Source organism: Ostrinia furnacalis, unplaced genomic scaffold, assembly GCF_004193835.3.
Source record: "Ostrinia furnacalis isolate ACB-3 unplaced genomic scaffold, ASM419383v2 OfSCF0682, whole genome shotgun sequence".
Lineage (NCBI taxonomy): Eukaryota > Metazoa > Arthropoda > Insecta > Lepidoptera > Crambidae > Ostrinia > Ostrinia furnacalis.
The window spans coordinates 15,939-160,117 of record NW_021130921.1 but is presented as its reverse complement, the minus strand read 5'-3'; the positions used below and the strand labels follow the sequence as shown (position 1 = coordinate 160,117).

General features: G+C 36.0%; 2 protein-coding genes across 3 annotated transcripts; both read right to left on the bottom strand.

Annotated features, from left to right (window-relative positions):
• Positions 1-16,430: 16,430 nt before the first annotated feature.
• LOC114366773 (trypsin, alkaline C-like) lies at positions 16,431-19,821 on the bottom strand. Its single transcript, XM_028323751.1, has 4 exons — positions 19,714-19,821; positions 18,806-18,983; positions 18,234-18,489; positions 16,431-16,779 (listed from the first exon to the last, which is right to left on the bottom strand). Exons 1-4 carry the CDS (start codon positions 19,754-19,756, stop codon positions 16,468-16,470), a joined length of 789 nt encoding a protein of 262 aa, XP_028179552.1. The 5' UTR covers positions 19,757-19,821; the 3' UTR covers positions 16,431-16,467.
• Positions 19,822-65,380: 45,559 nt separating this feature from the next.
• LOC114366782 (synaptotagmin-15) lies at positions 65,381-138,987 on the bottom strand. Of its 2 annotated transcripts, none has more exons than XM_028323759.1 (12): positions 138,827-138,987; positions 114,061-114,225; positions 112,494-112,691; positions 110,141-110,303; positions 104,275-104,414; positions 85,164-85,252; positions 82,625-82,749; positions 81,214-81,307; positions 73,327-73,494; positions 72,569-72,676; positions 68,901-69,117; positions 65,381-65,915 (listed from the first exon to the last, which is right to left on the bottom strand). In XM_028323759.1, the coding sequence occupies exons 2-12, from the start codon at positions 114,203-114,205 to the stop codon at positions 65,788-65,790; spliced, it is 1,575 nt and encodes a 524-aa protein (XP_028179560.1). In that variant the 5' UTR covers positions 114,206-114,225; positions 138,827-138,987; the 3' UTR covers positions 65,381-65,787. The 2 variants fall into 2 exon arrangements, with proteins under 2 accessions (XP_028179560.1, XP_028179562.1); XM_028323761.1 differs by having other exon boundaries at positions 110,141-110,300.
• Positions 138,988-144,179: the final 5,192 nt, after the last annotated feature.

The window sequence follows — 144,179 nt, the reverse complement described above, 5'->3', positions numbered from 1 at the left end:
CAAATTCGTGTATTTTCCTAACGAAAAAAAAAAAACAAAAAAGCGCTCTACACCGCGAAAGCACACGTTCTATTTGATGAAGCCTTTAAACTAGTTCACATAATAAAATTACTACCAAGAAATGTAACATTCATCGGCGATATCTTCAGCCAAAGATCATCGACATTATTTCCCAACTTGCAAGTTATCTCCTATCGGTCGTGAGAGAAATAAAAACGTTTCTTAACCACACTCTATCCGAGGGAAATATCACAAGTGGGAAAGGAAGGGTGTTTTATTAGATTTGAAACGGTTAACGTGCCCTTGTATTTATGTTGTAATATAATTTTGATAGCGAACGGCGCTGCGTTTTAGTAACGAAAGAAAAGTAGCTCGAGGGTACAAGCTAGTTGACACAACAAACATAAATATAAGTAAGAGTGGTTAAATTGATTTCTTATTTATTTATTTACATACAGTATGATTCAGAATTAAGCTCACTAAGCTTTTGATATTTCAGAAAAAAAATCATTCAAAATTCAGTTACATAAGTATTAACAAAACGACAGCCATTTTTCTTTCTCTCCTCTTGAGTGTATTAGATAAAATATATTATAATGAAATCTATTACAAAAATTAAATGATTAAAATTTCAGGAAATAAGAAACACCCTAAAGCTTCAGACGCTATTTTGGTTAAGAAAATACCTCTTGAAAAATACACTTTGTATTAATTTGGTGTAGTCGTTAACAAAATTAAAAACAAAATACGTCGCAAAAAATTACCTCATTAATTTTTAAATCATGAAGAAACGTCCAGTAATGTAAGATTATACATCAAATTGACAAGGCATAAATAAATTAGTTATTAGATATAAAATAAGTGACCATCTTGTTTTAACGTCCAAACAAAAATTTCGTGCTAATTTATTTACTTCGTCAATATCATTTTAAAGCCAACACAAAAATCTACATTAGAGACTACTTTATATTAGCATAAATCTAAACACATCACTTATCATCTGAATAAAATAAGGCTATTAAAATACCTATTGGGCATTTAAATCATTTTAACTTGCGAATAATTTTGCGTAAACATTTACGTACGTTTATTTTTTTGTTTAGTAGGTAATCGTGTTAGCGGTAAACCATTATTTTGATATAATTATATCAACGGAAATGCTGCATAATAAATGCTTTTGTGCTCTTATAGTGCCAGTACATACTCGTAGCATTATTTTATGTATTTTTCCTTGACTGGTTAAAATACTATTTATTTGAACTAATAATGGTCCAAAAACGACTATACTTAAGTAATTATTGGGGAACGTATGCGACAAAGTGGCTCTTAATGTTTGACCATAGGGTTCATCAGGGTATGATTTCAGGTCAAAAGTTTAATCCATGCGATAGAAGAATTTTTTTTAGAAATATTACTACCAAATATAGAATTGACTTTCAGCTAAGCACCCAAATTTCATATCGAACGCAGCTGGTAGTCCTTCGTCATTGATGTGAATGTGACCAAGTTCCTGAAAAAGAGATTTTGGCACACTACAAACCCTACATCAAGATTAATCTTTGTTTTTAAATGTAGCTACATCTCTGTCTTAAGTATAGTTTGAACATTAAAAATACACCAATTGACTGATAGTATCATAAGGCTGGGTTGCACCATCTTACTTTAACTTTTAAAAACATCAAAAATCTGTCAAATTTAGTACAAAAAACACCGGTTATCTTTACAGTTACAGTTAAAGTTAGATGGTGCAACTCAGCCTAAGAATACCAAATCAAAAATCACTTCCAATATAGTAGAATCCTCCAGCTTGCCTGATTGGGTCCTCAAAATGCTATCCGAAACGTATTGACCCGTAGGATTTATTATTCAAGCGTTATTCGGCAATAACTAAGACCCTGCAAATGTACAGTCAGCTTAGATAATATCATGAAGAAAGTTGTTTCCTTTAATTCATCACCATCCACCATCATCATCATCAGGTCATCTAATCTCCACTACAGGAGCAAGACCATTTTCTAAGTTATTAGAGGCAAATGGAGTGTCAGTACTCCTCGTTTCAAATAAATTCAAAGTAATCTCGAACAAGATTGAAATTATGTGACTGCACCAGACTGTCTGCCAACAGAGAGAGATGGCGGGAGATCGTGCGGAGAGTTGTATTCACCTCTACAACCGATGTGAACAACGCCTCAACGTGACCACGACCGCTCTACCAAGAGCGTAACGAATAAGAAGAATCTCCTGCCTACATCAGATGATGTAGCTCTATTAGAGCTACACGCAAAACATAGGTATTCAACGGAGTAAGTACCCTTTATCCTCATTTTGGATCTTAAATCATATCACATCAACCCAAAAGTCGAAGTAGTTTAAAATCCGCTATTATACACCACAAAAAGCCAAAAGTTACAAACTAAAAAGGCTCCAAAGTGCAGATTATCTGAGGTCAGAGGGATCTAAACCTCCTACCTAAGATCGTCCCTATTTCAAAGGGTCAGATATTCCCCGACCCGACTGTACTTTGCAAGGCTGAGATACACTTAATCCCGCCCATCTTCGCCGGGACACGAGACAAATTGCTTCATTAATGTTTCCTTTTTCTTGCAGAATGTTGATTTCAGTGCTCGCTAGTGTAGCCACAGTCGCGTGAAAATGTATTATTAATATGGAAGATAAAATAGTTAAAAATTTATCTCACGGCAAAAGAAACAATAATTTAAAGACACAAATAGTTAATTTTATTGATTTCCTAAAACTAATTAAAAAGACTCAATTACAGGGCGGATAATGTACCATCCTAGACTGCATCCCACCAGGCCTGGCTCACTCCGCGCGGTACATCCGATAATTACCTACAGCGAAGCGCCCCGCCGGCGGGTATTATATCAGTCGAGTGTCACGCGCGCGCCCGTCAGGACGGTGGCGTGCGTTGTAGTATGATTATAATTCTATGATCGAAGTATTATTTAAAAATGGACATAAAGAGAATGAAATATTGTGCGGCGTTCGGGTGTTTAAATTCGAAAAGAAATCTACCGGATTTATCTTTTTTTTTTCGCTTCCCAAAGATGCTGAAAGGTATGTTGGCCATGTAGGTAATCAATAATTCTTAGGATAGTATAGGAACCTAACCTACTATGACTACTGCTCAGAATGCGTTCGTTCGTTTCAGCCAAATGACGTCCACTGCTGGACAAAGGCCTCTCCCAAGGTTTTCCATAATGAATGCATACTTACCTACATACGTACCTCATTACAAATAAGTAGATTAATTATTTTTCACTAGACAGCAACCCTAACAGCGTAAGAAGAGTTCAGAGACACGCGATAGAAAGAGACAAAACTTGTAGGTGAATAAAATTGTAGGTACATAGTGCTGTGCGAGCTGAATTCCACTGTATCGCGTCGTAGCAAGACTCGCATTTATTTAAATCGTCTTGCGGAGTAATCCTTCTGTACCTGTACTATTACTTATTCTGTGATCCCACAGTCCCACTTAACATCAGGTGCGATTGTGGCCAAATAACTGCCTTGTTATGCATAAAAAAAAAATTGTATTTATTACACAGAATTGTTTCTAAAACAACCAAATATTAATAAAGAATCAACTGAGTAATTTATGATGGCTTATTACAAAAACTTCTCTTTTTATTTACTTCTAACTGTACCCAATAGATTAATCTTTCTTAGAAACTGTAATGAGAACAATTACAGCAATAAAAGCGAAATTATCTTGATGAAAAAGTTCAAAAAAACCTTCCCAAGTTCAAGTTATTGCCTACAATTATTCTTGCAAAAGATTCGTTTATTTAATTGCAGAATTACTCGATATAAAACTAATGAAAGTAATACAACAATAAACGACCGAAACACGTTTAATGATACAAAAACTCGTGGCATTAGCGATAAAATATTGTCTACTATAATAAAATGGAATAAACCTTTTCAATCATATATTTTATGAGCTTTTAGTTACTTTAAGATCTGTTCCTAACACAGTAATATATGGAACTTTTGCTCGTAGTTGTATGTGATCACCACCACCAGGTCATAAAAAATTAGGTAATCAGGGCATTTAGTACAGGCTCTGAATATCAACCTGCCACAAAATAACAGTAGATTTTTTCTTCTTGTCGATTTAAAACTTTATGACTTTTGACTTTCAAAATTAAAAAGGGGAAAAACAATTCATTGAGCGTGATTTGCGTCGACTTTATATTGTAATAAGGATCCCTTTTTGTGTTGCCCAACAAAAACGTTCAGCCCAATTTAAATAAACGCTTATTCTAGCAATCGTCCGCGCGATACACCAGCAATTTGCAGGTGGATTTTCTGCTGACGAAAAAAATTCAAATGAAATCTCGCAAGATTTCCAATTACGAAACGGCTGACTCATCCCAAATGAGACAAAACACAAGTAACAGTTAGTGAATTGGACGAAATTCCAGCTTAGAGGCAGCGCAAACGTAAACACTTTGTGGCCGAAAAGGCACATCATTTCAGGAAACCAAGTCGAGTCCGGTAGCGGCGACCGAACACTTTGTTGCCGATTCATCACGCCGTGTTGCTGTGTCCGGGATATCAGCTATGAGCAGTGCAGTACAATGAGGGGTATCATTGCTCTCACCAGATGGTGCCGCTGTATATTAAGGTATTGTCATTCGCTATTAGCTAGGACAGTGAGCGTTGAATCGGTAGGAGCATTATTATTGCATTTAGCGGTGGGCGGGGCACATAGCTCATAGAGCTGACGGCCGCTGGATCAGGAAAGTTCTTGAGTGGCGACCACGAGCCGGAAGACGTAGCGTGGGCAGGCCTCCCACTAGGTGGACTGACGATCTGGTGAAGGTCACGGGAGGTTCCTGGATGCGAGCGGCGCAGGACCGGTTTTTGTGGAAATCCTTGGGGGAGGCCTTTGTCCAGCAGTGGACGTCTTTAGACTGAAACAAACGAACGATTATTGCATTTGCACTCACCAGGATGGACGTCACCATGTAGTCAGGTACTGACATTCGTCAGTGGTGCCAACTGTTACTATAATAGTTTTGTTTTATCCACAACGAGGAAGCTCTTGGCCTGTATCTCACCTGACGCTGTAATAAAAGGATTAACGTTGTTTGTGCCGTCCACCGAAGCCTTAAGTTTCCGGTTGCCTACACCGAACACTAATCGAAGACGAGTCAAATGGAACTGCCAACTGGATGCAAAAAGTGTCTACATCTATGCAGGTCAGCACTGAAGGCTTGTCTGCGACATAAGACACAAAAGTGTCTTCGTTTGCGTAGACTCTACATTTGTGACCTTCGGGTAAATTTCGCCGAAAACCTCGGGGACGGTTTGCAAAAACATATTATCTGAATGAATATGTCGCACAATGAAGCTTAGGACATTCGTTCTTGGGAACAATAATTTTATAAAACAAATGTTTGCTTTGTTATATGTACCAGACCTAAACATTTGTTCCGAGGGAGCTATTTGAATAGCGTTTCGAATAAAATATTATATACACTTACATAAGGGTTACATGGACATATGGGTACTACGATTGTAGTTAGAAAGAATAGGTATAACAGCATATGCAATGACAGCTGTATGCAAGGAAACAGTGCGCGTGAACGCACAAGGTGACACACGAACCAATCACAGAGCTCTATTCAACGCTGTGCGTTCGATTTGCTGTGTCACTTAAGCAAGCATCGTTTGTGAATACGGGCGTTAATGAAGATACACAGATGTATTAGAATAATACTACCTAAGTCACTTACTGTAAAAGCCGGTATTCCGTCCGTCTTGAAAATGTTGGCTGATTGACCAGTATTTTTCTTTTGAAGGAACTGCGTAGAGGGTTGACGACACGTTTTGAAATATTCGGATATTACAAAATGCCGTGTTGTGTACAATTAAAAGGAAAGAAAAAAGCAGTGTTGCCAGACAACTAAAATAAAAAGGTACATTTAATGTTTAATATTTGTTCGCAACGCTTACCTTCGTCTTCGTCCCTCTACAAGGGGTAACGTGACTATTTGTAATTTGTGCAATACAAAATAATCTTTTTAAAAAATCCACAAGACCTGAATGAGTCCCTGTCTGGCTTAAGACACAGACTTCCAGCATTGCTCTACACCTGTTTTTTGCGTTTCTTTTACAGAATTTATGTGTTTGCCCGACTTCGGGTCTTAAACTTAATGTTTTTGTAGTTGTAGAATTTCCCAGTGGATAGCGTTCTTTAGTGCGAATACTTGTCTTGTTCAAGGTGCAAGTTTTACTCGAGTTCGTTTGGAAGATAAATTTTAGCTTGAAAAACAGAAGTGTCTTAGTTTAAGTGGATACGGTTAGTGCTAATTTATTTATTTATTTATTTATTTGTTTATTTATTTATTTATTTATTTATTTATTTATTTATTTATTTAATTATTTATTTATTTATTTATTTATTTATTTATTTACTTATTTATTTATTTATTTACTTATTTACTTATTTATTTATTTATTTATTTATTTATTTATTTATTTATTTATTTATTTATTTATTAAAGACGCAAAACAGATTACAATTACGGTTTCACAAACTTACTAAAGACTTGGTACAATTAAGTTAATAAATTAGTAGTTTTATGTAATGTTTTAAAGATGTTAAGTTTTGAAGTAATTTATTTAAAAAATAAAAAATCTGAGCACGACTGTACTATTAACAAGCATTGGTTGTTTGTTGATCCAATTGAAATCATAATCTTTATAAGCTTATTGTATCTGACGGATTATGGCTAAGGATCAAGATCATTGAAGGCGGGATTACAACTAGGCGGGAATTATAATTTATTTTAATCTTCTTTCCGCGAAACACATAAGAGTCATTTTATTGCGAACACTTAGAAATTAATTACATAATTACAGCGTGTAATATCAGCATAACGGGCATGATGTATCATAGTAATCCCCCAACAAACTTTAATACGAACAAGCTTAGCGCAACTATACGGCCGAAGTGTGACCAGGGACGTAGAGCCCTGCCATCCGGGTGTTTGCTTGAAAGCTGGTTGGATTTCTAAGTGAAAAGGGTTCTTGGTAAATTGGTTCACCCGACCGAGTTGGCCATACTTCTCGCCGTCGCGAAACCCTCAACGAAGTCCTTAATTAGGTAAAGAAATTCAAAGGTCCGTCCACATTGGAAACTAGCGAAGAATGCGGTGTAAAGTTGCTACGAAATGGTGAAACTGTTGCTCTATTTAAGTTTATATTCGCTTGTACCATTAAAATAGCTCGCAATTTCATTTGAACCTTAGTTTAGGGGTTCAAAGTTCAAAACCCATTGGCGATTTTTGTGGTAGTGACCTGGTAACTATATTGACACTGTAGATGCGGGTTCCACATCCACTGGGGTCAAATATTACTGTTAATAAATGAGCACGAGTTTATTAAATTGAAGTTTTGAGCATTTGGCAAGACCTTGTAATTTTATATCCAACGCAGTTGTCATTCAATTTTCCTTGTGCAGACGACTAAGGGACATTTTGAAGCGATGCAGTCGCGCTGCTGTAGCGTGTTAGTAGCGCGTTGGTATCACTTCTGTAGTGCATTGCAAATGCGACTAACGCGCGTTAGTAGCGGCGCGAAAAAATTCGCCGTAGGTGAGGGCCCTAACAGGCTTAAAACGTCTTATTTAAAAGAGCCCTTACTCTCCAGCATAGAGACACTAAAGAGTCTGTCACCACGATATTTGCAGACAAGTTTCCCCCGTTTTATTACTGGAACGAATCAACTCGAACTGCAGTAAAGGGTCGAATTTATTGTTGTTCGGAGCCTATAGGATCAGAGGGAATTACGTTGTTTTACATGGAAGCCGGATTGAAATTCAAACAATGTTATGCGCTGATGATGGTATAACAATGTACTGAATCCGCTCTATTAATGCCTTCAGTTCGTGATTTGTGTTGATCGACATTGGCTTTATTGTGGTTCTATTTCGTAAACTAGACGTTAGGTATTACTGTGAAAATCGTAATGGTTGGACTAAAAGGGGTAATTGTGTGGAAACTTAACCTTTAACCGACGACGTGATTTTTTTGTCACGCCGTCTGCGACGTGCGGTCTGTGGGACCGCTATACTGTTTACTCAAAAAGTAATACTTTTTTGTATAAAAGTATATTGGTTTTATATTTTTTGAGAACATTATTATTAAGTTGGTGAAAATAAATAAATAAATAAATAAATAAATAAATTATAGTATTACAAATAAACATACGTATAATTTGCGAGGAATCAATGTATATTTTTTATTTAAATATGGCTAAAACTTTTTTGACCCTTAATTTCATTGAAATTACACTAGAGCTCAATAATACCTATATAACTTGTAAATTTTAATCAAAGCAAGAAAAACTATACTCCTTCCTAAATATAGTGAACATAATGAATAAAATAAAAATAAATGACACGTAAATTACATGCACAAAAAAAATTGACGTAGGGTAAACATCAGGCAAAATCAGGACATTTTTTTTACCGCATGCCAAACATTTTCGGAATGCATAGGTAACACCTGTAAGATAATTTCGTTTTCAATTTAGGTGGACTAAAATGTACGTCTTTTTTGCAGCTGGTGCAATGACATCAGGCTGATTTGGCATGTCAGAGCCTAGAATACATGTCACTGTTTGCTTTACCACCCGTTCCGCGGTATTTTTTTACAGACTACCATCTATTACATAATATTATGTTCAAATATCAATATATCATAAGGAAATGTCTTTTCCTAGGTTGTGGTGGCCCAGGATCCATCATTTTTACGAAAAATTAGTCGTCTAAAACAAAAACGCCAGTTTCAGTATGGTACAAAAATGTCACGTAGTCTGCGACGTGCGGTCCCACAGACCGCTGTTGAACTTTAAATCGAATTATCTTATTAAAACTGCCCTCGGCAATGTAACCACTACCTGTAATGGCGTTTGGGCAACTAAACTCGAAGGTACTGAGACGCTCGGGACACGGGAGTAAGTAGAACATTGCAATCCAGAAATTTCAAAAACCGGAGCGGTCTGTGAGACCGCACCTCGTCGGTTAAAGGTTAATGTAAAAAGTTCACAATGAAATAGCTGTAAAAAAGTAGACTTCTTTTCGAAAAACATAATAGAGATTGAGTAAAATTGTAGGATCATAGAGCCAAGATGCGGTATTCCATAATAGTAGCGTGAATGTTTTTTTTTTTTGGCTTTCAACAATTATAATCGATGATAATCGGAGAGATGATGGCGATAATTATTTATTTTGCATAATAACCATTGAAGGTTCATGAAATTAAGCTTTTTTATTTTTCGTTTTCTCTATTTCTAAAGGCCTTCAAATACTTTCTTATTCCTATCATTGTTGCATTGCAATTGAACTCTTTGAGAGCCAATCCATGCAAACTGAAATAAAAACATCCACTTTTATTTCAAGTTTCTTAGATAAATTACGTCTAGGTACATACTGAAATTATTGTACGGCATTCTAAGGTCACACGAGTTCTAGAGAAACGCTTTAACAGATTGTATAGAAAGTTAGTAACGACGTCGTTTTACAACTCTAGATTCCTAGAAGTTGAACTTTGATTCTCCTCCGTGTCTTTGTTAAGCTTTAACCACACCAACGCGTGAACGTCGCCATCGCCGGCGCGATCACGGCGCGTTCATAGGGCAATGAAAGGTCGCACGAAATATTATGGGGAGTTATTCGTCAACTCGCACCTCTAAAGGCGCGAGTTGGCACCTTCTGTTTTTTATGTCATCAACTCGCACCTTTTTGAAATCTGACGTGTTTATGTATAGTCATCTACAAAAATGTTTTAATAAATTACTCATATTGAATTGTGTAAGACTCTTGCAACGACTCGAGTTTAATAATAAAACAATAATGTACTTTTCAGATTAATTACTAGTGATGTTGATAGATGGCGTTTCACGGCTTCCCCCGCATGAATAATTTACAAACGTCAAAATTTTTGTCCAGCGCTGTAGATTTTAACCAATGACGATAGATGGCGCTTTTTACCCACGTCTTATTTATTCATTGAAATTTAGTTGGTCACATATCGTCATAAATTATAGCCTATATGTTTATCTGGGTTATAAACAATAATACTGTAAAGTTTCAACAAAATCCGTTCAGTAGTTTTTGGATGAAAGAGTAATAAAAATCCAGACATCCAAACTTTCGCATTTATAATATTAGTAGGATATCACAATGTCTTGAGGATACTTAATGCCTAGTAGGTATGTAAACTGTCTACTAATATTTAAGTAGGTATATTTAAAAACAAAGCTAGATTTCATGTCTGTCATGGGTCTCGCGACCTGTCTGCACGCGTTGGTGTGGTTGAAGCTACCTACTCAGTCAAGATGATACTGAGTGGGTGATCTTTTATGGCAACTTAGGCCCAGTTTTTTGATTCGTAGTTAAGAGCCATTTCACAAAAATATTCCGCGCGAATTTAGGTAAAAGCTGTCAACGCAACGTCAAAAGAGTAAAAAGAACGCTGAAATGGACAAAAAAATCTTGAGCCGTGACCGTATTAAGACTTGATTTAAGTTATTAATTTTAAGGTAGAATGAGGTATTCAAACTTGATTAATTAATTTAAAATTTTAATAGAGTTTATTAAGTCTTTTATATTTCGATTCATAATGAAACACGAATAGGTATAATATGTGAAATATACAGGGTGTTTAAATGGGTATATGAGCCGACACTAGCCCATGTCAACGTGGGCATATAAATGGTATGGTGAAGTCAGAAAATTGATATCTTCATTTTAATTATTTAAATTTTCATACAAATCGGATTTTATAAAATTTATTTTGTATGACAATTAAAAAAAAATTAATGATGATATCAAATTTCTGACTTCACCATACCATTTATATGCCCATGTTAACATGGGCTAGTGTCGGCTCATATACCCATTTACCTAACACCCTGTATATTAAGTACAAAATAAAGACAGTCACATAGTGAAAAATAAATCTGCCCCCTTACAGCTCCATCATCGGACCCTGGATACAAAACCAAGGCAATGGGTGGGAATCAAAACGCCAAGCACTCCGTCTAGCGTCGTCTTGGGCCTGCTTTACTTTATTGTTCTCTGGCTTGACCTTTGTAGTGTGTGGCTATAAATCACTTTCTTCACTCAAAATCAGGAATCATAATGGTGAAATCCAACTCCAAAGCCAAAGATGAGATCACGTTTTTATTGCGTGGCAGCACGCGGTCTTCAATGCATGCATGACGTGGCCTTCATTCACAGATAACTTTAAATTAATCGGAGACTTCATTCTTCATTCAATGTCAATTGTGATGTCAATCGTCAACTATTTTCTTTTGTTCTTTTTTTTTAATTGCTTAATGTCACAGATATTGATAGATGCAGCATGTGGAAAGAAAAAGTGAAGGAAAGGAAAATTTGTATAATTTTTCTATGGGGACGAGCGTGCCGCTTTTTAAACGTCATTAGTGTCATTTTAGCGAATTTTAGTGATTGCCGCAACGTAAAAATAATCGTATCATCGTACTGCAATGTACTGCAATCGCAAAGCAATCGAGCGATGTCGTGTGACTCGATTTGATAATTAATTAATTCCGATAAAACTGATAATTTGGTAAATTTATAGCTAGTCTGAATGTGGATCAAAATAATTTTGTAGCGGTAAACGTCATTCTATATTATTAATTTTCTTATTAATGTTGTGCGGTGAGTTAGTGGCGCCCTCTTTGTCAATGTTGTCAATGTTTGTCAATGTTTTGTTTTGTTTTGTATAATGTTATTTTTTTTTAAATTTATAATGTTGGTTGGAGAGGCACCCGCTGAAAACCAGCGTCGGGGCACGCGTGCATGCACGCGTGGCTCGATTAATGCTGAGCGGGCGCCTTTTTGGCACAAAATATGCGTGTATAGTTTTAAGTCCCTTTGTTCTGTTTTTTTATTTTTCCCTTTTTGTGTCAAATAAAGTTTTTCTTATTCTTATTCTTATTCTTATTCTTATTCCACTTTGTTACTGAGAGAGTGACGTTTTATTTTATTTAGATGTAAATTGAGTCGATAAGGATTTGCAGAAAGCACTTTGGCGGAAAATAGAAAGTACGAAAAAGGTGTGTTAAAGAAATAGATTTAGCTTTTGATGTCCTCTGTGAGATGCCAACAAAGCTCTTTGCCGTAGTTAGGCGGAGAGCTTTATGAGCATTTGGAAGTATGTGCAGGTAGTTAGCGAATCTATTAGTGTACTTATTTTGAAGGCAGGTAATCCCAGTGAAGTCCCAAAGCCGGATGTAGAGATTATCGGTAGGGTAGATGTCAGCCCAAGTCAAAATAAAAACGTTTAAAAATAGACTTAAGTCGTTTTTCGTCTTAGGGTTTGTTAGACACCTAATGTAGCTATAAAATAGCGTTTTAAAGAAAGACAAGACTGTTCTTCTAAACAGTCCCAGGTAAGAAGTACCTACCTACCTAAATTTTTTTGTATGCATAGCAAGGCAGGTATTTGACCAGAATCGCACCTGATGTTAAGTGGGATGCAGTCTAGGATGGTACATATCTGCCCAGTAAGTGCCTAATATATTCACTCTCGACTTGTTATAGAAAAAAAAACAATAATTTTATATCCGATTGGAAAAAAATGTCGATCGATTTTTTTTCCTAAAAAAATATTAGGGAAATACTAGCCTATCGTTTGTTCGTTTCAGCCAAATTACGTCCACTGCTAGACAAAGGCCTCCCCAAGGATTTCCACAAGGACCGGTCCTGCGCCACCCGTATCCAGGCACCTTCCGCGACCTTTACTAGATCGTCGGTCCACCTAGTGGCCTGCTCACACTACGTCTTCAGGCCCGCGGTCGCCACTCGAGAACTTTTCTACCCCTTCGGCCATCAGCTCTGCGTATTTCAATAACTCGATGGCTCTTACGTATACTGGCGTAAGTGAAAAAAATTGATTTTACAGGAGAGCCATTTAAGTAGCCAGAACCATACGTAGGAGCCATCGAACTGTCGGACTGATAGAGAAAGAACGGTATTTAAAGTGACTTTACTGTAATCTTCTGTATTGTGGTCTGTGGCACGGAATTGGCAATTAAACTGAATCTGGAGTTCAAACAACATTTTACTCAAGGGAACCCTTTTAAATAAATAAATGACATTACGACGATTTCATCATTGCATGGGGTTTTATTGAGTTGACCAGAAACCGGGTAATTTCGAGTTGTGCCCCGCTCTGAGGGTTCCGTACATAATAATTTACAAGAGAAATGAAAATTAAATTTATCGTTAGTTTATTACTTATTTTAGTGTAAGATTTATTTTGTGGTAGCAATACGAGCTTATTCCTATTTATCATGGGTTTGTCGTTTTCGAAACAATTCGCGAAATCTCACCAACCTTGGTAAGATTTTTGTTTACCTACAGTTTACTAATGTTAACATGGCCGTCTTTATAAAAAGCCTAAAAAAAACTCTTCTATGGATCGTCTGACTACAATTTTGTACTAAATTCCATATAGTTTCAAATACCTATACAAAATCCTTTTCTCGTCTTAATATGTATAGCTGTAACGAGTTTTTAACCCTTAAACAATTTTTCGACAAGATTTTATTACACGGCCAACAGACCAAAGCTTTGTGAATTAACATTTGGGATTTGATAAAATGAAAGGTTTCATAAAATTTTCATTTTTTTTTTACTCTGTAATTCAGTTTACAAAGCCCACATTCTTAATTAACATCGTTTAGATAATACCACAGAATTAATACTAAGTAGTAGGTACTATTTTACAGGTCTAGATCTTAAATCAGTCAGTGCCTGAGGTATGGGAGTGGCACGGGAGGGGCGACATTAACACCCATATTCACAAACGATGCTTGCTTAAGTGAAGCAGCAAATCGAACGCACAGCGTTGAATAGAGTTCTGTGATTGGTTCATGTGTCACCCTGTGCGTCCACGCGCACTGTGAGACCTCATAGTAATGTTTGTGAATACGGGCGTGACATACGTTATGGAGCGTCAGAACATCGATTTTTCGTCGGTCGATAGTTTAGTCGGGCAGTTGATCAGTATGGTCATGTATGGAAGCGCGCACATTACACCGATTTGATTTGGCCGATTCTTCATACAGGGTGGCCCAGAAGAAAGTTCACTTTTGAAAATTCAAGATAACGAAAACTGTACATTTTTATAAAACTTTAACTATTGCAATTTAAAGGAAATTTAATGCAATTTATTTTTAAATTTACCTTTATTTACATCGCCCGAGAGATTTCCTTGACGCTTAGGTACAATATTCGATCAACACACATCAAAATTTTGAAATGCGTTCTGTAGAATTACCTCGAAACCTATTTTCAATTTTTTGCAGAATGCTCAGCTTTAGTTGCTGCATGGTTGTTGGATTATTAAAGTATACTCTATTTTTAAGGTAACACCATAAAAAAGAATTTTTCGGAGTGACATCAGGGCTTCCTGGTGGCCAGGAGATATCACCCCTGCCTGAAAAAATATTTTTGTGGGAACATGTCTCTTACCATGTAAATGCTCTCTTTTTAAGTGTTACACATAGCCCCATCTTGATAAAACCAAGTGCTCCTGTCATAGCCTTGCGAATCTTGCAGCTTTGAAATCAAAAAGCTTTTCAGCCTACCAGTATAGCGCTCTTAAAAATTAATCATTCTTTCAATGCAACAAACCAATTAAGCAGGGGTGAAATCATTCTGCCTCTAAGAAGTTCTAATCTCATTCCAGCAGACTTCTTTTTGTGGAGTTCCCTTATGAGCAGTGTATACTCTAATAATCCAAAAACTCTGCAGCATTTGTCCATACTGAATCCATTTCGAGGTAACTCTAACGAAAGTTTTCCAAAATTTTGATGTATGTTGACCGAATGTTGTAAACATCAAGAGAATCACATGTACGATAAAATTTATAAAAGAAAGTAAATTTAAAAATAAATTGCACTAAATTTCCTTTAAATTGCAAAAGTTAAAGTTCTACAAAAATGTACAGTTTTCGTTTCCTTGAATTTTCAAAAGTGAATTTTCTTCTGGGCCACCCTGTACAATTTAAAATCGGGCACAACTATCGGCCAACGATAAATCGGTGGTCTGCGTTTATTCTAAATCAGAAGGAGATCTGAAGTCTCACTGACGTTTGACGTTACAAAAACGCTTTCCCGTGCCTCTCCCAAAACTCAGAAACTGACTGAGCTAAGCGAGATATTTTTCTAGATAATTACAGGTTTAATTATCCACAAAGAGATCGTCTTTAATTATGGCACATAGACATACGAATAATTGATTCAATTTAGGTAATTACTTAGATACGCTGTATTAATTAAGTTCTGCCTTACCAATTCGTCGCTTGCCTCTCTAACTGACGTATCGGACATTTTTTTCGAAACTGAGTTATCTACACCATCTTAATCAATTTCGCAAGACGAATCGATCTGTCTAATCGCCTGAAAATTTTGCAAAATGCCAGTTACGTCAGTTAGAGAGGTAAGCGATGATATGGCAGTTTGTATCGAGCCTCTTAAGTATTAAGTAATAGAGACGAATTTGCAACAATAATGTATGATCTGATGTGCTGTCATTTGTACATAAAATAGCGAGCTAGGCAATATCATTTGCATATTGTGGACTATTAATATTCTACTAATACCTTGTAAAAGTTCAGTTTCCAAAATCCCATTTAAATGGAGCCCTTATGTTATAGATTAAATTTTGAAATTATTGGAATGTGTTACTTTCTTTATATTATACAGGGAGTTGATTTCAATTCTCGCCATATTTAGGGAGGGGAGTTGTTTAAGTAGCTTATTTTGATCACGAATCAGTAAAAAAACCGGCCAAGTGCGAGTCGGAACTTTTATTTTGTTTTGTTTGGCTGTGACATATCGACTGACGGACAGACAGACATGAAGAATCTATGAGGGTTCCGTTTTTTGCCATTTGGCCACGGAACCCTAACTAGACCGCTCATGTTTCATAATATCTAAATCCGATATTCGATCCGTATCTATTGTTCAGTAACACCTACTTAAAAGTCAATATTGATAAATATTACATCGTAAACATAATTATTATTATTTCATTTTGACATGAATCAGATAAAATTTGAGGAAACTTCGTGATAAGTAGTAATCGTTATGACTTTGGACATATTTTATTTGTAAAACCAAACCTGTATAATAACACAGTTTAGATGTCGCCGTGCTCATAACTGCAGGAGTCTGGATTTAAATTTTCATAGAAAAAAATAGCTAGGTACCTATTACTTCGTTCGTTTTAGCCAATTGACACGAAACAAGTTGACTGTACGAAGCGCATAGAAATGTTAAGACAGACGCACAATACTTACAGTGATTCTGGGATAATTATGAAGAATTAAAGAACTTTATTATACATACACAAAAAATCGGAATCATATTACTTTATTCACCAAAGAAATCAGTTTACAAAACTGCAGTTTCTACGATCCAGTTTGTGTATGACGCTACAGCAACGCTGACTCCAGGGAAGGTCTCGTTAGCGCAGAGATGTCCCCAGGATACCACTCCGATGAGAATATTCTGGAAGTAGAGAGGGCCACCGGAGTCTCCCTGGCAGGCGTCGCGGCCTCCCACGTCGAGGATTCCAGCGCAAATCATGTTTTCGGTCACGACGTACCAAGGCTCGTCTAGCGTTTCGTAACGTTCACGGCAAAGGTCATTGTTGATTGTGTAGACTTGAACGTCCAAGAGCACTTCAGATTCCGGCTGATAATACTGTTAATGAACAAAGATTTTATTATTTTTCTTCATCCTTAACTAGTTTTCCGCCCGCGGCTTCGCCCGCGCGGTTTTTTATATAACCTATGACACTCGGCAATTGTGTGGCTTTCTATTGGTGAAATTTTTTTAAAATCGATTCTGTAGATCCCGAGATTACCCCTTACAATAGGGATGATGACTGGGTAATGAAGTCCAAATTCTATTTAGTCTAGTATTACACAGATAATTCTGGACACATATTTTTTATTTTTTTCATGATCGAATAATTACAGTATTATATTGAGTTGAAATGTCGCGTGACGTCACTTTTGAGTAAAAAATCTACTCAAGCGTTACGTAACGCACCATTTCAACTCGATGTAACACATTTAATTATGAGAGAAAATAAAAAATATGAGTAATATTTTCTAATTATCTGTCTGACGGACAAACCATCATCATCATCTCACAGGCCAAGAGCTTCCTCGTTGTGGATAAAAAAAAATAGTTGAAATTTTGTCATCTAGCCTATTAATTTAACCAATATACAAACACACAAACTTTACCTCTTTATAATATTAGTATAGACTAGCGGCCGCCCGCGACTTCGTACGCGTGGATCCCGTTTTACCCCCTTCATCTATCTTACGCGGTTTAGATTTTTTCATACAAATGTTTTTTCCCGCTAACTCCCGTTCCCGTGAGAATTTTGCAATATCCTGTTGTAACTAAGCTTCAAATTTATTAAGGTACCTGCATGCCAAATTTCAAGCGTCTATCTTAATTGGCTTAGATTTTTTCAAACAAATGTTTTTTCTCGCTAATTCCCGTTCCCTTAGGAATTTTGCAATATCCTATTATAACTAAGCTTTAAGTTTACTAAGGTACCTGCTTGCCAAATTTCAAGCGTCTAACTTAAGCGGTTTAGATTTTTCATACAAAAGGATTTTCCCGCTAATGCCCGTTCCCGTGGGAATTCCTAAGTATCCTATAACCTGCCCAGGAGTATGAAGAATAATTGTACCAAGTTTCGTTAAAATCCGTCGAGTAGTTTTTGTTTCTATAAGGAACATACAGACAGACAGACAGACAGACAGACAGACAAAAATTTTACTGATTGCATTTTTGGCATCAGTATCGATCACTAATCACCCCCTGATAGTTATTTTGAAAATATATTTCATGTACAGAATTGACCTCTCTACAGATTTATTATAAGTAAAGATAAGCAATCGATTTTCTAAGTAAATAGGACAGTCGAACGGAAAACGTTATGTTCCTTTAAAAAAAGATGTTAATGAAATAGTATGGGCTTGCTCTTAATAAAAATCTCACCCGAAGTGTAATGGAATCTATGGTGGAACAAAATTACCCAGATTATGCCTGTTCACTGTACCTTGGAGAATTTTTTTTATCCACAAAGAGGAATTTAGTTTCCCAAATTAAAAATTACAAAATTCTATGCTTACTCCAATCGCTCCCCATCCTGCGTGATAAACTGGAACATTGTCGGGGATGACAGCTCCTTGGTAGATGAGGGTGGTTTGCTGGATGGATGGCGTCAGAGAGAGGAAATTCTTCAGCCTGACGACAGTGATGTCACCGTCGTAAGCATTCAAGCCGTAGCTTGGGTGGTTGAATTCTTTATCCACGTAGGCAATAACTCCACCAGTTTCTATATAGGTAGAGCCAGCTCTCATACGACGCCATTCCGGTGCGTAGAACCTGGAGTAGAAACAAAAAAAAAATACATTAGTCTCCAGATTTTCAGCTATACAGGGTAGAAACGAAAAGTGATCTCACTCGATTATTTCTAAACTATACAAGATATCGGAAAACTGGTTACTGATCCTGAAAGTGCTTCACGAGCTCTTTCAAACGGTAACAGTAATATGTTACAGAATTAACTGGATATATCCGAAAATTCAATGTTTTAATTGCACTCATTTAATATTTAATACTGATTTATTGTAAATCCAAACAATCTTTTAGTTAGACACCTACTCGTAAATAAACCGATAGTGGTAAACCCAAGACTTACGATCCATCAAAACAATGAGCTGCAGACAATATAAATGCTTGATTTAAGATGTTGCCGCCGCACATAAAGACCCAAGCTCCGTTATAGAGCGACTGGCCTTCCACCTGCAGCATCCACGGGTACTGCTCGATGGTAGTCGGAGATCCTCCAACAATTCTATCGGATGCATAGCAAGCTCCTGCAAAAAATGTAGGTGTAGGTACATCAGTAATGTTGACTGAACTGATATTAAGCAGTGCCTTAATAATATTACTAAACTGACTGTCTTTAACCGGCAGACAGTGGTGGTGACTAACTATATTGTGGTCCTTCCTATCCCAAATACTTGTCTCGAAGCGCTGGTAGAGTAAAAAATATTATTTAGTCCATAATGTTTAGAAGTTGGTAAAAAGGATATTTTCATTTCAGCCAAATGGCGTGCACTGCTGGACAAAGGTACGCTGCTACCCGCAATCTTCACTAGATCGTCAGTCCACCTAGTGGGTGGCCTGACCTAGTCCATATCTTCCGGTCCATGGTCGCGAGAACTTTTCTGCCCCAACGGCTATCAGTTATATGCGCTCTGTGCCTCGCCCACTGCCACTTAAGTTTGGTATGTGCAATTAATGGGACTATTCCCACCTCTTATTCCCACCGCTGTAACTCCTGTGTAGCCAGGATCTACAGCCTTACCGCCAATAAAAATCCAGCCAGTGAATGTCAAGTTTGTTCCGAAGGAAATTAATCAGAACAACGTAGGAGGAGTTCGAAGTTAAGATTCGATTTCCTACCATTGCAAAACAGATGACAGGGACAAAAGAAAGAGAAAACATCAACATCAAACATCTCGCTTATAAATTCGGATGCCGTTTCCAAAATATCTTAAAATAAGGTAAGTAGAATTAAACAAACATAATTTAGTTACCTACCTGCTAAGAGCAGTAAAGAACAGACAGCTGTTAGAAGTGTCATTGTAGCCGTTGCCAGTCGCGATTGTAGAATACGCCTAACCAAATCCCTTATTTATATCTTTGGTGATCTATGTTTTAAATAGACACTCAACTGGTGGGATTAAAATAAACAGGTAATCCTCGTTAATTCATAATTTCAAGAAACGATTAATGGAAACGTGAACTGCGAATTTTATTTTCCGATGCAAGTTCCGTACAAAAATATTGATGTTAACTTACTTATTCAACATATTAAGTAATATGACTGACTGGATTCTGTAGCCTAATTCACGTCACAAAACTTCAACAACATGCAAGCGATTTGATCGCTGGAGTCACTTTTCGTATTCACCATGTTAATCGCCCGATTTGGTTTGCATTTCGTTTTTATGCGTATTCAATCGTTGCCTTTCACCTATTACATTGTTTCATCTTCTGAAGTTGTTTAATGTTTAATAGACTTCTTCTTCTTTGCCTGGCCCATTCCCATTTTATTTGGGGTCGGCCCTCCGCGTCATGCGTCTCCAGGCGGCTCGGTCCTGGGTTGTCTTACTGTTAACTTGGGCTTCTTAATAATTATGTTTAATGTTTAATAGACTATAGACCGTTATTTAAAAAAATATGCATTATTTATAGAAATGAAGGAACTCCAAATTATTTTTTAAATTTAATCTAAATATTCTTGAAACAGTATCTATTGACCAATAAAACCTGATTACAATACTGATAATAATTATTATATCATAAATCTATCTATCATACGATAATCTCAGTGTTGACATTATTGTTTCAAAATAACACCTATTACAATATCCATAAGATGCCATAGAGCAGCTTAGTTTGATGTGTCATTATTATTAGTACACCAAAAATAATTATGTCAAAAACATTGATAGCAGGTAATTTCCGCTTGATCATGAATGTAATCGTTGAAAATATTTTCTAAATCCGACTACCAATACATATGTATGTATATCCGGTCGAGTAAAAAAATCTCATTGATAAAAATAACTAAATCGGCCATGTGTCCCCGGGATAAAAACAGACAGACAGACATGACGAAGTTATAAGGGTTCCGTTTTTTGCCATTTGACTTCGAAAAAACCCTAAAAATTGACTTCGAAAAAATTTAAAACGAACTTTAACATAGTCAAAGAAAAATACCTATTTACACTACCTACTTTACGTGGCTTACTTCAATAGGCTAACCGACATAATAAGCAAGCGATCCGCGTAGCTCTATGGTGCCGCAGTGTAAACGTAATGCAGTATTGCGAGTATTTGCGAGCCACAGTACAGTTGATGTCGCACGAAAAATATTCACTAAAAATTCCACATTCGTTTGTAATTTTTTTTTTGGTGGATAAATGACTTACTTGACTTATGGTCCTATGTCCCCTAGATGGGGCAGAGGGCGTCCACAACAGTCCTCCATCGCGTTCGGTCTTGAGCTATGTGTTTGATCTCGCTCCAAGTCTTGCCGATCTTCTTCGCCTCGTCTGCCACAGTGCGCCGCCAAGTTTGCTTGGGGCGACCACGTTTGCGTTTTCCTTGGGGGTTCCAATCCAGAGCCTGCTTGGGGATGTGATCGGGATCCCTTCGGAGAGTGTGGCCAATCCAGTTCCACTTGCGGCGCTTGATCTGCTGGTCGATCGGAATTTCGTGGCAGCGTTCCAATAGCTCGACGTTGGAGATTTTCTCAGGCCAGTATATGCCGAGAATTCGGCGAAGGCAGCGGTTGACGAAGACCTGCAGCAGATGACCTTGGTAACCTTCCACGTTTCACACCCATAGAGCAGCACGGATTTAACGTTGGACCCGAAAATTTTGATCTTGACCCTTCTGGTCAGTTTCCGTGACTGCCATACGGGGCGAAGTTGTGCAAAGGTGGCTCTAGCCTTGGCAATGGCCTTGGTGGATAAATGCGTTTATAATATAAGTCTTATTAGATCACCTAAATAAATATGGCGAGGATTGAAATCAACACCCTGTATATTATTTGTGATTGTTACTTGTTGTGTATCATCATCATCATCATCATTTCAGCCATAGGACGTCCATTGCTGAACATAGGCCTCCCCCAATGACTTCAACATAGCACGGTTGGTAGCGGCCTGCATCCAGCGCCTCCTTGCTACCTTTTGTGTATGCCTAATCTACTATAGGTACTTATAATAAATCTGTAGAGAGGTCAATTCTGTACATGAAATATATTTTCAAAATAACTATCAGGGGGTGATTAGTGATCGATACTGATGCCAAAAATGCAATCAGTAAAATTTTTGTCTGTCTGTCTGTCTGTCTGTCTGTCTGTATGTTCCTTATAGAAATAAAAACTACTCGACGGATTTTAACGAAACTTGGTACAATTATTCTTCATACTCCTGGGCAGGTTATAGTATACTTAGGAATTCCCACGGGAACGGGAATTAGCGGGAAAATCCTTTTGTATGTAAAATCTAAACCGCTTAAGTTAGACGCTTGAAAGGACAATGCCCATTACCTGTACCAAATTGCATCACAGGCTAATTATCATCAAAAATAATATTTTAATTATATGTGTACTTCATTAATTTTTAACCGTTTTTCTTATCCGGATTTAGAAAATTAGAATTAATTATACGAAACATGATTAACAATTACTTCCGTACAAAAAATCATTTCCGAAAACTTTTTTGTTCCGATTTCAGCTGTCACCTATTTTCGTGAGTAAGCAATAAGAATAAAAATCTTGTTTGGATATAGGTCGAAAACGGCACGTGCGGGGGAGCAGACGAAGGAGGACGGATCTCATCTTATTGCGCAAGTGTACTAAGTATATCTATAACATGCAAAGCATTTTACTTACAGCAATGCGACCCAAAACGCATAAATATCTGTAATAAATAGATTAATAGCAATGACACGACGATTAAACATTGCTAAAAAAAAATATTCAGGCGTTTTTTAACTTTTTCAAATATTTTGAAAATCCGGCTAAACATTGAAAAAAACATGTTGGTAGCGAAAAGGTAAATAAAAACTAGACTTTTGAGAGTAAATTCAGGTTGATGCAACATGGTACAGACTCCCATAGTAAAATGGGCATTGTCCTTTGGCATGCAGGTACCTTAGTAAACTTAAAGCTTAGTTACAATAGGATATTGCAAAATTCCCACGGGAACGGGAGTTAGCGGAAAAAAACATTTGTATGAAAAATCTAAACCGCGTAAGATAGATGAAGGGGCTAAAACGGGATCCACGCGTACGAAGTTGCGGGCGGCCGCTAGTAGGCTATAATAATATTATATGATGATCTGTGACAACCTAAATTTCACGCGGGTGAAACCGCGGGCAAAAGCTAGTATTAAATAAATAAATAAATCTCCCCCACTCCATCAGGTCATTTAGTCTCCACTGCAGGACGACGATCGAGGACGAACATTACATTTAATTCACCAGAGGCAAATGGAGGATTTGGCCTACACCCACGCCGGCCAGACGGGTTGGAGGAGAGCGGAATATACAGTGTGTCCGGGCATGTAGTGATCAAACTTTATGGGCGTAATCTATGGACAATTTTATCGGTGAATACAATACTTTAAATTTGGGGCTTGACCCATTTCTCGCATATTTACAAGGATTTAAGTTTTTAATTTTAAGTTTTCACCTCTTCCTTCAAAAACAAGTGATAGCGTGGGTAGCTTAACAATTTATATTAAGCTACCCACGCTATCCATAGTAATCGGAATAGGTTGTGTGATTCTTTCAGGCAGTGCATTTTCGCATGTCGCGTGCGCTATGGAAACCGCTGGGAAGGGGTATCTTTGTTCAACAATTACGTCGAAACTAATAGACGTAGACTAATAAATTTACATTCGTTTTGTAGAATGGCTCAAATACTAATAATGCAAATAAAATATACCTTAACGACCTGGTTTTTCTTGTGTTGGAAAATAACTGAAAATAAAGTGAAAAAAGTCATGTTTTTTTCTAATTAAATCCATTCTTACTCCATTAAAATGTATAAAACTTGTGTCTGTTTTCTACTTCTACTAGTAGACAATTTTATTGGCTATCGCATGATATAAAATATTTGCTTATTAATGTTAAGTTACCCACGTTTTCACTTGTTTTTGAAGGAAGAGGTGAAAACTAAAAATTAAAAACTTAAATCCTTGTAATTTTGCGAGAAATGGGTCAAGTCCCAAATTTGAAGTATTTTCATCGACAAAATTGTCCATAAATTACGACCTTAAAGTTTGATCACTACATGCCCGGACACATTGTATTTCCCACTAAATGTTTAATTAAGGGTTAAGAAAGAAATTTGAATTAATCTGATTACCAAAATCATTTAAATGCTTACGAAAAAAATAGTCAACTTTTTTCATGACATGTATTCTTTCAACTTGAACATTATCATTACTTTTGCAGCAACTTGTCGGCTGGGTAACTCTAGAGGGAATATGAACACTAGGCTAAATCTTTATAACTCTGAGCCTCATAATATATTACGTGGGTGATATGTGTATGCCTGTTTTCCCAGAGAACTTGTTACTTTCTTTGGATTTATTACCGTAGCGACTTACTGTTGGGAAATATAACGATGAGCTTTAGAAATACAAATCCTTACAAGTAGCTTTATTCATACTAAAAGGAGGTACTTCGTATGATTGAAATTTCCAAAAAGTTCAATGTTCAGCAGTTACTTAGAACTTGTGTTTTGTTGAATATTTTATAAATTTCCACTTAATATATTAATATTTAAAATGAATGACGGCTTGCCATAAGAAATACAAGTAATAATATTGACGCAACTTAGCTGTAAGTAAGTAATGTTTGAAAGTTAGCGATATTCTAGCAAAACGATTTCAAATTTCCTAGCTGTAGTAGCTTAGTGCTTTGAAGTTACGTATACCTTAGCAAAAAGTTAAAAAAATTATTAAGAGCTTTTCTGTATCGAGCAGATGAAGACTGATTTTAAAAGTAGACGCAAAAATTGCTGGAATAGATAAGACCAAATAAATTACTTTTTAAAATCGTAATTTCCAAAATACATGTAAAAGATTACGAGTGCTTTACTGTAGGTATGTATGATTATTGATTATGTAAAATTGAGAGCTTTTCTCCTTCGAGCAGATGAAGACTGATTTTAAAAGTAGACGCAAAAATTGTTAGAATAGATAAGACCAAATAAATTACTTTTTAAAATCGTAATTTAGAAAATACGTGTAAATCATTACGAGTGCGTTACTGTAGGTATGTATGATTATTGATTATGTAAAATTGAGAGCTTTTCTCCTTCGAGCAGATGAAGACTGATTTTATACGTAACTATAGCGACCCGCCCTGGCTTCGCATGGGTCACTCTATCTATTAAAAAAACTGCATCAAAATCCGTTTCGTAGATTTAAAGATTTAAACATAGGTACATAGGGACTGTTTTATTAGGTATACTATGTAGTCTATAAGAAAGGAGATAGAACCAAATAAATTACCTTTTATAACCGTAAAATTCCAAAATACGTGTAAAAGATTACGATTACGTGTAATACGGCACGTAGCGGCAAATTGCGTAGGAACGATCGAGTTTTAATGGCGGTATAAAAGCTCTGGAACAATAACCATGAATACACATAATGAGCATCGACAATAAACTCCAAATACTGAGCATTTTTGGGAAATACTTTTCCATAATGGGAGGCAGATGAAAGAAATGTACAGACGACAGCACGTCATACTTAGATACTTGTATTAAGTGCTATTTTGCGATAAAAAATTATTAAGTAACGGGCTGATGACTGTACCTACCAAGTGCAGGGCTTGTTCCCATGGCAATCCAGTTTTTATTTGCGGGATCCAGTAATGCAGGTTCTGGACTGTCTTGTAAACACTTAGGCTGGGTTGCATCATCTTACTTTAACTTTGACAAACGTCAAAAATCTGTCAAAGTCCATACAAAAAGCATCGGTTATCGTCATAGTTACCGTTAAAGTTAAGTGGTGCAACTCAGCCTTATAGCACAGAATAATAATAAGTACTACGTACAGAAGTTTTACTTCGCGAAGGTATTTAAAAAAATGTATGCTGAATGTCATTAACAATTATGGTGTAATTTAGCTTGTCTCAAGAGTCAAGCAAGTTTGTCAGAAGTTTTGTTGACAAACGTCAGTGATCGGTACTGCGCCGAAGCTATAGGGCTGACTTCGGTAAAATGATGTGACGTGAGGTGCCAATCTGCAGAAAATGGCGGAGGAAATACATTATTTAGCATGAATTATCATGAATAATATTAACTACTTATTTACCTCTCAGTGTCTTCAGGCAACTTAAAAAAGTACATTCTGTGTTTTTATTATTATTTAGGCAGTTAAATACTGCACAGTATTTAGTACACCATTTTCTTTATTTTTTTCAAGAATACGCGTGCGTGAGTCAATGTTCGCTCGTATGTGAGGCCTTGTCGAATAGTACTCTTGTAGGGGGCAATCGTGCGTGTTTTGTTTTCGATGTAAACTCGCGGAGATGAACAGGCCTGCTTATAGTGTGTTTGAAATTCGAATTATAAATTCGAACGGATCGGTTTTTTGCGGGGCACTGCAAAAGGGATGCTTATGTGAACAAGACCTTACAATGACGCTATTTACGCCCGTATTCACAAACGATGCTTGCTTAAGTGAAGCAGCAAATTGAAAGCACAGCGTTGAATAGAGAGCTCTGTGATTGGTTCGTGTGTCACCCTGTGCGTCCACGAGCACTGTGAGACCTCATAGTAATGTTGGTGAATACGGACGTCAACCGAAACCCTAATAAAGTGAGGTGCCTCCGATAAAAAAGCTGTTAACACCAGCTCTTCTTTATAATCACACTCAACCTTTTTTAAGGAAAATATACGCTTCCCCTGTCTTATTACAAAGGCTTACCCTTGTTACAGAAAAACGAACTGCCTTTCAAATTGTGGACCAGATGACGGCGTATCGAGCTAAACGATGTACCTTATGTAGTTTCAATAGGGTTTAATTTGCAACAGAAATATACGAAATCATTTTCCAATAGGAAATAAACAGTTTTTTCTCCATAAACCTTCAAATATGAAACATTATGCAAATCGTAACAGAATTCAGTAATTATTTGTGAAAAAATATTTCTTCATGTAGGTAACACGCAAAATAATTAAGAAGCTAAGGCTTTCAGGAACTTTATTAGTGAAAATAGAAAAGTTGTATATTTATTAGTGAAATTTCATGATAAGTCCTATAGTTTCAGAATTCATAGATTGCTGACCTAAAAAGATTTAAATATTTTTTTTTCATAATAATTTATGAATTTATTTTCTCTATGCTTCAATTATTAGAAGCTTATTCTTCGAGCTTCAGTGTTTACATAAATATTTCAGCATTTCAGTTGCAAATACTCTACTCTCAAGTTTCAGTAGGTATTTTCATATACAATTTGACCTTTTCCAAGTAAAAAGCATTGTAGTTCCAAATAGGTATACACACCCAAAGGTCACACAACACACAACTCTCAATTCAAATTGAGCCGTTCCAATTTTGGAACGCAACTCGATTGAGTATTTGAGTCAAGAGCCCATTTCACGCATTGTCACCGATATTCAGACTTGAATATGTAATACTAGCATTTACCATTTACATACTAAGTCACTCCAAGGAGAATACCATACTAGTAAGCTAGACATTATTTTGTAATTAATTGTAATATAATTCACATATTAGTTATTTAATTTTTAGCGTTAAGAGTCGCATCTCAAACTAATTTGAAAATTATAAATAACTTGAAAAAATCGAACTGTAAAGAGAAAAGAAGCAGTCGCCCGGCAAGCGGAAGGTCGTGGGTTCAATTCCCGCCTTAGGCAGTTCGATTTTTTCAAGTTATTTATAATTTTCAAATACACATATTATTTTGATCTTAGGCAGAAGTTGGCAATAGCGTATTAATATTTCAGACAAGTGAGTATGTAATACTAGCATTTAATTATTTACATAGTCACTTCAATGAGAATATATCTAAGCAAGTCAATCATTTTGCAGTTAATTGTAATTTAATTCGCTATTACTTAGTTTGATCACTTTTTTATGCTAGACAAGGCAGGTAGGTATTTAACCGCCACCTGGTGTTAAGTGAGATGCAGTCTAGGATGGTACATATCTGCCCTCGTAGGCATTGTGTAATTAGGTATTATTCTCAGATCATACTATGATCTGAGGTATTATTATAGTGAGTGCATCTGTTACTGCGATGACTTTTTGATCGAACATTTTTCTCTTAGCCTAGGCGCAGACCGTCGATTTTTCGTCGGCCGATAGTTTAGTCGGGCAGTTGATCAGTATGGTCATGTATGAAAGTGCGCACATTACACCGATTTGATTTGGCCGATTGTTCATACAATTTAAAATCGGGCACAACTATCGGCCAACTAAAAATCGGTGGACTGCGCCAATAAAGATTGGAAGATATTTCAAATAAACCACTCACTGAACCAAAGGACAATGTCGTAGGAAAATCGTCCCAACATATTTCACCCGCCAATCCATCTGGGATTCCATATTTCTAGTCTGTAGACACGTCACGATGTGTTATACATAAAAGTTTTATGTAACCTGAGTGCTGGTCACGTGATAGCAAACTAAGTATGCTATGTATGCAGTACCTAAACGCTTTCCTGGTCCAGTGGTTGGAGTTGGACTCTTTCGAACGAGGGGTTCGGGGTTCGTTTCTTTCGTGAATGTTAGTTTGGTGATAAAAGCGGGAAAAACAAAAAGATCAATAATTATGAACTTGTTTCATTTGCACAGGCAAGCAAAAGTAAAAATTAAGGCCTGTTTAAAACCATGTATAATTTTATGCATAAAGTTGATGCATAAAATGCATCCTTTCGTTAATCATACATACTATGCGAATATAATATGTAACAAAAAATTTATCAATAATAATATGCTCTTCAAACTTCAACACAGTGTTTTCGTCCTAAGAGTTTATTAGTATCTTTTAAACACTGTTGCATCGAGACAATTGACCCAATGGAAAAACTGTGCCATTTCCCGAGGCGGTTACCGAGTTACAGTTATCTACAATCCGATTGTTTGGAGCACAGACTTCTTAGTAAACTACTAGATATGCTGTTCAGAATAAAACTGTACCTACAATCAACAAAATACCCAACAATTAATAATGGGTTATTCCCAAAGGTCCACGACTCTATTGTTGTTATTTCCCACCGGTTCCGTGAAATTTTAAAATTTTTATAAAAATATGCTTTTTTATTTCACTCTTCACGTCATAAATAGTGATAAAGAAAAGACAAATATGCGACTATTGCCGGCGTAGGCCAAATCCTACATTTGACTCTGGTTTTGCGAGGGTCGTACTGATATAATGGAGGCTATATTACCTAAAAAACCTGGCTTCTTTTATTTAGATTTTTGCTTAACACTCATTTTTTCGACTACAAGTAACTACAAACCTTCGAGGGCTTCGCAGCACTTCTCCGCTCGCTCGCATTCGACTGAATACATTTCTCAAACTGAACAATAATTTTATTTAGGTACCACAATTTAAACCAGTCTAGTAGAATACAAATCTTTGTCTTGAACTGTTATGCGGGATTAAACTGACTGGAGTTCTTACTAAGTTAAGACACTTTGTTATTCTTGAGATGAAAAGCGGTTTGGATGGACTTATTGTTTTCTTTTACAGTCAGCGACATATATTTCGTGACACCCAAAGTAGCCAAAAAGTTCGCAACACGTCATTGTTGAAATTGGAATAGGGTTGTGTTGTCAACTTTTTGGCCACTTTGGGTGTTATGAACTATTTTACGCTGACTGTACTGAAAACAAAGCTGCCGAAATAGAAAACACTTTTCTTATAACAATAAAAAAAGGACGGATTTATTAGACTGAAAAATGAGACGTCTTTTAAGAGTGCCGAGGTAGACGAGTATTTGATAGATTCAATTGCCTGTAATAGAAACAATTTGGTAGGTAAACTAAGTGTGTTTCGTCTTTGATCAGCGATCACAAACATTACTTTATCTAGTTACTTATGAAGATAGTTTTCATTGAACATAGAGGTATTACCACAATTACTTACACATAATATTTTGGTGTGAGAGATGTGTATTTAAAATGCCTTTTTATATGCATAACAAGGCAGGTATTTGACCACAATCGCACCTGATGTTAAGTGAGATGCAGTCTAGGATGGTACATATCTGCTGTAAGTGCCTATTCACTCTCGCCTTGAAGAGGCCCGGATTATAGTTTTCGGGAAAGACAGCAGCAGGCAACGAATTCCAGTCCCTAGCAGTTCGCATTATAAAAGAGTCATCGAAACGCTTAGTGCGAGCTGGTGGAATGTCTCATTTTTTATTTATTGCAGCCTCTCAAAAAGTCTTAATGACTTGATGCATTTATAAGTGAAATCGTCTATTTCTTAGTAAAATGTTATTAAAGTAAAAATTTAAAGTTTGCTAGGCTTTGACTTCTTAAGATTCTTATTGAAATTACCTGAAATGTGTTAATAAGACCATTAAAAGAACTCAATTTCAAAAAGCTTTTTACTTGCATTTATATTTTTGTTTTTCGTACCTACTTATGAAATATTTTCATTTCGTTTTATTTTTATTAATATTCTTAGCTATTTTTCGTTTAATAAAGATAATCTGTCGGTATTATTAGTACTTAGGTACTTACAATAGCTTTAAAATTATTCTATGGCTATTTCGCTAAACTGCGTAGCAATGAAAGGAGAAGAAGCACAGTTTCAAAAGGTCACCAAAAGTGACAACAGTCGGCAGGACATCAGACATACATTATTATTGTTACTTTACACTCTACAAGAAGCACCCTGTATATCCAATAAATTCTGTTTTACTTATGAATAATAAATATTTTCCTGCTTATCCTTACAATTTCTCCCTAGTGGTGTACTTAGATGATTTACAGAGAAATAATAGAGCGAAATTGCCCACAAAAACAATATTATTTAGTAGTCCCTAGAAAGCCGTTGGTTTGTACAAATTCAGGAACACAGGCTTGAGTTTCCTTAATTAAGTTAGCTTTTCGGTATGATAATTTTATAATTATAATTCACCTATTTTTACACTAAAACACAGCAAACGTTCGTGAAGCGTTTGAATTGCTTTTACACAAAGACGCAGTTGCATCCCGTTTAACGTTACAGTTCCGTTTGAACTAGCTGTCAAAGCGACACCGCTATACGGATTTGTGCAAACAGCTAAATTTCGTTCATGGTCCAGTAGCGTTGCAGTTGAAAATTTTTAGCGCAATCGGGGCCGGGTGTGGTCACCGCAAGATCGGTCTTTGTTGAAACGAAGACAGCATTAGGTTGAAACGAAGTTTATTGTTACTTTTGTGTTTTTGTCCATTTTCAAGGACCAAAAATGTGTTTTAAACAGACTGTGAAAAGCGTATAAAAGGAAAAAGGTTTTTGAATTCATTCCTTCATGTTTATTAAATGAGTCCTGTCTTAACGCGACACTGGGAAACCCGAATTTTCCTCTTTGCCGAGTATTCTCTAAAGGAAGTGGAAATTAATTAGGAGTGTAATATTAAGCTCTTTTGAATATTTAATAAGCGTGTGTGATTTGGAGTCTCTTATATTTAGTCATATTTCAGATAATTCAAAAATGTTAAGGTTTCTTTCTGAAATTCAATATCGTACAATTTAATATCTTATCGAGTCGTGACCACGAGCCGGAAGACGTAGGGTGGGCTCGAAAATATAACTTAAAAAAAACTATCTCAAAAACCGAACGTACTAAAAACTACAAGTTGGTCCAAAATTATTTGCAAATAACAATGCTTCATTTCTCAAAAACGGTACTGGGTGGGAGGCCTTTGTCCTGCAGTGGACGTCATTCGGCTGAAACGACAAACGAACAATATAATATTGGCTGTGTTCAGCCGAAAATAGCGCTTGTTAGAAATTGTTAGCAAAAGGGCGATCGCCATGGCAACCGCCGAAACTTTAGCACTTTTTCGGTAGGTAACCTAAAAAAAAAAATGTCCCATACATTTTTTGACAGTGACAGCGTTTACCGCTAAAAGGACGCCATTTTAGATACTTGCTAGCGCTTTTTTTAGCCAAACGCCTCCTTTTTTTCCGCGTAGACTTTCGTATATTTTATCACGCATCTGGGATCAAAATTGGTCGTAAAATCTTAAGTATTCAATATGTGCATGATTTGGCGGAAAACATTTTTATGTAGAACTAGCTGACCCGGCGGACTTTGTTCCGCCTTAATGGCAATAAATAACGGGATAAAAAGTATCCTATGTCCTTCTCCTGGCTCTAAACTACCTCCCTGACAATTTTCAGCTAAATCGGTTCAGCCGTTCTTCAGTTATAAGTGGAGTAACTAACACGACTTTCTTTTATATATTATCCTGCTTTCGCCTCCGAGATTTATTTTACCATGTAGTACCCCTGTACGACAACCCAATCCGCACACAATATTCAGCGTAGTAGTAGTAAAAAACAAAAGAGCGGGCAACCCCACCCCTACCACGCTGTGGGCTCGGTGTCCGAGCGGTCTCATTCCTTTGTGCGCACGCGCAACGACCGCACGCAGTATAAGAAAAATGCTTAAGTGACGTCACCAGGACGTTTTTACCGACAAAAAACGTAATTATTTTAAGTTGTGCAGTGTAGTGACGAGAATTAGACCCAACAAGAATGTCGGGCCGATGCTCGACATTGTAAGGATAGTGAGTGGGCGTCATAGGGACTAAGATGTCAAAGATGAGTTCCTCAGAGAGTTCGCTTAACATGTTGCCATTGGCAGTGGATGTTACGCAACCCCAATGAGTGTGTTTGCTATTAAAGTCGCCGCCAAGAATGACTGCACTATTCATAGCAAAGAGGGCCTGAAAGTCGCTCCTTAAGGGAGTCTTGTTCGGGGAGAGGTAAACCGAGCCGATGAGGATGGGCTCGTGTCCAGTCATGGCTAGCCGACAGAGTGAGACTTCTAGGTTAGAGAGAGAAGGGGGATCGACTAAAGCACAGTGCAGAGAACGCTTATAATAAATAAGCGTGCCGCCGCCACGTGTGGGCCTATCGTGTCTAATGATATTGTAGTTCGCTATCCTAGGATTGCGAATAGAGGGTGTTAGGAGGGTCTCTTGAACCAGAAAGATGTCGACCTGGTGGTCGGTAAGGAACTGAGTAACCTCGTCCTTCTGCTGTCTAAGACCGTTAGCGTTGAAAAATGCTAAGGTGATTGACCGGGGTTTGATCCTAGCGGTGGGATTAGCCATTACGGAGCGTGGAAAGAGGAGATAGCGTAGCAAAAGTCTACGTGTTCGGCGAGGATAGATAACCTATCCATGATGTTGCCTTCGCCATTAGTCGCGCGCAGTTTTGCGGCGATCACAAACATCTCGCCGACATTAATTTGGCCAAAGAAGTCTCTGACCAACTTAATGTCAGCCGCAGGTGAATGTGAAGGCTGGGGCTTGGCCTGAGGGGCCGGGACTTTGTGGGCTGGTGCCTTAGGGGCAGGGGGACTTGGGTTAGGCGCCTGTTGGGTAGGTGCCTTTGGCGTAGCCTTAGGGGCTGGGTGGGGTTGAGGAGCCTGCTGGAGCACGGGTGGGGCCACAGCTGTTTGGGTGGGTGTGGGAGTAAGGCTGGCAGCCTGGGTGCAATTGACGCGCCTCTATGCCAGGGTTTTTATGTTCCTGAGCCCCGATTACGGTAACTTTTAACGCCAACAATCCAGACACGCTTCTCGATTCTGCGATACGATTGGTCGTTCAACAGCGTACGTCAGCTGTTTTGACCAATCGTATCGCAGAATCAGAAGCGCGTCTGGATTGGAAACGTTACAAGTTACCGTAATCGGGGCTCTGGTCAGGCTATAATTGTTTTGCAGTACAGTACAATACGTACTTCACAACAGTTTCAAGTTTCCTATGTATTACTTTTCTCTATGGTTTCAAGCGCGTGCTCCTAATACTGGGTATCAATGTGCCATAGAAATTAGAAAGAAAGAAAGAAAAAATGTTTATTCATTAATACATGGATTTCTATGTCACTCAACGAATCACGATAAAGGAAAAGCTATAAGGAAAGCGAAAAGCAGCGTTCTAGATGTGCACCTCTCGCTTCGGTTGCCTGTTTGATCAAAGAGCTTATTTTTTTGGAATGGACTGTCCTGTAAAAAAGCGAACGACGGGTACATCACTATTTGACATTGACAATGACATCATGCAGAAGATTGACACTTGACAGTTGACAGCATGGGTCACAGATATGGATTAGAGTAGATGCAGCAAGTTGCTCATCAAAGCGTGCCATTCCGATATGTCCAAATGGACATACATGGTCGAGTGATGTTCATGTGATCCGATTACAACAATCGGTTACGATGATTTTACGAGGACAGTAGTAGGAACTAGAGATGGGTTTCCACCCGGGTAAAAACCCACATGAGGGTAAAAGACAGAACACGTCTGCCTTAGCATTTGTCACTATGGCACCAAAGTCATGCCAAGCCATTTAAAAATGCCATGTTTTGGCAAGATTCACTCAAGACTTCATTTGTTTTAGTAAATAGTTTAATCGTAAATGTTACAAAGACAGACTTTTAGAACTTGAATACTACGATTCACAGTGATGTTACAGCTTTGGTGCCATAGTAACATGCTAAGGCGGACGTGTTCTATCAGAATACAGCACTTTTATTTTTTGGCCGGCACTTTTGATTTTGGACCAAAATGGATGATGTCCTTAAATTAGTTTACTTGCTGCGTAATCTAACTGAACTGCATCATGACATCAGACCATTAGTGAAAAAAGATCGCCTATTTTATTTGGCAANCATTCAAATAGATATAGATATAAAAATGTTCCCAAGGAAATATAACTTTTGGGGTTGTACCTACTTTTTATTAAGGCAGCGTTCGTAATAACGCATTCGCGCCAATATTTTTTTTCGTTGAATTATGTTGTAGAACCAGCTTGCTATCTTGAATGTTGGTCTCGAAGCGCTGGTAATTTAAAAAGATTATGAGACACGTAAAGGCCCTTTAAGAGCAAACTTTAAGTTTTTTAATCAGGCTTTTTTCCTTTAAACATTTGACTCTGACTTTGCGATGAAAAGCCTTTTAATTTTAAAAAGACTAAACGTAGGCTAAATCCGAGTTCTTCAATCAAATATCGCAGTGTATTTTCCCAAAATCGATGCTTCTTTTGTGCTTTAATGACAGAACTAAATCAACATTGTAATATTTTTCATTTTTAGCATACTAACAACTAACTTACGCAGATAATGTTATCAGAGATTGAACGTTATCTTGTTCAGTAAGGGAGGGCTGCAATATATCAACCATTACGTACCACAAACCCTTATCGCATACGACATTGATTTACCGCCCACTCTTTTTTATAACAGCTAATTCAAGGGATCTCTTTGTCTCCCCACTTAAAGCAAACGTTGGCGGAAATTATTACGATTTTTAGGGTTCTGTACTTCAAAAAAAACTTTATGGGTTCTGTATGTAGTGTTTTGAAGCTAAGCTTTAGAATTATCTAGCTTTTAAGTCTCTGCAATCAAAATCTTATGGTCTGATAAATTTTCTTTAAACTTAGGTTCTATGGCTTGTGAAATAAACCTTGGATCATGAAAAATGTTCAGAAGGAAGGTATTCAAGTACTTTTGTAAAATGTGTTGCACACATTTTTGCTATAAATGCAGTTTAATTTTATGGTAACTTTCCTTTAAATAACCAAATTGAAGCTTACTCGAAGAACGAAGCAAAAAAAACAAAAAAAAAACTTAATTATAATTTATTATTCTCGTTCAGTCAATTGTTCTTTTCAAACGAGTATGTAAAGCAAAACGAACTTAATGTTGTTCGCGTTGTTTTCGTAGGAGAACAAAATAAAGCGTTTAAAATTTCCAATTATTTTACGTGTATAACGAAACTATTCAAATAGAGAAATCAAATAGAAATATTGGTTTATTTTATGCGTGTTCAATCCAGTTATTTAGAGTAACAAATTGTTTTAATAAACAAATTGAACTATCAGTCAAGCGCCATCTTGGGTTGTTAGGATTATTTTATTCAAGTAGCAAATAAATTCACTGTTATTTACTCGCACATAAGTGGCCTCAGTGTAGTTTTTCATATATGCGAGATATTTTCTCGGAAGGTTGTCCCGGTTTTTGTTGTGAAAATATTTTCTTTTATAACGAATGTTACGATCGTAGTTGTAAAGATATTTGATATATTACTTACTATGATTGAGGCTCGTACTACATAAAATGTACTAAGAAACTTCTTCGATATTATACTTGTATGCGTGGGCGTTAGTTATTGGAAATCAAACTTTATGAGAGTATCATAATTCTGCTTAGTTATTTCAGTCTCTTTCACGAACATTTTCTCTATGTTGATAAGGTTTCCCCTTTTCTGTTGTTACCAATCCTATGTTCCTAAAGTTTCAAACAGTCTGGTTGAGTTAAAACCGGTAAATTAATCTCTTTGTACAAAATTAACCATAATTATGGTAAGTTTGAACCTTAGGATCATTAGTTAATATGTAAGTAGGAGTTTCTAGTACTTATGATTAAAAAATTCTAAGGTTGATCATGATACTTACTATCCTACCTGTAGATTGAAGATGATAATTTATTCATGCAGATTCTTCCTGAAGATGTTTGTTCACTCCATTGTATTCATAAATGGCCGAATACTAGGCTTGAAATCTAAGCCGTCCAAGCAAAGTCACGGGATCATTATAAGTATGGAACAAATGGCACATATCGTCGATATAATATTTCAAGATGAATGCTCAATATTCTAATACGGGAATCTTTTTTATCAAAGGCTTTCATAAAGAGACTGGAACGCATTTATATGCTCGAGTGATTTCAGTTTTGTTCAGTGAAACGAAATCTTCATTTTCGCATCAGTGCAGTGGGCCTATTCTACATTATAGTAACTTATATTTGGGTCTACATATCTCCTTTGTTATTATAATAAAGTTACCCTGCATGAGTAAAAACACGATATTGCCTAATACGGTCATAACTATTTCTATCTCTATCTTTTGTTAAATCTGTGAGTAAAATATACCTAGAGAAGAATTGATTCATAAATAGATAGTTACGAACGAAGTTATTATTATGTTAGGCCCAAATGATGCATATGGAACGTTTGGAACATGAGCTATTACCTATACCTTAAAATTAACGCTCTATGGAACGTGAACTATGCGGTATTATTCTGACCTATTCTATCAGAAAAATGTTGAAAAACTAACATTGCTAACTAGTAGCTAGGGTACTCCACCAAGGTATCTTTGTTGCTTTTTCCCAAGCGGATCGTATTCTAAAAACAACTCTCGCCTAGAATAACAAACAGAATTTTTTCAGACTTTTTTCCGTACGTTCAGTTTCATTTTCATTCCCCTGTTTGTAGTTCTTTGTCGATTTTATATCGTAAACCAAATAGTGTGGGGAAAGGTCGGAATGTTTAGCTACAGGGGTCGACCTCAAACAAAGAATGGATAGAAAAAGACGCACAGACGACCAAACATCAATCTAAACATTATAAGTAGGCAGCGTTTTATGTACTTAGTGTATATTTTAGGGTCGATTTTACCACAAAAATATGTATATTGACAGTGCTGTCGATTGTAAAAATGTTTTGAATATAAATCGACTGTGAGGTAGCTCTACCTTCTAATGAATCATTTATGTTACTTAGGACGTTTTGACTCTTCGCCGTCAGATGCAAGAGAGGCATTATTTTGGTGACCACCAGTATGTTACTGCTAATTATTTTTCAACAATTGACCTTCCTTTGTCCAGCAGTGCATACCTTCATATTGTCCCTACTTACAAAAAAAATACCAAATTGCACTAATCCTTTGCAAAGTTGTAAATGGCACACCTAAAGTCACAGTCGAATTTAGAATCGAGGATTATTATCCCTGGGCGTGCTCAATCGGCACGTTCCATTTTCGTTTCATAGAGTCTACAGAGCCCGTTCCAGGACTATAGACTTTACCAAGCGAAAATGGAACGGCTCTGACGCTATGCTCTGTTGGAGGCCTATTGTAATCGAGTCATGCGACTTTTAGGCTGAGTTGCACCACCTTATTTTAACCGTAACAATTACAATAACCAGTGCTTTTTGTATGGAGTTTGACAGATTTATGACGTTTGTCAAAGTTAAAGTAAGATGGTGCAACTCAGCCTTAGATCGGTAGCTCAAAGGAACGAAGTTAACCACAGCTTAACGTTTATTCAGATATTGAACAAACGAATTGCTATTTAAACTTACATTTGATTTTATTTTAAGTGAAGTTTTTTTTAATTTAACGTGAAAATAAGGCCTCTCATTGTGTCACATTTTTATTAGAGAAAAATCATTCTATTTTGAAATATATAGTTTGTAGTAGTTTCGTTTGCGAATTCAAGAAGATATTTTTTGATTAAATTAAGCCATTTTTAATCTGATAACACGATCATGAATTAAATACGATGTGAATCGGATCTCAACAAAACAATACAAGTAGATTACTCTAAACCACTGCATGGATAACACTGTAACTGTGTAACCATGTCTACACTAATTAATACAAAGCCTATGATGATCCTTGTTGTCTAGAAGGCGAATTCCTTTGACATCGTATTTTGTCTGACTAACATTATAAAGGGAAATTTTGTTAGGGCTAAAGGGTGAATGACATATACAAAGTTCATAGTGAGTTCTTTAACAGTGTGTGTTATAGGAGAATAAGCAGTGCATACCTGACAAATCTCTCCCTATGGACCGACGATCTAAGGGTTGCGAGAAGCACCTGGAAGCCTACAGTATAGGACTGGTTCTTGTGGAATTCCTCGGGGGAGGCCTTTGTCCAGCTAACCTAACAAAATCTTGACCAAAGCACACGGTGTTTTATTAATTATCTGAAAACAACCTGAAATATTTTTAAGTATGTAGGTTAAGGTAAAGTTAAGGTAAGGTACTTTTTAACTTTTCTATAATATTAGCTTTTCTGATAAGTACCTACCTCATGTAATAGAATTCACCCGTCATTGTCTACTGAAATAATTCTGTGATAAATTAACCGCCGCAAATATTCCAACCGACGCAAATTTGACCCAAAACTTTATTACGAAGTTATTCGTTTCCTGTGATAACCGAAATTTGTATTAAAGATGACGGAACACAACTTTGTACAAATTTTGGGAGCTTACAAAGCTCACCGTTGTAGTGTTCGGTCGTGAAAACAACTTTATATATTTAAGGTAGAGTTATTATTATTATGTAGAATTTTAATTTTTTCCACTCAAAATATTACGAAATCCTCTTCAAATTATTTTTCACAATGAAAAGTTATTTCTATTCCTCATATTTTCGACGACGCTGTTCAATTAGGTTTTCCCTTAACTGTTGAATATTAAACTACCTATGATGTTGATGTTCATTTTAGTTCTCATAGTCACGAGGTGATCGACTTGGAATCTTATTACTAGGGCACTATTTAAGTTGTGAGCCTCGACAACATAACGTGTTGTTAGACGACATCTGATACTTTTAATGAAAAGTTTGACATTTTTGACTACAACCTTATTCAAAACTTTTTATCATTTGAGCACGTTTTGTATTATTAACATTGAATTGAAAATTATCTTGACTACAAAAACATGGAATTGACTTGCGGAAATTTTCGCGCGAAGATTTATTACGACTTTCGACGTGGTTAATCAATACAAAACTGAAGCGGTCAGCTAAATTTCACTTTTGGTGATAAAGATCTGTCCTTTACCATTGTAAAACGCTAGTTTAAGAAGTATAATATTGTATGTCATTGGCTCACCAGTGAACTTTGCGAAAGTCGTCCAAAATGACTAATAGTGGCGGAAAACATTGATGTTGTCAGAAAAATGGAAGAGAAACCTCGTCATGTGATATATCGTAGGATTGAGATAATCCTAGGCATTAATTCCACTAGCAGTAATAAAATATTGTATGACCATATTATGGTTAATACGTTTTTTTCTCACTGGATGTCACAAAATTTTTCAAACGCTCAATAGGACGCTTGTGTCGTTTAGTCCTTGGAATAGTTTGATAAATACGTTTAAAAAGCTTTAAAAGCCGTTTTTAAAATTGTGACAGTTGACGAATTAAGGATCTATGCATAATGATCCTGAAAATAAACAGCTATCGACGGTGTTTTAAGATGAACCAATAACAACAAAAGTCCCATGCGCTCGGAACACTTTGAAACTTACGGTCGCCTATTTTTCCGAAATATCCGATTATGTGACTAAAACGTCACCAGAGAAATTTAGAATGGTTAATTGTTAATAGTAAACAGCCACTTTTTTTCCAAAAGTCTTCAGTTTAATAAGGGAAACTGACTAGCATAGTCGAATCGCCATTCGTGACGAAAATGTGAGCTTTTACACGTCTCGTCAAACAACTGACTATTTGAACACTCAAAATATGAAATAAACAGGGCCAACGCTACAAAATTCTTGCTTGGAATCTAAACACTTCTTTTGGTACCCGTATATTAAAATTAAATGCGTGAACAGCGATTTATGTAGCCAGAAGCAACTGTCGGTGCGGTCAAAAACCATGCTTTGGAGGTGCCTCAAGCTGAGTGGAAAAAATGCAATGAAAAGTATTTCGAACACATTAAAAAGTACATAAATCATGAAAGACAATACCAATAAACGCAATCAATACCATTTTAATAATAAACTACTTTGTTTTCATAGAAAGGCTCACAACTTAAATAGTGTCCCACGTATCTCTGGAGTTTATTGATGTATTGTAGTTATTGTAGTGATGCTAATAAGATTAGCACTTTAAGTTATTTCTCTAGCAACGCTGTTAAGACAAAAATATAGATTGCTTGACTTTATTGGGATTTGTAAATGTCATTACTTGTAATCCAACATGGCATTGGAAGAGTCTTTATTTCTCGTGAAATACAGGGTGTTAGGTAAATGGGTATATGAGCCGACACTAGCCCATGTTAACATGGTCATATAAATGGTATAGTGAAGTCAGAAAATTGATATCTTCATTTTAATTATTTTAATTTTCATACAAATCGGATTTTATAAAATTTATTTTGTATGAAAATTAAAAAAAAAAATCATGATATCAAATTTCTGACTTCACCATACCATTTATATGCCTATGTTAACATGGGTTAGTGTCGGCTCATATACCCATTTACCTAACACCCTGTATAAGGCAAAGTCTTAAAAATAGCAATGACTCACTTAAACTTTAACATAGGTCTATTAAAGAGGATCATTAAATACTTGAACATTTCTTAGAAGGTTCTCGTTATAGCACGTGTGCTCACAAAAAGCTTTTGTCAGAGCTCCAAAAGTATTAGAATGCTTGTTAGATCGAATATCCTGCTTTCTGCAATATTGATTCTTATGCTCATCTTTTTATGGCTTTAATTTCCGCGTAAAATATAGGTTCCTAAACATACCTTTATGTCAAAAGGAGTTATAATAACTCAGAAGTGTCGTTAGCTATCTACTCTGAGGAAGCAGTTTGGTAGATTGCTACTCTTTCTTATAAGTAGAGAAAAGATGAGAGACGACAATAAGTGCTAAGTTAGGTACAGTTCAGTTCACAAATATGGTCAGCATTTTCCAGAGTTTTGAGTTTGAGTAGTCAAAATCCATAGTTAAGTGGTCAGAATCAAGAAAAACGTGCCTAAGGCACGATTTATTTGAGGAAAATAAAATATGTTCCATAAGCATAAAAGCCAATAACCGAAAGTACCTAATAAGTATTGAAGTAAAATATTTAGGTAAGGTTACAGCTTCGTCAGTCAACAAACCAACATAAAGTTTTCTTTTAATATCACATGTTATCTTTCTGAATCAATAAAATTGCCATTTATTGCATAGGCAACACGTCTATAGAGACGTGGAAACTCTATTGAATAATGCTCTACCCGCTATCTATAAATTCAAAAGTTTTTAACAGCATTTTAACAAAAATATTTTTTGTCTCTATTTAATAAAGCTTAAATGTCACTTGAGAGAAAAAAACACATCATTTATCTGCAAGGCTGTCTTACTTATTACACTTTTATATTATTTTTTACTCACTAAGCAAAATAATTGTAAAGTGCTCCACAATAATTGAGACTAAACTCGGTCAAAGCAGTACATAAAAATGTATTTTTCTGACCTCGACTGTACCTCGGAGTCGCTCTTTTATTACTATTACGAGTCGTAACCGTGTTATAGCGTATCCCACTGCATCTGCTTTTATCTAAATTGATGGGACAGTACACGGCTCATCAGACTTCACGTTTTTGTTGCAAAATAGCACTTAACTCAACTGCATAAGACGTCAGTGCTTAGTTTGAAGTGCTATACGGGCGCACTTCTAGCGCCGTATTAGAATCTAGAGGGGAAAATGGCCGGCACTAACTGTTGCTCGCTTTTAGAACAGCTGCTTGGATATAAATGAGAAAAGGAAAATAGATTTTAAAATATTATTTGAGTAGGTGTAATGCAAATTGTATTAAAACATTCCAACTAATATCTATATACAACGTGTCCCAAAATTCAAGGATAAGCCGGCGCCGCAGGGTGGACATAGTCTTGACTACTTTAGGAAAAATAAGAAAAAAAATCTGTCTCAATTATTTTTTAAGTTACACAATAAATTATGAAATTCGTCGAAAATTGACACCCCTTATGATATTTTACATTACCACGACTACAATTTTTCAAATACTTCTGTTTTTTTGTTTGTATCGGCAACTTAAGTAGTGCTGCTGTCCACCCTAATTCTTAAAACCCTCAGAATCCTTGCAGTTTTTACACAAAAGTTAATCAAAATATGATATTTCCTTAAAATTTTGAACGATTTTTACGTTCACTCCACTTTGACTCGTCGTTTTGTAAAAAAACAGTATGAACACTACTGCGGCAAGTTTTTTATAAAGTTGACGCAACTATCCAAGATTCCAAAATGGTATAATACTCTAAGAAAACTAGTCGCAAAAAAGATATGCGTACCATTTTTACAAGCACTTCGCTTGTTAATTAGTATGGGATAAATCTTGCAATTAAATTTAAAACCAGTTCTCCTAAACCAATTGAGCTGAAATTTGGTAAACTTATGTAAGTACGATGACATTGCAATATTATGGTATCATTGAGCTGGATGGAGTCTGGAGGTGGCCATAGGAACTTCTAAACGAAACGGCGGAATCGCATCTAGTTTGGGTTCGTTGGATATCTTTTCAAGCACTTTAGTGCTAGATGATGTCCAGGGTCCTGATGATGAAGTCAAGAGGTGGCCAGGAGCTGGCCAAAGGAACTCCTAATCGAAATGGCGGAAGATTATCGAGTTTGGGTTCGTTGGATTTGACTTCCCGAGCACTTGNACTAGTTTTCTTAGAGTATTATACCATTTTGGAATCTTGGATAGTTGCGTCAACTTTATAAAAAACTTGCCGCAGTAGTGTTCATACTGTTTTTTTACAAAACGACGAGTCAAAGTCGAGTGAACGTAAAAATCGTTCAAAATTTTAAGGAAATATTATTTTGATTAACTTTTGTGTAAAAACTGCAAGGATTCTGAGGGTTTTAAGAATTAGGGTGGACAGCAGCACTACTTAAGTTGCCGATACAAACAAAAAAACAGAAGTATTTGAAAAATTGTAGTCGTGGTAATGTAAAATATCATAAGGGGTGTCAATTTTCGACGAATTTCATAATTTATTGTGTAACTTAAAAAATAATTGAGATAGATTTTTTTTCTTATTTTTCCTAAAGTAGTCATGACTATGTTCATCCTGCGGCGCCGGCTTATCCTTGAATTTTGGGACACGTTGTATATAAAAGAAAGTCGTGTTAGTTACTTCGCTTATAACTCAAGAACGGCTGAACCGATTTAGCTGAAAATTGTCAGGGAGGTAGTTTAGAGCCAGGAGAAGGACATAGGATACTTTTTATCCCGTTCGAAATAAAAAAAAGTCTGCTTATTTATTGCCATTAAGGCGGAACAAAGTTTGCCGGGTCAGCTAGTACAATATAAAAGAAAGTCGTGTTAGTTACTCCACTTATAACTCAAGAACGGCTGAACCGATTTAGCTGAAAATTGTCAGGGAGGTAGTTTAGAGCCAGGAGAAGGACATAGGATACTTTTTATCCCGTTCGAAATAAAAAAAAAGTCTGCTTATTTATTGCCATTAAGGCGGAACAAAGTTCGCCGGGTCAGCTAGTTATATTTAAAAAGATAAGGTTTAGATTTTATCTGAGAAACTCGTTGGATTGTTCGTATTTTGTTGATCATTGACCAAAATTGAGTTCGGGAGGCGTAATCATGAACTCATAGAATCTTATTCACTATGTGAAACTTAATCAGAAGCCAGTAAAAAACCTTTTAGAGAGTGATAATGCTTAATAAATTATGCTTACACATAATAACTATTTGAAACTTTGTCAAGAAGTAGTAAACTAGTCCTAATGTGCCAGTAAATAAAGCTGAATTTGAAGTTTATCACTGTATTTTGTTGAGTGTCTCTAAGGAATTGACATTTCTCTTAAAAGGACATTAATTTTATCTCTCTATTAAATAATAACTTTGTCACAATGTTTGCGTTGCACTTGTGCAAAACATGCAGTCGCGATTATAAGCACTGAATTTCATGCTCCAACTTGAACTTAACTGGAACTTGTAATAGCTGGTTTGTTCTTGCAGTATCTGACGGTTAGTTAACTTTACTAACTAGTTTCCTTGGTAATTCATTCTCTTGCGAACCGTGGGTTGGTGTAAGGGGTAAGTAAAAGGTCAGAATTAACTTACATGCAGGATTATAGTTAAACTGGTGGTTAGCAACTGACATTTGAGTGTGCCAAAATAGTATACATATATTCGTATTTACCTTTAAAGCTAACGTCATGCATACATTAGGTACTAATTATCTACTTTATAATAAACTGAAATAAATGTAGTATGTTTAAAATCTTTTAGTACAATGTCGTGTGTAAACTGCTGAAACAATTTTGATGACTTTTGCTGTATCTGCAGTTGGGTACGTCATTAAAGAGAGCTTTTTCTTGTTTACTTATTAACATTTCTGCCGTTGTTATGAAATACAGTGTTTTTTGATTGGAGAACCCATGCATTATTTATGGAAATTGTATGGAGAGACCTAAATCCAGCATGGGAAAACCGAGGGCAAATTCTAGTACGTTAACAAATTAGCTAGAACGTGTCAAGAGGAACTTCGTCCAATCCGTCAGATTAAACTCAGAGTTTGAGGTCAAAGTAATCGTTAAACCAATTTATGTCAGGTGGATAAAAAAGTTTAAGACTGCCGTTTTATTTGAGTATGCAAAGTTGTGATTTATTAGCTTTTTCGGCTTCGGCCTTCGAGGAGATATGACGAGGAGATGGCATACACGTATTTTGTTTGAGTCACTTCTTTAAAAAAAAACAGTGGCCTTGACCATATCAATTGTTAAGGAACAGATGTGGGTATATTATTATGTGCTATTATGTACAGCAATAATGATTTGGGTAAATTTCTCATGTTTTCTGCTTAGCCTATGCTGCGTCCGACAGGGGCCTTATAAAATCTAATCCTAAAGTTTACAATTTGATTGATTAAGAAGCAGGTATATTAAATGTTCTTTATTTTATGCATTTTCGTCTTAGTTGGTGAAAATATGTTGTGGATAAAAATTATTTAGAAATGATTCATTTTGTTTAAAAAATTTAGTCGACTCATACCATCTCCATTTTGATGATCTCGAAGCGTCTCCTTATTTAAATACTTGGTTTTAAGGCTTCGTTCTATTTCCAGTGACGTCGGATTATGGGCTTGTGGAGATTTATCCTACCTTTAAAGGTTTTTGAGGCATTCTTAAAAGTGGCATTTTAAGCTAATCACTTTAGCACTTTATGTAGTTGAATAAGGTGCTATTTAAAACAAAAATGTAAAGTCTGATGTACCTACGTGATTTCCAATTATTACGTACAGACAATTTGGCAAATATCTATTTCATTTCGCCGGATAAATATTAGATTTAGTGAAAGGGTGTGTGTGCTTCTTGCCTACCGACACAGTCAGATATTTCTATTTGTACAACTTAAATAAGATGATCCAGGCCGTTGTCGGGTAAACTAACGTACTTATATGATACTAACATAATTATGTAGGTACTGAGTAATCTATACTAATATTATAAATGCGAAAGTAACTCTGTCTGTCTGTCTATCTCGCTTTCACGCCTAAACCACTAAACCGATTTTGATGAAATTTGGCATTGAGATAGTTTGAGTCCCGGGAAAGGACATAAGATAGTTTTTATCCCGGTTTTTGAAACAGGGACGCGCGCGATAAAGTTTTTCTGTTACAGACAAAATTCCACGCGGGCGAAGCCGCGGGCGATAAGCTAGTAATATGATAAAGCGACTTGCCTTTGTGATTTATATTTCTTTGTAACTCAATGAATTAAATAAGTCATCAGAAATTAATTTACAGAAAGAGATGTTAAGGAATGACGGATATTTCAGAAAATACTTATCCCTGTAATTATTATCTAACTTGAGACATTTCCTCTATTAATACCAAGTTTTCCTTAATTTTTGAGGTGCAATTTGTAAGGCCTCTAACTAAAGCAAGCAGCATTTTCTCTGCTAAGAATATTGTATCAGGATTGCTTTTAAAACTGAAAAGAAAAGCACTTGTAAGATATAAATTAATCCGGAAATGTCTAGAAAGACGAGCTCATTACTTCCCTCTTTACTAGCACTTCGTTTTATCAATCCCTACACAGTTTCACTATTAGCTCTATATTGGTTCTAAAAGGATTCAATTTCAATTAACTATAATCTCATAAAAGGAAGGATTGGTTATCGACTTAGAACCTTAGTACAGATGGCAGCACATCAGTCTATACAAAATAGGCTGTATTACAACGACATAAGATGTCAGTGTTTACCTTGACGTGCTCTCGTCAGAACGTCTGTACAAGACTGAAATTTTACTCATACAGCGGTATTTCCTTAATTAATGTTCTTTTTTATTTAAATTGGCTTCAGATAGCCGTTGTATAGGGAAATAAGTTATACCGTCGTATTTTCTTTCAGTATCAAATTTAGTTTCAGAACTTTTCAGCCTATTTTTGTATAACCGGTACTTTGAATGAACATTTCAGTGAATTGCTAAAATAGGGCAACTAAGCTTTAGTTTAAAATTGTAATAATAACAAGGAAATGTAAATTTTATTATGTAGGTACACACACGATCAGTTGAAATTCTTTGTACACTGTCAGTTTTTTGTTTATGTGGATTCAACTCACTTTAGCTGATCACTGATGAGCCGAACTGACGTAAGTACATCGAATACGGTGTACTTATGTGCGAAGTCTTAAGTTGAAATTCATTGTGGATTGTCAATTTTTGGATGCATCTATGTCAAGAAAAGAATGAAAGAAAAACAACAAGCACCAAAATGGCATCGGCAGAAAGCGCGTCACGATGACTGGTATTCTGCGGATGCCAGTTGAGCAAAGGGTTCAATTGACTGTGAATTTCGAGCTTTAATTCGTCATTTCTTATTACTGTACAGATAAAACCGACAGACAAAATAATCGTCGTAACACGTTGATTTTTCGTCGGCCGATAGTTTAGTCGGGCTGTTGATCAGTATGGGCATGTATGGGAGTGCGCACACTACGCCGATTCGATTTGGCCGATTCTTCATACAATTTAAAATCGGGCACAACTATCGGCCAACTAAAAATCAACGGTGTGCGCCTACTCTAATGCTTGTACCTATCGCTCGTCTAATACAGCTACTTGTTGCCGGTGGCGGGACTTATAAAGCCTTTATTTTTGCTTCTCCTTTCAGGGAAAAGGGACTAACTTTGTATTGTTCTCTTTTGTTACCGTTTCTGTAAACATTTGCCAGTTTAATTAGGTATTTCAAGAATCCTCGTTAGACTAACTTTGTTAAGAATTATTTTCGATAGTCTGAAAGCTTCAGTACTGCTATTATTTCCTTGGAGTAAAAGTAGAGAATAGTAACATTGAAGTCTTGTTACAAGGAGTTCCCTGCCCTGCCAGGCGGGCGAGGCGATAGTGAATAGGCACTTACAGGGCGGATATGTACCATCCTAGAATGCATCTCACTTAACACCAGGTGCGATTGCGGTCAAATACCTGCCTTGTTATACATAAAAAAAAGTTAATGATTTTTCTTTCATTTACAGAACATTCGAGTAAAATATTGACCTGTAGCTTTCACGATCAAAGCAACAATGTTAGAAGTTTCCACATAATGTGAATTTCATTGTGCGTTATGTTCAAGGATTGCGTCATTATGTCCAAGTAAATTGAATCCCTCCCCATGGTGTTTCCTTTAGAAAAACTAACGAGAACTAAGTAATTGGTCAGTCGGTCTTGGAGGGGCAATAACAATTACCCACAACATCTTTATCCACCAAATGGCTTCCCTTGAGCCATAGCTGGACGAAATCAGCAACGTCATTCTGATTGTGATTGTGATAGTGAAGTAGGCCTAGGATGCGCGCCGCGATAAGATTCTATCGCGCCATTTTATCGATTTTACGTGATAAACTCACGGCGCGCATCCTAGCCCGGCAGGATACATAAGAGTGGAGCAGATACGTCGGTTCCGAATCCGTCAAAATATGGATCTATTACTCTCAATACTCAATAGTTTATTGCTTCCATAATGTTAACATAACTCTCTAAAAAGAAACTAAAGTAATCGGATTACGAAAATTGGATTTAGATCCAAACTACCATAAGCATAGCTTCACGACTACTCTGGACCATAGTTTCACGGATTCGCACCGGATGTAGTTCAAACTCGCTCTTGAACTTAGAGACTTCTCTAAGTGAGAAGAATAGAAGAAGAAGAATCTAGTTAAGGTTGAGCTTCAGAATAGTTTGCAGTAGTTGGCTTGCAATAAACCGCTATTATACCATTTTATTGCCTGTCTGTTCTTCTTGAACTGTGTTTTAACTCTGTTCGCGTTCTTTCATTATTATTGACCTTCCTTTTTTGCTTTAACCTCTCCGGGATTCCAAATAACTCACCTTGCCTCTTTTAGATATCCTCCGGGAGCCTTTTGATTCAAGATTCAATTAATTAATCTGGTAATAGTTGTTTATTAAAGGTTCTATCGGAAAATGAAATAGTAATTTTATACTATTTCGAGGAAATTCGAGAATTCGAGGAAGCTTGAAACATTGAATTTTCGGATTGTTCCAATTTATTCTGTAACCTATTATTGGTACCATTTAAAATAGCTTGTGAAGCACTTTCAGGATCAATAACCAGTTTTTCAATATCTTGTATAGTTTAGAAATAATCGAGTGAGATCACTTATCGTTTCCACCCTGTATATGTACGTAGTCAAATATAAAATATACAGAGTGGTCTCAGTCGATAATTTCTAAACTATACAAGATATCGAAAAACTGGTTACTGATCCTGAAAGTGCTTCACAAGTTCATTCAATCGGTATCAATAATAGGTTACATAAACATAACATTTTAGGATAAATCCAGTTTATTCCGTTTGATAGAACTCATTAAGCACTTTCAGGATCAGTAACAAGTTTTTCAATATCTTGTATAGTTTAGAAGTAATTGACTGACATCACTTTTCGTTTCCACCCTGTAGACGTCAAGCTAACACCCCCGCGATTCGTCGATTCATCAGAATTCAAATTCTAGTAACTCGTAAAGTAGATTGGTAAGATATACATTAGGTACAGAAATATTCGGTCTTTAATATTTCAAGATTGCTCTCAATTGCCAATTGAGTGGCGTGTTCTTATAATGGATTGTTTTATTTTATATCGAAATCGGCTTGCCAATTGAATTTTAATATTAATAGACTTCGGCAAAGCCCGATGTTCATAATTGATTCAATGGCCCTCATCCAGTTTTGGCCATTATTGGAAGATAATTGGAACAAATCAGCTTTGCATTTATAATTCAATAACTTTAACATTTTCCATTTTAACATTGAACACTTTGGCCTGAATTTTTAATACATGTTAAAATTTAATTGAAAGGTTTATATTGAAATATCCCGTGCTCGCAATTTCACATGCATTTAGCCAACCATGACCTTTAATACGAGTATGTAATTGGTTCCAGTAGAGGTAAGATTTTAAGTTGATAGTAGGTGGCTCTCTGACAAAGTAAATGATAGAAACAACCATTTAACAGTTACCAGTCTATAGGTAAAAGTAATATACCTACTTAAAAGCCAATACAGCTGAAGCGATTCGATTCTATAGATTTGGAAGTCATTATAAATGTGTTTTGCACCCATAACGATGGTCGTTAGTGCATTGCCGTCATTCTAGTCAATTTATACTCGTAGGAAATCCGAGTATAGAGCGTCGGGTTCAAATTAACGGTCTAATAATTGCATTCATCGTTAAACTGCATGCAGATAATCCTACTACTGAAATTTTAATCGTAAACTGGTTGTATTTATTTAAATGAGTGACTTATGTGTCTATCTGCTTATTTTCAACCGACTTCAAAAAAGGAGGAGGTTCTCAATTCGACCCGTATGTTTTTTTTTTTTTTTTTTTTTTTTTTAAGTATCAATCATGGTATACCTACATAAATATTAATAATTCGTCCTAATAAATAAGTAGGTAATTAGTAATTATTTTTCTACGTTTTAGTGTAGGTTTTTTGGAGTCGGTTTTATTTTTTACTGTTAAAATGTTTCTCTATTTTCAGGAACATTCAAGGCAAAAGACCATTTCTGGGCGCTTTGGATCAAGAGTCAACCTAAGTATAATAAACATTATTTATTACCCACAAAAATTTGAAGCAGGTAAAAACCTGTATTCACAAACGATGCTTGGTGAAGTGAAGCATCAAATCGAACGCACAGCGTTGAATGGTTCTGTGATTGGTTTGTGTGTCATCCTGTGCGTCCACGCGCACTATGATATCTCATAGTAAGTAATGTTTGTGAATACCGGTCTAAATATCCAATGCTCTCATCAACTTTTTTATATCATAGTGATTTAATTTTTAGCGTTAAGAGTTGCATCTTTCGACGGGTTCATCTAGTGTTAAAGTAGCTCAGTTGGAAGATCAGTCGCCGGGCAAGCGGAAGGTTGTGGGTTCAATTCCCGCCTTAGGCAGTTCGATTTTTTCAAGTTATTTATAATTTTCAAATTTGTTATATCAGCTGTGAAATAAAGACAAAGGCAATACAAGATGAATCCCACCAAACATAATATAATATAAAATCAATTACATCCCTCAGTGACGAGTGCCAGTTATCAGGATATAATCCTGCAGTTGACAGCCGATTGAAATGTCCCTGCCATAAACCTGTTCCATTTTGTAATGATAGATTATGGCGATTTTACTGTCTTTTTATTCGTTACATGGGTATTAAATTAGTAACAGTTGCAATAAAGGTGATTTAACGAAAATCTACATTGTATTATATGTTCTGTGATTATAGATTTCATTAATTAGTGAAGTACGTAATGATAAGTACCTAGTCCTAACCCGAGAAATATACGTGAAAAAACATAACCCTCCTTCTGACGCGGTCGGGTAAAAAATACATTTGCATAAAATACTTCTGGGATTATCTTTTCAGCAAGTATTTTTTTCAAAACATTTACGAAAGTTATTAGATCATTTACTTACCGACTTACTTTACCCATTTACTTCTGTTTACTTACTGTGTAAAAGTCTGCCACAAGCAATTTTCTTTTCTGGGAAACTACTTGATGGATAGACTTGATTGGTGCGAAGATGAAAAATGGTACTTCTAAGAAGGACGCGTTATATAAATGTGTGTAGTGAATTGTATTTACGAGTAACATAATAAAGTTATATAAGTATATTAGCTTGTTTTAAGCACCCAAATTTAAAAAAAAGCAGTTAGTCATTTTCTAACGGTGATAAATTACAGGTCATCGGGGTTGGTAGTCTGGCATCGCCCTTCAGACGATAATGACGGCAGGCGCCCACTAGGTGGACCAACGATCTGGTGAAGGTCGCGGGAGGTGCCTGGATGCGGGCGGCGCAGGACCAGTCATTGTGGAAAGCCTATGTCCAGTAGTTGACGTTATTTGGCCATTGGAACTAAATTACATCTTTTAATTAACAACCAACACTATAATTTTACTCTACCAATAAACTAGCTAAGACCCCAAGATCTGCCTGTTATTATTCCTCTATGTAATCCTAGCGATCTTTGAAACACAATACCGTTGCGTCAGGGTGATATTTTGTGACAATAGACTGGAATGATTAGAGAGAAGGTAAGTAACTAGCAGGTAGACAGCTCTGTAGATATATTGGATGCCTATTTGCCTGATTGGTACATAGTAATAAGAGTAATTTATTATTCTCTTTCGTGGTCCAGTAGTAGGTACTTACATAAGTCTCTTTACTAGGAGGTTCTGGATTCGAAGTGACACACATATGATACATGCTCCTACGTGTAGGTTAGGATATTCCTGGACATTGTCATGTAACTTGATTGTCCGATAAATGAATATGATGACTCCCTTGCTAGACGTTAAATAAAAAACACACATGTTTTTTTTTAATCATAATATGTACAAGAATTGTGTGATTTTGCGATTTGTTTCTTTAAAAATATAAGAAAGAGATCTTCCTATCCTAAAACTTTGTACGTTTGAAATACTTTTCAAAGCTCAAAAATTCGATTCAAATGCTTGTACAAATATGTGTCAAGCAAACCTGTTGAATCGTAGAAATCCTGTGAGTAATGACATTTACAAATTCGTGGTGGTTACTGGTTAGTGATACTAAATCAATTTGTCCGCGCCCGTCTTGAAGAGTAACATTTGGAGCTGTCGTCGCCAGCCGTCGGCCGTAATGGATTCTGATTGCCCACACCGACGTCACGATCACTATTGGGAATAGATACAGTAAGACTAAAGCCTGGTCCGTGAGCACGTAGAATTTTGTCCAATGACCCCAAGCTACCCATCCTTATCGCTCGCGCGTAATTATGTTGCTGTCGCGCTCGCACACTCACTGCGGGCGCCCGTCGCACAGTCGCGACGTGCTCACGGACCAGGCTTTAGGCGCAGACCACCGATTTTTAGTTGGCCGATAGTTGTGCCCGATTTTAAATTGTATGAAGAATCGGCCAAATCGAATCGATGTAATGTGCTCACTTCCATACATGACCATACTGATCAACTGCCCGACTAAACTATCGGCCGACGAAAAATCGATGTTCTATAAGGATGAGTTGCACCACCTAACTTTAACGGTAACTATAACGATAGCCGGTGCTTTTTGTATGGAGTTCGACAGATTTTTGACGTTTGTAAAAGTTAAAGTAAGATGGTGCAACCCAGCCTAAGGCTCAGTTTTTTATTCATAGTTAAAATAACTAAGAGTCATATTTTAGATGTCAAATATAACAGAAAAACAATGGTGAGCTTGACTTTTAGTACATTTTTAACTATTAGTTTACATTTTGTTAATATTTAACTATTCGTAGCGTTTGACAATTAGTTATTTTAACTACGATTCAACTGGGCCTAGTCTATCTTCTTCTCAGTTATTTCGCTCTTGGCAGAGTGGTCGTGATCACGTTGAGGTAAGTATCCACGTCGATTTTTTTTAATGCTAGACAAGGCAGGTATTTGATCGCAATCGCACCTGGTGTTAAGTGAGATGCAGTCTAGGATGGTACATATCTGCCCTGTAAGTGCCTATTCACTCTCGCCTTGAAAACGCCCGGATTATAGTGTTCAGGAAATACAGCAGCAGGCAGCGAATTCCAGTCCCTAGCTGTTCGCATTATAAAGGAGTCGTCGAAACGCTTAGTGCGAGCTGGTGGAATGTCGACAATGTAGGGATGGTACGCTAGCCTGCGTCTGGTTCCCCGGTGATAGAAGGGGGCTGGTGTAATTAGGTTGTATAATTCCTTTGATTGTAGAGGCGTCCGCAGATGGAGTCCCTTCTGTAACTGCCTGTGGTATGGTTCCGCAAGATATTGTGAAGATTCCTTAGTACTTAATTATTTTAGGCGTTTAAAATTGTAATTTCGTTAAATAGGCATTTTCAAGCAACAATTCAAATCAAGATCATTAAATTCTAGGCATTGATTGATAATTGTAATAACAGACATTCCAAGAGTCAAATAGGTATTTCATTTGATTCAAGACAATGAAAAGTAAAAAATAAATAAATTTAAATTATTGTCTATTAAATTCCTCAGTTACAGATCCTGAGGGTATCGTTCTTCGTCGCTCATTAAAATTGAATACAGTACTTCATTTTGCGTTACAGATTGACATTTAAAATTAATACGCTTTGAAATGTACGAGGAAATAATTTAATTATTGAACGTTAAGGAGAGCTGAAATTATGTAGACAAAATTAATTCAACTGGCTCTCGGTGAGCTGGCTAACCGAATTAGGGAAAATTACATTTAGCCACGTCATTGTCAGAGGTGACGACACCCAGTTAATACGAGATAGGTATAATTCTGGGCCTAACGAAACGCTGAGGTGGAATTAATTACTAGGTTGATTACAATATTCAAAACAAAGGATGGAGACTACAAGTACATTGTTGATTGAATATACAAGAAACTGTTTGTCTTCAAAAACCGAACTCCGGCAATTTCAACCGGAGATTAAAAAAAATACAAAACACACCAATACCTAACATAAAGAACGATGACAGGGCATACATGAAATTAGCTGATATTAATAGGTAGTATTTAGAATTTAAAACATATACAATGTGTCCGGGCATGTAGTGATCAAACTTTAAGGGCCAAATCTAGGGACAATTTTATCGATAAAAATATTTCAAATTTGGGGCTTGACCCATTTATCGCAAAATTACAAGGATTTAAGTTTTCAATTTTTAGTTTTCACCTCTTCAACAAAGTTTTTTTTTCGTTGAACAAAGATACAAGGGGTATCTTTCTCCCAGCGGTTTCCATAGTAATCGGAATAGGTTGTGTGATTCTTTCAGGCAGTGCATATTCGCATGTCGCGTGCGCTATGGAAACCACTGGGAAGGGGTATCTTTGTTCAACAATTACGTTGAAACTAATTGACGTAGACTAATAAACTTACATTCATTTTGTAGAATAGCTCAAATACTAATAATACAATGCAAATAAAACATACCTTAACGACCTGGTTTTTCTTGTGTTGGAAAATAATTGAAAAAGAAGTGCAAAAAGTCATGTATTTTTCTATTTAAAACCATTCTTACTCCCATAAAATGTATCAAACTTGTGTCTGTTTTCTACTTCTACTAATAGATAATTTTATTGGCTTATTAATGTTAAGCTACCCACGCTTTCACTTGTTTTTCAAGGAAGAGGTGAAAACTAAAAATTAAAAACTTAAATCCTTGTAATTTTGCGATAAATGGGTCAAGCCCCAAATTTGAAGTATTTTTATCGATAAAATTGTCCATAGATTACGCCCTTAAAGTTTGATCACTACATGCCCGGACACACTGTATAAAAAATAATGATAGCATAATCAGTTCCTGAACAAGACTGTAAAAAAATGTTGTTGCAGGAAGTTTACTAATAAAACTGGAAATTCATCTTTTTAATTTAGAATAATATGAGGTTATGATAACATGACGTGGCGAAATCGTGGTTTCCAAAGCCAAGTAATAAAAAAATAAGAGAAAAAAAAACACATTTGTTATATTTACACAAATAATTATTATTTAGGATGAGAGATTTAATAAGAAAAATAAAAACTGAATACCTACTTGACTTATAGCATTATGCCTTCATTCAATCTTTCTGTTCAATCATTCATTCGCTCGCTTACCTTATTACGATCCGAGTACCGGACAGTCAGTTCGTGTTGAGCCGTCGCCGTGAACGGACGTCTAAAGTGTTAGTGAAGTGATTTTTGTGATGAAATTGGGTGGTATGCTGCTGGAGCGAGTGCGGAGGACAGATTTAAAGGTAAGTGCAATTTTTTTTTATTTTATTTTTACTTAGTCGTTGGTATGGTAATATCCTAATGTTCTAAAACAGTTTATACAAAAACTAATTATACCAAAAAGTTACTCTTGTGTTAACTATCGTCTCTATCATGGTCCCTGAAGAAGTCCACCAGCGAACAGCGAAAACGGTGTTTGACATTCTTTTCTTCTTCTGCTTTCTTTTCAGCCGACGTCCACTGCTGGACAAAGGACATTACTTACATTATAATAAGACAGTTTTTAATTATAATTTATGTTCCTATCGGTTTGAATGGTTGTTGTGTAATGTCTTCCTCCTCTAGTGTGTGGAGTCACTTATAGTTTTTGTCTAAGATTAGTGCTGAAATAACAATTATTTCTACGATTCTTAGGTATAACAGAACAAACACTTCCCCAACAAATAGCACTGTCAGTTGGTACCGAAAGGTAAATTTGGGGATTTCAATGGTTTTTTTTAAAGTTGTATTAGAGTAGCAGAATCAACCCTTGGCATTTGCGCACTTATGAAAGAATAGACCTGTACCTTAGTACCAACATCCCGTATAATGTGCGATAAAATTATTTACGTAGAAATATTTAGGGGATATTTGCATTGATGTTGAGTTCCGACAATTTACGTAACATAAGTACTGACGACAGGACCGCATATCCAACTAAGTATACTTAACCCAAATATAATCTTACTGTGGTGATAATAAGTGCGATTTTGCAACCAAATATGTAATTGAATATGCCCGTGACTGTACGTCCTAAAATGTGTTTACCGAAATCATTTCTTAGAATCGAAAATACCAGTTTTTCCGGTAACGTGAAAATATTCGTGATCCTTTGTTGGAACACGAATCCGAAAAATCACGTTTTGTTCCCGCTACCGTATAATCGGTATTAATATTGTTTGCAAAGATTTAATGGATTTTTGTACATTTAATTTTGTCGACGAAAATATGGAAAAACGAGATCAAAAGATTTGAGCCAATTTATTTCTTATTGACATACCTAACCTACACCAATCATTCAAAAGTTTAGGCGTTTTTAAGAAAATCAGTAAATGGTTACTTTTGCGTGAATGTATTAATTAATCTCGCATTTTAATGTTTACTAGCTGACCCGGCGAACTTTGTTCCGCCTTAATGGCAATAAATAACGGGGTAAAAGTATCCTATGTCCTTCTCCTGGCTCTAAACTACCTCCCTGACAATTTTCAGCTAAATCGGTTCAGCCGTTCTTGAGTTATAAGTGGAGTAACTAACACGACTTTCTTTTATAATATAGAAGATTGTTAAGAGTAAATCAATATTACTTTTGTTCATATATATTTCGTGTAAAGATCATGGCGAAACAATCACCATGGCCACACAATAATAATAAGTTATGTCATACTATAAAATATTATTTAACCTTGTATTTAAGTATTTACTTAAGAATACCTAAATATTCGTATCATAAGTTTTAAGTTAACCTTCTCAAAGGTTACTTACTTCAGGAAATCTATATTTTAATGATATCATCAAAATGTCTACCAATCAATTTGGTGATTAATCCAATTTATGGCCGTACCTGCTTCAAATTACAGTTCGCCTAACACTTAAGTACGTACTGAGAAAAGGGCAGACGCCCCATAAAGTAAATGGAGCAGCTTCTCACTGGATTTTATGGGTGGCCCATTAAGGCCTGTTCCGAACAGTACAACAGGCTTCAGGTGCCTTTAAATTTCATTAGCACCCTTTCGATGTTTTGATTACAGTTAATTGTTTACTTGCAATAAACTTGATTTAGTATTGGAGTGAATTTCGCAGGTTTGGTTATGGGATTTCATAGTTACTGGAATTTTGACGTGGGTTCTAAAATTTCAGTGATCAAAGCAGAAATTCATGGCACTTGCAGATATCATTTCCGTGTTAGCTACGAGCGTGCGTTGATTCTGAACTTTGATAGCTACAAAACTGTTGATATGAGTTACGACTTAAAACTGAAATTCAGAGCTCTTTCAGCTATCTGAAAGCGCTTTCTACTGTATTAGCGACGCTACGAGCGTGCTCACGCTACATTGTTCACTTTAGTTCCCTGTTTGGTTATAGGACGTCGAAGGCTAGAACCAATGTGATTGAGACGCATTGCTTTTAGGGCATTTGCCTGAATGGCACCCACCTGAATGGAACCGTACCGTATTGTTCGTACGGAAACGTACCATCGTCAGCCATTGATGTGATCGAGCCATTTGAGACTCCCATGGCAGGTTATGTTACACTATGCCCTTATTTATTGCAACCTATTTTTTTTCTTTTTTTACCCAGGAAAATGGCCTATCCATACCTACCGCCGGGGAAGGCAGGTTATGTGGGCCCACTAAAAAACTGGGGTGTTTCCTCTGCCGCATAATATACGATGGAAGTAAATAACCCTCCTTTTGACGCAGTCGGGTAAATAGTTAAATGTTTTGTTTCTTCATAAACACCGCAAAGAAATGGTATTATGTAAAATAATATCTACCTATAGCTGAAGTATTTGTATTCTCTCACGTTAACAGGTTATTCTACGAAAAATATTTCTCGCTGCTTACAATATCTCATGACTAAGTGTGACAGACAGGTCATTTTGTATACTGGATCCCGGTGAGAGAACACTTCTGAAAAGTGGTTTTTGTGCACTCGGAGACAATTAGCTTACACTAAAATATACTCGTATTATAAAAGACGAAAGATTTCATTGTTTGGTTGTATTGAATAGGCTCCAGAACTATTGGACCGATTTGAAAAATTCTTTTACCCTTAGAATCCTACATTACATATACAGAAATATCTGATGAACATCATCATCACCATTATCATTTCAGCCAAAGGCCGACCACTGCTGAACACAGCTAGGCCTCCCCTAATGATTTCCACAATGGCCGGTTGGTGGCGGCCTGTATCCAGCGCCTTCTTGCTACCGCTGATGAACATAGTCAATACGAAGTTTGCCGCTAGTTGGTTATATTTCTGTTGTTTACTTATATGGAATATAGTCTACAATTCCACATTGTCTATAGCCAGGTTTCCAGTAGTATAATGGTCATTATTCTCGTACAATGTTGCTTGAGTGTCAATGAAAGTGGCAATACTACGTAATGGCTGGTTTACATTCCATAAAAACAAACGTACAGTAATCATGGAAAGCTGCCGTTGTTCTAGAAATACTGCTTCTTTAAATTATAGCAAGAACTTTATGTATCTCGAAATAATAGAAGAGTTTAGTCTAACTCTTCAATTTGTTAGCTATTTAAGATGTTTTATGTCATTGTTTGTTAGATCTTGTTCTCCAAGATCTATGGTAACGTGTCTGTGAGGAGACCAAAAAGTGATCTCAAGAGGGTGGGTTACAGAGGCCTTATATCGTTATATCCAATACAGAGACTATTTATTTTTGTAAAGTAGCATCTAAAAATACATAAGATATTATTATTTATCTTGATGAAGGTATGATCGTTTATGCCTTGTCGTGCGTATATCATCCAATCAAATCGAATCAAAAATTATTTGTTCAGTTTTGACCAGTATTTTGTCACTTACGTAGCTGAAAGCTACGAGTGTGTGACAAAATACTTATTCACCTATTTGTGTCAAAACAAATAGATGTTTTATTTGCTCATAATGATAAATTAAACTGGCAAGTTACAAAAGTTGTATGTATCTGTCTTTTCTCAGATTACTTTTGAAATCACACAATTAAGTCTCAAAAGTTCTTTTGGGAGTTTTTATTATGCTTTGGAACACAGTTTAGTTATTTCGTTTTTGTTTTTTAAGGTGATTTAATGACTGTTTTAAAATATCCTGTCGCTTTTTGTTCTTTATTTATTTTGAATTCATAATAAAAGATGCTTCAGATGAATAACTAACGTAGTTAGACAAATCCTTGTCAGTTTTTCATTTCATCGATTAGTAAAGTAGCTGTTAGTTAATGAAAAACACTCTCCTTATCTGATAAGATAACTTACTTTAAGTTTTAATCTTCGGATCTTTTGATGGACTTTGACCCGACTGTTACATTGTGATAGATAAGTCCACAAAGTTCAAATGGCTTGCAATAAATGTAACCCTTGCGATGCGCGTTTGTTCCAAAAGACCATTATTGTTAGCAGATAGCATACTCATTCTAAGTTGTATTTATGGTAAGGGATGAGCTGCAAAGGAGAACGAGTTTCTTGAGTCACTCTTTTTCATTCTATTATGTTGTCTTACAGTAGACAAAAGACTGCACTGCTGGAAAAAGTCCTCCCCCAAGGATTTTCATAATGCACGGTCTTGTGCTGCCCGCATCCAGGCTCTTCCCGCCACCTTTACCAGATCGTCGGTCCACCTAGTAGGAGGCCTGCCCACGCTACGTCTTCCAGCCCGTGGTTTTGGCTGAAACGAACAGTAGATAACTACTTAGATGCTTGCTAGTACCTACCTGGAAGGCGACAAACGTACCTGAAATATATTAATTACAAGTTTGAGTGTGATGATTATAAGCTCTGTACAAAATTTTGTTGATTTGTTCGGGCATTTAAAGGTGAAATAGTTAATACAAGTAATGTATGATGCGCACCGCTCATGTCGGATTCGAGACAATCGTTGGGTTTTCTTATCCAAGTCCAATAAAGATATAGGGGAAATTGTCTTTGGTACGTGCTTATGGCATGGCTATTACAATGGCGGAAGGGAATAAGGGATGGGACAACAGAAGCTAAACTATCCTTGTTAGGTTCTTTAAACATTTACGCGGAATGTTATAGGAATAACGAGTTATTAAGTAGAGGGATGTGTACTTTTTGTATGAAAGTACAAATACTATATTTTTTATTGAATTATTACTACTGTTGCCCTTCGTTGCAAAGAAGAAAAATGACTGACGGTATTCATAATTGTGAAAAGAAAGTTAAACCAGTAAAAATTAATACATTCATCGTCCCATACCTGTTTCGTACCCTTTTTTCGTTCCGTTACCCGTCACCACTGCCGAGGGACAGGGTGGTGTGTGGGACTCCCAGCGCTCTGAAAAGGGCGCTGCTCAGTCCTGAAAGGACGGTGTATAGCCACTAAAACCTCCGCGGCGTTCCGTCATCGCCCGAGTAGAGGTGTCGCGAGTATCCGGCCGTAGCCTTAGACTTCCGCGACCTGTTTCGTACACTAAGCGGTCGCATGAGACCGCGGTAGCAATTGATATTTCTATTTTCTGTATTCGCTGGGAAATTAGTATAAGGAGGCCTATCAGTATTAGTAATATCATGACTGTAATATTCTAATTTAACTAATCCTTAGATAGCAAAATTGAAATGTTACTTAGTTTCCCAGAATCTTGAGCTTTAGACGCCAGCGTTAATTCCAGGTTCCGTGCTCAACTGTTGAATAATACCAGAGGGGCTTATGACACCTTTTGTCAGCATTTGAGGGTTACGAGATATTAATTATTATTAATGACGTGGCTGAATAACTTTCAGGTGTAATTTTCGTAGCAACCCAATTGTAGAGTATTTTAATACGAGAAATTGTATAGAATTTGACAAGTGGTTAAATGTAAATAAACTCATTCTAATTATAACTTTTGCATGATTATCATTATGTGTACTTACATTGTTTTTGAGTAAGTCAAATCGAGTTTACGTCATGCATAATTAAAATGCTCCCTAATTTGTACATCCATTTTAAGGCCTTGATTTATAAATTGGTTTACTGTAATCACCTAAATGTTAAATTTCTTTAAAAGGTATGTGAATGAACCTCTATAAATAAAACTCATTATTAAACCAAATACAGACAATTTCATTGTAAACTTAAAAAGCTCCCAAACGTGTGAAACAATACTCAATACAATTTCATCCGTCACCCACGCATTTTGCGAACCGTCTGCGTCACGGTAATGAAACTCTATCAAAATGACAGGCGTCGTTGTCCCATTATCAACTTTATTGTAGGCGAACAGAACTGCACAATGTACCTACTGAGGCGATACGTGGGTGTTGCTAGTGCTGTCGTGAGTGAAGCTTAATTTCGGGACGAAGGGGTAAATGGACGGTCAGGAGGATTATTTTTGGGGATAGGATAGTCGAATTGCAGAGAATTGCAAAATAAAACTCACTTATTATTGAAAAAATGAAATATTTTTTTTATTCAACGACACAAAATATCAACAAATCCGAATTAAGCTAAAATTACAAGCCTCCTCTTCAGCCTTCAACCGATTTCTGTCCCCAGCCGTTTACATCCAGTTTATTGCAGCCTGTTTATTAATGAAGTTATAATATCTGTTATAAATAATTAGTTTGTTAGAAACTTTTATAGGTGTACCTTTATGTACGCGGAGGTCTGTCTGTAGTATTGGGACGTCCCAAATAATTTTACACCTGCGCCTTTCTACAGCATCTCGCCTACATGTCATAATGTCAATCGTAACTACTCTTTTTGTCGTCAATATTAGTTACAAAACGTATAATAATAATGTAGTTTAATGACGAAGGGCTGTTAGAAAGTAGAAAATTATAGTAAACCGTTAAAATTGTTTCACCCATGTCAATATTTATTGTAGGCAGGTAATGATCAACGTTTCCAAAATGTCATAAAATACTGAATTCGGTTACCGAAAAACATGCCTATTTCTTAAAATTACGAATGACTTATGACTTATGGTCCTATGTCCCCTAGATGGGGCAGAGGACGTCCATAACAGTCCTCCATCGCGTTCGGTCTTGAGCTTCGCGTTTGATCTCGCTCCAGGTCTTGCTGATTTTCTTCGCCTCATGTGCTACAGTGCGCCGCCAAGTTGGCTTGCGAATAGGTTCGACTAATTCAGCTAAAGTAATGAGTATAATGATGTTTGTTAAGTTGCTTTTAGGGCTCTACTGTTGCTCTACCAACGCACTTGCCCCAGTTACCAAAAACATTGCAGTGGTATTTTGTTAAAGTAATGCTCGTAAAATGTACAGTCTTCTTAAATGTTCAGTCATTATGGGATTCACTGGATCTAGGCCAAAGTAATTCATAAGAGCAATGATGCTAGGATTTAAGTTATATAAATTAGAATGTTGTTGCATCATGAAGTTTGGTTTATCGTAGCTTTGGCAGCTACCCTCAAAAGATTGTCTGGCAAGGATTGCCAAAATTACGTAGGTCTGGCGTTCACCAGCACTTAGTCTATTAGTTAAACTTGCAAAAAAGGTTAGTTAAATTCAAGTACCTACCATTAATTTCCTAGTAAACCATCATACGAGTAGCATCATAAATTATATTATCGTAAAAATAAAAGCCTTTTCTGGTAGGCTTTCCTCGAGAGGTCTCATTTTGGGTTTAATTGAGTTAGACCATGTTGTCGGGAGCATAAAGGAGCCTAAAAGGGTTTGTACGATTCAAGTGTTTTAAGTGCTCTTACTTTTAATTATGGTTGAGGAAAACTAATTAACTGAGCGTAGATTTTCACAAAAGTGGTTAACTACGAGTATGTGTTATTTACGAATCTTGCTAGAATATTGAGAGAAGAAAGAAAAATGGTTTATTTTGGCTCATCAAAATGTACAGTGTAGCAAAATTACTACTAGCTGCCACTCAGGAAGGGTCATGGTATAGGGTAGTTAATAATAATTCTTATGGACTGTACACACCAAGCACGGTAGCTTGGTGTCGGCGACTGTATTTCAAGAGAATCATGTCCAGGACTTGTACTTTCTTATGACTTTTGACAACATGTCAAAAGTAGACGACTCATGTTTCGATTCATAATATTGATTTATAAGTTAACTAATTATAGTGCTTTCCGCATCCTTTCTAGTAGAAGATATGACATCCCGTTGAATCTTTCATAAGAAAATGTTTTGCTGTAAGCTATGATTCCGAGAAAACTAGTCTAGTGAAGTGTTATACTGTAGATCGTTAGAGTTTTAACTCCAATCATGTTAGACACTTGAGTCACGCTTGAGTGCACTTGATATTTGCTGTTATTTTTATAGATCAATGGTCTTCTTCTTGTTCGTTTTGCTCTTGGCATAGCTGTCGTGGTCACGTTGAGGCTTTCACGTCAGTTGTAGAGCCAAATAGAGACCAATGTTAGTTGAATGGAATTTTGAGAAGAAATTAAAAAAAATGTGTTTTGTAATGTACGTAGGTGACGTAGGGCACGGTGCTGGATTTTAAAGGATTCATAAAGTAACCTTAATATCGAAATTATCATGACCCAAGAGTAACCAGTTTGAAGGGAATTAAATAAACCTTGCATGTGTAATCTATACTTATAATAAATCTGTAGAGAGGTCAATTCTGTACATGAAATATATTTTCAAAATAACTATCAGGGGGTGATTAGTGATCGATACTGATGCCAAAAATGCAATCAGTAAAATTTTTGTCTGTCTGTCTGTCTGTCTGTCTGTCTGTATGTTCCTTATAGAAACAAAAACTACTCGACGGATTTTAACGAAACTTGGTACAATTATTCTTCATACTCCTGGGCAGGTTATAGGATACTTAGGAATTCCCACGGGAACGGGAATTAGCGGGAAAATCCTTTTGTATGAAAAATCTAAACCGCTTAAGTTAGACGCTTGAAATTTGGCATAATCTGAAGTGGAAGCACTCTGAGACGAGGGCACTGCCGTCGTCCGCTACCTCTACATATTACCCTCTCAGAAATTTGCGCGTTGGTCGAAGTAACGTAGCATTAGCTGACTCACCTTTGGCACATGCCGAGTGCGGTTGCAAAGACNCGGCCGCTAGTTAAGAAATAAAGAAAAATACTTAATAGATCTTTTTACCAATTTTTTTGTACAAAATAAAATACTTTTGTTCATTTCCACCACTTCTTTGGTGTTAGGTTTATTGGCTTCATAATAATATGCACAATGTCAAAATTATATCTAATACATGTGTATAGTTATGTCAATAGTATTGGCAATATCATCTAATAATAAACATTTATAAATATTACATTAATATTATAGATCATATTTTGCAAATTATTATTATAAAAGTTACATTTATAATTATTTTATGAGTATTATTAAGAAGTAAAAGAAACTCTACGCTTTAAATTGTGTCAGTGCAAAGTTTTCTGAATTGTAAAATAAATATTTATTACAAGAGAGAGTTGGGCAAATAGTTATTTAAAAGCATAAAATACTGCAGTAGATGTTTTAAATATAAATACTAAATCGATATTTTAAGAGATTGGTAGCGAAGTACTTTTTAAGTTCTTTAAAGTGTGTAAACTTGAGATACAAAAATATCAGTGACTTCATATAAATAGACAATTTACTAAACCTTATTTTATTATAATAGATATGTTACACATATACTTTTTAACTAAATATACATGACGTATAAAATTATAGTATCTACAGTTACATATTTAATGCAGATAGAATATAATGTTATATTTTGAATAAAATAACGAAGGGAAGGGGAAGTAAATAACATTATTTGTGTGAGATCTTGTAGTCTTAAATTACCCCAATAAAATGAAACTGACTAGATAATACCTTCGATAAAAACGCATTATTTAATTATTAAACTTACATTATCAATTTCATACGTTGGCCGGGTATTAATTTCATCTAAAATACCGTAACAGGGCTGAGATGGCGCTCTGAAATTAGTTTATTACTTTACTGAAAGAATTTGTACTTATCTTCTTCAATTCTAATTTCTGACAAGTTATATCTAGAACAAAATAGCCACGAATTGCATGGACAAAATCTGTATATTATAGAGCAAGTTTAAATAAACTAACCTTTAATTTTTTACTTACGTAGGTAACATATTATAGTTGTGTTTAGTCGAATCAAGTACGAAGTAGACCCGTTGACCTAAGTATTATGTGTATCTTTATAGATTGAAATTAAACTCATTGAATACTGATCCTCTCTTTCACACGAACAACCGTTCAAATATTATTAAAATCATTACTAAATCATAAGAGACATAATAAATTTAACAAACAAAACGTGTAAATACCAAGCAACAGGAAACCAGGGTTGCCCATCTCACCATGTTACGGCCTGAGTTTGTAGTTTAATTAGTGAGCGGGTGCCATTGTTTGACTTGTTCCATCGGTGTTGCCAGCGCAGAGTTCCAGTGCTGCAACGCGCGCCCTCTGGCGAACATGTACGAGCCGAGAACGAACTTGCCGAGGAGCCGATCTGAAACGTGGGAGGTTAATTACGTGGCAACCCTAATTATAACTTAAACTTTACGAATTAAAGGACGTAGCACACTAATCAACCCGGAAAGGAATCGTAACCGTATCAACTCGAGGCGGTCAGTATTCTTTGTATGAAACTCCATACTGCAACGCATACTTATCCGCACCGTAACGTAAACGCCTCACCTCGCGATTGACAGCCCGCGAAAGGCAATGACAGCACGCGAATGGCGTTACCAAGGGCGATACGGTGTTGGTCCCTTTCCGAGTTGATAAGTCTGCTATGTAGGAGGCCTGGGGAGGCCTCCTACTAGGTGGACCGATGATCTGGTCGCGCGAAGAGCCTGGATGCGGGTAGCGCAGGACAGTTTATTGTGGAAAACCTTGGGGGAGGGCTTTGTCCAGCAGTGGACGTCATTAGGCTGAAACGAACGAACGAACGAATTTGCTATGAGCTTAATACGTTCAAGGATTTGCCACATTGGATGCGTTCTGCGATCAGCTGTCAGGTCAAACTGAACGCAGCCCGTATCATGTATGAACAACATTACGGTCTCCCAGACTGAGTTTGTTGCGCTGCTTGTTCTCAGCACTGGCCCATTTATTGCCCTGTAGCAGTAGGGTTAATACTGGGACGTGTAAAACTGCTTTTTAAAAGCCTACTTTCAAAAATGCATGAGTTTTATGAATTTATTTTTTAAATTATATGAGAAACAGATGCTATCTGACTTCACGAAAAAAAATATAACAGATTGCCTCGTCACGACCGCTGACAGATTGTCTTGTCTGGACCGCTAATAGATTGGCCTAACCGACAATGTTGTTCATACATGATGCGGGATGCGTTAACATTGTTCTAACCGCAGACCGCATAACGCATTCAGTGTGGCAAATCCTTAGAGCTATATTTATAAATGAGGGTTTTAAATAACTGTCTGTAGGTTGACTTTCTGTTCAAATTCCTTTAAATGGGCAGATGACGTCACAGACCGTCGTTTCAAATGGGTTTGGGACTCGTTAATGTTATTTTTGTACTTTAGCGGTCACTTGCGGAAACAGTTAATTTTGTAATATCAAAGAATACGAGTTTTACTTATTTAAATGCGACCTCGTTTCATCATAATGATATCAATATTCTTTTATTGTTAATATTCTTTTAATGAAAAAAAAAATTATAACCACATGATTTTTTACCTTTAAACGTTAGGTATATTTAGGCATTATGTCCTTTCTACATACTTCTACATACTAGACTTTTTGTACTCGAGGGAATTTAGAGAATATCCAATAAATGTAATCCCGAGGTTATTGTTTTAGGTGTGAAATTTCAGGAAGGTTATGTATAATGTAGAATGTCACATCCCAACTTTCACATGTTCAGCAAATATTGCTTTTGGGTACCGCAGAGGATTTTCCCATGTGAATTATCGAAAATTACCTACCTACATTTATAATGCGTGTCTTAGTAATAACTTTTTTTATTCATAATCCAAAAGCTTGTTTGTAGACCGTTAAAATGTTTCGCAGACCCAATCCCAACTAATATTATAAATGCGAAAGTAACTCTGTCTGTCTGTCTGTCTGTCTGTCTGTCTGTTACGCTTTCCCGCTTAAACCTCGCAACCGATTTTGATGAAATTTGGCATAGAGATAGTTTGAGTCCCGGGAAAGAACATAGGATAGTTTTTATCCCGGTTTTTGAAACAGGGACGCGCGCGATAAAGTTTTTCTGTGACAGACAAAAATCCACGCGGGCGAAGCCGCGGGCGGAAAGCTAGTGAATTAATAATGCGAGCCCTAAAACGACGCCCGTGGAACTTACGTTATTTCACACAGTGTTTCGTTACACGATAATATCTTTTATAGCGCAGTTAACAATGTTCTTTTTAGTAGGTGTTTTTATGACAAATTGCGCGTTACATTGCTAAGTTATCGTTACCCTAATCTTGTTTGGTTGTTGATGGCTACAACTGTTATACTGGTTCGTTCGTCACTTCAGCTAAATGACGTCTACTGCTGGACACAAGCCCCCAAGGATTTTTACAAAGACCGGCTCTGCTTTGCTCTGCTCGCAACCAGGTGCTTTCCGTCGACCTTCACCAGATGTTTAATTGCTATCATAATGTAACATGTGATTCCATAAGATGAAAGCATCTTGTTTTCCTGACTTCATTCTCTCACCACTTGGTAAACTTTAGTTGCAATTTTTACACGCTGACATAGCTGAAGCTGACGCTGAAGTATTTATAATAACTAACCTTTAGCCCACGCTGAGCTGAGCCTTAAGCCTGCACGGTCACGCTTGTAGTGTGCAGTTCGTCCGCCCTCAATGTGAAGTGGAAGCACTCTGAGACGAGGGCACTGCCGTCGTCCGCTACCTCTACATATTACCCTCTCAGAAATTTGCGCGTTGGTCGAAGTAACGTAGCATTAGCTGACTCACCTTTGGCACATGCCGAGTGCGGTTGCAAAGACAGCACCGTCACGCTCGTAGTGTGCAATTCGTCCGCCCTTAATCTGAAGTGGAAGCACTCTGAGACGAGGGCGCTGCCAGCATTCGCCAACTCTACATATTATCCTCAATGTTAGATTAAAGTATTCTGCCTTGAGATAGCTATAGATGACTCACCTTTGGCACACGTCGAGTGCGGTTGCAAAGCCTGCACCATCACACTCGTAGTGTGCAGTTCGTCCGCCCTTAATCTGAAGTGGAAGCACTCTGAGACGAGGGCGCTGCCGTCTGCCACCTTTAACGCTTGTGCTTTGGTTGAAGATAGATTGAATGACGTAGCTATAGAATCCTCACCTTTGGCACACGCCGAGTGCGGTTGCAAAGCCTGTACCGTCACGCTTGTAGTGTGCAGTTCATTCGCCCTTAATCTGAAGTGGAAGCACTCTAAAACGAGGGCGCTGCCGTCGTACGCCTCTTCCGCTGGTGCTTTGGTCGAAGATAGTTTCAATGAAGTAGCTATAGAATCCCCACCTTTGGCACACGCCGAGTGCGGTTGCAAAGCCTGCACCGTCACGCTTGTAGTGTGCAGTTCGTCCGCCCTCAATCTGAAGTGGAAGCACTCTGAGACGAGGGCGCTGCCGTCGTCTGCAACTTCTACCGCGGCGGTGCGGCGCGCGCGCACCCCGCGACACGCCCGCTCTTGCGTGACCCGCACCACCATCTCACGTTTAGGCGATGATGGGTCTAGCTGTTGTGGACAGATGTTGGTTTTAGTGTTTATTTCTGCTTTGAAATTGATTGTAGGCAAGGAATGCAGTACTACTATGTCTAGTTTAGTTCCTTTATGATAAGCCTATTACCCCGTGGAACACTTAAGTGGTCGCAAGAGACCGCGGTAATAATTGATTTCTTTTGTGTCTCGAGTCACTGGTACTTGAAAGGCTTGGTTGTAAGTAAGTTTTCTATGTCAATAATAATCACCACAAAATATGTCTATTTCATTTTCAAATTAACAAGTAACTGTGTTGGTATGGTAGAAATGACAAGTTCTTACTCAGAAAATACCCGAATTGGAACCGTTTTTTGTATGAATTCCTCCAATAAAGAAACTTCAAATAAACTATCCGAACTAGTCTTGATTACAAGGAGACGAAGTTTATCGGACCCTATTGTAAGAGTTTGGGATATGGCAAAGTTATCGGAGAGGCGAGGAAAAATTAGGTGGGTACTTGACTTGAAAGGCTTTCGTACAAATTGCCAGATGACACAAATAATGATAGTATTTTTACTTACGAGTATACGTATGTACGAGTATAGTCCATCAAGATCATTCTGAATTAACTATTGATTTTCATCTTGAGTGTGTTGTTAAGTATGAACTTTAGGCTTTAAATAACAGACCAAAACATGAGAATTTACCAACAAAGCAGCTTTATTTACCAACAAAATTACGAGTAACGTATGTAACGCGTATGCAACAAAGTAATATAGGTATGTAACATGATTCCACAGTTGCTATTTATTTTAACCCGAAAATCCCCCGATATGTTTACCCATTTTTGCGTAAGGCAAACATTTTCCATTGTAAATTGGTTAAATAATCTCCCGAGTGTAACGTTTCCCAAAAACGGACGCTGAAAATGAAGCTAAATCATTTGCCGAGATCCATTTGCGGTCATCACTTATTCCAACCGCGGTAAAATGGTATACAAACGGGAGTGAATGATCAATCACTGAGAATCTACAGTTACAGAAAAGGTCACATCATTACAAGAGGACTTCTGACATTCCTAACATTCCTAACTTCTGATTTCCTGTCATTTGCTAGGAATTAAACCAAATGATAAGTTATACAGGATGAGATTTAAATCGTTGGCATTCTTTTAAACTAAGACTCTACTTATGATACATAGTAATTTACTCATTGGATTTGTTTCATATTTAGGAAATAGGGAGAGTTCGGTATATTGTACCGCCGGGTAAATTGTACCACCCTCATATTTCGTAAAGTATTTATTGAATGTCTGTAATTGCAACACTCAGCGACACTCAACTAAAATAAATTAATATCGGCCATGTGGTTTTTGCCGTGACAACAAACACGTGTGTTTTATTTTGAAAAGTATTTTTTCATTGTTTTCAAGTAACATGTATTGTCAACATGTTTAGATTGTAATTTTGTTAAATTCAATCACAGGGTGTTTCTAATATATTATTTAGAAGCGTAAATTCTGACCGACTGTATCTGGTTAAAGACGTTTGTTATAAGGCTTGGAAGGAGTATTTTGATATAAGGTCAAAAGAAAAGGGCATCTGGTATATAACGATACAACCTAAACCTCTTATTATACCTTGGTTTGACAAATGTGAGTTGAGTAGACGAAATATTGTTCTGGCTTTAAGACTTCGATCCGGCCACATTCCAACTAGAAAGTTCAAATATTTAATGGGCTTAGAACCATCTCCCTTGTGTGAAGACTGTGGCGTCGTTCATGTCTTGGTGGAATGTGTCCGGAACGGGCAGGCCAGGTCTCAGCTGTTCCAACCTGACGGGTTTTCGGTCGGCAGGTGCAACAGCATCCTGGCTTCTCCTATGTCGGAGGAGGCGAGAGCCTTATACTGTGTTTTTCTAGCTTTTTAGTTTCCTAATTTTAGACAATAAGACACAAATACATTGTACCTAAAATATTGTCTAGATATATTGTACCTAAAGTTTGTATCTAATGGAGCGACATTGTCATCTTGACAAAGCTCCTTAAATAAAGAGAGAAAAAAAAAAGCGTAAATTAGTGTGGATTACAATTATGTGAAACATTTTTCGGTATTTATAAGCTATATTTTTTACCGATTTTTTAAAAGCACTATCACCTAGTCGGCTAAATTGTACCACATCAAGTTGTATGGAACTTTACCAAAGGATTTTGAAATTTTTTTTAGTAAATCATATTTTGAAGTTATAATAGCGTAGTTATGTTTGACTAACAATAAATGAAAGCAAAAGACTGGCAAAGTAGATAAGGTACAAGTGTGCGTTACGATAATTGGAATTACAAAACTTGTACTCAAAATCGTGATAACTTGTAAAACAATATCGATTGTCTATGTTATTAACTACTGTTCCTCTTCATTTCCTAATTTGTTAAGAATGTATCGTATAATATTTTGCCATAGTTTTTTTAAAGGCTTGAAATTTATTGAAATCCAATTTAGTAACCCTGTGGTACAAATTATCGAACCGGTTGGCTAAATTGGACCGAAGCTCTGAACTCGTACTTTGTTGATTTGTGCTAAATATACAACAATCATGTTAATTAATACTTATGAAATAGTAAGTTGAATAATGTATCTTTTATTATATACCATGGACATTAGCAAAAACAAAAGAAAACTATGTGTAAAACGGGATTGAAAAAAACTGGTCCAAATTAGCGGACTCTCCCTTATACTATGTATCGTCATGAGTAGTCTTAGTTATAAGGATGCCAACGATTTAAATGTCACCCTGTATAGATAAAAGTTCGTAAACAGATCTAGGTACTCAATTGTGTCACATAACTGAAAGATTCGTAAAGCTTCATGTTCTTTTTATTGTGATTTTCATACTAGTTTCATACTAAAAGTTCCTCTTATATTTATAAGCTAAAAAGTCTTGTATTTTCAACCGACTTCAAAAAAGGAGGAGGTTATCAATTCGACCCGTATGTTTTTTTTTTCTATGTTTGTTACGCGATAACTCCGCCAATTATGAACCGATTTGAACAAATCTTTTTTTGGCGTATAGGTAATACCTCAAGGGTGGTCCCATTCAAATTTAATAATAGAAAAAACAACCCCCAAGGGTGGAAAATTGGGGATGAACTTTTTTATACGCAATATCTCCGCCGATTATAAATCAATTTGAACGATTATTTTTTTGTTGAATAGGTATTATCAAAAGGGTGGTTTCATGCGAATTTGAAGAAAATATTTCACCCCCAAGGGTGGAAAATTGGGGTTGAACTTTTTTATACGCAATATTTTTAATTTTTAGTTTTTTTTGTGTTCACGCATTTGAAGTCGGTTTTATTTTTTTTAAAAGTTAATTATTACGTCTGTAAAATAACATAAAAATACACCCAATTCTAAAATTTACTCATGTTCATCGTCACTATAGTAATCATCATTATGCACATTAATCATTGGTATCATCAGTGACCTACCTTTAGTCCTCGTGTTTCTATTACGGTAACCGTTAGCCGATGCAGATTCTCGTTGTAGAGTAGCGACACCAAGATCTCGCCCAAGTCAGACGTCGGTTCTTGTACCTCCTGAGAAGAAAGAATATGTCAAGCACAATATTCACATTCGTGATTGTGGGAGTAATCCCATTTCCGTATTTTCAGATCTATCTATTATCATCATCAGTGCCTAGAAGTGTAATAAGTGGCATAGTGACTTCCGGTCCTACGTTTCTCACGGGGTCGTAAAACAACTAGAAGACACAGTGTGTTTTTCTGTAGGCCTAAGATGCGCGCTGTGATTTTTTTTATCGACGTCAAAATGTATGGGCGAAATCGATAAAATGGCGTGATAACCCTTATCGCGGCGCGCATCTTAAGCCTACTCGGCAATGGCTGATTTCCTCGAGTTCGTGGTCGCCACTTTTTTGGGTAATTTTTCATTACGGATCATATCACACACATCTTTTTACATGTACGTTGTACATTACATGTAAGTAATGGTCACTGTAATTCTCGTATTGGTCACTGTCGCTAAATCATGACATTCACGACACGTGTCTCACTTTGATTGATAGAAATAAACAGATCGTAAAATACTTGGATTTTGGAAGGCGTTAGTCCCGCTCTATCTAACCGGTAGATCTGAAAATATTGGCATGGTATCAGTAGGCCCGTTGTTTTGTCTTATGCCTATTACTAGGGGTCTAATTAAATGACACATCACTTTAACCCATTACCTTTTCAATGTCCAGTTTGTACAGCTGCGGTTCTTCATCTGGAGCTACTCCTTCAAGCTCGCTCAGCGGCAGTATGATGTGTCCAATAAGCTGCTTCCCCTTCCCCACTCGTCCGATGTCCAGAACTGACAGCTTCAGGGTCAGAGTCTCAAGTTTGCCAGGCGGGATCTGGAAGGAAAATCTCGTGAGAAAAAGGTTTCCATAATTCCGCAACTCATTTCCAGAAGTACTATTTTAGAATCAGAACGTGGGCTAAGAATGTAATTTAGTCTCTAGGTGTTGTGTATATATATATACTCCCAAGCCGCTTTCGGCTACGGTAACTGCGACAAAATTCCTTTAGTCCGCAATAAGAGGGCTACGCTGGGCTGCCCTATCATGTGCCCTCACATGGCTAAAGTAGCCAATCTTGTTGGTAAACGTGCGCGAACAATGTCGACACGTTAGGACACCGCTGATGTAGTTGTAGGTGATAGCCGCTGCTGGTCTGGCTTTAAGAGCATCGCGCTTCGAGTCAAGATCAGATTTCCGCTGCTCTTCGAAGTCGTTAACTTTTTTCCGCACCAGGCGCCTCCACTCCAGACGGTGGCTGGCAGTTTTTTCCCACTTTAGGGGGTCAATGTCGCAACGCTTCATATGTCTTTTCTGAACATCCTTATAACGTAAGAACTGGCCGCCTTGTTTCCGCTTGCCGTCCTGGAGTTCAGAAAAGAAAATTCGTTTCGCGACCCTCTCGTCAGCCATACGCCAGACGTGACCGCACCAACGAAGCTGCCGACGCATCAGGTACGCCTCAATGCCGCAGACATTTGCCCGTCGAAGTACCTGAGTGTTTCTTACACGATCTGACCATTTGATATTCAAAATGTCTCGCAAGCATTTGAGGTGAAACCTGTCTAGCGTACGGATATGCTTTCGGTACAAAACCCAGGTCTCCGAAGAGTACAGAAGGTTTGGGAGTACTACAGCCATATATACTGAAATTTTAGTAGAGAGCTTCAGATCATGTGAACGCAGCACCTTAGACCGAAGTTTTCCGAACGCAACCGCCGCAGAACTGATGCGGTGGTTTATTTCGCCTTACATTTTATTTTCCATTTTTTTTTATTTTCCAAGAAAAGTTCATAGCTACAAACAATCAGAAGACATGTGAACGTAGTCCTATAAAAAATCGTATTTTTTCAATAGTTTTTCAAATCTCTAAAAAGTTTTTAACAAAAGATTTTGATCTTAAAAGATTCAAAATAAAACAAAACAACACAACAAAATGTATTCAATCGTTCTTCTGTTCCCTCGTGAATTCATGACGTCAAAATTTGGCAAACTCATCAGTTATTTCCCAAATCCGAACTCATTCGAAGCTTGTGACGCATAGGGTTTTGAATCCCTCGACACTTAGTCGGATTAACAAAGTTTATTCCAAGACATCAAAGGTCAAAGAGGTACTTAACGGCTCTTTGACATATATTTTAAATGAAGCCAAAGAAAAGCTTTTACATTGATCGTTTAGGACTCTGAATGACTTTATTTAATTAATAAATAATAAATAAATAAATATCCTTGGACATTTTACACTGCGCTTCTAGTCCCAAACTTAGCAAAGCTTGTACTATGGGTACTAGACAACGGATATAAACATACTTAAATACTTTTTTTTTTGTAAATACATACATATTATACATAGAAAACACCCAGTCCAATACAAACAAATATGTTCATGCACACAAATGTTTGTACTGTGCGGGAATCGAACCCACAACATCCGGAATAGTAGTCCGTTTCGAACCACTACACCAAACGGCCGACTGAATTAATTGGATACCATTCGGGTGAAGCACAAAAGTGAGCAGCAGAATATTATTTTATTCGTATTAGGTTTCACTTACTTGATAGCAATGCACTAGTGTTGAGAAATTGAATCAATAGTTTAAGTCAGTAACTGCACAGGATTAAAAACAGTGATACGTGGCAGATTTGATGAAATACTAGACCCGTTTTGATTCAAAATTACCTATAGTCGAACATAGAACCTCCTAATTCTTTTTTTGAAGTTGGTTAAAAAGTGTCAATAATACTTGTATTACAAAAATCCAGAAAGCAAAAACTATCTACAGTTAGTTAGCTAATTATGTATAACATGTTGTTGGTATAAATAACACACTTATACCAACCATATATTAGTTTTTAGATCGTGAGACTATTCATAACAAAAGTTTTTGGAATATATTTCTATTTATCGATGATTTAACTGTCGCTAGTTCTACAACACTACGACCAAGTGAGTACAGTGTCTCGTACACTCGACAATGTTATTATTATAGCAAGTGGAACACAATCTTCTGAACTGTTATTACTTCAGAGAATAAGCTGTTACATTCTAGAACAGTCAAATAGTTGACTAAGACTGGGTTGCACCATCTTATTGTAACTTTAACAAACTTCAAAAATCTGTCAAACTCCATACAAAAAGCACCGGTTATCGTTATAGTTACCGTTAAAGTTAGGTGGTGCAACCCAGCCTTAGTTCATTAACACAGAACTTATTTTCTCCTAAACTAGGAGTAAATTCCTTATGGCAAATTAGTAGGTAATTCTTAATCCATGTTTGAGTATGCGCTTCAGTACTTTTTTTTCTACCTACTTATTACATAATTTAAAGGTGTAGAAGTTCACTGATTCGTTAACAAATCATAATATTGTTCGTTGCCAGTATTCAACAGGTTCAGTATGGTAACTTTCAAAACATTTCCTCGCCGTGGTATTATGATAGACATTATTTACTTTACAAAACAAGCACTTGGTAACATGAGCTTGAACTCTTGGTGCTCCGAATAAATGATAAATAAATGCATGAAACAAACTTTTCATATAAATTAATTTATACATTTCATTTTACACTAGTACAGTACCTATACTTATTATTATTCTGTGCTATCCTACAAATATTATTTTATTCGGTGTCAAGGCTCAAATTGTAAATCTCTGTTGCATTCATATTCAAAGTGGACGCAGCCTGTCGAGTACTACTCAATTAAAAGATGGACTCATGGGCCTGTAACTTTTCCAATTACTTAATTGAATGTTTATTTTTGTTAAAATACCTATATAAAATATAATTGTTGTGTTCCGACAGAGGTAAGATAGCCAGTTCCTCTATGGTTGAGGATTCCGAGTGAAGCTCGCCTCCACCTTCGGCCTGATCATCACTTACCATCAGGTGAGATACAAGCCAAGAGCTTCCTCGTTGTGGATAAAAAAATATCCTCACATTATGTTTACAAATAATTATATTGTTAAAAAAGTTTATAAACCATACTAATCTAAAATTTACTCATGGTATTGATTCTTTACTTTTGATTTAAACGTTTATGACTCATCTTATAAGATTTTGTAGCATTAATAACCTTTATAAAGTGAAATAAGTCTATAACTGATCCTGGATACAATAAACACTGGTTTTAAACGATCACGATGTTTGAGTTGGGTAATGCGCAAATAAAGGGAAAGGCTATTTTGTTCAGCCTTTCTATCGTAAACGTAAGTCTATAAATATATTCCGATTAAGGTAATGTACATACATTTTATTACAGGTGGAAAGGGTCAGAGGTGATTGGGATGTAGAGTTGGTTGACACAAACTGATTGTTTGGGTATCAACTCAATACGGACCGTTACGATGTATCTTTCTAAGGCTCTAAGCGTTTCGATGACTCTTTTATAATGCGAACAGCTAGAGACTGCAATTCGTTGCCTGCTGCTGTCTTTCCCGAAGACTATAATCCGGGTATTTTAAAGGCGAGAGTGAATAGGCACTTACAGGACAGATATATACCATCATAGACTGCATCCCACTTAACATCAGGAGCGATTGTGGTTAAATACCTGCCTTGTTATGCATAAAAAAATCTATTTGCTTTACGATTATATCTGGACAACGTTTTTTTATCCACATTGAGGAAGCTTTTGCCTTGTACCTCCCCTATATTTAAATTATATTATTACTTGTGCTTCAAAAAGGCACGTTAACCCTTCTGTACCGGTTGATACATAAAGAGTCCTTAAATGAGTGCCTTTTAACACACTAGCAGTTCAAATCTCTATGTAGTGCATACTTTATAGATTTTAAAAAACATCGTTTTAAAAAGACCCAAACCTTACCGAAACTCGTTAAAAATTAAAATCCTTCTCACTCAAGTCTATTCGCTTCAGCTCAGCTTTTTCGATACTAATAGACCAAACAATTTGCATGAAAAAGGTATTCAAATGATACGGGACTAATACTCTGTAGACCGGAGCATGACCGAGCTGTTAATAACATTACAAGATCCAGGTCATCAGAGGTGATTGGATAATCGTTATAACCCGACTAGTTAGATGGACCGCAAAGGGCTATTATGAATTTATATTAAGGTTTAAATAAATAAGGACGGTTTTTTTTATCGCTACCGTCTTGGGTGTTGAAAATACGGGTTTTTATACCGGGTGTTGATTTCAATCCTCGCCAAATTTATTTAGGTGATCTATTATGACATAAATAAACGCATCATCCACAAAAAAAATCACAAACGAAAGTGGAATTTTTAGCGAATATTTTTCGTGCGAAATTAACTGTACTGTGGCTCGCAATACTGCAATAGTTAGTCGGATAGTCTACTGAAGGAAGCCACGTAAAGTAAGTAGTGTAAATAGGTATTTTTCTTTGACTAGTTAACTAAAGTTAAAGTTCGTTTTAAATTTTTTTCGAAGTCATTTTTTTACTGATTCGTGATCAGAATAAGCTACTTAATCAACTCTCTAAATATAGCGAGGATTGAAATCAACACCCTGTAGAATGTACCTTTGGTAGAGTTACATAATAGTTAATGAGATTTTCTTTATAACACAGTAAAAGGGCTGGAACAAAGAAGTTGGCACAATTTATACACACAATAAACCTGTTGGAAGAAAGAAAGATATACCTAATTTGTCTGTTAATATCCACCCTTAGTACTCATACAGATTTTCTTGCGTTTTTCCGTATTAATCGTGCACACATTTGTCGTTTGGGGTTATTATACCTTGTACCAAACAAGGTATAATAACCCCAGTGAAATTAATTCTGATACTACTAACACTTACGGTTTTTTTTTAATAAAATTAAACAGTACCTACAAAAATTTTTTTTTTCGACAGAGCTTTAAAAGAAAACAGTCATAGTTTTCTATTGTATATATTTGCAAGAAATATTACAGAAAATCCATTCCACCTGAACAATCCTCAGTATTATTTCAGGATAAAAATTGTCTTCCATCACTGTCGCTTATAATAAAGCTGGGCCGTTATTGCACGTGGCCGGTTAAGCCACGCTCCGTATATTAGAGCCTTTCATTAAACCCTATTTAAATCTCTAATAGGATTAAAGCTAGATGATGCGGTATTGCGCTAAGCTTACCTTAGATGCGGGTACACGGACATAATAATTTTCATCAATTGAGTTTGAACCTTATCTTCAGGACGTAACGTTCAGAAACGCTCGGATGAAATTAATTTTGAGGTAAGTTAACCTGTTGGCGACAGTACATTCTGTTAAATGTCATGTAACTGTTGCAAACATGCAATACCTATAATATTTTCAGTTACCTAATAGTTTAATGTAAAGGAAACACAAGTTTAAAAAAAGTAGTGACAATACTCGTTAAAATAAATAAGTTTAAAGTCTAAGAACTTTTCGCAACCAGACAAAGCTGTGAAAGCTGTATGGCATTATATTACTCTCTTATTTCATTTATTAAGTAAAATGACAAGTTCAAGTAACACAGTAATACAGGGTGACAATTATGGTAGGATCATGAGAATCATGACGTGTTCAGTCTGCTCGCAGATGTGCAAAAATTACAGAATTCAATATACTTAATAAATGTCACACTACCTGTTACCATGTTTGCGCAGTACCATCTGTCGTTAGGCGCACACCGAGAGTATTTACTAGGTCAAGGTACAGTATCCGACATGACCCCGCAGGTTGCGACCAATAAATTTCACTTAGGCAAGTAAACCCTTGCTCGGTACAACGTAACAGGGTACACGTACCCACCACTTTGCCATGCGGTTATTAGGGGTTAATAACATTTTGTACTCTATCATTTGTCATCCGGAAGATAACTTCGAACTTTTAGGCTGGGTTGCACCATCTTACTTTAACTTTATGAAACGTCAAAAATCTGTCAAATTCCATACAAAAACATTTGGTTATCGTTACAGTAACGGTTAAAGTTAGGTGGTGCAACTCAGCCTTAATTTCGTTGTACGAGTAAATACAGATTTTTTCTCTGGGACCAACTTGGCCTTTACTGGTTGACTTTGATTTGGAGCATGCTGTAAAACCTGGCAACATTAGTAGCCGACTAGCCGTAGAAGTGGGAAAAATGGCAATGATCTACTATTTTCATTTTTTAAAATATTGTCGGGTAGCGCTATGTTTTTAAAATCTCAATCTTGTTTCATGATGGCCCCGAAAAAGCCCTACGAGTGCCAGATTTCTTAAAAATGTAATAAAAATTTGCTGAAGCTCTCAATATTCATTGCGGTTTTTCTGAGAAATAATGTAAAGATGAAGACTTTTAAGTTCAAACATTAAGGGGGGGTGCGGAGCGATTGTGTAAGGTTGTTCATGTATGGAAAATGAACACAATTGATCATCAATCGTTTACCTAAATTCCAAATTTTGACCATTCCATGAAGACTGAAAAGTGACCGGTCGTATAAAAACGTTTCATGCATTTGCGTTTTATTATCGAAAAACATTCGCTAAAACTCATTTTTTGAACAAATAATACATCAAATTCATGTTTAAATGCAGTTTGACATAATTTTTAAATTGTCACTATTAATATTTTTTACTGAATAACCTGTAAAAGTTAATTCTACAATTTCTGAAAAATCACCTAAAAATAACCTTTTCATTAGTGTAACCTAAAAGTAACCAATGCAGTTCAAAAGTAACCTTCTGGCAACACTGTCGGGGATAGTGCTAATCCGACTAACAATATTTAATAAAACCGCGTATCTGCATTTCAATTAATTTACTCGTAGCTCCCGTCAAACTGGTGACTGACAATCAGAATTCTGCGTACATTGTCAGATACGCGGTATTATCCAATGATAGTAACGCGGATTTGCACTGTTCCCGATGATATGTAGGTATAAAAGCATATTTCCATAAACCTCCTGTTTAGGGAACCCTAGGAGCTAACCAAAGTAAAGCCTGCAAAGTGAAAACAAAAGTTTGCTAAAAGCTTTGTAAGCTCGGGATGATCTTGGGAAACGTAACGACAGGTTCGCGTCAATATGGTGTCGGTGAGTGGGCCACACCTGTTATGAAAGGTCAAGGTTAATGTATACATGTTATGTTGTTAACCAAGGCTTACAACAACATAACATGTTGTGTTAGTTACTTCTTCTTTGCTTTGAGTTTACATCGATTCGTGCTTCATAATTGTATTATATCGCTTTCTCAATTTTAAGCTTCATTATGAACTCTATTGTAATTTTGAATAGTGTTCAAGTCATAATGTATGTAGGTAGGTACTATTCTACAAATACCTACTAATCTCGTACGTCCTTATATCTTCAATGAGAGAAGTGACCGCCTGTACACTTCAGTAAATAGGTACGACTTGATGAGTATGACGACCTGATGGGCTACTGCCTAGCAGTCAATCTATGATGCCAACACATAGCAAGTATGTTACAATCATGCCGGTTTTCACCATCAATCCCTAAATTTTAAGTGACCCCTATGGTAACACATAACAGGAATTTTGTTTACAGATCACTTTAAAATTGCGGATTGATGGTGAAAACGGGCATCAGTGTAGTAGATATTAGTAATTCTACATTAGTTACCTACCTGGTAAACGAATGTCTCGTCAAAGAATGGATTGCAAGTCTTCTTCTTCTGTTTCGTCTGTAGCACTCTTCTCTCATCTGGCATCAGTTGTAACCTAAAGAAAAATCACATCATTAAGACCAAATTACGTATAATCATTTCCAAATCACCGCACTCTTTTACGGTCTTGAATTACGCACAGATCACAGCCTTCCTTGTGAAACGATAAAAATATATATCAAATAATTGTTATTTATTGTGTTTAATCGATATCTAGGAACAACAATGAATACTTAAAGACGTAAAAAGATATTTTAAAGTAATTTGGTGGTATTATCGTAGTTTTATTTAAAAAACTAAACCCACAAAAAGCTCTAATAAATTATTTATCTTTATACATTATTTTGCTACTCCCACACTCTCAAACAAAAGCAATTTAAAAACAAATTATTAGTTTTTCTTCCAAAGAGTTTATTGAGTCTTAAAATATTCTTAGAAGATCATAGACTAAGGCTGAGTTGCACCATCTTACTTTAACTTTAGTAAATGTTAAAAATCTGTCAAACTCCATACAAAATGCACCGGTTATCGTTATAGTTACCGTTAAATTTAGGTGGTGCAACTCAGCCTAAGAATAACAATTCAAACTTTTAAAACAATAACATGCCTACTTTGGCAATAAATGTTTGAGATGAAAATAAAAGTTTATCTAATAAAGTCTGATTAGGTCGCCGTAGAGCTAGTTGTTATGTAAAACATTGCAAGCCGGGAGCCCTCGTTATTAAGATATACGGCTTGCAACAGCATACTTAGTGTTATTTAATTAAAATCTATGTAAGGTACATTAAGAACAACGAGCCAGTACTTAGTCTTTGTATACAAATTAAAATTCGTGACACACTTTTCATAAAATAACAAAATTATTGTTTGTACTACATTTACTTCTTCTGTTTTATTTGACATATCGTGTGTGTTATTTATTATTGTGACAAACGGACAAATTTTCGAAAATAGGCCTCCCAATTTTTTTCCCCGGGACAAACTTGACTTTCACTGATTGGGTTTTTATTGGTGGTCAAGCTGTAGATCTTGGCTACACAGAAGTTGCAGCGGTGGGAAAGAGATGTGGGAATAGTCCTGTAGGCTGTACCACATACGAGTACCTACTGTCCACCCCCACAAGGTGGACCTACGACATCATAACATAAAGGTAGCAGGAAGGCGCTGGACGCAGGCCGCTACCAACCGGGTAACATGGAAAGCATTGGGGGAGGCCTATGTTCAGCTGTGGACGTCCTATGGCTGAGATGATGATGATGATGAAAACTACAACGACCTACAAAGATCATGATGAAAATCATGTCAATTGACTAGTGTGTCAAATCCCTATTTTATAATTTAACTACATATTATACTATCGCTAGATACTCACTTTATGTACGGATCGCATGCGTTGGCCAGTGCGGGAGTGCGCGAAGGGAGGTGCTTCGCCTTGATGATATGCACCTGTAACCTCTCGGTACCAGACTCATACTTCAGCGTGAACCACACTCGACCCTAGGGAAATTACAATGGAAGGTTAATTAAGGTCATTTCAACGATTTGCTAAGGATTGGCACACATTGACGTAGCGGCTGACGAGCTCTGAACAAAATACTGTTACAGTTTACGGAGCTATTGTTCGTAAATGCGTGTTAGTCAAATGCTAATTTAGGCTTGTAATACCCAATATACTCTAAGTTGAATTAGAGGAAATTTTACCCGTAAATTTCCACGACATAGTAGTATTTAATTAGATGTTGTGTTGTCAGTCTGCTGACTCGGATTGAATTTAAATTGAATTATGTGATGTTCCCCATGATATAATTTGTGTGATACTCAGAAATAAAGTAAGTAATTTAAAAAAAAACTCATGAAACTCATTATTTATGCAAGTAGGCTTTAAAAAGTACTTTTACGCGTCCCAGTATTAACCCTACCACTGCTTCAGGACAATAAATGGGCCAGTCCCAGTGCTGAGAAGAAGCAGCGCAAGAAACTCAGTAGGTAGGTTAAAGTAGGTGAGTTTTCTTGTGATCACTTTAGGTATAATAACATCATGTGTCTCCAGTGACATAGCTTAATCTTTGCTAAATGCTTCAACATTTACATTTGATTTACAAATACGTTCGTCGGTGCGTGAATTTCCAATGAATCTGCTTTTGATTGTGCCATGAATAGTGAAGTGTTGATTGCGGGCTTTTCAATTTCCTGATTGCCGTCAAGGGAAATCAATGACGACAATTAATGCGAGTTATGTTAACCTTTAATGTGAATACGGGATTTGGTATTTATGGTAGTGGATTTTATTACCAGACGCAATTCCCATTTCTGCGTCTTGTCGCATAACATTCTTGAAACTGTCCTGGCATTTTAGAGGATATGGAATCTTTATTATTCGAATTGGAACCAAATACTGTAATACCTGTATTTGTAAATCTCAATAAAATAAATAAAACATAAGTAATTTTCGATTATTACCATACACAACCGCTCTTTTTCGTATGCTTAACAACATGTACCCCACAACCCTTTAGGCTATCAACCTAGCTGATGATAAGACACTATTCTACTCGTAATACCAAACCAATCCTGATTTGTTTGCCTACCGTGGCAGCAGTGAACCGACTGACAATTTCCGGGCGGCTATTACAAATACCGGCCTTCATAAAAAGGAAGTTATTCAGGTTAAAACTTACTTAACTGTGAGTGGTTGTGATAGTACTACAAAACTGGAGTGTATGTATTTGCACGTGTGAAGTAAGGGCTTTTTAATTTGAGGGAATTTAATTTTGAGGATCGCTTTTATAATAATGGCATGGTTTTTACCGTATTACTTCTGTTAACCGTGTGGACATTTACTATATGAAAATGCATAATAACAAAATTATGAAAAACACAAACTTTGCTGGCGTGAAAGTCAGTTTCTCACGTAAAGAAAGATTAAGATTGTAGGAAGTAGGATACGATAGTAGCATTTTTATATTATTTCTAACCATAAAAAATTCACAATGGGCATGGTAACGTATTAAACGGCAGGGTCTGTTTTGGGTCGAGTTTATTGATTTATTTTTAAGTTACTTTTTATTTCATGATTTCGGATTTTTAATTTCATTCATCTGAGTTGAAAGCATTTTATCAATAAGAGTTTTGGAGTAAAAATAGAATGGAGGTCAAACAATAAATTGAGATTACTACCCAGAATTCGATACCAGTTCTTTGTTGTTGTTCGAACCGAGTGATTCTTATTTCAGTTTTCATTGTTAAATACACAATACAAATCTTGGAAAGTAACTTACAGCGTTTAATTTACAAGTTATTGTTATTGAGGATATTTTGTAAAAAGAAAACGTAAAACTGTTATGTATTTATTATTTTAAAAGCTAACTCGCCCAACTCGGGTTTGATCCTACGCGCCATTTATTTTCTTTCTTCAGACAGTCAATTTTTAACGCCAAAACAATTTCTTTAAACAATAGGTACTCCTTTGTACTGAAAACTTAGTTTTCTTTCAATATGTTGTAAAATATGATTCAGCATAGCTTTCAAATCAATAAGTAAGTAGTATGTACTCGTACAGTATGTATATTTAGTATATACACGTATGTATCTATAGGCAATATGGCGAGGGGATACAGGGATCCCTCCCTCCCTACGGCAGGGTCAATTTTTGACAGCTAATAAAAAGTATTTCAATAAGACTAGTTTTATCTACTGCCCTTGTTGTTACGGAGTGAACTGTAAATCTAATCTAAGAGGATTCTGAGATGGTCGACCCTAGGAGCGTCAGAACTGTTTAATTACAAAAAAGTAAAGTGACATGACGTGGCCTACAAAAAACAAAAGAACAATCAACAATTTGCTTTTAAAATTTAAGAAGGCCATTCTGCTGGCCAGTATCCAACAACCTTAAAGACATAAAATATACATACCACGTGCCCCTCCGGCCACATGAGATCTTCATCCAGACAGTCTGATTTGTATAGTGAGGGATCCAGCACTCCCAGGTCTGCTGTGTTAGCTAAAACAAACGAACAGCTGTTATTTTAAGCTTTGCCCTGCCATTTTTTGTAAAAACTTGGAAAATATTCGAGAGAAACGGTAACGTGAAACTTTTTTTTTGCTCGGAAGTGTAATTGTAGTTTTAAGAATTGTTAGAGAAAAGATTCTTTGTAAAACAATAACAAAAAGAAAAACAAAAGGACAAGACAAGAGTCCTAACTTCGTAAAGCTTCTAATAATTTCATGAACTCTATTGTTTATTAATGTTACTTTGTTTGACCTATAAACAAATTTTGTAACGGTTTCCATGTTTATTTCTGAAGGAAAATTATGTAATAAACAACACGGCCCAACTTGTAGCGAAACAACAGTTAATCTTGTTCAGTAAAGTTGTTGTTTTAAGGTAATTTAATTTAAATTACCTACTAAAGACTATTCTGATACATCCAAGCATAAGTTTAGTCTGAAGAATAGATTCAGAACCTAATGGTTTTAATATGGAACTTATGTATGCTTGAGTTTGTACCAAGTTCTGAAACTCTAGAACTGGCCACAAACTAGTACATTTGACATGCTTGTGCTGAAATCGAGTTTGCAACTTCATTTCAGAATGTCACGGAGTCTTGATGATCGATAAATATAAATGGAATTGAACGCAAATGAATAATTGAAAGAGAATTAATGTGTGAAAGGGATAGAGGGTGGATAGTTTATTTTGTTATTGAAAGACGTACGAAAATTCTTGTAAAGATGTGAATTCTTCTTTCCTTTCATTACTGAAGCCAGGAAATACAAATAAAGCTGTTAATATCTACGCCTTTCCATTCCAATGCTTGGAAAGATGTTATTTGTTCAATATGTATTTCTGTATGTATATTCAACCAAGAACATTACCACTTCAGGAGATATATGCCTATCAAGGTACAATACTCATAAAACATTTCCTTACGAACATTCATATCGACGATTCAATTTTCGCCGTACACAACGATTTATTATACGAGTACAATTTCACGCCTTTTCTTATTGGTAATCTTATCCTTCATTGGAAATTGCGAAAGCGTGTATTTATTTATTTATTATTTTATATATCACCCTTGGGTATTAAACACGGTGAGATATTCTTTCGTACTTTTCTTTTACTACACGTGAGTTAAATAACAGTAAATACCTACATGGTAAAGTCTGAACTCTGCGAAATGATATTTACCTATTAAGTATCACTTTCAAAATAAAGATGACTAAAAAGTACATTTTCTTTTCATGAAATGTAATTTCGAAGCTTCGGCTCTACTTTGTCCCATGAAAAGGTCGCCACTTCAAAGAAAATCTGCCTTTATTACAAAATGATTGATTGTATTTCCATTTTTAACACGTTTCGTAGCGCCCTGAGGCTTGGAAATTTTTCCTACAATCTACAGGAAATTAGACTAAAATAATTAATGTTGCAAAATCGCTCCCATATAAACACAATTAAGTACATGTCATATTTAGCATGTCATCATCAGTAACATAATTTTGTAATCAAATGACGAGTTCCAGTATATTAATAATAATAACTAAGTAGGCAATAAATATGAAGCCACGATAGCCGAATGGTGAAGGGGTCGGACTGGCCGACTCGACCTCCGAGAAAAGCAGGTTCGAACCCCGCTACCGCTCGTGACACAAGCATATTTTGCTTAATACGAGGGGCTAAAGAGACTGTTAGCAATTTGTGAAAAAACATTAAAAGATTTCCTTTATTTCGACAAATATCCACATAATTTTCTTTGTCATTGATATACGAGTATTGTTTTTCGGAAACCATTATCGATATTATTTTCCATTGTAACATCAATTGTTTTCTCATATCATACCTTTCACAAACAATGTGAAGGCTATTATAATAATTGAATTGAAATCAATTGCTCTCGAATGTTGATCAAAGCTAGAATGTTAAAGTTGATAACGTTTAGAGTGGTTTCGCACTGAGTACCTATTTTAAATGTGGTGTAGGCAAGCCTCCCACTACATGGTTTCGCGCTAAGTACGTGCGATATAGTGTAGGCAGGCCTCCCACTAGGTAGACCGACGATCTGGTAAAGGTCGCGGGAAACGCCAGGAAGCGGGCAGGACCGGTCTTTGTGAAAATCCTAGTGGGAAGCCTTTGTCCAGCAGTGGACTGGCTGGAATGAGCGATTCCGATTCGAATCCGTGAAAGTATAGACCTGAGTCTTAATAGAACTATGTATATGGTAGTTTATGCACTAGATCTGAATCCGGTAACAAATAAGTACGTCATACTAACTACGTCATTAAATAACTCCCCTATACACACATACGTATTTTGTAAATATTTGTAAAAAATTGATGAATGACGCACAGCAATTTAATTTCAGATCTATGATCTGGTTTCCGTAATCCGATTTCTCTAGTTAGTTTCTAGATCCGTATTATGACGGACTCGGGTTGGACGTAGTACGAAACCGCTCTTACTGTGATGGAGGTTAATACCTACTATACAATGTACAGACCACATCTGTATGCCATTAATTAAGAGAGACCTTTGTTATGCATTGCGCAAATGGGATGCCGAACGTCCTGGCTCAGATTAACGGGAGAACTATAGAAGACGAGGTTTCGAGGCGAACTTCGTAAGAATAAAGTTGCAGAAGATTAGGAAACTAAAAATTTATGATAGTTTTTAAAGCTTACTTAGCCTTTAATAAACCCTTTTACTTACTCAAAACTAGCACTTTCTGAATGGGCGGTGACTACCTGATACAGTGTACCTACCATGAGTTTACGTTAGGTGTGCTCGCTAGCGACTGCGTAAAAAAATGACATTTAAATGTATGACATATTGTGCAGCGCCCCTAGCGGCTACTTTCAAGAAATAAAATCTTCATAGAATTTTTTGACGTATTCGCTAGCGAGCTCACCTAACGTAAACTCATGGTAGGCACACAGGTATAATTTTACTTACTAGGTATGTCACCACAATTTTTGTAAAAGTTGGTTTGTTAGCGAATAAAACATTTTTGATTTGATTTTTGATTTTGAATAAACCCTTTCTTCTTCTCAGTCGTTATACTCTTATTAATATAAGACAAAATTATATATTGCTAGTTTTTCCCGTGGCTTCGCCTGCGTTAATTTAACATTAGGTTTTAAGTACCTGTAAAGATAGTGTAAATGTGTGGGGAAATAAATAAAAACTCTGTTACCGAAAATCTTTATCGCGTACGTGCCCCCCTTCTACAAAATATATAAGTACTGTCTTAAACTATCTTTAATACTAAATTTCATCAAAATAATTTCAATGGTTGAAGCGTACAAGATTAACAAACTTCCATCCATTCTGCATTCTCGCAAGCTCAAATTTTTTATATTTGTATTATAAGATGAACCACTTCTATGGTTTTTCCTGCCGACCGAGATAAGCACAGGTATTGTCGTTATTGTGAACGTGATATTAATGTACGAAGATTGAACCTACGCAGGCTCTAACAAAGCTTAAGTTAGGCATGAGAGGATATTATTATGTTAAAAATTATACTCGTATCTCAAAAAATGTTAAATAAATGATGTTGACTTATTTGTGTATTACTTAGTAACTAAGTAGGTACTCATTCTTAGGACTTTATATTTTTTTATTATTTGTTATTTTGTAAAAGCGTTCACGTGGGTTTTTATTAGATCACATAATTCTCCGTTTGTAATTTGAAAGGCAAGTACCTACTCGTACTTTATTATTATAAGTCGATGTTGATAGAAAACCAACTGGATCGGACAAAACAGTGTTGTTTGTTCAACTTGGCGGTACAATTGCCGGACTAGCAGTCTGTGTTTTGCTAGGCTCCCAGTGTTTATGTAGTCGTCGTCTTGATTAGCCACTGTCCTGCAATCTGCGTTCCAAACAATATAACTGAATAAGTAAAGCCTAATTATTCTGAGTCGGGACCAGTTTTCGTTTAGTTACGGGCTTTGAGTTAAGGTCTGGTTTCCATAACGTCCCAGCGGAGCGGAGCAGAGTGTAGCCGAGCGGAGAAGACAAGTATCGGGCCGTCAATTGTTCTATAGTATTTGACACTGGCGGTGTTGCGGCGCGGAGAGAAGTGGGAATAAAGAAATCGGTTATTCAAAACACTTCTCCGCTCCGCTCTGCTCTGCTCCGCTTTGGTGGAAACCGGGTCTAAAAGACCCTTGCAAATTTGCTGTGACGTTTATTGCTGAAAACCGCCCAAATTAGGTGACTCGTTGTTATTTTAACGAAACCTTTCCCTGGAGACGTAAAAGTTTAATTTTTGCACCTTAATTTCCTCGCGGTCTGCGTGGGTGTGAACAGTCAGCTTCACGAGTTGTGTTTGCGGTTGTGGTTCCGTCAAAGGCATGTGAGGAAATTGTACGCAAATGTTATTCAACTAGCTGTGCCCGCGACTTCGTACGCGTGAAAACCTGTTTTCGCAACATTTTTCATTATTGCTCTGCTCCTATTGATCGTAGCGTGATATTAGCCTATAGACTTCCTCGATAAATAGGCTATCTAACACTGAAAGAATTTTTCAAATCGGACCAGTAGTTCCGGAGATTAGCACGTTCAAGTAAACAAACAAACTCTTCAGCTTTATAATATTAGTATTAGATATGAATCGGAATTACGCTTCAAAGGTCTGTTTTGAACCCTCGATATTACGATTTCAGTTTTTGTTAATAAAGTTATGAAAGTACCTGCTTCTTGGAATGATGATTCAGAATTTTCATGGAAAATAACGCAAATAGACAAAATGAGTGTCAAAGCATTTAACGGAAGAGTGATCTTCCTTTGAAAGCGCTAAAGGACTACATTTTTATTTTGACGTTCGCAAGTGCCCAATTTTTCCAGAAATACAATGTGTATTTCAGGGAAAAATTCATTTCACACAAATTGGGTTCGGTTTATTCTAAAATATTACGTTTACAGTAAAAAGTGGCCTATGAACCTAAGAAATAAGCTTTCTTAAATAATTTCGCGGCTCGACACAGTTCCAAAGATTTAAGCTCCCAAATATTTACCTACAAGGAATATTAAATTTCATGCTTCATTATAATGTAGATTCATAAGCGATTACGCTGTTTATAATCTCCTAACATTATTATGAATTGACTACCTAAGGCCGAGTTACACCACCGTATCTTAATAATAACAATAACCGGTGCTTTTTGTATAAAGTTTGACAGACTTTTGACGTTTGTCAAAGTTAAAGTAAGATGGTGCAACTCAGCCTAATAATGCTAATTTTGTAACAATTTCCGAGAACTCATTTGGCGAAAATTCCCATACAGTACACCCATACTCTTTAACCTGTATTTTCATACTGTAATCTTTCGATTACTTAATTATTTAGATTTTTAATGGATTTTGTGCATTTTTTCTATAAAATGAAAGCTCACTTCCTGATATGAAAGGTTCTTAATGTGTGATTAGTACCAGTGTGACTCGATGGGAATTTTTTTCCCAACGGGTCGAAGTTACTCGTTTGGGTGTGGTGACTCGTTGGAAACAAGCGACATTTAGTTGTAAGGCTTGTATAACAGTCGTATGGTGAACTTCCCTAAAATTTCAACCTTTTATGATAATAATCAAAGGTGTGACTGAAGGGCGGGCCATCGGTCAGTGACTTCAAACAAAACACTTATAATACTATTTACAGGGTAGGCGGAAAAAGCCTTCCTGTTTCTGTTTACTTGGTCGGTAATGAAACGATGGATGGCCTTTGCTTAGGCACGTAGTAATTTCATTACTAAAAGTCTAAGGTTAAGAAGGAAACACGGCGCGTATCAATTGTTTATTTATTTATGTACATTTACGTCCGTATTCACAAACATTACTACGAGGTCTCACAGTGCGCGTGGACGCACAGGGACAGAGACATGTATAGGCTCCATAAAAGCATTTGACGATTTGCAAGTAATAATTTAATTAGTCTACACAAATAAAGATAATTTTGATTTTGATTTTTAAAGGTGACAAACGAACCAATCATAGAGCTCTATTCAACGCTGTGCGTTCGATTTGCTGCTTCACTTAAGCAAGCATTGTTTGTGAATACGGACGTTAGTTTTAGAGCCTTATGTAGGGGCAGTGGAGTCCAAAATGTCAAATCAAATGTGCTCTGTGAAAATTGACAAACTCTATAATAATTTCCGTTACACGATTAGATATGTAGCTACGTCGTAGCCTTCGTAGTTCGTAGCGCTAACGCCTTAGTTATTTCGTAGCAGTACATGTAGACGCGTTGTACGAAACAACAATATTTTTGTGACGTAATCACTTACAGGCCAAGAGCTTCCTCGTTGTGGATAAAAAAAAAAAAAAAAAAAAAAAAAAAGGTGTCTTGTGAGAGACTTTGTATTGTCGTACACTTTCAATGATTTCAAAGAAAAAATATAGGGCTAAAGTACGATTGGCTCGTTACTATAAAAAATAAAAAACTTGTTACTTATTAGCTCTTTTGTGTTTTCATGTTTAAGGTAGATCAAAAGGCTTTATCCGTAACTGTTCCAGATTAATTAGACCTATCTAAGTAGAAAATGTACGTGTACATCAACCTTGTTTCTTCTTTGTAATTGGATTTGTTTCTATCCGACAAGAATTTATTATTAGCTCTTGTTACTAGTACAAATTATAAAAGATCCTACATACGCTTTTTATAAAAGGCCTTTAAGAGTCAAATACCTTAATTTCTTTAGGATCACTGAAGTAAAAACCTTTCAATAGTGTTATCAGTATATTTTTTTAAATCATGATTGTTGATGCTCCTACTGATATTTCAAATTCAAATTTAAAAATTTAAATGAGAAAATTCAATTTCGTCAACCCATATTAAAAATCCTTAATCGAGAAGACCTTTTTAAAGAACTCAAAAGGCGATTTAAATGCAAGAGCTGGTGTTAAATATTTCATTCGAATTTTATTTAATTTGGGCTCTCCTTAGACAGGTAAAACAGATTGTTTTAAACTTTTCTCATTTAGGCCCGATGTTCTTTCTCATTAGTATTCAGTTGAAGTTTTTATTGAGCATTGTTTTGTTTGTATTTAGTAAGTTATTTTCAGTTTATTTTATTTATTTAATTTGAGTTACACTGCGTTTTTCGGTCCGGGACGTCCACCTACAAGGTGGACTGACGACATCGTAAAGGTAGCAGGGAAGCGCTGGATGCAGGCCGCTACCAATCGATCAACGTGGAAAGCATTAGGGGAGGCCTGTGTTCAGCAGTGGACGTCTTATGGCTGAAATAATGATGATGATGATGAGTTAATATCGCACAATGCCCGTCAAGATTACTTTTTTTAAATAAATTAATACCAGTAAGGCCTCAGCCTCGAATTTCGCGGGCAGCGGCGGCGGCGCGGGAGCGGGGCGGGCAACGCAGACCCGTTCTCGAAACAAGCGGGCAGCTCGCGCGGCGCTTTAGCGGCGAAGTGTTGTGGTCGGGGTTGTGTTGTCGAGATATTTGTTTTTATTCGCAAGCGAAATCTCTGAACAACGGCGACAATTTTATTTCGATTCAATTCCAAAGGCGCGCCGCCCCGCTGCCCGCTAAATTCGAGGCTGAGGCCTAAAGCTTCAACTACACCAACGCGTGCAGATCGCCATCGCCCGTGTGATTAGAGTCCAATGACAGGTCGCGCCACCCATGACAGTTCACGCGACCTGTCATTTCCCTATGACCGCGCCGTGATCGCGTCGGCGATGGTGAACTGCACGCGTTGGTGTGGTTGAAGCATGAGGGTTTGTAACCATGGCAACACAGTTTTGCAGGATCCTTGATTCCTGCACCCCGCAATGTGAACACATATTAATTGTGTGTTTAAAATTCGAATTACAAATTCGAACGAATCGTTTTTTTTGTGGGACAGTGAAAACGGGATGGTCGTATGAACGTTAATTATTAAACGGTATCCTGCAATAAGTAGTTCTTGTCTCCGCGCGAAAAAGCCCTAACTAGTTATTCCTAATTTCCGAGTTATTCTCATTACTTTTTAACATCTTTGGACAATTTCACACAGCGCCATCTAGCCTCAAAGTAAGCAACTAATGTGCTTGTGTTATGGGTGCTAGATACTATTTTTATAATTTTAATGGATATACTACTTTTATATTTTTTACTAGCTTTCCGCCCGCGGCTTCGCCCGCGTGGAATTTTGTCTGTCACAGAAAAACAATATCGCGCGCGTATTTGCTCACCGTTTAGACCTACCCTGGACTACGACAAACATTTTAAAACCAAAATCAGCTCAATCGGCCCAGCCGTTCTCGAGTTATAATCAGACTAACGAACATCAATTCATTTTTATTTATATAGATAGATAACGACTATCATAAGACGATACTTACATAAAAGCAACACTAAAATTCAACAAATTAAGGGCCTGACTTTGAGTGAATTGAGCATCGTATACAGGCGCTAAACTCTACCTGATGTCCTGGTAAACTATGTGAAGCAAGTTGCCGCTACAGACACTTTAATGGGGCACAGGATCCAATTTCATGGTGTAATAGCGACGGGTTGCGTGCAGGTGGAACTATTAAGTCGGAATGGGTAATAATGTCAGTATGGGTAAACACACCTGAGAATACCGTATTAAAATAGTTAAAAACGTCGTTTTACATTGAGTAATTTTTGAATCGTGTATTAGGTAATGTACACTTTCACAAGCATCATCATCATCATCTCAGTCACAGGACGTCCACTGCTGAATATCGGCCTCCCCAATGATTTTTAGCATTCATTCAATGCCTTCCTGCAGCCTTCCTTCACACCTAAATTCACTATGAATTATCATCATCATTTCAGCCATAGGACGTCCACTGCTGAACATACGCCTCCCCCAATGACTTCCACATCGCACGGTTGGTAGCGGCTTGCATCTAGCGCTAGTGCTACCTTTATCAGGTCGTCGGTCCACCTTGTGGGTGGACGTCCCACGCTGCGTTTTCCGTCCAAATCCGACTCGAATTATACTTACTACAAAAAATGACAAATATTGCAAACAAAAATCTCCAACAAATCAAGAAAAGAGTATGATTGTAATTTATTACCACATCGTTCGTACTTCGTAGGCGTCATAGTACTTTTCATACATTAGGTGAGTTTTAGGCGTAATACTGAGGATACCATTACTCAAACCAATGTGCCTCGGAAAAAGCGGAAGAACGTCATATTTTACACAGTTTTCATTTACCAACCCTTTGTGTAAAAAACAGGCGAATCAGGGTGACTACACACAATGGATGAAGATGACTACAATTTTTTTAGCCATGGTCTTATAACAAATCGGTTCAAATCAGGTTACACGCAGTGTAGTATTCCGTAGTTTTTAAAATTCATATATTAATATGCGTTTTCTGGTCCTTCGAGCCGGATCTCTGACTTGATTTTTTCCGCTTTTCGACCCCTATCGATTAATACAGGTTTTAACAGTTATTAAAGTAGTTGTATTGGGTGAAAGTTTGTAACAAATTATGTGTGGTTTAAACTGTACAACATGTTTATGAAAAATAAGAAAAATTCTTTTTCTAGACTTCATCATGCTATGGCCCAAGGACAGGTAAAGACAAATTTTAAATGTGAGAAGACGCCCTATCTCACCATAATAAGTCCCTTCTACGTTAAAATGTAAATTACGCCGCCACAATAATTATATTTTAAAATTCGTTTATCATGCATGAATAACGGTAATACAGGAATGAATTTCCACGTTGTCAATTTGCTTTTGTTATGCAAATAGAGTTGGTTACTCAGCAAACAAGTGTGCTAATGGTTTTAATTTACTAATACACAGTATTATTAATTTGATTTAATACATAACGTTAACTCAAGGTCGTCTTGGACTGCTAAAAATTAGTTGTATTTTCTACTGTCTAGTAGGTACATGCTTTCTAAAATAACGTGTTAAAGTATTTGTCTATGTACTTACTTTTTTTGGCTTATCTTCACGGCTTGACTGATTTTAACGAGATATCCACCAGATAGACGATATTATTTATTTATTTATTTAACCTCTCAACTGTTAGGTGTTCGTGCGCGCAAGACTTTATTGCACACACATAAGAAGGAACCGTATAAAAAGGCGAGTTTAATGCCCTAAGGCATTCTCTCCCAGCTGACCTTGAGCAAAAAGAGAATTTGAGTTAACGGTGCTAAAAAGCTACAAAAAGTTACTTTTAGATGAAAAAGGCAATACGTCACGTAAACGAATTCAATCATAAATAAAGTATTTTGTAAATAAAACTAGGCTTAAATTCTGTTCGTAAAGCATCGCGTGAGCGCGCTATAAAAAGTTTTATTTACAACCCTGGTAATGCTTTGTAAACTTTTATGTGCCGATAAATCCTTATTTTATTTGAATTATTTCCTGCCGTAAAACTTACATTGTGCAATTTTATTAATCGCTTGTCTAGAATACAAAGAAGAGAGTATTCAGAGAGAATATACTCTTTGGAAGCATTTTTAAATTTATCGAATACTAGCGCGGCTTCGTTCGCTTCAGCCGAATGACGTCCACTGCTGGACAAAGGCCTCCCCCAAGGATTTCCTCAAATATCGGTCCTGCGCTGCCCGCATCTAGGCACCTCCCGCGACCTTCACCAGATCGTCGGTCCACCTACTTATGTATTCGGTGGTTTCTTCCACGTAAAATTTAGTCTGTCACAAAAAAACTTCGCGCATCTGTTTGAAAAATCAGGATAAAACTATCCTATGTCCTTCTGGTACTCAAAATACCCATATCAAATTTCATCAAAATCGGTTGGTTCTGTGGTTTAGGCGTAAAAGCGCGTCACAGACAGAGTTACTTTCGCATTTATATTATTAGCAGGGACTAATTGGGATATCTATCCCTCTCTTACTTGTAGCAAGAATCTGTCTTATACCTACAATAGTAACCCCAAAGCTAACGTATGGATACTAAGAAACATATACATAGAGCAGCCAAGCAAAAAGGGAACCAAATACATAAATCACAACTACTACAAACGCAGGCGTATCAAGTTTACCACTACAGCATCTAATTCAGTTGCAATAGGTGTTATTTTGCAACGAAAGTGTTTAGTCTGATGTGCCATATCCCGCATTTTCCACAAGGTTGTGTCTATACTGGAGAATGTGGTAAAACTTGAAGATGCAGACTATTTCACGAATTCGCATCACATCTTCCGTTTCTAAGTTCCTTTTTATGTGGCTAAAAATCCACCAAGTGAGTGCACTAACGAGCAACATTCACATTTTAGATGTTCTAGCTGGCAAAATTTTAAAATAGTTTTTGGGTTAAAGTTATTCTACATCTCACAGCATCTCTGCATCTCACTTAACACCAGGTGCGATTGCGGTCAAATACCTGCCTTGCCTGCCTAATAAAAAACAAGTATTCTAAAGGACGAAGCTTACTTATCAACCCGGATGCGGATCGTGAAGCTATGTATTCATTAGGCAACATTTGTTGATAAACTGTTTATGAGTAGTGTGAAATAAGTTTACCATAAACACAGGTTTCTGAAACTTGGCCGTCCACACTTGCTCTCCACTCATAGCGGGGAGCACGGCAAACATGTATCATAAACAATGTTTCATTACCTAAAACTGTTTACAGAGATGATGAAACATTTTTATGAACAGTTTATAAACAGTGTTTATCAACAAATGTTGCCTAATGAATACATGGCTTTACCGTATCAAATCGAGGCGGTCAAGTATTCCTTGTATGATACTCCTTACTGCAACGCATACTTTTCCACACTAATGTAAATGCCTCGCCATGCGGTTGACAGCGCGGCGAAACGCGATTTGGTGTTGATCCCTGTCCGGGATGATAAGTGTACCTACTAACCTTAAATCTATTTAATGTGTGTATTATAAATACCTGATTAATATATGAAGTAAATTAGCAATGACTGAAATGAATCGATACTGGACTGTTTGAACAACCGCAACATTACTTCACTTCGCGATCAAGTTTCAGTCGTCAATAGGTCGTCGTCATAAATGTTAGTAGGTCAATTTATGTACATCAAAGAGATCTATAAATAGTCTGGGAATCGTTCGAGGAACTAAAATGCTATCAAACAGTATTCCAACAAACCTAGAAAATAGAGTTCAAACTAAGTGTTCTCGGAATCTCATCTAAGATCTCGATAGAATTAAATCTCAATAATACTGTAATTAAAAATTCAAATTGTGATACTAAATATTCTCAGAATAGTTACCTACTGTGATAACCATAATACATGTGGGTACATGAAGATTCTCAAGCAAGAATGTATTTTTTAAATCCAACATTTCCATAAAGCATGAAATAAAATATTCATTCATTAATACTGTGAACGCATCCGCAGAATAGCTACGACCGCCTCTAATAGCAATTTCTCACGTTTGACATATTGTGGTATCCGATATGATCACAAAGGACTAGTGGTGGGCCGACTAGTCGAGATAGACGATAATAATACGATTATTATCGGCACTAATAATACATTGTGAGTCTATAAATCTTCATCTTCGGATATGTGATAATAACTTAGAAATTAGTGATTAAAAATATGGCAATGGCACCTATACATTAATATGAACAAGTCATCATTTCGGTTTTCACTGTAAAGCATAGGCAAACGGACGATTTGACCCATACTCTTATTTTTTTCTTTATTTGGAAGACATAAAATACCTATACCTAAATGAAAGCTGTATTTTGTTCAAAGTTTTCCCTATCAGCCTTTAAGTTAACTTACAGAGACAGAATGAGGGAGAATGCGATATTGTAAATAGTCGGCAATTTTAATATAGTCGACTAGTCGCTTATATCAAATAACTAGTAGGCCCATCTCTACAAAGCACGGGCAAAGGACAACAGGAAAGCCCAAATTATGCGGTTTGCGGAACGTGGGCCTCAAAGGCAGGTCCGGGTACAATTTAGTAATTAATTCCACGTAGGCGCCTAGCGTATGACTATGGACTAGTTATGGAAGGCATTTTAGAATCTGCTGTAAAATAATCCAGAATGTACTATCGGCAACAGTGGTAACTGCCCATTGCCGGTCATGCCGTCTCGTTATATCGCATAGAATCACCATTTGATGAGAGCGAGAGCAAAAATGGAAATGGATAGTTAACACTGTGGCCATGTGTACCTATTTATGACTCCAAATTAACTTTACTTCGGAAACGGTGTGACACGGAAAGCTTTTTTTTATATGTTTAAAATACTTTTATAATAATGAAGTACTTAATTTTAAAAAGAGATATAATAAGGTAGATTCGCTAAACTCATATTATGTGTAATAAAAATTGCTAGGCCTATCTAATAACGAAAACGGTATAGACATCGTCGCTACATGTCAAGTATTGTTAAGACTTTGATGACTTTGATACTTTGATGATTTTTTTGCACAGTAAAATGCACTGACGTGCATTGGTACGTCTTTCTTCGGTCCCTAATTGGGTCAGCTTTCAGAACATAACTCAAAGAACAACAAAGGTGTACTCTGACGTCATGAACACGTCTTTTGGTTCTCAGAATTTAATGTTGAATGAAACTCACATTTCTAAGAAAAACATGTGACGTAGCCGCAAAGAAAGTAGTGTCTTTTTTATGGTAGAAATACATAGGTAGAGGTATATAAGACTTTAAACTTTCGCGTTCCATTTCAATTAAATAGTAAGACACTGGTCTTAACGCGACGTTTATTAATAACGTTAAGACCCGTATCTTACTATTTTAATTGGTACAGGTATAGTTCTTAAATTACCTATTTTGTATTTTTTCTTGAATAAATTATTATTATTTTACTTAATGTCACCTCACCCTTGGTTCAGAGTACTCGTAACAAAGTTTAAAATAAATCATAATATTCTGAATTGACAGTTGGTTTTGCGGCGCGGACCCCACACACAAACTCATCCAAACTCCTAAACTAATATTTGCGAACACGCTTTCGCTTCGTTTCTCGTAATAAATGTAATAAATCTTCCATGTGAACCTAAATAACATAATACTTTGAAACTAACAATGATATTTCATTACAAACGTATTTATTAACATTAACAAAAGCCTAACTTTTATAGTAGCTTTTACTGTATATTCATTAGACTGTAGGTTGCGTTGTACCATGAAAGGTTATTTTTATTTGTATCCTAACAACTGGGCAATTCATCAACCAGATAATTTTGACCGTTTCTACCCCTTGTCAGACAATAATTTTGCCACGACGATTTGCCAGAGCCACGATGATCCAAACTTTATGATGCACCAAAGTTCTTACCTATAGCTATGTTGGGAGCATGTGCTGACAAACTTTCAGCTTTTATTTTAACGTAGGTCTGGCATTCACTGGCTCTTGGTCTACAAAGCATGTGGGACATCTGCGTAGATTTTCAGAGTTCGTGTCAGCAATGTCGAACACTAATTGAAATCTATTGTGATACAGACGTAGGCTAGAACGATTCTCTTTTGTTTCATGGTATTAGCATGTTCTTGATAACAATCCGAGGGGTGCCTGCCGGTAAATTTAGTACGTTTCTTGAGCTTAGCATTTGGTACACTGGCACTGACTACGAGAATATCAATCATGGTCATGTATCTGTCTTAATAAATAAACAACACATTATGATATTTCTGTTTTTAGTGTACTTTTTGGAGTCAGTTTAGTTTTGAAGTCGGTCTTTTTAAACGCAGTTCTTTTTATAAATAGGAACAAAACATTGAAGAAAATAGGCGAGTTCAAATTAATAAGCAGAAGAAGTGATGGCGGGCCCTACAATACATAGCCATAATAAGTAAATAACTGATTCATATTCAGATCTTGTGTAAAAATCCAAAACTAGGTGGAAAAGTTGTAATTAAAAGTGTGTTCTTTGGGAGGTTATTAAAAACTCATTGGAATTCTTATTTGGTATTTCACTGAAGGTGAACCTATTCTTTATTCTTTAGTTTTTTTCTTAGCATTTACTCAGCCCTTCACAAAATAAACTCTCATCACAAAACACTTTGGCATAAATAGAATCCTTTAGACTCCGAAATATTTTTGTTATTTGTGAAAGATTTCTTAGATTGAACTAAGTATTTCTTTTAAAGGTCACCAACTACAGACCTATTGAGACGCAAACAGATATTTCCAACATAAATATACAGTTTTTCTGCTTTTTGTTACCGTGTCTTCGTTTATTTATTCCAAGACTACGAAAGTAAAATAAATTCTTGTTAATTACGGCAAAAGTTATTTGAAACTCGTGCTGAGGTACAATTCATTAATTAAGAGGAGAGCTGGCCATGTTCTCTTCAAATCGTAATTATATTAAGATGAACCAAAAACGAAATTATGAATAGTGTACAAAAGTCTTTTGTTCTAACAATTATTTTGTTCGAGTATTTATTAAGGTAAGAAATAATAAAATACTCAGATAAATACAAAATATATAAATAAATATAAATATCCTTGGACATTTTACACTGCGCCTCTAGTGTGAGTCTGGTCAAACTTAGCAAAGCTTGTACTACAAATTGATATACAACTTTAATTAATCAAAAGTTACACCCGGGATGAACACTGGATTAAAATGTCATTTCCATACTAAATGACAATTTAGACCAGAGTTCAACTAGGGTTTAACTTTTATTAATAAGGAGGTATAGAGTTTAAGTAGTTTGTAATTAACTTTATTTTAACATTGTAAGGTTCACCAATATCCGCCCAGTATTTTTTTATTTTCACGCTATCGAGCCGCCTAAACAGCATGAACTAGAATCCTTTTTCTAGAAATTTATTTCTTTAACTGCTTTCACTGGTAATTAAAGTTAGGTTTACTCCAATTCCAAGTAATTAAGATACACCTAACTTTGATCGATAGCGAAATTGCCATCTAAAAGTTTGCTAATTGGTATAAATGTTAGCGGGGTTTAACAAACTTTCCAAAGTATATTGACGCAGACTTATTATTATTATGTGGTTCAGCTGTCTATCTTAGTTGTTCGTTCAAATTATTAGGTGGACCGACAATCTGGTAAAGGTCGCGGGAAGTACCTGGATGCGGGCAACGCAGCATCGGTCGTTATAGAAATCCTCGGGGGAGGCATTTGTCCAACAATGGACGTCATTTGGCTGAAACGATAATATAAATAGTACGTTTGATGCAAATTAATAACGATTTAGCTATTAAACTGCGACGAACATTCTATTCTTGAAACGTTATTGATTGCCCTTAATAGGGTGTATCTGCATGAAATATTTATTAAGCGAATGAGACACAAAGACGATCGCAAACGAACCAAATGCTTCGAAATCTTCGGAAAATAAGATTAATAAAGACTGCCTTCGAATTACGTATTCAATACATTTTTACACAAGCGTTGCCGAAACATGTAGGAATTTCCATGTAATTACTTTATGTTGGAATATCCCCATTCACGATTCCCCAGGGTGATAAAGCATTTTTGTCGAACGAATTTCACGCAGGTAGAGCCGTGAATAATCGCTAGTGTAAGCCTCTTATACAGGCATTTTTGATGTACTGACAGGGTTTGCGGTAAACAAAATTATATTTTGTTAGACCTTGTACACACTGTCAAAATGATTTAGTATTGAGCTGCTTGAGGGTAAAAAAAGTTTTTTTTTACTATGGAATCGTACGGTTTTCACATATAACCATGTAAAATAAGGGTTAACGTGGATAAGTTACATTCAAATAATGTCAAAAATGAACGAATATTGATCGGTAAATGATAAATAAACCATTATACCTTGAGTTTCACTAAAAGTATGATAATTTCAGTGGCACATTACGAAGAAGAAAAAATAAGTTACACAAATTTTTCAATTTCAAACGATAATCTGTAATAATGTAGGTTGATACCCGAATATCAAAAGAATGTGCCGTAATTTCAACGGATATCGCTTTTCATAATAAACGCTGTAATTGCTTCATAGGGAATCCACTAATTAAACTGTATCATCAAAATGGATTGTAATAATAATGTTATTGAAAGTAACACGTAATATAGACAGTATAACAGGTATTTTTCTTTCTGTTATATTAACATTTCAAGAAAACATCGAACCTTTTAAGATTAAACAATGCTTGGTATTGACATTGAGGTAAACATAAAATAATGTAAGGGAATAAAAAGATTGCAGAAACAAAAAATGTCATGTCTTCAAAGCTATGCCAAAACAATCTTGTGCCGGAAGGTAATTAAATTGTCTTTGTGTGTGATGAAAACTCTGATTGAAAACAATAAATGGGAAAACGTCAGGACCAGATGAGACCACAAAACAGTCGCATAATCGAATATAAAACTTTCAGTGTGCTTACCATGAGTTTACGTTATGTGTGCTCGCTAGCGAATACGTTAAAAAAATCTATGAAGATTTTATTTCTTGAAAGTAGCCACTAGGGGTGCTATGTCATACATTTAATGTCATTTTTTTACGCAGTCGCTAGCAAGCACACCTAACGTAAACTCATGGTAAGCACACAGTAGTTCTACCATGAGTTTACCTACCGAGCATTTCAAAAGATAGGTCGATATTTAATTAGGTGTGTGTCATGTCTATAACTGTCAATGTCGAAACGTCATAGTTTACTTAACTACCTATGTAAATACACTATCGACTGTAGTATACGAGTACGAATACAAAATTTCGATGGCAACTCATGGGAGAGGCACAGTTGTAAGTTAGGCGGCTCGTCAAGGTAATCATTGTGACATCTTATGTGGTTATTTTCTATCAAAAATATGTATGTCTAATGTACTTTCGTCTGTAATTGTGTTATTATAGTAACTTGACATATACAATCCACACTTTAAACGTGGTTTGAGCTTAGAAAACAGGTATTTAGTAGCAATTTAAATCTTAAGTGTATTATTTATAAATTTCATTGTAATAATATTTTAAATTATGTAATTTTATCATGTAAATTATCTTTAAAAACGTTTCGAATAGGTACACGTCGTTCTATTAAACAAAAACTTTTCTACAAAAATGTGGAAACCTAATTATACTCGGCGTACAATTCTTTTACCCACAAGTATTCATATTTAATTTATACTACATTTGCGTGTAGAATTTGCATTTGAATTCCAATCCTTTATTCGTGCTATTATTGTAAAAATCCTTCTCTACAATTTATTTCTGCAGTCGGGACCGGTCAGCACATCGTTCATGTTTTTATCCTTGTAAAAATCTATGTGCACAGCCGAATGGTTTCCACTTTCAATCCATTTTGAGCGTTACTGGCGCGTGCCTATCATGCTAAAACGTTTGCCCTGGTTAACACCTGCTGACGGAAAAAGCTCAAAATCCTGCTTTATGGTTGAAAAATAACCTGGCCTATTAAAAAAAATCACTATCACTTTACTAAAGTAAATGTAGTTTAATTATTAAATCTATCGAAACAAGTTATTAAAATTACAAGTGCGTTGGATGGGAAGGTGATAATGGACCTTCCCTTTAATACATTGCTAACACGTTGGCGTATTTTACGTTTCAGTTTCCTCCAAATCCTATTGATAAATAATTCTTTAGAAAAAAACGTTTTATGTGATTTACCTGTCCTTTTAAATCAACTGCCAAGGAAAAGTTCAGCCTGTGTATCACAAATCACAAACAGTAACGACAATTAATTAGAAAGTTATTTTGATCTTCTCGCTTCGGGCAGTTTACGTTTTACCAGAGTAAATACAAATGAGTAGGTAGGTCATCTTCATAGAAACGCACCGAGCGCGGTTTGTATGTGAGTGCGCCAATATACGTATGTGGCGCGCACGCACACACTGACCAAATTCGGCACATCACGACTGGCTCCCCGCTAATCCCCGCTAAATTTTGTCAGTGTGGGCGTGCGCGGCGCATACGTGTTGGCGCGCTAACATACAAACCGCGCCCGTGCGTTTCTATGAAGATGACCTACTCATTTGTATTTACTCTGGTTTCACGTTTGCCAAGTTCACGTCATTCTATTCATGGGACAGTTACTTTAAGCGCTGGCTACCTTTAATTCTCAAAAGAAAATGGTTCTACTTACTGAATGAGTTGGATCGCAGCTGTGACGGCATCGGCGGGGACAGCACCTCGCTGCCGAGGCTGCTCACGCTGATGACGTCACGGAGTTCTCCCAGAGATGACGAGCGGAGGGTCGGCAGGGAAAAGTTCACTTCTTTTGTCCTGTCAACAAATGATTTTGTCAATACTCTTTAAACATTGAAAGGCCTTTAGAACTTAGGCCCTAAGCTCGGGCCTACGCTAAAATTCGCGCGGGCGTACGTGCATATCCATCACATCCACTACATCTTATGTATTGAAAGATCTTATTCCGAAAACCATGTCCACCCACAAGGTGGACCGACGACATCATAAAAGTAGCAAGAAGGCGCTGGACGCAGGCCGCTACTAACCGGGCAGCATGGAAAGCATTGGGGGAGGCCTATGTTCAGCAGTGGACGTCCTGTTGCTGAGATGAAACATCCAGACCAATACAAAAAAAAATATGTTCATGCACACAAATGTTTGTACTATGCGAGAATCGAACCCGTGACCTGTACATAGTAGTGATTTACGAACCACTACACCAAACGGCAGCCAAAACCTCACAGGTGTATAGTTATAGTATACACCTTCTATCTCATTTTGTACCTACAATAGATTTCAAACTACGAGCTACATACATCGGCTCAGTAATATGAGCGTGACAGAATACCTTACGAATATCCATTGATCCACCCTCACAAACTTTCGAATTTGTAACACATGAAAAAATTTAAATACATTGAAGCATTTTCTCCTATATTTTCATGATAAATACTTATTTTTCGGAAGCACTAACCCACATGTTTAATGAAAGGTAAAAGGGAACGTAATATTTAATGTGGTCCAATTATTTCTATTTTTGTATACAAAACCAGGAGGGAATAACCTCAGTGTATGTGGAGTGGGATTCGGAGTATGATAATTATGAATAACTAGCTTATGCCTTCGACTTCGTCTGCGTGTAAATTCGATAAAACATACTTTTCCAGTATTTTGGCGCGAAGGATTAAAAAAATATCATTAAGTACCTACCTACATAATTGAATTCCAGTTTTATAGTTTTAGGTAACTACTGTGAGTTGAACTAGTTCAACTCACCTAAATTATACCTAGGTATAATTTATTTCAAGTCACGTTAAAGGTCGATTTTGGCGTGAAGGATTAACAAACATCATCAATGAACCACGAGTATTGAACAAAAATTTATTGGAATTGAAGTCACGTTATGGTCGCGCAACGAGGGTTGAGATTATTACACAAGCGAAAAATTTGTATCTGTATACTCTCTTGTCGCGCTGACGTTTTGCGTATTTTGACTGATTTGTGTATAGTTCCAAAATACTGGACTGTCCTGTCGATGACATTGACAGTGGGGCGCCACCGTCAATACCGGATCGCTGGTTCAGATTTTTGCCATGTTGGAAACCATATAGTTGAACGATGGTAGCGCCCCCCTGTCATTGAGTTTGGTGGGACAGTTCAGCGTGGGTCATCTATATTATGTATTCAAATATTACATCAGTGTGGGTTTGTGTTCACCTCAACTTTGGTTGCGCGATTAAAGCTCATAGCAGACATATCAATTCGAAACGGGTACAACACCGTTTCGCCTTTTGTGAAGTGTCATCGCCTTTTGCGCGCTGTCAATCGCGAGGCGAGGCGTTTGCGTTACGGTGCGGATAATTGTGCATTCCAGTATGGAGTTTCATACAAAGAATACTGACCGCCTCGAGTTGATACGGTTACAATCCCTTTCTGGGTTGATAAATGTGCTATATCCTTAATACCAAGATCAACTTTTTTAGCACGGCAGCCCGAGCGCCTAATATACAATAAAGTTTTTCTATTAAAAAGTAGCCATCGTCTTTTTCTCTTACGAACAGGTGAATGTCCTGAAAATGTTTCCCGTTATCATTTTTATGTTTTCCCATCTCATTAATTACTCGGAGAGTTTTACCTTTGTATACGAACAAAGCCCGCAAAAATAACGACAAGTCAACAGCCGGAAAATTTTATGAGATACTAACAAGCGTGGAAAGGAACGCCGAAGTTTTCCGACTTGTACGATCGACAAAAAAGATCTTTCTCTAAAAGTTAGAAAAGTTTCGAAAACTAATAATTTGTGAGTGTCTACTAAAAATTCTTGCTTCTGTTACCTTTGGACCTTGGATTCACTCACGTGGATTTCGGCCTATTATCACAAAAACTGTTTATTTCATTCAAAAACAATCGTATATCGGAATAGAACCTATTTTGAAAAGCCAGTTGTTGAAGTGATTTCAATTCACATAGAAGCTATGGGTTATCAATGCATTTTCGTTGCCTATTTCGCCTTTACTATTTACGAGTACTATTCCAACATTCTATCCATTTTTGAGTAAAGTCAACTAGAGTTAAGAGGCACAGAAGCACAGAATACTTTTTTCTTGCCTTCTATAACTCTATTGCTTAGTTAGTACTAATCAAAGTCTAGATAGAACGACAGACTATGCTAAAATTTAGCAAGGTTTGTATGAGGAAGAAGAGGTTAAAATCACACATAGAGTGAAACTTAAATGTTTCTATTCAATTAACGAATATCTAACAACCGATCACCGAAAATGTCTCTAGATAGGTACTTTTTATTGTAATCTGCTTGTTTTGTTAGTCTCTAGCATTGTGCAATGTTACATCTATTGTATTATGTATAATAAAGTCACCTACTCTGTTGCAATACTTCCTAGGTCAGCTCATGTGTATGTAATTTCCACCATTACAAATTGTCAGTACGCAATAAAGATTTGAATTTGCACATAAAACTTTTTCTAAAGTCGGTCAAAAATAACAAATGACAAATGTCAGAAGTAACACGTTCTTAGCCCTTTTGACACAGGCTGCAAAATTACCACAGTTAATATACGAGAAGAAATTAACTAGGCTGTCAGGCGGCCATTAATCATCATCCTTCACGGGAGACGTGCAACAGTATAATATTTTATGGTCCATTTATTTGATTTAATAAAGGTGGGATGTACAGACGACATGACAGGCTGTTGTAAAGACTCTCTTATTATAAGATGTTAGATGCTATGGTGTTTACTTACCTGTCACCTTTGTCAGGACATTTTTTTTTAAATAAAATTAAGCTACGGTTTTTATAGACTTTTTAATAGAAATCGAGCCCATTGGTTCAAAGCAGTTAAATACAAAATTGTGTCATATTTTTTTAGTGCTAATTTCATCTAATTTAATTTAATTTAATGTGTACCTATCAAAAAGTTACATCACTTTTCCATAATTCTGAACACCTGCCAAAATGTTGAACAGTTTCGACATTTAATAATGCATTATTATCTGCCTTATTATATTTAACACAAACACATTTTAACATGCAATTTAGTTTGCTAAGTTTGAAATGGAACAAATTTTGGTAATTATTATAAAGCAATTTACTGTGCTGGTATAACGGTATTGAATATCATTTCACTATTAAGTAATACAATTACAGTAAATTATTTCAACCGCACTGTGCGAAACGCTCTTTTGTTAGCGCTAATAATGTTTGCTTGGAAAACATTGCATCGCTTATTTTAATGACTCTATAATATTGTGTAATTTATTCATAGACTCGTGGTTATTTTAGTTGCAAATGTAGGCTTCATTCTTGGTATTCCGCATTGTTTGTGGAACTTAATAAGAACCATAATTTACCTAAGTCTCCTGTTTACCTGACTGCGCCAGAAGGAGGGTTATGTTTTCAAACAGGGCTGTAGTGAAAATTTTATGATTTAGCTTGTATCTGGGTTTAACTGCCAGAATCAGTAAGTAAAAATCTTGAATTTTTAAGGTACATTATTTATGGCAGACATTTAGTCGATGGGTATTAAGTGTTAAATACCATACAATTAGATCTACCTAGCTAATTAGCCTAATATAATTGTATGGCACTTTACACTAGCGGCCACTAGCTATAAATAGTTTACGTATTTACACCAAATTTACACACTCTGACAAGCATTCAACAAAAGTTTAGTTTAGTTGATACTTGGTGGATATGTAGATATGTCTCAAACTTACGAAGTTCGGCTAATCGACGTTTACATAGGACCAATACGCCTATGTCGGAGCTTAGAAGTTGGATATGTGTAAATACAAATTACCGCAGTATGATATTAGCAAAATGTTTTGATTCTACTATTATCTTATTTGAGTGTTTATGATTTTTTTTAAGTATGTTTATTATTATACCTGCTAATGATAATGATTTTACCTCATTAAAATGGGTCATAAGTTCACTATTGCTGTAATGTTTAGTTTAACTTTTAAGAAGGATTTAGGATTACTGGATTAGTTATCCTAAATCCTACTTAAGAGTTTATTAAGACTACAAAATTGATCTAGCAATTTTGAGCAAAAACGTAACAAACCAGCGGGAAGACTCGTTTCACGCAGTAGTGGGATTAAATTTTCTGTAGCATAATAAACTTAGTATTAATAAAGTTACTAAAACCTGTGACCTTTGCGTTCCATTTGCGTTCCAAAACTTCGCATCCTCTGAGGGCTATATCTTGAACAAAACTCAAGTTTAAAAGATAGAATAAATATTAATTAAATGCAAAGCCGCCCAGGATTAATGAGGACTGGACTTAAAATGGCTCATTATTGCAAAGAAAAAGAAACGTAAAACTCAAGAAAACTCCGGTCAAATAAACCTGCTATTTGCGGAATTAGCGGTATAACTTAACTTCGTTATAACTTCGTGCTTGTTTAACCTTTCGATTTAGAATGAAATTAGTTTGCAAGTTTAATCTTTACTCTACCTAATCAAGAGTCATGGTAAGTGACTTAGCCGAAGACACTCTAAAAATGTAAGTTTATGCCTAATTATTATGCTAATTAATACTAGCTGAATATTCGAAAATAACTTACGCATGGAAGGAAAAGGGAACTTTGAGTCTAGCTATCTAGGTACCGAAATAATGGCATCATGTATGTTCGTACTTTTAGTTTTAATATTGCCACCACCGTCCCCTTAACAACAAGATTGGAACCCTTCGGAGAAAAGTGTCAAATTAAGTGTCACTTGAACCGCCATCAGGCGTCTTACATGAGTCTATTAGTTCAGTCTTACCATACTTACCGTAGGAAATAGTATCTCAGTTTAGGACAGTCGTTAGCCTATAACTTTCTTAGCAAAAACCGTTCCCAGAACGTTTAAATCGATTCTCACTCACGTCACTGGACTACAATGTCCGTATCCGTATGTAAAGAGTATATCCTTATTTTTATTTGATTTTATTTATATTAGGATTTATTTATTTATTCAGGGGGTGGTTTTGTGAAACAACGCCCATCTCAGGGGTGGAACATGAAAGTAATCACAAGAAAAATACAAATAAAATTTTATCTATTACTTTATTGGCAAAAAAACCTTGTTGAAACTTTTTCTCAGACTTTTGTGACGGCGCTTGTGACCGCCCGCACCACCCCCGCGTGCCCCGCTACACCACCGAGCACATGCCGTCGCCACCCCAAGAGAGCGGGGGGACTGACCGATAGCTCGCCCGCGTAATAATACTATTTTCTTGATTTCATGGATTTTTCCGTGATTTTTTTCGAGACCTGAGATGGGCGTTGTTTTACAAAACCACACCCTGTATTATACACCATAATAACAGAGTGAATACAAATAAGTAGGTCAACTTCATAGAAACGCACCGAGCGCGGTTTGTGAGGTATGTGAGCACGCCAATACGTATGCGGCGCGCACGCACACACTGACAAGATTTAGTTTGGATTAGCGGGGTGTTGATCAATGAAGCAGGGGGCAATGAAGATGACCTACTCATTTGTATTTACTCTGATAATAATCTTTAAATACTTACATATAGCAAGGTGCGGCAATATCATGCGGCGGGTAGACAAGTATCGGCGGCGAGGGCACCGGCGAGGGACTGTTCTTGCGCCGGCGCGCCACGAACACGCCCGCCATGACGATCAGGAGCACGAGAGCTGCGCTTGCGCCGCCCAGAGCCACCAACGCCACTTCTAGAAGAAAGGGTGAATGAAAATAACTGAGTCATGATCAAATTCTTACTTCTTTACTTTTGAATTTAATGAAAGCTAGTTTTAAAATAAAGGCTCTTTACATCTTCTTCCAAAAATTTCTACAAGAACCGTTTCAAACGTAGCAATTTTGGAGCTCAGGGTTTTAGAATCGCGTTGACCGCTCGCTGATCGTCGGCGCTGACAGATCACCATTGAAACATGCAGATTCCTCTATAAAACCTCAAAGTTTACGGCCCTCATATGGTTCATGGCAATATCCTAAGTAAAGTTGTCAGTTCACGTACATTGAAAAGAATTTACGATCTATTCGTAAATGGCAAACGGATCTAAAACATCTTTTACCGAGAGCACTAGAAAGAATGATACATTTTTAAGAAATTTTACGTTAAGTATAAAATTGTCTTTGACTTAACATTTAATTCCGCACTTAATTCTTGTGAGCATGATTAAAAGCACTAGGCAATATTTCAAGTACCTACGTACTTACGAGTGCTACAGAGTGTAAGGTAAGAAAAGGTTAGAAGTACCACCTACTTCAAAATGTAATATTTTCTAATTTAATTCAATCGTGCCTTAAAAAGTTTTAAAATTGGTACTTTATATCAAATTAAGGTAAATGGAATTGAACAACATTTTGGAATAGTCTCAAAATATCAGCTTACATTTTACGGGTTTAATTTCTCAATCGTTAGAAAACATTTGTCATCATTTAGAAAATTGCTGGTAGAAAACGATTAGTATCCATCATAAAAGCGACAAGCAACGACTTCAAATTTCACTTCAAAATCTAATTCAAACAACGTAATGTTTACATAATGCTTGTTTTTATCAAACCGCCAAATTGCCTGGATCTACGGAATTAATTCGCAGTTATTTTTGGCGTTTCGTTGCTCAGATTATTAATAAAGGAAAGCTACGCCAATGGAATATACTTGAGGAATATCACGACAGAATCACGTTCGAGGATAATATGACAAGAGAACGCCGGCGTCGAAATATGAAACGACGCTATGAACGTTTTATGGCGCTCATTAAAACGGCTTTACGACTTCATAATTATTATTTTGGTTTCACTAGCAAATTATTACGGAGTTTGAGACTCTAATTGTATGCTAAGTGAAACCAAATAGACATAAAAACAAGTAGACTAACTAAAGTTTTGGAGCGGGAAATATTTTATGAATCATTTAGAACATGAAAATTATATCGATAAAATTCCAAACTCGTATGAGAGACACGTTTCAGTGAACTTCTTTTGAAAACTCTGTTTACTCTTGATTGCCATTACATCCAAAGAGCGACAACAATGTCATAAGGTACTATCGGCAACAGTGTTAACTGTTCATTGCCAGTCATGTCATCTCGTTCTATTGCAAAGAATTACCATTTGATGAGAGCGAGAGCAAAAACGGAAATGGATAGTTAACAGTGTGGCCGTGTTTACATACGACTTTTCAATACCTACTTGGTTTCAATTCCTTTTACTTTTGTACCTTTAACTTTAATATTCTAATATTAGTCGGGAAACTACGTAATGCACTTTACCACGTGAAATTGCATATTATTACACTCTATGCTTGTTTACGGGAATAGACGGCTGTCGTGCCGAGCTTTAGTGAACCTAACAAAATGAAACGTCACCTGCAACTGAAGTGGCAAATCGAAACATGCAAAATACTACGTTAAACGGATACAGTGGCGTTCGTGGGACGAATAAATCAGTCGTTTTTATCAAAACCAAAAAGATCGTAAGAGACTTTACATTATGTAAACAGAAAACTCTTAGGCTGAGTTGCACCATCTTACTTTAGCTTTAACAAACGTCAAAAATCTGTCAAAAACCATACAAAAAGTACCGGTTATTTTTATAGTTACCGATAAATAAAAGTTAGTTGGTGCAACTCAGTCTAGAACTTGAATTTCGGGTCGGTAATACGATGCCACCGTTGACACCGGATGACACCGTTGGGTTTATTTTTTACGGAGAAAATGAAGAAATTCCTCTAGTTTTTCAACCTTATTATCATTGTCAAAAACGTAACAAAAGCAATCATTAAACATTTTAATAAAACTTATAATTTACATTCTAACAGAAGTGACATTGACTAAATAAAATACTATCAAATTTTATGTGTTAGCAAAAATAAAGAATATGAATTTGAAACTCACCTCTCAAATTGACAGCATTGCCGTATGAGAACTCAGTAACGGAGCTGTCAGTGGGGACTTGCTCGAATCTTGGATTAGGAGGCGACGGGTCCAACTGCTCTACTGGCTCAGGCCTCCTCACTGTCACTGGGTCCACGTACTCGTGACCTCTATCATAGTATTCTTCCTCTTGTTCACCGTTGTACTCGGTCTCGTAATCTAGATAAAGAAGAGCTAAATGTTTACACATGTTCGGCGAACAAACGCGATCAACGTTCGGCTCGCAAGTGAACGTTCACGATCTCTGAACGATGACGTAATGCAAACAACAGTTAACTCTCACTATAAAGGAATATCAGTGGGGACCTGTTCGAATCTTGGATTGGGAGGCGATGGGTCTAACTGCTCTACTGCTTCAGGCTTCCCCTCACTCACTGTCACTGGGAGTTTACACATGTTCGGCGAATAAACGCGAGCAAAGTTCGGCTCGCGAGTCAACGTTCACGATCTCTGAAGCTCTATAGTGAGATTTAACCGTTGTTTGCATTACGTCTTCTCCAGTTAGTTACATTTATTACATCTCCATTTAAGTACCAACAAAAGAAACTTAACTCAATGTAAAAGATAAAATATATTATGAGAGTAGAGCTTAAAATTTCAAAACTTTATTCTACTTTACTTTTTTAGTATCCACTGCAATTTCTTTTTACGTTGCCATTACTATGTAAAAATGACAAAGTACACATTCTGTTGTGAATTTTCTTTATCTTAACGGACGTAGGCTGCCCGAAATCAGGCTTATCTTAAATAAACAAGCGTAGTAAAACAAACAAATTCAGAACAAACGTAGTACACCCTCTATTTGTAAAGCCGATTGTGTAAATGTGTTGTAATAAAAATATACAAATGTAAATAAAGAAAACACCTTTTCTATTCCTAGTACTACAGGTATTCATTCAAATAAATTTCAATGATACCTAATTAGGGAGTACCCCAAATAGACACTACAGACTAATGCATATCCGTAAATATACGGATTAGCATTAGTTCGTTTGTGCTAAAGTAATGCTAACTATGTAGAAATAATGAAAATTTGCATTTCTTCAAAATGACGTCTGTTTTCTTTCAATAAAGCTAACTACATAGATATAAAGTACACTTCAGTATATACTACATTGACTTTTGTAACTAACCAAATACATAAACGTTTACTTAACTTACTTCAATCTATCGGAGGTGTTGCTTATAATTCAAAACTCGATTCACTCAATTATAAGAGACCATAACTGTTTCAAATTTATAATAGAGTGTTATTTGTAGCTCAGCTACCTATTGGAAAAGTTTCTGTATGGCAGTCTCTGGACCGGCAATGTAAGTAGGATCGCCTTCTTTCTTGTGTTAAACCAGATGTAAGTCTATTATGGTATAAGTCCAAGATGGGCTGCAGACTGACCGCAGTGAAAAAGAAAAAGTCAAAGAAACCGTGGTGGCTTGCAGTTTGCGGTCTGCACTTCTGCAGTCCGTCTTGGACTTGTACCTTTACGGTAAAGCTAATAAAGGTTGAAGGCACCATGAAGATAGCACTTACTCGGGTTATCCTCAGTACTCCTCAACACCTGCGCCGGGTCTATAGGCAGGGCATACCAGGGCCGGCGCGAGTATATCTTCTTCGTGTTCACCGGACGCGCGCCATCGTCAACGTTTCGATAACTCGACGGTGACAGGTTTAACATCTCTAACCATTTGTCGATACCTGCGAAAGAGAGAGATAGATAACAACCAGCAGTGATTGATACGTCACGTTTACATTGCGGCCATTGCTTCTGGACAATAATAAGGGCCAAGGTCTTTCTGGTCCGCTTTCACATTAGGGCGGTCAGAAGTTTATAATGTGAAGGCAGGCATCCGCTGTCATATAGTATGATATTAGCGCTGCTAATGTTGCCTAAATGTGAAAACGCTCTAACACCCTCTATTCGCAATCCTAGGATAGCGAACTACGATATCATTAGGCGCATCTGGCCACATAGGAAGTGTAAACCAAATCCTCCATTTGCCTCTTGTAAACTAAACAAGATCGTGCATTTACAGTGGAGACCAAATGACCTTAAGATCATAATAAAAGGGGCTCGATCACGTCCTTTATAAATGGTGTCCATTATTCTATTTCTATTTAAATGAGTGATACTATCCTTATTTCCATATCCTAGTTTGGTTCTGTCGGCATGTGATGAATGACGTTTGGTAAATGTGTGAAGGTTGCCTCAATTTCCTAACCTTATTTACCTGACCTAGATCCTGCTGGATCACAGTTCGTGCCCGGATCGCTCTGTGTATTTCTGCACGTAAAGTTGTTCATGCATTACACTCATGTTTATGTACAGGTTTCTTGGACTTGAATAGTACTAGGTAGCTTGTTATCCTCATTAAATCAATGGTTTTTAAGACTCTCTTATCACAAGCAAAATCGTTGCGTAAAATGCTCTGACATTTCTCCGCTTCAGATTTATAAAATAGCTGTAGACACTCTAAACGTTTTGTAAAATGTTCGCCAGTAAAAATAAGGATTTTTCAATACGCCATTCATTCAAAGATGAAAAGAGTGGAAATAACGAGAATTTTACTGGGAATCTCGTCATTTGGGCACGCTATTGTATTATGAAGTTTATTCTAATAAACATTTTCGCTCTACCTTTGAAAGAGGGAAAAAACAATAAGTTTGTCAGCCTAAAACATTTCTCTGACGTCAAACAGACTTTAGATAAAATAAAAAGGTACCTTTTCAGGGTTCCGTACCCAGTCGGGACCCGATATCGAATCTTATTATCACCAAATTATGACAATTTCAGAAGAACGTTTTCAAATGAAAGCACGGTAAAAGGTAACATCAATTTTAAATTCGTGGCAAATCTCCAGGATGTGTTTTTGAACTAAACCAACTTTAAACTCCTCAAATATTTAAAAAATACAAATAACAGTGTTGCAATTCACCAAACTAATTTGGTTTTTGCCTTTTGCATTACTATAGAATTCACAGTGGGATAAAAGCGACAGCTTGTGATGTCGGGTGATATCCCCCGACAGTATACGTGTCGCAACATGGCCGCGGAAAATATATTCCCTCTGTGACAACTGAGCTATGTTTACATTAACCAGCTTGTTTGGATATAGTCTAGCTCAAAAGTTCGATAGTCTAGTGGCACTGACACTGCCTTTGTGAATATTCTGATTGATATAAATACACTCGGCATCAAATAAATCGCACCTCCCGCAACAAGCACTTTTCAAACGTATACATCCCCACATTCCCCACTCTTCCCACCAATATTATTGTCACCATTTAAAAGCCTAGTTCTAAACTTCATTTAATTAAAGGAAAGGTTTTTACCCCAAAAATGTGTCTCTATAAGAATCCAGAGTCACTTCTTCAAAAAATAGGTAGTTACGCTTGAGCCAACTTTTATAGCTATAAAACTGTTAAATTGGGATTAGTCGCAATCCATCTGTTAAAGAGGACACGTGAGATCATTATTTGGTTTTATAACCACAAAAATTGGTCTACTTGGTCCCAGAGGTGGGCCCAAGTGAGGCCTTTTTTCAAGTCACATTTATGGTACCTGTTAATTGTTTATAAAAAAAATTATTGTATTTTTCTTTAAGTTTATTTATTGGGCTTCCAAATAACACCTATATTGTTGAGGCACCATGATTGCATCAGAAGAAAATGTTTAATAAAGTTCGCATCGCGGAAGGTGCGATTTATTTGATGTTGAGTATAGTTCAAAACGAACAAATAAGGCTGAGTAGCACCACCTAACTTTAACGCTAACTATGACGATAACCGGTGCATTATGTATAGAGTTTGACAGATTTTTGACGTCTGTCAAAGCTAAAGTAAGATGGTGCAACCCAGCCTAAAGGTTCTCTGTCAAGTTCCATAAATACTCGTTAATAAATATCGCAATTCCTAAATAAAAAGATACATGAAAGAAACGAAAAACTTGAAACAGTTTAATTGACCCATGGGTAGGATAGGTTTTTTCATTTAGAAAACAGATTATTTTAACTGTAAAACATCATCATTCTGCATTAAATTATGAATTTTCTGAGACGACATTCCAATAGTTTGACTGAATTCTGAATTCATGCAATTTATCAACCTAGATAGGTTGAAAACAGATGTTACTACAGCACCAATTTTTGTCTGCTTCTTAACCGCAAGTAAGTGACATAATATATTTATTAAGTTAAATAAAACAAGTTTTTACTCTTTTACCAGAAGCATGAACGTTTGCAGTCTTGTTCTACTCGTACTTGCGACTTAGTTGTTAAGGAAGACCTCGAACGTATCTTTTAGTCTTTTACTAGCTTTGAAGTGTTTGCAATGTTTAGTCAGGTGGCCTGCTATTTGTATTGGCGAGAGACAATAAGTTCGTATTTGTCGGAACCATTTGTATTGCCTTATTTACCAAGCACTCAGACAAAATATTAAGTAAGTACTTAGAGTCTATTAACGTGGAAGGTACGAGAATTGCAAAGTTGAACTGTTTAAATTTATTTTCTGAGGAATAGACTAACTTAAGGAATAAATTATGCGGACTAGTACACCGCGCAAAGCGATTTGTCAAGTCAGTGTTAGGCAAATAGCAAAAAATGTCGCCGAAAGTCCTAGATTAATTACCTTAGCAAATAAAAACTCAGTCATTTGTCTCTATAAGCCCTCAATCCTATGTAATTTTTCTTTGTTAGTCTTTTTAACATAATAGTTAGATGGTAGAACTATACGGGTACTATATCTTTTGCCTTCTACTTCGCTCGTCTCAATATCTGTCACAGAAACAAATGTTTTTCTTTTTGACCTTTTAAACCGATTTATTAATGAAATCTGAGTGAAAATCCATCCGGTAAGACTCTGCGTGGAACCCATGTAGCTACTGCATGGCCACCACAATATAGCCACCAGAAATATGCGTGTGCGCATATTTTTACGCGCTTAATCCTGAAAGTGCTTCATGAGCTCTATCGAACGACACCAATAAATAGGTTACAGAATAGACTGGATCTATCCGAAAATTCAATGTTTCCAGCTGATACTGTTTGATAGAACTCGTGAAATACTTTCAGGATCCATTTTTCGATATCTTGTATAGTTCGAAATAATCTAGTGAGATCACTTATCGTTTCCATCCTGTATGTACGAGTAGGTAGTTATTGCAACTTTCCATGTTCATTGTTCATAACTTCTCTTTTTCAGAAAGGGCTCTGTAGTAATTCGTATTCAAAGTTTGTATATCTCGTCAGAACGGCCCACACGAGACGAGAAATTCATTTCAGGAACAATTATAGACTTAGGTGGATTATTCTGGCAGAAACTAGTTGAAACTGGATATCGCTCGTGTCACGTTTCATAAACTTATTTTTTCAGGATTCTATTCCAATTATATCTGTTCTAACAAGGAGTATGTTGACCTTTCAAGGCTCTTCCTACAATGCTTCAGAAATAACAATTGGTAATTGAAATGTCAGACTTTTGTAGAGGCTCATAATGTCGGGGGCTTGGACTTAGTCCCAGTTATTACAACTCACATAGAAGATAAGTTTATTTCTAGCCTACTTTGAAACATTAATATTGTTGTACTAATTGAAAAAAGTAAGAACCCTAAAGTTATAAATTAATATACTCTTCCCAAGAAACTAATAAAGTCTTGCAAAGTTGACAAATAAGAATTGCAAAAGTTGGAAACAATGTAGAAGGCTTTATAGCAAATTTTTTATACACGTTTAATAACACTTTCAAATAATCATAGTTTTGAACAAATACGTAACCTTCTCATAAAATAGTACCTATAATCCTTTTTCAAGTGTTAGTAGTTAAAGTAAAGGGACGAAACAACAAAGCTCTAAAAGGTCTGTGGTTTTATCGGTCTGAGTGGTGGTCGCTATGTTATCGAAGGTAAAGTTTCATTTTATATTTATAACTTTTGTGGCTTTACCCTTAATGGTTGAATATGAAATTGTATTAATAAATGGTTTTAGCAATAAATAAAGTTTGCATAAGGTCAAGTTGCTTTTAGTGTTTTAATTACGTCATCATTTAAAAGTTGGTTAAATAACAGTCGTTTTGACAAAATTATCAACCCATTAAGAAGTTTATAATATGTTATCTACAATTGCATTAGTCATCAAATATTGTGCCATAAACTGCACATAGATTAAGATTATTAATAAATAACTAGCAGCCGCCCGCGACTTCGTGCATATGGATCCCGTTTTACCCCCTTAGGGATTGAGTTCCGTAAAATCCCGTGAGCACCTACGTTCTAAAAGGAACCCCTATGCAAAATTGAGACTACTAGCACTTGTAGTTTCTAAAATTTCTTGATGAGTGAGTGAGTCAGTCAGTGACCTTTCGCTTTAGATTTTCTTTAATGCCTACAGGGCAAAATTATTAGTCTAGTTCTTAGATAGTCCCTTTCTTAAACTTACATTAGATGTGGTATGTCCTCACATAGTATAATAGTAGGTACATTAGGGCTTTACCGAGTTCTATTAATGGAATATTCAAACAAACCGCCTAAACTCTGTTTCGGACACGTAAAGGGTTGAGCTCACTCAAACCGAGCTTCGCTACTGTTGGCATCCACTTAGAAACTTATGGAGTTTGCTCGATAAGTATTATGGTAAGGGACTTTGAAAGTAGCTTTAGTTCCTTAATTATGTGTGAACAGTAACACTATCTAATACTAATATTATTATTAAGAGGAAACCTTTGTTTATTCGTCGGATTACTGGTATAACATTTTCATGCTCAGGCATAAATAACTTAGAACATTTACTCTGATACTTACAGCTAATTTAGCATGCTACTTATGCTATGACAGGGTGTGTAATAAAATAACTAATTTTTGGAGGTCACGTCCTTCTAGCACGGCCTCCCTAGACCGGTGTGTATGCAACTCATTGCATTTTATGGACACGCAAACCCAAAAAAAGAGGTTAGGGTATGTAATATCTAAGCCAGCGGTTCCCGAATGGTGGTCCGCGGAACCCTGGGGTTCCGTGGAAAGGCCGCAAGGGTTCCGTAAAAAATATTATCCCACGTTTCGTGACCGACGTTGTTCGCTCGCACCGACTTGTTTACGCACAAGGGAGGGGCAGGGCGTGCGGGCGGAGTAGTACGGGGGTTCCGCTAGGAAAAGTATAATCAATTAGGGTTCCTTGGCAAAAAAAAATTGGGAAACCCTGATCTAAGCGTTAGACAATGGTACGTATTTTGGCTACGCTCTGTTTATTAAAACAATAGACAACTAAAACCTTGATTTATTCTGCTCACATACGATGATTTGAATCAAAAGTAATAACGAAAACCAGTAAAAGTCACAGTATTGTTTACAGAAGTAACTTTTATTTAGCTGTAACTCTAAAACACGTCTGCTGCAGGTAAGTTACTCATCTACTGAATACAAAGGCAGCAGCGGACGTGACATCCCTGACAATGGTACAGTCAAAGAACAATGACAGTTCAGAAGTTCTTTCATTTCAGCGACTGTAGGAAGGCTCACGTATTTCATTACATCTTTCGTACTAATTGTAATGTTTCCTGAATAAATGCGATAAGTAATATAACTTAATATTTCATTTGACAGTTGGTAGCCACTGTCTTTATCATTAAAGAAGTATGTACCTACTGATATTAGTAGGTAACCATTAATTACATACAGTTCCTGATCCCTTCACTTGTGTTCCCGAAAAGGAAAATTTCAGAGACATTATATTATAATGTTCTGATTCAAAATATATATTGGCAGTTCTTATTTTCTTCCAAATATTCGATAGCGTATTTGCTAACTAAGAATCTGGGATATTATAAAGCTTGATTACCACTAACTTAACCACTTTACCGGATTCAATCCTATAAGAATGATAGTCTTAATTAACTGGAAAGTACTACTAGAATTCTGTTATTCCGGAACGTACAGACAATGGCATATCAAGCTAAACACAGCGGTTCCTTATGTGGTTAGAATAGATGCAATTTTTTTTAATTATAAATTGTAATTGCAACGACAATATAGTACAATGTTATCGAGGCTGTCAACTGTCCAAAGTCAGTACTTTCATATTGCGTTTTCGCCAACCATTACAAAGATTAAATCTAAAAATTCAAAATTTCCGCATTGTAAAAAGTTGACCTTCGCACGAAACCACATTGGCGTGATTAACATAATTAGATTTAACTTTAAATTAACCCGTCTCAGGAAATGTGGGCGAAATCCTCTATTTGCTTCTGGTAAGTTAGAGAGAAGGACAGGAGGAGTCTGACACTCTTGGAGGGCATACAATTCAGAACATCATCATCAGACACTTCTGCTTAGCCGTACTAATTCAACAAGTAAATATTTATTCTTTCCTCCACAGGACAGGCAATGCCTAGTTTTCATTTTCAGATCTTGTGACCTGGCCGCTTCCAACCGGGCGACATGGAAATCATTGGGGGAATCCTACTTAATATGTTGCAATGGACGTCCTATGGCTGAAATGCTAATGATATAATTGATGATAATAATAATAATATGATCTTGTGGAGACTATTACTGATAATTTTAACCCTTTTTGACATGACCTCTATTTTAATCTACAATGAGTCCGTCCCGTCAAGCCCGTTTATCGGAGTTCCTGTATCGTATTAAACCTCCTTTTTCTTCTTATGCAATACATCAAGGTACACGTGCCGCCTGTTATCCAATATGAGCGATCGTTAAGCCGTCGACATAAGGGTTTAATTTCATCTTTGATAACGCTCAATATCGGAACTATAAGAGACACTATAGATTCTCATAACGCTTTACAAAGACAACGATCTAAGTAAAACGAGGTTACGTTATTTCTAGCCTATCATTTGACCTTTAGACGTCTGGATTGTCTTTTGCCATTCAAATTAAGAATTATTTTAGTAAAGCTTCAACCACACCGATCATAGGCCAATGACAGGTCGCGCGACCCATGACAGTTGGCGCGACCTGTCATTAGCCTATGATCGCGCCGGCGATGGCAATCTGCATGCGATGGTGTGGTTGAAGCATTAGTTCGTCTTAAAATTAATAACGCAATAGAAATCATAGAATGTAATATGTTGCTTCTGAGAAAGCTCTATCATCCCATGCAAATGGGCGATATTGGCTGTCTGTAGTACAACTTCTTTCTTTGATATTCAATGAAGTAATAAAAATAATCAACACACGAGTTATAGTCAACAGCATATCAGACTACCCATTTTTGCAAAATAGCTCCTCTCACAACTACATAAGATACCACAATATACAGGATGATTACGTAATCAGTATCCTTTTTTAATAAGCTCTATAGAATAATTTAACATTACAACTTTACCTTTATTATAAATTATTTTTAATTGTGATATTGTTAATTAAAAAAATATTGACAATCTAATTCACGGGTGCCCATATCTTAATTTTTAAATGTTAAGACTTATTTACTATTCACCATTATGTCTATTAAGCTTTGCAGTTAACTGTGTGTACGTATTTTTTTATGAACGAAGCAAAATATCCACTTGTGCCAATTTTGAAACCGCGCGCAGCAGATAAAAATAATTAAAATTATGAAAAAAATATGTTGTTTTTTCTTTTACGTAAATTAAGTTACTGATTCTGAGTCGCTCCTAAAAATTTGGACACTGATTGCAAAGTACTATAGAATACTATACAGTGTGAGTCACGTTAAAGTGTACATATGAAAATAGATGAAACTAGACCTATTTTTATCGACAAAAAAGAGGTCAAAAAATTTTTGAGATTTTTTTTTAATTTTTTATAGAATTTTTTTTCTTCCAATTACTTATTGTAAAGAAAACGTAATAACTTTTAAACTAAGCGGTATATCCTGATAAAATAAAAACAGTAATAATGCTAAATAACAGGCGATACTAAAAAAATACATAAAATACATAAAAAAGGCCAACAAATAATAAAAAATGATACTTTAAAAAAAAAAACTGCTTTAAAATTCATGTTTTTTTGGTTATTTGATAAATTTCTCCAAAAAATGCCCCTATAACAGGTAGTTTTTATTACTTTGTATTATTCTCTATCGTATTATCTTTGTAAAACCAAAAATCGCATGTCTCTATCCCTATCACAACATTTGCTATGATCTTTACTGTACGAAAATGTACTGCATTGAGGCCACTTGTATGCCGACAATTAAAAAAATAAATATTTTTACCACGGGCTATTAATCATTTTGATTAATAAAAGATAGATATTTATTCGACGGACAGCACTTTAAGCTAAATAGTGAAGCATTTCGGTTTCAATAAGTGCGATTTTTGCAACAAAAATTCGTAAATATGCGGCGACCGTAAACAAAAGACTAACTTATTAATATTGGCGCGAATTTTCACAAGCGTCTGACGTTCAACATTGACATCTGTCATAGTCACCTGCCTGACATCTTTAAGTAGCTGTCAACATCTAGCACCTTCAGCATCTTCTCAGCACTTGCCAAATGTTGGTCTCGAAGCGCTGGTAGGGTAAAAAGATTATGAGACATTTAGAGGCTCCTTAAGAGCAAAATGACGATTTGTAAGAACTATTTATTAGTCCAAACAAATAAAGAAATTTTGACTTTGACTTTAGCTATTTGGTAACTGTTGCGTGTTCTTTACAAAATTATCACAGTATTCATTCATACAGTGTGAGTCACGTTAAAGTGTACATATGAAAATAGATGAAACTAGACCTATTTTTATCGACAAAAAAGAGGTCAAAAAATTTTTGAGATTTTTTTTAAATTTTTTATAGAATTTTTTTTCTTCCAATTACTTATTATAAAGAAAACGTAATATCTTTTAAACTAAGCGGTATATCCTGATAAAATAAAAACAGTAATAATGTTAAATAACAGGTAATACTAAAACAATACAAAAAATACACAAAAAATGCCAACAAATAAAAAAAAAATGATGCTTTTTGAAAAAAATCTGCTTAAAAATTCGTTTTTTTTGGTTATTTGATAAATTTCTCCAAAAAATGCCCCTATAACAGATGGTTTTTATTACTTTTTATTATTCTCTATCGTATCACTTTTGTAAAACTAAAAATCACATGTCTCTATCCCTATCACAACATTTGCTATGATCGTTTGAACAAAGGCCTGCCACCACATTTTTCTCCGCTACAGGTAGAGACAATTTTAATTTTAACTCAAATGCTTATTTTACTTCGAAATCTTTTGTTTTTATTTAAAATCTAACTTGTCTTTATCAAAATTACAAATCTAGAGTCACTTTCAGTTCCGTTGTTAACTAAGCGTTGAATGGCGCGCCCGGAGAGGCTTAGTTCAAACGATCATTGCAAACGTTGTGATAGGGATAGAGACATGCAATTTTTGGTTTTACAAAAGTAATACGATAGAGAATAATAAAAAGTAATAAAAACTACCTGTTATAGGGGCATTTTTTGAGAAATTTATCAAATAACCAAAAAAATACGAATTTTTTAGCAGATTTTTTTTCAAAAAGTATCATTTTTTATTATTTGTTGGCATTTTCTAGGTATTTCATGTATTTTTTTAGTATCGCCTGTTATTTAGCATTATTACTGTTTTCGTTTTATCAGGATATACCGCTTAGTTTAAAAGTTATTACGTTTTCTTTACAATAAGTAATTGGAAGAAAAAAAATTCTAAAAAAAAATTAAAAAAATCTCAAAAAATTTTTGACCTCTTTTTTATCGATAAAAATAGGTCTAGTTTCACATATTTTCATATGTACACTTTAACGTGACTCACACTGTATAGATAAAGGTTGTTGTCTAGTTGACGCTAAGCCCGTCCCACAGAACTTTCAAAGTTCACTGAAAATATGGACCGCTAAATGAAAACCATTTGCATAATAAACGTGCTTTGACACGAAAGTTTTCAGTTTGTGTTTGATACAAAATGCGGTAACGCTTTATGCAAGTTTATATTCTGAAAGTTTAAATTGCTTTCTATGCAGACCTTCTTTTATTACAATAATAGTTTTTACATAAAAACTATTATTTGTGATGTTAATGTGTATTACAAGTGAAGTTAATGTTTCAAGGGAGAGAATTTCAGGGGATTAATATACAGAGTGTTAGGTAAATGGGTATATGAGCCGATACTAGCCCATGTTAACATGGTCATATAAATGGTATGATGAAGTCAGAAAATTGATATCTTCATTTTAATTATTTTAAGAGCGTTGTAGCAAAAAGTTGGCGTTCGAATTTTAGGTTTTTATTGCTTGACGTCGCGTAGTGAGTGCGCAAACCGCATTTATCTGTACAATTTCAACGCTGCGTCGACTAAACGATCTTAACCCGTAGTTATATAGTTGTACCTAAGCTAAGACAGTACATCATACATAATAATAAAGAAATAATGTATAATTTACCTATTTGATTTTTTCTCAGATCAGACTTTTAGCAAAATCAAGTTACGTAATTAATGTATTTTTTACACTAGTAAATCCCGCAACAAGTTTTTAATCTTTAAATTGAGTAAAGTAATAAGTTGATGGGTTTGAAAGAATTTATGTTTTATTTTATTCTTTTTACAGCATCAAAAGCTTGTTTATGAAAAATATTTACCTACTATTTAAATTTTACTTTTGACTTTTTAGTTTTTATGATGCGGGTTGGAAAAATTAAAATTTATTCTGATTTTGTGACGTTTCCGCACATAAATATGGATAGGTAAATAAATAGATTGAAATGTATGAAAACGAGCGTGCCATTTTTTAAACGTTATCTATAATATCTGTGTCCATCAAAGAGCTCGTAACTAAACATCGATTTTTTCTTTTTCACACAATAATAGTACTATGTTTCTTCTTAAGTATAAAGTAGTTTATGTTGCCAAATGACTTTTAGATTATGAGATGTGACCTGTTTTCTTGCAGTAATTTTCTCGAATTTTGACTATCTTAGACATGATAAAAATGCATTTTAATGAATTAAACATCAAAATTTTCTCAATACACTTTCTTCTTCAGGGTATGCTTATTCTAATGAATACATTCTATCTTCTTACTTAGAAATAAATTTGTTGTAATATTAGTTCAAAGTAGTGCCTTCGCGAGTTACCTGGAAATCGGGCTTTCGAAATTCGCTGTTTTCGTAGGCAAAAATCCAATTTGAACGAGATTTTGTCAATAGACATTCCGTAAAAACGTATGATAATTACGATGATATAAGTTAAAAGAAGCTATAACAATAAATTATATGACTAAAATCATTTCGAAATCTGCCAAATTCTCGATTTCTGCATGAAAAATGTGACAACGCTCTTAATTTTCATACAAATCGGATTTTATAAAATTTATTTTGTATGAAAATTAAAAAAAATAAAATGATGATATCTAATTTCTGACTTCACCATACCATTTATATGACCATGTTAACATGGGCTAGTGCCGGCTCATATACCCATTTACCTAACACCCTGTAAAGTAGTCCAAATAAAAAAAGGCTGTATTTTTTCTTAATGAAACATCTTGATTAAATATAAGGTAGGTACACCTATGCCAGTTTTCACCATCAATCCCTAATTTTTAAGTGACCTCTATGGTAACACGTAACAAGAATTTTGTTTTTAAAAGGGGTCACTTAAAAATTAGGGATTTATGGTGAAAGCGGGCACTAGACTTCCAAATTCAAAAATTCGCCTACAGGTAGATAAAATTATATCTTTTCCTCAATCCAACAATATTGGTCAGCTTTTGTTTTTACTAAAAATAACCCATTTTTTCAGTAAAAAGGTGCTTAAAATCCCTGAGAGATCTCGCCGAAGGAAGTTCATGCAAATCTCTACTTATGCCGGAAGAAATAACGTTAGAGCAGTTTGCAAAGCCGAGCTTATTTTTATAGGAAAGTGTTTTGTACACTCTCTAAGAATTTTAAAGTACTTATTTCGTGCATACTGCAGCGTACTTAAAAGATTTTATTATGATAATCCAGAAAAAAGGGCTTTTTTCTCATCGACTTGCAAACTAAATCATATTTGTTAAGGAAGATTTGGTCACCAGAGCCTTTAAGATAAATGTTAGGTATCATTTACCTTTCGTTAACTCTTCGTTCTCTTTTTTAAAGGTACAACCTGGTCGAGTTAACTGCGCACCTGGCAGCCGTGACTTCACATTGACATTCTGTGCCTCTACCATGAGTTTACCTACCGAGCATCTCGCTATCGAGTGCGTAAAAAAATGTATGGCAAATTGTACAGCGCCTCTAGCGGTTAGTAGCAGAACCACAGCAAAACTAAAAACACTACCATGAGTTAATCTCAAATCGTTAGGTAAAAACCTATCTAAATGAATACGATAGCGACTAAAGTTTTTATTTAGTTTCATACAAATAACTTACCATGAGTTGCAATTTTCAAAGATGTCATCGAAAAATACCTTAGCTGTCACAGTAACGTAACTCACTGGCTTATAGACGTGTGAAAAGCAAAATAAAATTGTGGTTTTAGGTGTGTGAGCTTTTCTTTATTAAATTATGTCGGAAAGAAGTTTATTACGATGGAACATGTTATCAGCATGTGGGCAGACCTCCCACTAGGTGGACCGACGATCTGGTGAAGGTCGCGGGAAGAACCTGGATGCGGGCACATTGTGGAGATCCTTGGGGGAGGGAGAGGATGCTGCGTTTCCCAGAGATATGCGAGGGAATTGTGTCGTGCGAAGATGTCTAGCTGTGCTGTGAAAATGTGTGCGGGTTTCCACCAAAGCTGTGCGAGGAAAATGTATCGTACGAGGATGTGTAGCAGAGATTTGAAAATGCTCATTAGTGTTGTACAGCCTGAGCCTTTTCCATTACACTGGTTGAGGTGGCCCTTTTCAAGACTTGGAAGCCTGTGGGTAACAAACCATTGGACATGGAGAGGGTCATTAATTATACGTATATTTTCTACTTTGCCGAACTTTAGCGCGAGAACGGTTTGTCCAAAACATATGAATTTGGTCTTATTCAATGCAGGATTAAGTGCCCTTCAACCGTCATGAAGACCACTTTTTGATAGGGTAAGTCCTTTACGCGGTATAACCGGAAAACCGAAAAAATGCCTCTTTCGGGGGCCCCCACCACTTAAGCACAACTCCGTCGAAGTCGAAAACTTAGGAGAGTCTTAATGGGCAACCAATGAAGCCATTAAAACGATAAAATCTTTTGTAGGAATTATTTCCGATTTAAAAGCTAATTCTACTGGACTAGTTGTCATGACAACAGCTGCGTCAAAGTCGCAATGACAAGAAATAAACAATACAAATTTAAAATCATCATGTTAATTCAGCTTTAAGCACTGTTCTAGGACACTTAAATTTTGCAGTGTTATTTTTGACATTTTCGTTATTTCCTACTCTGTCTTTTCTATATAGTTAGAAAGGAGCGGCATTCGTTCTTTCATTCATCCATTCATAGAGTGTGAAGTTGGATACGTTAACATGCTGACCAACATGACATCACAAAACCATCGAATTATCGCTAGCGAGTAAAGTATACGGTAATTGAACTCATGGTATGATTTTAATGCAAACTTCATCGATCCACGTTTAAACTCTATCGACTGTAGTATACGAATACAAGTTTTCGATGGCAACTCATGGTAGAGGCACTGGTACGGAACGGGGCAAATGCGGGAAGGTGAGTGGGTAAGTGGGAGGGAGAGTCAGGTTTCAGTGACGTGCGCAGTTAGCTTGAATTGTAATTGTATTGGATTGTATTGTGTAATTGTGACTGAATTGTACAGATGAATACTACACGAGCTTACTGGCCAATAGATCAGTACTACAGACAAAATTATATCAAATAGTGACACTCCTTCACTACTCAAACTAAAACTCTTGCTGACTTTGTTCCTTTGTGATCGCGATGAAATTCTACCTACCTGTAAATATTGCGAGTAGTCCCGGGGGAAATAACTATCTTGGAATGCGTAACAGTCAAATATAACGAAGAGACAGATAACTAAGGAAATATTATGAGATAAAAATTATACGTAATTTACATGATTAATATTAGGTAACATTACACATCGCTATTAATATATGCCATAATGGGTGTGGTCAAATCGCCAGAGGGCACGGAAGTTTCTTTTTGTCACGACATAACAAATCCGATACATACTTAGTCGTTTGCTGAATTGCATTCAACATAAGATTACGTTTCCTATCTCTACATATTTGTTTTTATTTTGAGTTGTTACTATTCAGTTGAGTCCACTAGGTGGACGGACGATCTGCTGAAAGTAGTGGGTAGTACCTGGATGCGGGCAGCGCAAATCGTTGGGAACTCCTTGGGGGAGACCTTTGTCCTGCAGTGGACACATTTGTATGAAAAAACCGGCCAAGTGCGAGTCGGGCTCGCGCACAAAGGGTTCCGTAGCAGCAAATATAATAAACTTATTATGTCAATTTATACACCTGGTGAATGGAGCCTAAACTCTCCCGATATTTTGCCTTGTACTTTTATGTATGAATATTAATTTTATATATGTATTTATAAATATTCCGAGCTAAAGAGGTGGCAAAAGCAATGGCAAACAAACCACAATCAATAGTATTCGGTTGTCGCTGAACACTTGGAAACTGAATACATGACTCCGATAGATACGGAAACAAGGCTTTTACATATATTTTTTGCGATTTTCCTAGAACACCAACAAGACTATCGTACACACGCAGTATTCCATTAATGTAATAAATACAACTCCAGTGCCCCACTAATCCCACGTCACCGTCATAAATTACTTGAAGGTGCGTCTCATTTTTAGGTACAGGTTCAATCAGTTCAGGGTGTTGAAATAATTCTAGCTCACGCGGTCTAAGACAGACGGACAGACGGACAGACGGACAGACGGACAGACGGACAGACGGACAGACGGACATGACGAAACTATAAGGGTTCCGTTTTTGCCATTTTGGCTACGGAACCCTAAAAAACGAACGAACGAACTCTCCTTTAGGCGATTATCACACTGCACCGCGCTCCGCCGCGGTCCGCGTGGCGACATATTATAACGAATCCCGTGCGCAAACGCGTAATCAGTGTGTTGTGCCACTCGTGTTTTCTATACAAACTGAGGTACCTACTTGCATATAATTATTAAATCTGTCGTCCCGCGTACCGCGGCGGAGCGCGGTGCAGTGTGATAATCGCCTTAGTTAGAGGTATAAAACCCAGCTTTTTAAACAACAGAATATATTTAGAACACAGCACATCCATTACCAAGGGTGGGTACCTATGCATTAAGCATAGGTACCCACAGTCTAGAAATAATTTGCATTGTGGTCGTTCCATTATATCGTGTATTTTCATACCCTGAACTTTTAATTAAAAGCTCTTAATTTACGAAAGTTGAAAGGTACATTTTAAGTACGAATTTGTAAATTATATAATTTCTGGTTCACGGAGTACTCGACTATTTACAAAATGAATACATTATGTTGAAACTGGACTCTTAGTAAAAACAAACACTTTAAAGCTTTATATTTTACTTGAATCTAAAAATGAATTTCACGCATTTTAAATATACCTAGAGTAGATCTAGACATTTAAGGCTGAAAAATGGACCTTCTTGTTGAAAATTTTTACTTTCTTTAAGAAGAACAAAGTACTTAGATTTTCTATCCCAATCGTGAACGTAATTTTAATTGAATAACCAAAGGTAGATACTTTTAAAATTCACAATAATTGAAACCACTCAAGCAAAGATTATTCGAATTTTCAGGACACCTGTTCTTTAGCAATATTGTCTAAAAAGTAACGCCTTTATTACCACATCTGTAACTGTGGCACTTTAGGTAATGTAATAAAATAAATACATACTTAGGTACTTATAATACAGGGTGTTTCTTGTAAGGTGTCAAGCCGAAGGCAGGTGATAGGTGAGGACTAGACCTATCGATTTCACCACCATGTATGTTTTACGATTTTTCATAGTTTAGAAGTTATCGTTAATTTTGTGATTTTTTCAAATTGTATGACCTAGTAGGCTTTAAATTTTTTTATCTTTTTTTTGGGTCGATTTTTCTCAAATTTCTTTTTTTTGACAGATTCCCTATTAATTGCAGATTTTTGAAAAAAATAATCAACTTCCTATTTTTGATGCAAGATACAAAATTTTTGCTAGAAACATTTTTTTTTTTTACTTTTAAGTTGAAAATTTTAGAATGTTCCGCTAATAGCATATTTTTTATGTTTCTAGCAAAAATTTTGTATCTTGCATCAAAGATAGGAAGTTGATTATTTTTTTCAAAAATCTGCAATTAATAGGGAATCTGTCAAAAAAAAAGAAATCTGAGAAAAGTCGACCCAAAAAAAAGATAAAAAAATTTAAAGCCTAGTGGGTCATACAATTTGAAAAAATCACAAAATTAACGATAACTTCTAAACTATGAAAAATCGTAGAACATACATGGGGGTGAAATCGATAGGTCTAGTCCTCACCTATCACCTGCCTTCGGCTTGACACCTTACAAGAAACACCCTGTATATTTCAAATTACGAGAATATACCAACTAGTCACTATAAACTAAAGGATCAGACGAAAATTGCCCTAATTGCTTAATTGCTTCTGTAAATAGCTTGAAAATTACTTGTGAGATCAATACCAAAGATCAATAGATATGAGAATCACCTATTCATTCGTAGAGTACAAAGACGGAGGGTGTTTCTGTGAAATCCGAAAAGTATACTTAAAAAGATATCTGATTAATTTACAACATTTCGATATAAGAAATAACAGCATCAGGACCATCAGGTTAATGTTGTATGTACTAATGTGGGTTAGGGATTTACTATTTCCTTCACCTTATGTCTTGAAGAAAAAGTGTTTTAAGACAAAATTGTGCAACTAAAACAACTACAACTTACTGTCACCCAACTTTATTTCGGCAACAAAATCCTACACATTACAAAACCCTGTAGAAGAAAATATCTACACTAAAGGATAAGTATCTCCAACCCTTCTTACAAACAAAGATTACGAATTCTTTCCAAAAATAGACGTTAGGCATTAGGTCGAGTAATTTCCAGCCGTCTGCGGTTTATCAAACTGGAAGAATGGAGGCCATTCCACTAATCTGGTTATCTTTTTTTCCAGTTGCGGCTTTCTTCTATTGTCTCTTGGATATTTCTAAGCATTAGTAAAGAACGGATTACTGACTCAAGATATCTGCAAAAATAGCTGTTAAAATAACTTAGATGTGTATATTATTTGATCTACGTAGTATTTTGTATTTTTTTCGGAAAGGAACATCTCTAAAATTAATTCAAAATTTACCTCATTAATTAACGAGTCATCATTTCATCAGTAGTTCGTACAAAAATGATGATGATGATAAAAAGATAAATATTATTAAAGTCCTTATAAAACTGTATAACGGAACTAAATAATCAAAGTATTACTGATACATATTAATAGGTCATGCTGTGATATTAAAATTTCTCAGTTCACAAATAACGAAACCCAACAGTTTTGTAAAATATTCATATCAATATTTTTCGACTATTTTCAGGCAGATTTTGCTACAACAAAATCAAACGTTGATTGATGACTGGGACTTGGTCGCCAATTGTTTGGTTCGTTAATATTTTATTACGTTCGATTCAAATTCGTTTGTTTTTTTAAAACCAGTGAAAAATCGTGGACTACTCGTATCTATTGTAAAGTGAATAAGGTTTTAACTAGAAAGGTAAACGCCACAATTAGTAAGTAGAAAGTTGAAAGTCGAGATCTTAGGTTCGATTTCCAGATTTTATTCTTCGGAGTACACGATTGGCCAAATCAAACCTATGTTATGGCAGACATTATCAATTCTGAGATCAGGGTTAAAAAAAACCTCATTTATTTTTGCAAATAGACTTTTAGAAAGCACTTTTCTTTTACACTTCTCTACCACTGCTTCGGGACAATAAATGGGCCAGTGCTGAGAAGAAGCAGCGCAATTAACTCAGTCACTAAGTATTTTCAGGTTCTGACTTATGTTCATATTACCTACATATTATAATACCTATTGATAAAGGTGATGAAGTAAGAATCACCAAAGCCAGAAAAACTTGAACGGAAAACCATAAATCTCGAATGCCTAGAGATAAATTCGGTACAGGTTAAATAGGTACAATGAAAAAGGGTCTAAGCCCGACCTAATGAAGATACAAAGAAGCCCACACGCTACATTTATTTATTTCTGCCCTACAACCCATCAAGATATGAGAAATGACCAACGATGAGAAATGTCAACCCGTGAAAATGGTTGTGTTTCCATTTGCGTGGTTTTTGTAATTTCCTAATTTTCTGAATATCTATAAAATGTTCTGAGTTAATGCTAATTTATGTTTGTAAAGTATGTTCGTCATTTCTGGGCAGCTATTAGCAGGAAATTATTATTTAAATTTTGAACTGATTATCAAGGTATAGATGGCAAATTACCAATATCGCGTACGTAGATGGAGTACTCTGTCAACGATCGCGTAATATAGTGGCATTTAAGGGTCATAATTAGTGGATACCGAAGGTTTTAGCGCTGCTTCATCTCAACGCCTGCCCACCCAGATTTAAATTATTTAACTTAGCCAGTGTTACAGTCAGTTTCAAATAGTTTGTGACATCCAAAGTAGCTAAAAAATTCACAATGACGTCTTTGTTACAATGGGAATAAGGTAGCGTTGTCAACTTTAAGGCCACTTTGTGTGACACGAACTATTTGACTGTGACTGTACAACTTAAGATTCGCTGTATTTTTTTTTATGTCGTAATCCATTTTTATGGAGTGAGTAACGTTAACATCCTTTTTATTCACCTTAAAATAAACTATGTAATTGTAAGCTTTCTCCTGATTCAATTAAAATTATATTGTTATTAAGTTTTCGCTCTCTCGAACCGCTCTTAATTAATCTTGCTCGTCTTGAAACATGTATTTTTAAAGCTATATTTTTTCATTTCTGTCATAGTGAAGTGATAGAATGCTTTAATTACAATTCGTAGTTAGTATAACTTTGTTAGACTGTAAAATAAACTCAAGTTTAAAAAGGTCGTCAGAGATACTCGTACTATGAATTTATAAAGGTCTGGCTTTTGCCATTTTCACTAAGTAGAAAATATTGCCGATTACTTTCATGGAAGCTAAGTACTTCTTGCTTAGTTTTAATAACATTTATACTTTTTTCTCTCATGAGCTTTGTTATATTACTTAGTTCCCTATTAAAGCTTAATGAGGATCATTTCGATTTTTAGCTGTGAATGCAGATTTATAGGGCTAAGAAATCCTTAATACACAGTCAAAAAATTTTTGTTCTACGACAAAAATTGACGAAGTTATGGCCAAATTACTAAAAAAGTTCACTGACCGCCCGGCCCGGGGACGATGACGTCACTATATCCGATCCGAACGCTGCCGGAGTACTGCGTGGATAGAAAATATGTTTTTCTAGCCAAACTATCTGTTTTAGAGAAAAACTTGTAATGACATTTATTCATCAGAATAAAGTAAGCTATCGATAGGTAATTTTAAAAAATAGAAATTGTCAAAAATAACGCAAAAAATCCATACGCTCATACGATTCAATGGAACGCAGAGACGCGATTGGGGTCTCCGCGGTGGTATATTTGGCGATTTATTCAAATAAAGTGTCTGGGTATGACTTGCCTCTCCCCCCTCCCACCAAGGTCAGAAGCTGGGTAAGGCTTGCCCCTCCCCCCAGGCTATAAGCTGGGTATGACTTAAAGCCCCCCCCCCCACACCAGGCCAGAAACTGGGTAATAGCATCATATTATGTATTATTATGTTCAATACAAACAATCATTAAGTTACACTCACCCCAACCGCGTCTCCGCATTGCATCGAATCCTATGAAAATGTGGTTTTTGGACATAGCGATACTTATTTTTCACTATTTTTATTTTTTTAAATTACTGGTCGATAGGTTACTTTATTTTGATTAATAAATGTTATTAAAAGTTTTTTTCTAAAATTGATAGTTTAGCTGGAAAAAAATATTTTCCATCCCAATTCGGTTTGAAATGAAACCATCAATGGAGTTAGTAGGATTTATTTTTTTATTCATCAATAATAAAATTCAGAACTTAAATATCCAACTGTAATGTCTGCTCATGAACGCTTTAAACTCGGTACTTCTTTCCCAATTCCATATAATTCAACTTTACATAATCAAACTACAACTTTTTATTTTTGCCTTTATCTTGTTAAGTTTTCAATTACCCCTTCAGTCGATATGCACACGTGAAGTGTACGAGTAGTACCACAAAGATACGAATGCCCTCAGTATTTTAATTTATAATACAACTTTCAAAAAAATCTGTCTAGCTAGACCTAACTGATGTGTTAGGTACATCTCGCTACTAACTAATTCTGATATGTCTAGATGTAAAGAAGAAATGGCCATATCAAGTCTTTCAGAACAAACTGAAATGGCATTTGTCCAAATTACTACGCTAGATAATGTTTTTATTTACGAAAAGATGTAGTAACATTTTCCCAGTACTCATTCACAACTTAAGAGAGATAAAGACGTTTTTTGTGTCCATATAAATATGTCCATGAAATTAGGCAAGGTATTTTATAGGTAGCTGTGATAAAAACGTAAATATATTATTTGTATGTAAACGTACAAATAAACATAACACATATCTATCTAGATTATATTAGGAACATGTTTAAACTCATCGACGATAAATTCAGAAATGTCAGATCAGTTTATTTATCAAATAAACATCATATTTGATGTGCATTATATTTCATATTCAATAACGTATGCCACATACATTGTATAGGAAACATATTTCGAATTTTGTTTTACCCAAACGAAAAATTCAATTTCAATTTATCATTCAAAACGTTAATAGAAATGCTTTTCAGTATTGATGTTACATTTGCATACGAATGAGCTTACATCCAAATGTATGGTTCGATCCAGAAGGCGGTATGTACGACTTCCGGCTGGAACGATAGCCGCTCGATTCGTGGACTGAAATGGAGGCAAATGGATGGAGCCGGATGGATCCTGGATTGAAACGGATGTATTAGCTCACAGGATGAAGAATAAAATGCGTTAGTGACGCAGACGTGATGTTTTATTCACTTTTAAGTGTATCTAAGCACTTGGAAGTCGTAGCTTTAGCAGATAGATATTCCGGTAAACTTAGTCCAAGCTCTTCTTTTTAAAAATCTCAATCATGACTATGTACGCCGTATGTCTTCTTTAACGACTTGTTGTTTTCATTCACTGAGTAGGGGCTAGCCAAAGCTACATCATCAAAATAATAACAGTATAGAGAGCTTGTGGTAATAGGATGGATAGACTCGTATCTCGGAGATTTTCAATATCATCTTCATGGTTACAAAAGTTGAGTAAATATGCGATTGCTGTGCCTTCAAAAAACAAACCTTTCCTCAATTTGGAAGGGTACCAAAACAAATGAAGATCCAATACATAGTGTGCGTGTGTTTGCCGACACTTGACCGTAGTTCAGTCAACACTGCCAGGGTCGTGAGGGTTAAGGCAAATTGACTGAGGGATCAGGTAACCAAAGAAACAGCAATTAACTTGTGTTTTGTACGGATAGGACAACTGGGATCTACCGGGACGTTATACCTGTAGTTTATTAATAAAGCCCACAGCCAAAATTTTTTACTACGACCGGTTTTTGTGGAAATCCTTGGGGGAGGCCTTTGTCCAGCAGTGGACGTCTTTCGGCAGAAACGAACGAACGAACTTATAAGTGAGTAATGAAAATGAAAGAGATTTTTACTGCCTAATTAAACATAATTTAAGATATCTTTACATGTAAGAACCAAATTGAACCTTAAGAAAATTTTGAACCAATATCACACTGATGCCATATACCTACGATTGATTAAATTTTGTATTTATAAAGTTAAAATGAAAGGTTTAAAAGGTTAAAATGAAAGGTTGAAAATGATTACCAACCTTGTTAAAAATCATTTTCGAAAGCGGATATTTTCAGATTTGAGCGGTAAATGAATTTGCAAAAACGTGCTGTGGGCGTTTGGAAATTGTAAACATTTGATCAGGGAAGCCTGTTCAAATAAAATTAAGTAACAGACTACCAGATTGGAATGTCATTCGTAGCTAAATTACATTGCGTATTCGCCTAATTTAATTGCGAAATGTACGCACATTGCGTACAAGCGAGGTCTCTTCAGATGTGCGGTGTGTAAGTAGGTACCATTGGAGACATGCCTCAGGCGTACATTTAAAGGCTTTTGAGGACAGAACTGATCATGTTTAAATTCAAAGTGTATTTACGCATTGTATTAAAGATGTACCCTATAAGAAGTTGGTAAAAAAGTTAACCGTTAATCAAAACCCTACCCCAAATTCTATATTATTTAGTTTTAGTCCCGATTTTTCGTTCGTTTTACTGTCACAAACAAGTATAATACCTACCTAATTTTTTCGATGTGCCATGTTTTATTTGTTACTTTTTTCACCAATTTGGTGTATGAACACCACCAATTACCTAATTTAAAAGTGTTTGTGATTAAGACCTTTTTGCAGACCTTCAAGATGTTAATAAATTTTCATAACTCAATTCCGCTTTACTTATTGGCGCTTAAAACTGGATTTTAATAAAGCAGCAGGGCTGTGAGGTCTAATATTTGAATTCAACTAATAGCTCAAGATTAAGTTCAAGCTTTAAGGGTTAAAAAGGGTTCTCAAGTTTTGAGACTTGTTTCCTAGTAAACCTTTCTTCCTAAACCAAATTTTACCCAGTTTCAGTCAGCTTTAATGAATAAACTAGTTGCGCCCTGCGGTAAAACTTAGCCTTTATGTTAATCCAGGGTGTCAGCTAACTCCATACCAAATTTTATTAAAATCGCTCCAGCCGTTTAGACTTGAAGAAGAAACAAACATACACTCACACTTTCGTCTAACAATAAATAGTGTGATATACAGTTCCAGCGACTATATGTTCAAAAATATTTTTTTGTTAATCATCATCGTCTTTAGTTTTTTGTTCTTCACTGCAGGAGCACCGACTCTCTATTTTATAATGGGCCATGTAGGATTTAAATAAACTTTAAACAAAACAGTAGATATACTATTTAGCTATTCAGGAGCTATTTATGGTCCGGTGACAGATTGACGACGGAAGCATATTTTTAGGGTTCGATTGATACCCTTTGCTTACGAAACCCTACAAAGATTTCTATTTAGATAAATATTTGAAGAGAATAAAATGGTAGACTAGAATCATTATTTACATGTATAATAAGCCTTTCACGCAATATTACAATTAATGGTGTGTGCATAAAATTATAATTAATTACCGCGCCAAAAGTCTCTTATAATTTTTATGAATTGTTTATGTAGGTAATGAAACATTATGAAATAACTACATGTTCTTTTTGTTTTAAATCGCCAGTGCGTAATAAAATGGGTGGTTTGCCGCGTACACTGTTGTTGATATTCACTTAAATATTTGAACTAATATACTCAGACAATTAGTTAAAGTAATGTCAACTTTTTGATATTGTCGTGTGAGCGATCAAATTGTAAGCTATCATCATCATCATCATCTCAGCCATAGGGCGTCCAGGTCGTCCACGGCTAGCTGGTGTAGTGTTTCCATTAATGTTTTATGAATAGTAATCTGAACTCTAACGACATAGTCATAAACCATTAATAATTAGTAGTTAGTGCCTATCTAAATGATTGATAGCTCCAATTGATCGCTCTCGATATCATTGTACTTATATGTAATACAAATTTAATTATAATTCGTATTAAAATGATTGGATACGACATGATATGCGTGTAAAGGATTGTTAATATCTTCTGACGTCACGATAACCAGGTAATTGCAATGGCCGCCTCGTGACGTCATGGACGTTACAAAACTTTTATAATTTTACTAATCTAATTTGGATAATAATTACTTAAGTCAAGTGGAATGAATCCTTCGGGTTGGTTTAAAATACCGAAAACCGTAATTAAGAAGTAGTTGACTTATTATTAAGTGTAACTCTTTAAAACTAAAAATTTAGTATGTTAACTTATTTATAAGACAATACATAACATCTAACATAGTAAAAACACCTAAATAAGTAACATTCTAAGTTAACAACAACAACAGACAAGTTTTTCCATCTCCTTGAACAACAAACCTTAAATAACACAACAAAATCCCCCCTTTCAACTCTATAACTAACATTACTCAATTAAAACTAAGTTTGACATCTTATCAGCCTATTCACACTTAAGGCGAAGTTCTAACTTCTAACCATGCATTGAAAATCTTAGGAATCACATCTAATAGTTACTTACCCTCGGAAAAAAACAGCACACCTACTGAAGGGAAATTAGTCTTAGTTCTCTATACACATCGACATGCTACTCTAATTCTATGCTTACATTAACACTCGGCCGTATGTATAAAGGATAACACGGTCTGTCGCGAGCTTTAGCACGACAGTAGAGCGAGGGAACCGGCGGGCAACTAACTGAACGGACTACGAAAGCTCAAGCTCGCTCACTGCGCATGTACTTCGCAAATAAAGTTGACAAAGCACAGCTTTTGAAAACTTCCAAAAACGTCACTGATACGGGATATTTGGAGCTAAGTTTCGAAGCTTCTTCGGTTCTTGTGTACTGGCTCACATTGTTGAGAAGCTTTGGTAAGTTTAAAATTATGTTGGTGAGAGCTTTTGACTTCCTGTTTACAGTTCGCGGATTTAGTGGAAGTTTTGGGCCTGTGTGTGAATGATCTTAGAAGATTTAAAAAGCTTTCTTTTGACAGCTTCTTCAAATTAAATAAATGTTTACGTGATTTACATGAGTATCATCAGTATCATACAATCATTTACTTGTCCCGCACAAATTAAAGTTGCAGTACATTTTATATCTATAATTTAGTTTTCCTTTCATTAAAATATAGAAATTATTAAATGAACTGTAATAAAATATAATGTATTTTCCATTCTGAAAGAATAACTTACAGAAAACAAACTTAAAAATTCAAGAAAACCTTCAATGCACTCTTGTCCATTAGCCACTTTCATAAGTTTTGCAATTTAAATTTCATATCAAAATCATTTTATTTTATGAAATACCTAGGTACTTTCGAATAAATGTCAAATAAGCTTTTCAAACTTTCGTTATATTAGGGAGTAGTAACTCTATAGTAAGCTGTCATAAAATTATATTGTTTTATTACATAGATGCAGAAGTATCTCGTATTTTGAAGTATGAACTTTATTTACATTTATGAAAAAGTGATCGTAAAAGTAAATAGTAAAACGTACTTGTAAAGGTGAGATGGAAACGATTCAATAAATCTTCAGTAGGTACTTACCTTTAAAATATCTCATGACCTTTTCGAAATAAAACGGTAATATTATGGGATAATATTGTACGTGAGTTTACTTTTAACAATCGTAGTTTAAAATTCGTTCTTGTTAGGTAATAATTAATCGGATCTTATGTAGGTAATCTGCTTTTGTATTAACTGGTTGTTTTAATGAATTTTAACGAAGTTATTCGTTTTCATTAATCCTAATCCCTGGATTACTTTCCTCCCATCCCATCCTGCCTCACATTAATGAGATTAAGCTAATATATTCCATACCTACTTTTGACCCTCGGATCTTTTGTCTCTTTTCCCCCTTTACGTCCTTGCAACTGAGGTTGAGGAGATGTCAATTTGGTTGGCTGCATGACTGAATTTCTTCCGCAACTTCTTCTCAGCACCAGTTGATATGGTATCGAGAATTAGTGGTAATGAAGGCTATACCACACTCGGCCTCGTCGGCACGCGCACCGACGATCGCCAAACGGCTAGAGTACCTTCTGTACTCGCCACTCTGCCCGGTGAAGCTGGAAAAGCTATTCAAGCTACCAGCGCGCGTCCCTTCAAAAAAAAATGAAGGCTATATTTGTGACTTGTTAAGTGCCCTGAAAATGGCTTACATACCTACTAATAAAGAATTTGAATTAGTTGTTAATTCTACGCCTGACTCCATAAAAGTACGATTAACGTTGAAATATGACACATCTTAGTCCATTTGCTATTAAATCAGTCAAGGTGCTTGTTTTCAGTTAGGTTATGTTGTACCTACTTTTAAGGTCACTTAATTAATGGCTACATACGCAGTCAACCTTGCCTCTTATCTTGTCTTTTCTTCTTTCTTACTTTATCTATAATAATGATTTATTTAATTATAATGATTTATTTCTCACACAAAATACAGGATAAAATACATTTAAAGAAAACACATTAATGAGTGTGTAAGACCGAAGCCTGAGCTAGGTAAATGAATACCTGTGTTACAGGTCACCGGGCCCCCACTTTTATCTATCTTATCTTAGTTACAGAGAACATGCAGTTATGAGTTTGAATCTCACTGGGGGAAAACAAGAACCGCAATCATGAGAGTTTAAACTAAGTTTAGATTGGGTATGAGAGTTGTTTCAATAAAAGTTTATTTCGAAAAAGTCACAATTTGAGCAACCAAATCATCTAAATCTAGCTTAAATTTTTTAATACTGATTGTATTTTGTCTTTGGATATCTACAAAGTATAAAGCTCGTTTAACTCTATTTCTACATACGGTAACCTTTACAAAGAAGTATTAGATCTGGAGGAGTAGGAGGTGTCAATCCGTCATACTATACGCCTCGGAGTGTCCCCCGAGAACTATGAATATCCGGAGCAAAGTGGGTTATAGAACAGGAATAGGAAGGTGTTGTCTTGAAAAATATTTTAGTCAGATACCGATAAAAATCTTCTAGTCAATAGGTAGATTTATTAATTTAAGAACTGACAAAATGTAACATGAATCCTTTTTTTTATATAAATTAATCATATCATCATCATCATCATCATTTTAGCCATAGGACGTCCACTGCTGAACATAGGCCTCCCCTAATGCTTTCCACGTTGATCGATTGGTAGCAGCCTGCATCCAGCGCTTTCCTGAGCCTGAATTAATCATATACTCGTACGTAAAAAGAGAAAGTTGAGCACTTACCATACAGCGAGCGCGGTAAAATATTTCATATTTTTAACCTGAATCAAGATAGAAATCAAGGTAAAAACAATGGTAATATGTGTACAATATCTACAATAGTTGCAACATTAGGATAATAAATATAATCTGAGATAATAAGTTTTTGATACTGAAGAATCTATCAATTTCATTATCATCTGATTGGATGGGAATCAAATAACACGATGACAATATACGAATATAAAGTTCTCTGGAAACTTGAAAAGTTCGCTCCTGGCCAGTTTCCTTATCCGGGTCTATATTAAGCCAGGAACAAATCGTTTAATATTCTTCGCCATTCTTCGCTTCCTTTAGAAAGTAACAAAGACCAAAACACCCATTAGTGCCAGAGATAACCGTCCCACAGCCGCGATATTATTCCATTTGTTTTTTAGCTACACTCAGCGTCAAAAAAATCGCACCTCCCGCAACAATAACTTTAAAGATTGTCCTTTAACACAAACGTGGTGCTCCACCAATATTGGTGTTATTTGAAAACCCAATAAATAAACATAAAGAAAAACACATGATACCAATGTTGCCCTTCACCTCTTAGACCAATACAGCACAGGCCAGAGGAACCATTTAGACCAATTTTTGTGGTTAAAAAACCAATAATCTCACGTGTCCTCTTTAACATATGGATAGCGATTAATCCAAACTTAACAGTTTTATAACCATACATGTTGGCTCAAGCGTAACTACCTGTCGCTTTAAAAAACAACCCATACTGAGTTCCAACCCATCCCTCTAAAGACACATTTTTGGGGTACCAACCTTTCCTTTAATGGAATGAAGCTTAGAACTGGGTTTTCAAATGATACCAATATTGATGAGAAGTGGGGAAGGAACCTTGAAAATGTTTGAAGCGAAAGGTGCTATTTTTTTAACGCGGAGTGTATAAAGATACCTCTGGGCTCAAAGGTCGTAAAGGACAAAGTACGACTTTTCAGGAGAAGCAAAAAACGATTTTTTATTTTTTTATTCGACAATAACTTTTTTGTTTTTTGAGCTATTAAAATATGACCTAAGAAGAAAGTGCTTAGAATTCACAGCATTTTCCGAAGAAGTATTGAAAAACTGGACTAGGGCAGTAGGTATTTACTGAGATAGATTTCCTTTACGCCCTCAAAATTACAATAAAAAGACCTTTACGCCCCGCAAATATTCGTCCTAGGCAAGTTACTCAGGGCGTAAGTCTATTTTTATTTTACAAAACTACAAAACCAAGGTAATAAAGGACAATTTACATAATTTTATAGATTTTCATAGGTCATAACGGAACACCCAGGTAAGGTATTATGCAAGGGAAAATTGATAATTTGGCTTAAATATTTAATGTTTTATGGTATTTGATATGTAATATACCATTTCTTCACATATTTTTAATGAATTATGGTATTTTTAATGAAATAAAATGATTTTTCGTGGCCTCAAAATTTAATGCACACAATTTATGAAACTATTATTTAAGCAAGCAAAAGTTTTGATATCTTCGAACTAGAAGATACCATTTCCGATATAAGAGTGAATTTAAAAATAAATATTATGACGGTTTTAAATAAAACTTCATAATAATGTCTACTTTACACGAAAAGCCGAAACCAATTTGATTTTATTTAAGTATTTATTGAATCATTATTATTGTTTCAAAAAACTACAAATGTCGGACTTAATTCCATAGGGCAGTCTGTCAATTAGTTGACCTTATGATACTGCAGATAGGATAGAATTATTAAGGACAAACGAAAACCAAACTATAATTATTCTAAATTCTAAATAGATTAAACATTGTTATTCATAATAGCTTGAAATTATGTCATTGTACTTGGTACAAAAATAGAAAGGTTAGGTAAGTAAGATTACAAGTAGGAAGTTTTTTATTCCAGTAAACATCCACTTAATTTGCTCTTACATAATACAGTTTTTAAAAGCCAATTATTTTTAATATAAAAATAAACTTCGAAAAAAAAGTGCATTCACGCTTTTTAGTACAATAAGTCTCAACTGACCCTATATGTTTTCCCATGTTAAGCGTAAATATTTTTCCTACTAGTTATACTTTATTAGCTGATCCAAATTGTTACAGTCAAAACTCAAAAGATCGTTAGTCAAAATTACTAGTAAATCATTAAAAACAATTGTAAAGCGTAGCATTTGTGTGATTTATGCATACGAAACATACATACACTCGAAAAAACACAACAGTCGGGTAATAATGACACCTTATTGTACTACAGTAAGGTGACTCCTTTACTCATCTAGCTTTTTCATTGTTCAAATTTGTATGATGACTATCCTAACTTAATTAGGTAATACGTTATTAATGGCAATGCCAGATTTTGTATGGAAGGTGGCGTCTTTTTTTTTTCGCGCGGCCATCGACCAAACTTTATTTTTTGATTACAAAATAGTGTAATAAACCAAACTTACTATGACATGTATACCTCTAAACTCAGTCTGAACTGAGTTATGAGCGTTAGAAGTTTGATGATTTACATACTAGATTTGCTTTTTGCGCGCAAGTTTTGTAAGAAATTGCAACAAAATATTGCGCTATTTTTTTATTGCGGTGATTCTGCTCCATACTGATGTCTGGAGCCTTCAATGGATGGTATTGTTTGTTTACACAT

Excerpts from the sequence above, each read along its gene's own strand:
- LOC114366773 (XM_028323751.1), bottom strand. The coding sequence starts at position 19,756 with ATGACACTTCTAACAGCTGTCTGTTCTTTACTGCTCTTAGCAG. Across the intron at positions 18,490-18,805 it reads GCTCATTGTTTTGATGGATC|GTTCTACGCACCGGAATGGC; the intron begins GTAAGTCTTGGG and ends TTTCTACTCCAG. Across the intron at positions 16,780-18,233 it reads CAGGATGGGGAGCGATTGGA|TATTATCAGCCGGAATCTGA; the intron begins GTAAGCATAGAA and ends GTTCATTAACAG.
- LOC114366782 (XM_028323759.1), bottom strand. The coding sequence starts at position 114,205 with ATGTTAAACCTGTCACCGTCGAGTTATCGAAACGTTGACGATGGCGCG. Across the intron at positions 104,415-110,140 it reads ATTGCCGCACCTTGCTATAT|GACAAAAGAAGTGAACTTTT; the intron begins GTAAGTATTTAA and ends ATTTGTTGACAG. Across the intron at positions 85,253-104,274 it reads GCTGCGATCCAACTCATTCA|CTAACACAGCAGACCTGGGA; the intron begins GTAAGTAGAACC and ends CGTTTGTTTTAG.